General features: G+C 45.6%; 3 protein-coding genes across 3 annotated transcripts; all 3 read right to left on the reverse strand.

Moving 5' to 3' along the window:
• Positions 1-12841: 12841 nt before the first annotated feature.
• Positions 12842-40262, reverse strand: LOC146173246 (venom metalloproteinase BumaMPs1-like). The gene is made up of 13 exons (XM_084583597.1): positions 40122-40262; positions 32874-33046; positions 31890-31982; positions 31603-31741; positions 29297-29448; positions 27698-27769; positions 27493-27620; positions 27374-27426; positions 25905-26013; positions 24976-25143; positions 24192-24330; positions 16727-16876; positions 12842-13095 (listed from the first exon to the last, which is right to left on the reverse strand). Exons 1-13 carry the CDS (start codon positions 40165-40167, stop codon positions 12862-12864), a joined length of 1656 nt encoding a protein of 551 aa, XP_084439723.1. The 5' UTR covers positions 40168-40262; the 3' UTR covers positions 12842-12861.
• An 8560-nt stretch (positions 40263-48822) lies between these two features.
• On the reverse strand, positions 48823-83234 carry LOC146173247 (venom metalloproteinase BumaMPs1-like). The gene is made up of 13 exons (XM_084584906.1): positions 83080-83234; positions 81446-81618; positions 81271-81363; positions 80927-81065; positions 80525-80676; positions 76301-76372; positions 76094-76221; positions 75950-76002; positions 69406-69514; positions 54994-55161; positions 53085-53223; positions 51877-52026; positions 48823-49102 (listed from the first exon to the last, which is right to left on the reverse strand). The coding sequence occupies exons 1-13, from the start codon at positions 83123-83125 to the stop codon at positions 48875-48877; spliced, it is 1650 nt and encodes a 549-aa protein (XP_084441032.1). The 5' UTR covers positions 83126-83234; the 3' UTR covers positions 48823-48874.
• A 6210-nt stretch (positions 83235-89444) lies between these two features.
• On the reverse strand, positions 89445-122208 carry LOC146173248 (venom metalloproteinase BumaMPs1-like). The gene is made up of 13 exons (XM_084584949.1): positions 122097-122208; positions 119707-119879; positions 117461-117553; positions 116882-117020; positions 116433-116590; positions 113945-114016; positions 113742-113869; positions 113603-113655; positions 112916-113024; positions 103576-103743; positions 99822-99960; positions 93288-93434; positions 89445-89712 (listed from the first exon to the last, which is right to left on the reverse strand). The coding sequence occupies exons 1-13, from the start codon at positions 122140-122142 to the stop codon at positions 89473-89475; spliced, it is 1665 nt and encodes a 554-aa protein (XP_084441075.1). The 5' UTR covers positions 122143-122208; the 3' UTR covers positions 89445-89472.
• Between the last annotated feature and the right edge of the window lie 16765 nt (positions 122209-138973).

The raw sequence follows: 138973 nt of genomic DNA on the forward strand, positions 1-138973 counted from the left end.
ATTTCGATGCAATAAAAGATGTTCTCTTACAACAATAACATTTCAGGTTTCTTTTTACTTCGTTTCCCTTTTCTGTGCCCTCAATTTGCCCTACTGAAGAACACTTGCGAGTATTCATAGGCAATTTTTTTTTGGTGTTTTATTGCATTGGATCAATTTTAAAGACTGAAAAAATAAGAAACAAAATGGGAGGAGACTTAAGCTCAGCCTTTAACGAATGACGTAACAGTGTTAGCAGACCCTAGTCTACGACTTCCCTTGCTGGCTTTCGGTCGTATACGCGCACCTGCTATTCGTAGCATAATCACTAATTCCTTTATATGTGCTTCTACTACCTCGGATATATTCCTCACATATAGCATTTACTTTGGAAGAAAAGAAGAGGGATTGAAGAAATAAAACAATCTGACTCACCAAGGAGCAGTTCTCATGTTAGATATAATGATAGGGAGGAGGAGGGAAGGCAGGGATGTTAACCAGAAAGGCCTCCGGTTGGCTACTCTACACTGGGCAAAAGAGATAAGGGAACTAAAGAGGGGAAGGGAAAGGGGACGTGAAGTTCTCATGTTGGGGATTGGGAACGACAATCCATTACAAGATATCATTATGCAGGCAATGGTGAGATTTTCCCTTTCATTCTGTATCTGTAATGTAGCCACAATTTCCGTACTGTTCTGCTGCTTAAAGCTGCGCAGAGATGTGGTTTTAAAGGCAGAGGTGCATGGAAGTGTTCTGAAGGTAGGGCAGCGGGTTCAATGCTCGGCCAAATGGTCCCGTAGTACCTGTGGCTCATTTGCTGTGCGGTGCTTTCATATTCTATCAGTGTGCCATCTACCCGGCTGTCCGATGTAGATTTTCCCAACGCAACGCGGTATTTAAAGCACAGCACCCATTATGCAGCAGGAGAAGCAGGTTTTATTTTTTTTCTTTGTGCAAGCGTTGATCCCATGTTTTGTCTCGTTGACTTGGAGCCATGCCGCGCCAACCTTCCATAGGCGGCGAACACGGCCGGATGAAGTGCTTTCCTGAAACCTTCTTGAGGGGGTCAGAGGGACGGAGACCTATCGATATAGGGAACGGTAAAGAACTTGCTATCTGCCGTTGGTACCGCCCATGGCGTCTCCTCTTTCTTCACCACACGCAAAATAGTTTTAATACAACCGCCGCCAGAAGAAGTTTTATTCAAGTAGTTGGCAGTGTCAAGGCGTGCTCGACGTGTTCTGGATCAGCTCGAAAAATCACCGTCTCACCAATGGGCTGGTATCATATCAAACTACACTCATGAAATGTTACAACAGGGCGGTAAAAGAGCAGATAAGGTTATTTTTAATACTCGCTAACCAACGTAAACAGGACAAACCTGAGTGCCATCACTCGGCGTCGAAACTTATTTTCCCACCCAGAAACGAAGTTTGTCGAAAAAACTGCTCCGACACAGCCACATGCAGTTTACTATTTTGCAAAGTGCAAAGTGCCAACAAAAGGGAACAAAAATGTCATTTTAGAATTGTTTTGTTAAACGTTTTGTGGCGTCATATTCAGTTGCCTGTTATCTGACGACGCGCGATGTTTCCAGATATATTGCCACTTTTCCAGCATTTTTTTTTTGCGTTCATCGCGAAGGAACCATTGATATCAATTTTGATTATTATATTTATTATATTAAAGTAATTAAAATAGGGTTAAACGAGCAGCTTGTCAATGTTACCTGGGCGAACGGAGCCTTGTCAAGCTTTTACTGCATAGTTGTTTCTTCCTGTCCTCGTTTCCCACTTTGTATGCCTTTTGATGAAAATAAAATATGTTGATTGATTGTTTGATTGACTGAGATGACTAGTGCTGCAGCTTTAGAAAACTGCTTGAAAGCAGAGTCTCATCTACCTAACGTGTAACGTAACAAGAAGGAATATTGCAGGTATGAAGTGAGGGGGATTTTCTCTGCTGTCAAAAAATTTCCGAGCTTTTGATGGTTCGTGAAAAAAAAAGGAAAGACAGCAGCCTTTTCAGAACAAGAATATTGTTCTATTTATGAATTGAGCCACAAGTTTTACTCCGCTTCTAGTTTAACATACACGTGCATTCGTATATTGGACCGATGAAAAAAATCATCAGTAATATATCAAAGGCGAACGCCCGTAGGTTACCAATGCGCACCAAGACCGGTGACTGATTCGCCGATTACTCAAAGACGGGTGCTAACCATTGTTTAATGCTACTGCAATACAAATTCGTTTGGAATTATAGGCTTTTAATGTCCGTAAGTAATTTGACAAATGGCTTACCACAGAATTTGTTTTACACCAGAACTACGAAATCAGAAAGAACTGAAGAGTTCCCTTTAATGCACGGTCTTAGGGTACACTTTGTTCTAGGCATCAGTATCAATGTGCACCCTCTGTTGCCACGGTGGCTTAGGAGTACGCTGATGTAGTTGTCGCCGACTGTCGCAATGTGTATTGCTGGTGACCTTCCTAAAGTTTTTGTGAACTCTGCCGAGGGCTTGACGTATACTACACTGTGAAAACCTTTTTTGATTCCATTTATTTTTTATAGTCTGACGCTACTTTTATTTTCCCGGCTGTACCATCTAGACCGCTAGTTTTCTTTTTCATTATTATGAACACCCGTGACCTGTCATTTATTGTCTCTTCCCCGTGTGGACCCGGGCCGAGTTGCCTTTTGATCCAGATATTTTGTTTTATTTTATATTGATTACGGCGCGATTGATACGTGTATCACGCGCTCCATTTTAAATATTGAGTTTCTTCTGCCTTGCTCTTTGGTTTCTAGGTCAGAGGCGGAGGCCATTGACACGTATGAACCTGATACCATGCAGATAAGTAAACCAAGTTTGGTTTGGTTTTGGGGTTTTTTAACGTGCAAAAAGCGACTCAGGCTATGAGAAAAAGCGTAGTGGAGGGCTGCGGAAATTTCGACCACCTGGGAGTTTTTAACGTGCACTGACATCGCACAGCACACGGGCTCCTAGCTTTTCGCCTCCATCGAAAAGCGGCCGCCGAAGCCTGCATTCGATCCCGCATCCTTGGGCGCAGTAGTTGAGGAGGAGGAAGATGAGGAGGAAAGGCAGGGAGGTTAACCGGTAAAGGAACCGGTTTGCTACCCTGCACTGGGGGAGAGGGGTAGGTGGGTATAAAAGTTATGGGTGAGAGAGGGATGGGTGATGACAGTACAGTTACATCACAGACATGTCACATCACATCACGTCACAGTCATATCACGTAACATAAAAACTCATAGCCTTTCGATCAGTCCTGTGCTTTTCATAAAGCGGAGCAGTGCCTGGGAGGCCTTCACCGCAGACGATCGCCGTGGCCAGGGACCTAGGATCTTAATTTAAGTTAGTGGGCGTCCATCTAGACTCTCCAGTGCCCTGCATAGGTACTGTCTTTCCTCGCTGTATATGGGGCACTCACAGAGAATGTGGCCTATAGTCTCGTCGCACCCGCAGTTTGTACATGCAGGGCTATTTGGCATACCTATCACAAAAGAATGAGAGTTTGTAAATGCTACACTAACCCGCAGTAGTCGAGCACCGCACCATACGATGGGTGTAAATCAAATTTGAGGCACACGCCTTTTAATATGTTTACGTCTCCCTGGTTATTTTGTTTTTCATTTTGAGCAATATTCATGCGTTCGGGCAGTTATCAGAGCTTCGGTGAATTAATTTGTACTTTCGGAGGTATAGTAGAGCTCACAGCGTAGCGATGCACTGTCGAAGCTCAGTGAATGCGTAGTCAGCGTCGTGATTCAGTGCTCGCGCGTTTCGCATACGCCACTCTGCATCACGATAGGAAACTTGAAAATGATGCGCGAATGCGACGTTACGCAGTGGAAGCGAGCGCAAGCAGGCGACAAAAGTGCAGAAAAAACGTGCTGAACGACCGTGACCTAATTAAAGTTTCAGCAACTGTCGGCCTATCTTGGAAAACAAAAGGCCCATAACACGTAATAACATTGATATACATTTTTCTCGGACATAATAAAGAGCACGACTTATGTACGTTGACATCTCATTAGTATTTTTCTCCTTTTGAGTAGCCCTCTGGCTTATGAAACGTAATAAATGTTTCCAAATATATCATGCTTCTTTTGCCTTATTCAGATAGGTTGGCAAAGTTATTTCTGCTTATTATAAGTTTTGTCCACGCTACAAGTTTGCGGTTGCGGTATATATAATTGGGGAGCGACAAGACTTTTTTCCTTATTTGAAGAAAGGAAACACACGTGCCATTTTCCACACGCGAGGAAAGGCAAAATTTTTCTAACATTTAGTAAATATAGTGGTGAACACCGGTACAAAAATGCTTTTATTATGGCGGCTGGAATGGCGTCAGGTCCAGGAGACGAAGATAGTCTCAGCCGCTTGAGGCTCACGGTTACCAACTTCTCGTCAGACAGAACGGAATTAGGTGGTGCACCAGATTGGAGGCATAAGGAATCGCAATGTGGAGATTTATGCACGGAGGAAGTATGTTGGGCAAAGCTACCGGCAACATCCCCAATTTCTGACCCCTGAGATAGATAGATGGATTTATTGAAAGGAAAAGGCAGAGAGGTTGGCCCGAATAATTCAAATCTGGCCTGCTACTTTGCACTGGGGAAGGGGAAGGAGAGAAGAAAGAAGGTCATGATGGGTGACGATGTGGGAGAAGGCATATGAAATATATATACAGACACAGCAGCTTGCTTTACAAACTTGAATCAAGTCCGCTGGCGCTCGAATAACGGCAAAGAGCGCGCACTGCCTGGACGCCCTTCCCCTTGTCCTGCCAAGCGCCCAGCAGCAGTTCCTCCGACAGAGGCCTCTTGTCTAAACGCTTCAAGGAAGCAGCTAGCACATTTCTTTCGTTCGCATACTCTGGGCACACCAATAATACATGGTCCACAGTCAACAGAGTCAACTAAGTTGATACGCGAATCCAATTTATTGAAACGCTTGCAAACGTATTGCCAGAATTCACTAGTAGGATTCGAGGCACCCCTCTCTAAAGACTCAATATGAGTCGTGATCCCGCTTCTATAAGCGTTTGCAAAGAGTACGCAAGCGGCTATACTCATCTGGCCAATTGTCAAACCCAGGGCGTTTCGCTTTATGGTGGGCCCGTTCCTTAAGATTTAACGCCGTTATTAGTTCCCCGGAAAACCAGAAAGGAAACTTGCTACGAGTAGGAATATACAGAAGTATGTACTGACGCATACTATTAAGATATATTTCAGTGAAGAGTGACTTGTTCGTCGGCATCATCATTGTCGTTAAAATGGAGCCAGTCGATAGAAAAGAAGAAATTGAAGAGACCGACACGGTCGCCACGTGCGTACACGAAACGTGCCGAATTCTTCGCCCGATCTGAATAGTAGAAGATGAGGTAGAGACAGAAGTAGTAACTAGAGGTGGAGGGCGAAGTTTGCCACAGCGTGTCAGTGGTAGTCGGAGCTCGAGACTCGAACACTTTCAAAACTCGGTTGACGAATATCAAGAATATTACCGCAGCAGTTTTCAATGAAATTGTGCTGCTGATAACGATAATAATAATAATAATAATAATAATAATAATAATAATAATAATAATAATAATAATAATAATAATAATAATAATAATAATAATAATAATAATAATAATAATAATAATAATAATAATAATAATAATAATAATAATAATCAATCAATCAATCAATCTTTATTTAATGTGCGCAGGAACAACCATGTGGTCTTTGTGCTGCAGCACAAATAAAAAAAAGAAACAAAAATGAAAAAGCACAAACATGTTTACACACACAGAGAGAACACAAAAAAAAAAATAAATAAATAATACATGAAATGAAACTGAGACGAAAAGTATCACGGAAAGTAAGCAAACAATGAGTAGCATCACTTATATACACAGTGAGAGAATTTTTTAGCACACCAGGAAATAAAGAAAAAAAAAAGAACGGTAGATAGAAGAGAGAAAAAAACAACAACAAATAACTGACATTGATTATAGTAGTATAGAAATATACATAAAATAAACAACCCTTCCAGGCGCAACAAGTGCATGGTACTTAGAACACAGGCTAGAAATACAGAATAATACAATAAAGAAGTAAAATTAAACAAGGGACAGTAAGATTCGAATATAAAGTTTAAAGTTGAAATACAAGTAAGAAACGGATAAAAAGTAGTTCATGATACAGACAGCATTGAACAGGAGAAAAAGCAAAAAGTGAAGTAAATACAATTTAAGGCTAGAAAGTGGGAGTTATATGTGATAAAGTACTATTTAGAATACAACGCTACGAACATCCAATGTAAATGAACAGAGCGAGTTTTGGAAGATGTCAAGGTGAGGACAATAATAATGATAATAATAATAATAATAATAATAATAATAATAATAATAATAATAATAATAATAATAATAATAATAATAATAATAATAATAATAATAATAATAATAATAATAATAATAATAATAATAATAATAATAATAATAATAATAATAGCTTTCATTTGTGTTCCGTACAATTCAAGAGACTTGAGGCCGTCAAGAAAAGCTATCATAAAAAGACAGCTTGACAAGCCACCGGCCCCCATAGAGTGAACAGCGGAACAACGTAATAAAGACTCAGCCCCTTTGCCAATTTGTGATCCTATGACTTCTTTCATTGCCCTATATGTATTCTACTTCGGGGGACAGAAAAAAAAAATTGCAAGTAGACGGTATTTCACGCCCGTTTCACGACCGAGTTCGGACTAGTTAGATGGAAAGAAAATGGCGTGAACGAAAACGGCAAAGTCGCCATTGTCTTCCCATTTCCGAATTTCCAATCCTGAACTTATACTCTTGTGCAAATGTGCATTGTATCCAAATGACAGCGCAGCCACGCTGTCAACCCTCCTAAATATGATTTTGTGTCAAACATAATCCCAGGCAGCACATGCCGCGTGAGTGACAGACAATCAGATTTAAGGTAAGGTCAGTTCCTGGATGAGAAACCATCTACTGCAAGTGCGCCGGATCACTGGGACGGCGTGACGTCAGCCGACTAGATTTAACATTCCGAGCACGTGAACGGATTTCTGAGAATATCCGGGTTTGTATGGTTAGTCAGCCGAGAGCCTCATGTTAAAAGAATGCACGCCATAGATGAACTTTCATTATCGCATGTCACTTTGGAAGACAAGAGGAGGGTTTAGCCAGGCCGGATGGTTTGCGTTAGACAGAATGACGAACAGCGTTGCCAGGCACATCGTGCGGTAGAAAAGACAGCGCATTGTGTGTCTTCTCTCTCGCCCCGTCTGTCGGCGCTGTTTCGCTGTTACGTCTAATGCTTGGAATACTCAGGCAAGAATCTATTTCCGACAACTTGAACCAGTATCTGCTTTGGAATGTGTAACAAATTTCAGGAGGCATCCACGTTGAGCTTATCTCTATCTGAACATTAAGGAGCTTATATGAAATAGTTTTAAATGTACTACTGCAGATCCTAAAGGAGTGGAATCGGTTAATAAATAGGGTAGTGCATTCTTGCTTAAATCATATTGCTGTCAGAGCTCCCAACGGTTCGTTTAGGTCATGAGCCATCTTACACAGGTATGCTGACCACTACTTTGTAGCACGCCGTCATGTATTACCAGATGCGTCTTAAAAGCAATCTCGACATTCTTGTCGTTTCCTTTGAACGAGAATGCTTAACTAATGAAGGTTTATCGGGCAAAAGCGTATGGAAGATTCTGTATGAAACTGACACCCCATCGTCTCACCCGCCGTACCCCGCAGGGTGCCGTTCTTTCATCCAACCTTTTTAATATGGTCATAGCTCCTCCCATGGTTCAGTTGTCGTCTCTACCCGATCTTCACCACTTTTTTTACGCCTACATCACACGGTGGTGCTCGCGTGGCTCTCCTGGCCGTGTTCAGGACACCAGTAAGCCGAGACTGGATATAATCCCTCTCTTTTATTCACAACGCAAGCTTTCTCCCGAACCTGGGAAGTGAGAACGCCTGCTTATAACCCACTCCGCCTATTGAAGAGCTCACAGCTCACTTATATCCCTTACTTTGTGCGGCTCCCCGATCCCCAATGTTTCTCGATCACTGCTAGTGTCGACTCTCTATAGAACGCCATGCGCGCAGGAAGGCTGTCAGCCAGGATTGCATGACTATACTGGAAAGATGATTCGTAAGGTCTGTTTAATAGCAATAGACATACACTGCAACCCTTTAATGAAATAAGCTTCACCTTTTGGCTGTCATGGCATTTGCTGCAATATGACAAGCCACCTGATACAAACCTTGGTCGCAATGAAAGGAATCTGCGGGACAGTCAGGGTCGTCGCGAGTGGGATGGATTATATGTGTTGAAGCAGAACTTCACTGCGCTTCTGCAAGAGCAGAGAGTGGCAGATAATCAGTAAATGTTGGGCGAACTGTCACGTGATTCTGTGGGCAGCCCAGTCGGTCAGCCACCAGCGTTGGCCGAGCTCGCGAATGAGATGGAACGCCGGTCTTCTGACTGTATAGCTTCCCACATTCTTATTTTCGATGTAAAGGCCCGAGCCTGAACCTGCGCATGAATGAGAGGCGGACATTTAAGAAAGGAACTGATTGCGAAAAACAAGGAAACAAACCACACTTAGAGAAAGTTCTGTTCATTGATAGAACAGAGTTTTTCAGAGTTCATTGATAGAAAGAGTTTTTTGACGATGTAAATGTGAGAAGTGATTTATCACATTAATATCTTAATAAATTTGAAAGCGCTCGGAGGAACAAGGAATAGAGAAATGGACGGGAAAAACGCATTAAGCGTTGGCGCATTCTTTTCGTGATGCTCATTAAAAAGGTTAGTCTGTTAAAGATTGCAATAGGAACACAACATGCTTAGTGCCATGCAGTTAATCGAATGAAATGCTTTATTACTGGCTACAAAGACACCTACCTCAGCCGCTCTACGGTTTTCATTAATAACATCCTATGATTCTGTATTTGTCAAAAATCAGTGAAATCAGTTAGGTGGGGTCGACCCCCTTCCCCCGTTTCCATGCCTTTGTCAAATGCCTTGCTTGTAGTGACTTTTGGCAGAATAGATGGTGATAGCTGGATGGATGGATAGACTTTATTATAGGCAGTGATATACATATTTTTCGTAGCCTGCGGGTGGTCAGGTGGCCTGGAGTTCTTCGATCCTAACTGCTTCGATGGCTAGTTTCATGGAACTGCACAAACTCTTTGCTACTGGCTTTTGCTGGACTTTCAGTCAGGGCACCGTTTATGAGCTCGTCATCATAGTTTGCTTCGTCGTGTTGCGCGAGTTTATTGGTCGGGCACCATTCTTCGTAAATCTATGGAATTTGTTTTGCTTTACGCCCCGAGTACAATACCTTTATATATTTCCCGGGCTAATTTGCTTAACGTGATGGAAATTCTTTTCCTGGCTGGTTTTGGCCGGTTTAAGTTGGAGATCGTACATAAGCTGTGATTGTCAAATCAGCAATACGCTGGGCATCTTTCTCACATGGTGTCTCGAGCTGATGAAATAAAAGGTGTTCTAGCAGCTGAACAGCGTGGGTTTGTTGTAGGGATGATAATTAAGGCTCGTTGGATGGTAATGGCCCATTGTTTATTTGATATGATTTGATGTGTAAGGTTTAACGTCTGAAAGCGACTCAGGCTGTGAGAGAGTCATAGGAGAGGACTCCGGAAATTTCGACCTTCTGGGATTCTTTAACGTTGACTGACATCGTACAGCACCCGGACGCCATTCCGTTCCGCCTTCATTGAAACGCACCCGCCGGCGCCGGGAGCCGTCGGCTGCACCATTGCACCCTCGCGTCGGGGCAATGGGCCATTATCGTCCGCGTCCAAGTATCTACTCTTTTACATTACGAGTGTTTTGGTAGCGTGACTATGCCCTTTCATTACATGGACTCCGGATCTTTTTTTACCAAAGCTTATCTCATTTAATCAGAAACTGAGCAGAAAGGGCTAGTACTAACCGCGTACTTGATGTGATCAGCCAGATTTCTAGAACCTCGTTTGACTGAAAAATGCCGTTATTATGCCCTTCCAAGAAAGGCAGTCTATTTATCCCTTTATTCAGCTTGCAAGCAGGAAAATTAAGAACATAGCACCCCAGGATATCGTGAGTTATAGCTGCTTTCCCCCAGAGTATTACGGTTTGGTGGCGGTAATGGACTTGGTAGCAGGAGCGAGTTTTGAGGGATCGTTTCTCATAATAACAGACGCCGCTTTTTCCACCCTTTCAGTATAAGGTCTGACATCAATGTCAGAAATATATTAAATACTTTGCAACACTCTCACTATAATTTTAAGAAGCAGATCGTTTCCAGGCAATGCCAGGTATGCCTTTGCTTGATGGCTTCAAGGCAAAATATTGAAACAGGGTGGTGAGGAATACTTTATTTCCGCCTTCAAACTTTTGACGACACAGTATTAATGCCTCTCGTCAGCGGCTTCCTTTGCGAATCCTCGTTTGCATACATTTACTTTCTGTTGCTTATGGTAGCTTATGAGTGTATTCTAGTTAGTGTCTGTATGGTAACGGACGTTACGTTGTTAGTAATCAAGCAAATCGCGAAGTGCTTTTACGCTAAACGATTATCTGTGACGGGACTCGTAGTAACAGTCGGAGGTACTCATGAGCGAGTTGCAAGTGCATTTATTTGAACACAGCATCCGCAAGAGAAGCCTTTAATGCTGTCGTTGCGTCACTGCCATAAAGACAGTGCTTATAAGTAACCCAGCAATTTTTCTTTGCTTCTGACTTCAAACTGTTGTTAAAATAAACTTAAAGGCAGCACTTTTTTAGTGTTCTATAGCCGGCGCAGTAGCTTTCTTTGCTATGAACAGTCTGGATCCTTTGTCACAAGAATATGTGACTTCTGGTTGACTTCTGCCCTACTTACTCTCGCAGCGTTGCCATGATGCCAAAGAAAGTTCTTGCTCCGGAAATCCACAGAAAATCTTCAAGATGGAGTTGACTGTCAGGGAAGTGGTGCATCTTTTCTTTGTAGTCAATTAACAGCACTCTAACCAAATTGATATGTTAATGATAATTCTATTGTATAAAAAGGTCTAGACGAAATCCTTGCTCTAATTAAGCACATGTAATGTGGATTCATGGGATAAATGGGAGGTCATAATGTGTTGCTTAAGAGTACACACCTCTGTGAAAGCTGGATAGCATTACGGTACCATGCCTCGCGCTTCTAAGTGAATTCGCTTGCCGAAGACACTGTAAGTGAAAAATGTGTGAGTGGTATATCGCAGGATAATCTAAACCGGAGACCTGAACTAAGCGCAGCCCTTGTTTTGACCGAGATTTGACATCGATGGTATTGAATGAGCACTAAAGAGGTGTACCTCATTGATGCGTTTGTGGCCGTGAAAATGACTAAACTGACGTTAGTGTGCAACACGGAGATCGTCCCGGTGATTCTACAGGAATATAGCTGTGTTGCAGTGAATTGTAGTAGTTGAGCAGCCTTTGAACGATACCATAGAGTATGTGCACGCATGCAGTCACTTTGCGCTGCAAGCTCTCTTCTGATGCGGTACATTTTATAGTACTGTTCAGCGTTTTCTAGTGAGCTTTATTCTCCAAGAGATGATAAATTTTATTCGAGGGGACAGACTGTGCCGGAGTTCTTAGTTGTATCATGACTCTATAGGTATACCCTCTGCCGTCTCGTTCTGAACAGCACACGGTATACAGTCGCGATGACCTACCCTTTAGTTACGGTGGATGGGAGGGGGGGGGGGGGGGGATGAAAGTAGTTATAATTGGCAATGGGTCAAAATTATGCGACTAAATGTGAAGTGGGCGCCATAGTGGCAACAATGGCTGTACAAATGTAATGGCAGTGGTGAAGAAGCGTGCGAGGAAGCCTGCCTGCAACTGCATGCTGTGAATATCTTGTTGTCACATGCACACACAAAAAGAGGGTGGTGAGGCTGTTTTTATTGAAAGGCAGTTTGAATACAGATACACGACTTATTACACGTTTTGTCTCATTACGAAGAATGGCTAAATAAAGTGACGTTTGCTTTCACCAAAATAAGCAAGTTAAAAGATTACATAAGTTGGAAACAGTGTGTTTGCTGTCAGGCTGCGATGCGCAGTTTCAGATTGCCCTTCCGCACGTTGGCTAGTGCGCAGCCACAAGCGCCCAGGCTCCCAAGAGTCAGGGCCGAGAAAGAGAGAGAGAGATCAATTGGGGGGGGGGGGGGGGGGGAGACAATCAATGAAATGCATGCAACTATACTCGTGAGTATTATCGTCGTACTGCATTCTATATGACAACGCTATCATTGATGTAAAGAAATTCGAGACAGAGCTAGCCTTGTAGCCAGAGAAATGGTCACTGAGATATACATTGTATTTAATTGTTGCTTGGTTGGGGAAGGCGAGAACTCTGCAGCAGCTATTTGGCTGGATTGACATAGACCATTTGGGATCGACAGACGTCGAGCGCTCTAGACGAACATAATTTAACACACACAGCCATCTGCTACGACAGTCTGCCGTCCCAGCTCTGAACAATGACTGCCGTTATAAGCACGGCCATACCGAGATGAAAAGCAAGCCTCTCGACACGAGTCGAATACAGGAGCGGTTACGCTGGGGCACCACAGATTTTCTCGGATGGGTTTTACTCCCGGCTCAGGTCCTATATGTGCGGCCACATTTATGTTATCCATCTAAACTGTGCTGCAACAGCGAAAAACAAGGAGAGGGAATTCAAGATAACACCTTTCGTCCATCAATCCACATTACTAAAAAAATTGTCAGCCAAGAAGACAGCAGGGCGTAACAAACGTATCAATTTTAAGTTATTTATTTTCCCTTAGGATTATAACGAATCACTTTTGGCCTTGGCGGGTACGTTGTTGTTGTTCTGTACCTGGTGTTCGCTGTCGTGGAGCTACAGTCGCAAAGACATTGATCGGTAGTCCCAGCCGCAGATGTCACTTCTGGCGTTGGGCTCTCAGTATCAGGCGTCGAGAGGTCAGACTCTGGCGCTTCTGTTAGAACTTTTTGCTTGAGAATGCACTCACCACGAACACATACCTGCGAGAACAAAAAAAAAAAAAAATCGCGTTTTGAGTTCCTGTAAAATATTCGTAATTTGACGAACTTCTCAATATAGGGGAGAAAACCTGGGCCAGGGGGCGCTGCGCCGCTCTGTGCGTCAGCGCCCTCCATGGAGACCCCGTCAAAATCTACGCGCAGCCCGGCCGCGTCGTCTGCTAGCCGCCGCATAGAAAAGCATGTTGTCGTCTGCTCCGCGCTGCTTTCTAGCACGTGTTTGCGCGCGCGTGCTCGGTTGTTTCTCTCCTCCTCCGACCGCATTGTGGCCACCGTCGTGCTCTAACAATGAGGGGGGAAGAAGAAAGAAAAGAGCTAGAATGAAAAAAATGACGGCGCACTTTTTTCGCGAAGCTTGTGTGGAAACGGTAACGGAATGGTTGTGGGCCTTTCTTTCTTTGTTTGTTTTTTTTGGGGGGGGGGGATATCTCGTACCGTTCGTGTGTCGTACTTCTCTAACTGGCGGTGCCGAAGTAGCCATCGTGGAACCGAGTCGGCCTCAAGAAACAGATATTCGTCATTAATGCGATCACTTTACGTCAATCATCCTATCCTCATACGCGATCCTTCTTCGGGAACTCAAAACTGCGCGTTCGCTATAGGAGATAACTGAACTAGGAATTGCGCAGCGTAACAGTGGAATTAAGAAGACAAAGGTTTCCGTGGATAGATGTCCCCGTCTGCATGGAAAGTCGTCAGACATTTCCTCGCTGTTCGTCTCGTGGAGAGGAAACTGCCGCAAAAATGGCATGCCTCGGCTTCTGGGGAATGACCCAAGTCGTTAGGAACCCCTCATCGTTAAAGGTAGATAGGTCATTGATTTCGAATGGCAGCGCCGCAGCAGCGAACTTCCCCTGGCCGGTGTCGGCAGGAACCAAAGGGTAAGGCGGCATGCTTTGTGCCTTTGTAGGGAACGCATCCTAAACGCGCCGAAAACAGGCCCCACGGCGCCGGCAGCACTGCCTAAAACATTTGTCCCCAAAGAGCTGAATAGGCCCCTTTCAAGAGACCAGTCACAAATGGAAAGGAAGGAGCACTCGTCGCTGTGTACCAGCCTATCGGTTATTCTCAACCAGAAGGCTGGACCCTTCATTCTGTGCACATGGATAGAGGCATCAAGAGGTGCCGCCTCAAGTCCTTCAAGATACCTGTCGTTTGCCTCCCGCCTTCAAGTAGCGAATTCGTGTTCATTTTTTTTTCTTTATGTCTGAGCCTGCCAACAACAAGCGCTCTTTGAAAACAGTGTCCGGCGATCAATTAATCATAATTTCTTGCTTTCGAAAGCACCGATAAAAAACATGCCTCCAGCCAGCCACTATGTCAGCCGGGGCACAGAAAAAAGCAAAATTAAGAAATCCCACTGGCAAAGAGCGCCGGCTTTGCGCGCGGAGATGCGCCACCAACCTCCCTCGTCATCACTCTCCTTCTCCCGCTCCGCGTGCACGCGCGGCTGAACGTAGCACGCGCTCCCGAGCGAGCAGGCTGCGCAGACTCCGCAGACAGCCGCGCGCAGCGCGGGCGCGAATGCGCGTAGGTTTTGTAGTTCCTCTCCGCTCCGCTGGAAACCGAGCGCTGGCGTCGCGGAGCAAACTCCAGCTTTGGTTCCCTATGGATGTCAACTGCATCACTTTAAATGTAAATTGTTTTTTGCGTGAGCTGCGTTTTTCTTGTCTCATATTTGACATTTTTCTCACAATGTCATATGCTGTACTTGTTTTTTTCCCTCTTGTAGTAGTTTTTCTATTTTTTATGAATTACCTGTGCCCCTCCCCCCACCCAATTACATAATACCTTTAGCAGGGCATTTAGGGATATTTTGTATAAATAAATAAATAAATAAATAAATAAATAAATAAATAAATAAATAAATAAATAAATAAATAAATAAATAAATAAATAAATAAATAGTCGCCTCTAAATTTAAGGCATTTACAGAAAGTGGTACAGAATTAATCTTCAACAAGTGCAGCACCTGTCCTGTTTTTGCACACGCCCCTTTCGTGTTGTTTTTTTTGTACTCTAGAGCTTCTTCGCTAGGAATCAGCTATAGGCGAAGCGAAATTTATTCATGCTTGAATTAGGTCTCAGTTTTGGCAGTTGCATCATTTACGACTTTCTTGCAAGAATTCTCATGTTTAATAAACTTGCACTTAACCACTAATTTATTACTTAATATAAACCATTGGCGCTTAATATAAAAAATGTAAAACAATAAAATTTTCAAAACATCATCTCACACACTGCTGTCGTGGACAACAAATTCGCTTCGTGGAGTTCCTCAAAGCATACCACGTTTTCTAGTGTGATTTAAAATGTCGTTTTGTTGTCAAACTTATGTGAATGAAGAATTAAATTAGAAAAACGCCTGAACTTTACTTTTACAAGCATAAGGGAACTCTCTTACGTGATAGCAGCATCGCTATTGCTGCCATTGCTTGTATTACGTTGCCCGAAAAGGCGTCGTGCCTTTGGCTTTAAACATTCTCGAGTAATGAGTGGCAAGTGAAGTGGGGAATACTGAAGATTTTGGCTCGCATAAAGTAAATCATGCGATAGAATTATATCACAAAAGACAAGTCTTGATGTGGATAAAGAGTTCGGCGGATTTCGTTTTCACGTGTGAGAGTCGCAGTATCTGATCGTTAAAAATCCTCACGTGGTCGAAATTATCCTGAGTCCTTTAGTGCGACGTACCTCATAGACAGAATTGTTTCAAAATGTTAAATCCCATTAGCAAACCCAAACCCTATGCCGGGCCCTTCGCGAAGCAGAGCTTGCATCCTTAATGCAGCTCACCATAAGGAGAACTCACCTGAATGCAATTCAGGTAAAATGAAGGGGAGTAAGAATTTGTTTTGTGACTGTGTCGTGGGCAACTTCGACTGAGCCTTAAGTGTTCACCCGTTTACGTGACCCATCGCTGAAAGTCTCTGTCTTTTGTCAACTTTGCTGCGAAACACGGAGTTGTCCGTTGTTTCGCCCATGGAAAATGAAACATACCTATGAATGAAATGGGCCACGTAGGGAAGCGGTGGGCTGTTTTATTACGACTACCTTCTTAGTCCACAAATTCTTACTCCCCTTCATCTTACCTGAATTACATTCAGGTGAGTTCTCCTTGAGGTGAGCTGCATTGAGGATGCAAGCTCTGCTTAGCGAAGGGCCTGGTCATAGGGTTTGGGTTTGCTAATGGGATTTAACATTTTGAAACAACTCACTCTATGAAGTACGCCGCACTAGACGACTCGGGATAATTTCGACCACGTGAGGATTTTTAACGAGCACAGACATCGCACAGCTACTGCACAGGCGCCTTGCGTTTCGTATCCATCGAAACGCTGTCGCCATGGCCGGGCTTGAACCATGTTCCCCTAGCTCAGTTATTCAGTTCCTAACCACTGAGTCATCGCGTCGAGGCGGATCGAACATACATGCGCTGTAATGCCTAGATGCATGAACAAAAGAAAGTTCCTATCGCGTCGTATCCCTAACAACGGAAGATGTATTAGTGATAGTTGTGTGGCAGTCGATGGAAGTCTGCTGCTTATAAAATTACATTTTTTTTTGCGCAAGAAGTCTACGCTCTTCTTCTTAAGGCCCACATTTGACTTACCATGTTTTGTCCACAAGACATGTAATCCAGTGCATTTTTATCAACGTAGAAAATTGATTTGTAGTTTTGGCAGTAGCCGTTACTGTAGCACTGCTGGCGAGGTTTTGTATATTGGCACCGTATCTTGCATTCCTTCATTTTAGGCGAGTTCTGAGGGGAGAAAACAAACAAATAAAACAGCGCAAAGGATATTTGTGCTACAATATAGATTACAAGCAGCATGAGCCAAGCATAGTGAGAAAATAATTCTTTAGGTATGCAATGAAAGATTCGCGCAATTGATAAGAAGCGATATTACATAAATTGAAAAACGCACAGGCGATCATATGAGCCTTTCGTGTGGCGCATATCTGCGCTAGATGTGTTGGTAGTTCATCTCGTTTCTGCAATGACTGCCTTCCAGTTGCGCCTTTGAATTGTGTTTTGCCGTAGTCTTCGGGTAATTGACTGCTTATGGTGGGTGCTCATGGGTGTATGGCATGGTGTATGGTGGAGATGCTCCTGGAGAGGCACCTTTCGGGCCCGACCAGGCTCCGATCTACTTTTGGTCCGTTAGAGGCGGAACCCTATACTGATAACTAGGATCATGCCATACTTTTAACACGGTAAAAGGAAAGCCATTAATAAATGCATAATTACCTAGTTCTTCTAGATGTAACTAAGGCATGGCACATTGGGGTCACGAAGTGGCAAGGCCTTTACATCCCAATAAGCAGGAGAAGCGCAGTATTTACATGTCCTCTCGGATTTCCAAAAGACATGAGGCAGAAGGCGGTACCATGAATTTCGTACTCCCTCATTTCCTTCTGTACATTACTCTTCATATATACGAATTATAACTTTGTATTGGTTCTCGCTGAGCCGGTATTCTGTAGGGTACATTTCGTTCGAGCAGGACTATTGACAAACTCCCACATACTTTACATGCCGCACTGTGTACGCCCTAGGGCCTGAATTACCCAATGAGCGCACGAATGACCAGAAAGATTTACAATGGAGGCCAAATGAATGGGATGATATAGCAAGCACTTCTCGATGCCTGAGGCTGTCGTTGCTCAGAACTTCAGCAAACCTCGGAGCCAGCACAAGCGCGCGTGGATTGGGGTGAGATCGACAACAATAGAAGAGCTCGAAGACACCGAGTTTTGCAGGCGCCGTGCACATGCGTTGTTTATTATTAATAAAGTCTTCACGGTTGCCACAGTTGTTGCCATTATTCTGCACGTAAAGAATGGCGAAAAACTGCAGGCATGTTTAATTGACTCAGCCACTTACTTCGCCTTGGATCGCTGTAGCTATGCGTGCACAAATATTTTAACACTTAAGCTCCTTTTTCAAGTCGCTGCTATAGCGTTAATGGCTCTCTTTCAGAGATGACAATAATTGCGGTAATGTAATGCAATTACTGTAATTTAATTACTTTTCAGGTAATTTGGAATATAATGAAGTGCTTTTTTTTCTCCAGTAGTAATTAAGTAACGTAATGAATAATTGAAGGCAATATATTTGCAGCAAAGGTGCTTAATTCCTTTCTCAATAACTTTTGCTGAAATGCGCCTTTCTTATAAGAAAAAAGTAGCTTTGCTCGGTATAGGATGCTTCGAAAGCAGTATGGTGTGCGGCAAAAGCCTGGTCCAGCATAAAGGATTGGGAAGAAGGGTTAAAATTGCATATAACTATGCGTCTGAGAGCTCCCGAAGTTAGAGACTTACTGCGGGCATCTGGTGGGTAGGCAAAAGTGTACGACCACTTCGAAAGCAGCAAGATGTAGGCGTGATTTCGAAAACCTGCCTCATATAGACGCTCCGCCTTCATTTCGTCGGGCAGACGCAGCTTTATGCAGCAAGGCGTTCGGTTTGCCGCTCGTTTGTGTCTTGAACGCTATGAAAGTGACGTCTGTTCAACGAAATTTCTGTTTTCGTTTTTGTTACCGTTGTCTTATTTTTATAATGGCCTCTAATGTCTTATCTTTCTAAGGAGAGAATGACTTAGCAGGATTTATTGGCGGGAAGAGAAAATAATGTGTGAAAGGTTGCGCTCTCTTCTTGTCTGTGTATTTACGTTTTATATGTATGGAAGCGAAAAAATTAAATTGAGACCAGTTGCATTACTCATAGGATGTATGTATGTATGTATGTATGTATATATGAATGTATGTATGTATGTATGTTTGGTTTGGTTTTGGGGTTTAACGTCCCAAAGCTACTCAGGCTATGAGAGACGCCGTAGTGGAGGACTCCGGAAATTTCCACCACCTGGGGTTCTTTAACGTGCGCTGACATCGTACAGCACACGGGTGCCTAGCTTTTCGCCTCCATCGAAAAGCGGCCACCGAGGCCGGGATTCGATCCCGCATCCTTGAGCACAGAAGTCGAGCGCCCTAACCACTGCGCCACCCCGGCGGGGTATATGTATGTATGTATGCATGCATGCATGCATGCATGCATGTATGTATGTATGTATGTATGTATGTATGTATGTATGTATGTATGTATGTATGTATGTATGTATGTATGTATGTATGTATGTATGTATGTATGTATGTATGTATGTATGTATGTATGTATGTATGTATGTATGTATGTATGTATGTATGCATGCATGCATGCATGCATGCATGCATGTATGTATGTATGTATGTATGTATGTATGTATGTATGTATGTATGTATGTATGTATGTATGTATGTATGTATGTATGTATGTATGTATGTATGCATGCATGCATGCATGCATGCATGCATGTATGTATGTATGTATGTATGTATGCATGCATGCATGCATGCATGCATGCATGCATGCATGTATGTATGTATGTATGTATGCATGCATGCATGCATGTATGTATGTATGTATGTATGTATGTATGTATGTATGTATGTATGTATGTATGTATGCATGCATGCATGCATGCATGCATGCATGCATGTATGTATGTATGTATGTATGTATGTATGTATGTATGTATGTATGTATGTATGTATGTATGTATGTATGCATGCATGCATGCATGCATGTATGTATGTATGTATGTATGTATGTATGTATGTATGTATGTATGTATGTATGTATGTATGTATGCATGCATGCATGCATGCATGCATGTATGTATGTATGTATGTATTGCCATTTAGTTTTGGTAGAAATGACTGGTAATGTATAGTAATCACTTTTGGGGTATATTTAGAATAAAATTAGTGCTGTATACTTTTATTACTTTTAAAAAGTAATTTGACCATGTACGTTCCCATTGGCTGCATGCCCTTGAGAATTCTCTTTCGTGTGCATGTCATTCCTATTCGTTCAAGCACTAGTAATTTAATTTACGCGTCTATTATCCACACATATACATTATTGCATACGCTGGTAAGCTATCATGAATATTATATGAAACACCCCCCGACAGAGATATAAGGCCCAACATTAACCAAAATGCGTCGTAGAGTGCTTGATTACTGTACGCGTTGGGGATGCTTTTATACTTTTTCCTGTGTCTTTCTGCTTTTACGTTCCGTTATTCGTTGTGACATTGCTGGGCTGCCACCATCGATGAACTCACTACACCGAGACAATGGTGCGTTCTGTGAGACGACGAAGACATATTTTTGCAGGCATCCTGGCGCTATTTCACGCTTATGAAGACCGTTGGGTTTCTTATACGAGGCCTGTTTTCGCTCTCTTTCTCACGCACGTACGCATACAGGTTTGTTTATAAGGTCAAAAATTTTCAGAAAGGCACCGACTTTACATCAATTTTAGCTATGGGGCCATATTGGGTGCTACGGTAGACACCAGGTAAGAGACAAGAAGGCTTCAATTAATTCGCCAATTAACTAAATAAGTTAACACTTTTAAAGTTTGATTTTGATGGGTATGTTTTATTTGCAGGATTGTCGCTCGTCCCCCGAACAGTATAGCTGGGAATAAAGATTTTCTAAATATAAATTGTAGCGGGCGTTACAAGGACCATGAGTGTTATCCTGATAGATGGTCTCACTCTGTAACTTAGCGTAAGTAGCGCGTTCGGCGTAGTTCACTCGGCCAGTGCTCGCTTTGAGGCTAGACTGAAAGCGCATGACTGCGCCGCATTGGGTACCGACGCAGCGGTTATCAGCGAGGCCGCGGTAGAAACAAAATTAGAGAGATTTAGCATACCGTGATCCGCGATCCGCCACCGCGACCCTCTACCGCTCGTGGGCGGGGCGCACAAGCTGATTGGTTCCGATGCAGCAGGTCAATGTGCCGACATCAAGTATGTGGCGCCATCTATCGGCATCAAAGTGATCTGGACATGCGCAATGGAACGCGCGGTGGCGGATCACAGTAGCGGATCGCGGATCACGGTGTGCTAAATCTCTCTATTAGAGAGATTTAGCATACCGTGATCCGCGATCCGCCACCGCGACCCTCTACCGCTCGTGGGCGGGGCGCACAAGCTGATTGGTTCCGATGCAGCAGGTAAATGTGCCGACATCAAGTATGTGGCGCCATCTATCGGCATCAAAGTGATCTGGGCATGCGCAATGGAACGCGCGGTGGCGGATCACAGTAGCGGATCGCGGATCACGGTGTGCTAAATCTCTCTATTGACAGCGAAATGCCGTGCGCCCGCCTGGCTCCCAGTTGATGCCAGCAGTGTGACGAAATCGCTGGGTGGAACGGTCTACGTCACAGGTGCTGTATTACTGTGTGAAGCTGTTATGGTGATCAAATATCAGGGTGACATTTGTGGGCCTCGTAGAACGCGCTACAAATTTTATTAAGAAAATTTGCTTTCGCTTCTGAACTAAAAGGAGGACGGGTTCCAGTTCTGCAAATACAATGAAACTTAGAAACTTACGATGCAACAATGAAATACAATGGAACTTAGAAAGTTGTTGAACGTGTTCAGTTAATTACCAAACTAAAATGAAGACTTCTGCTTCGTACCTGGAATCCGATGTAGTCCCCATTATAGCCTTATGGTTAAAATTATTCTGAGGTTAGTACATTCTTATTAAATTTTGCACGTTCTAAGCAAGAAACACCCGGCATAGCCTAAAATACAATGCGGGGTTGTAATGGGGGAATAAATACGTTCTCCCCGCTTAGTCGCGGCTGACAGTCCATGCCGCTGACCCCACCCCGTGATCTCGAGCGCTACCGAGCGCACTGCGGCCACGGCGGGCCGTGGTCTTGGGAACAAAGGAACAACACGTGCTGACAACACCAACATTTATGAGCAAAGTGGAGTTCTGGGCTAGTTGGTAAGACATGATTACTGGGAGGCTTAACTCGGAACAGACGAGGACAAGAGAGGCACACAGTACGAGAGCTAACTTGCAGCTTAAATCGAAAGGGGATAATGTACAAACTCGAGGAAAAAAGCAACAAAGGGATGATAACATTGATTTTGTTGCTGACTCGGTTCTAGGGCGGTTTTTCGCCGTTACCAGTTCCATGAATTTTTGAGGTACCACAAAATACCTCGCTTCAGGTTTTAGATCTAACACTGTTTTAACACGACAAGCCACATTTGTTGGGCCTATATGCCACGCACAAAGACCCCTCTACCATATCATTCATCACATTCTAAGTTCGGTTTGGTTGGTTTGTGGGGTTTAACGTCCCAAAGCGACTCAGGCTATTAGAGACGCCGTAGTGGAGGACTCCGGAAATTTCGACCACCTGGGGTTCTTTAACGTGCACTGAAATCGCACAGCACACGGGCACCTTGCTTTTCGCCTCCATCGAAAAGCGGCCGCCGAGGCCGGGATTCGATCCCGCGTCCTTGGGCACAGTAGTCGAGTGCCGTAACCACTGCACCACCCCGGCGGAGCCTAAGTTTGTTAAATGTGGTATTGTATCATTGTCTTTTAAATCCGCGCTATCTAAGTCGTGTGTTCACCAAGTGGAACCAAGTTTCGCACTTCAGGCCGAACGCCTCAAGGATGCTGGTTATCCTGTTTCTCTGCTGACGACAGGTGCGGAAAGCTTACTTAAGCCGCTACGGAAGCATCAGAAGAGCGAACATGTACTCAGCACTGCCACTGATATTAGACAGAACAAGAAATACGTGGTGGTGCCTTACGTTCACCGCGTAACGCACAATTTAAAGAGAATAGCGGGAAAGTTTGATGTAGGCGTTGTTTTCACGGCACCTCGAAAACTGTCTAGTCTGAGCTCTGACGAACCAAAGCTACAAGAAACAGGCATGTAGTGTGAAGCATGTAACTAAGTTCATTGTCTGTAAAGTAGGTGATGTGTATGAAGTCCCTCTCAGCTGTGGCCGTGCCTATATAGGCCAGACTGGCCGATGTCTTAATGAGCGCTTAAGGGAACATGCGTTTAAATCGTCCCAATCTAACAACCTGCCTAGACATTGTTTAAGCTACAAATGCCATCCACGTTTCGGGCAACCAATGTTCTTGGTCGGTCTAAGGTTCAATTAGCAAGACAACTTCTTGAGGCGTCATTTATCCATAGATTAGGAACCGATAAGTGCGTAAGTGAAACGTCGGTTGTTTTGTTGAAAAAGGAAGCTTCGTTTTTAAATGCTGTGTAAGTTCCTTTGTATGCTTCCGGTATTTTTGTTATTTTTCAAATTTTTCTGTTTTATCTGCCTTTGGGTGGCCCTAGTTTATCTTGGTTCAGTCTGGATTATTTTTCCTGTCATGCAAATTCAGCGCTTTATAGAGCTTGCACACGTATTTTTTCCTTGAGTTCGTACATTATCCACTTCCAATTTCAGTTGTAAGTTAGCGCTCGTCCTGTGTGTCTCTCAATTGTCCTCGTATGTTCCGCGCTCAGCCTCCCAGTAATTATAAACAGGCATTTATTGCTGCAGTAACAACAATACCAGCTATTAATAAACACGCTAATGAATCTATGTAGTCCCCAGCAGGGTTACGGGCGAAAGTCCGCCCACGCCAAGTCAGGGGATATCCCCGAATCCGGACAAGACGACCATGCTGGAAAACTTCCCGCAAGGCCTCGCGTTGCCGGCAGCAACGGAGCCCGTCTGGATCTGTCCGCACGCGACCTCTCTCCGATGCCGAAAAAGGCACTTCCCCCCGCGTACTCAGTGAGCCTTCGACGGCGCTAGTGCTGGCGCAAAGCTGGCGCCTATCAACGCTGGCGCCATCTCATGATAGTAACTACCATGGGGGAAAGCCAACATTAAAAGGGACGATGGGAAATCGTTCCCCACAACACATTCATCCATTGTAGATCGCCTTTGTTCGTACACAGTTAACTATAAAGGAAATACTCTGGTTTTTGTTTAGTTGTTTCTGTGATTAGCTCGGTATGTGAATGAGCTGTTGCTTGTCTGTATTTCACTTTCATCGGCATCTTTTTCATCGCGACCGATGGCTGAAAACCAGTACTGTGTAAAGAAGCCGCACTCAGCCATTGAGTTACCGCACTGATGATTCATTCCTAGTGTGAATTCTTTCAGAGATTTAAAAAAGAAAAGTGTGACTAACCATGTCTGCCGTCACGTTCTTTTCGTTCGGAAAGACGGTTTTTTGGCAGTAATCGTTAGCCTTGACCACCATGCCGGCATATTGGCCTTTGTAGCTGTAGCCCGTCTTTTTCACAGTCCAGCAGCTCAATCCTGCCATCCTGTAACATGTTATAAAGGTCAACTCAAATGCCTGCTGTGAAGTTCTTTTAGAGAACTACTGAATGATTCCGAAATTCACTCTATGGGTTTTACTTCTATGAGCAGCAATACAGTGCAAAATTGGAAGGTGAAAAATTACGGTGATGCCGAAGCCTCGCCTTAAGGGTACACGCAATGCGCCTTTATTGTCTCCTTCTCATCCACGAGTACGTTTAACATAATTGTTTAAGGGTTTGTAAGAAACGAAAGGCGCAGTATCTGTCACACTTTCTGCGTGGACACCTGTACCGCGCTGTAAGGGAAGGGAGGAAGATGGACGTGAGAGCAGAAAGAGAGATAGAGATGCCGTTGTGGAAAGCTTTGGCATTTCTTCCTTTTTTTCTTTCTTTCTCGGGATCAGCCCGATAGGCTGGCTCGTGCTCTATGATACTTTACCGTAACCTTGCGTCACTATAAGCCGTCATCTGTGGTTGCGACAGCACACATTAACGGCATAGACTAATCCTTTCTCTAACACAGGCGCTTTTACGATTTTCCTTAATTAAAATGTGGTTGCTGTTTGCCATAGTTTGAGAACAAGTGAGTCTTAAGTTTGATAGAGATGACTATTGAGGCAGTTTGAGAATAAGTAATAGTACACTTACACCACTACGTTTCGGATTTGAGCAAGACTGCAGTTGGAAAAGCGATGGTGTTTAGTTCCGCCGTCGACGTAGCTCATCATGAAACCTTCAATCCACTTGCAGCTCAGTGATCCCGGGTCGTTCTTGATCCACGGCTTCGGAGGGCTTTGGTCGTGAGAGGCGCCGAGTCTTAAAAAAGACGAATGGTTCATTAGTTCCTTGTAGCCACAGACCGGTTAAAAAGACTGGCAAAAATAATTAGAAAGTAAATAAGGGTTGTTGTCTGCATTTCACAAGAGTAGTTCGGATGTTATAAGCAGTGTTCTGATTTTTAATAGTTATAGCAACGTGCGTGTTTCGAGTGAACACGTTTGAAATTAATTGTAATGTGGACTGTCTTTAAGTTATGTATTCACCATTTTACTAGAGTTCTTTACGCGCATACAGCATAAGTAGTCATTTCCTGTCATAAACAACGTCGGAAACAATGGATAACCAGAATAAGAAAAATTTTTCAGTTGATTGCCTCAAACACAAAGTTGTCTGATAGCCCCACGAATGCCGAAATTCTTTTTTGTAGTTGCTATTCTACTGTGCGATGCATTTATGGCTTGACGCTGATTGTCTGGATTTTGCAAATAATTTAAACATTGTGTAGTCGTGCGCAAAAGGGGTTAAACCAGGAGACCCGCTACAATAACAAATTTTCTGTACAAAAACCGCGCCTAACGGAAGTGGTTGGGGAAGCATATCGCTCATATCTTGAAAAAAAAAAAAAATCATTGTACGTCAGAAAATGCGGGCATGTAGTCCTGTAAAATCCCGTGGTAGCTCCACTTGTCATCATGAGTGTATGCATTAGCAAGAGAGGCAGAAATTCGCGCTTTTTCTAGGAGATGTAGTCGACAAGAACGGTGCGAAGGATTACTGAGAAATGAAGCAAGTCTTACACATGGCCGGCCTCATGCGCCAGCGTGTGCATTCCACTGTACATTCCAGCAGCGTCTTGGCCAAGAGCAACAAAGTGGGTGGTACAAACGGTACCCACGAAGCCGATGCCTGCGTGAGACAGGTATATAGCGTTGACTTCTTCTATAAAAAAACTTCTGCAAATTACCGCATTCTCTCGGAAATTTGGCAAAGAACAGCGGTTGCCAGATGCACTGGCCGGATTGGCATAGCGGTAATTTCCAGCCTCCATACTTAGGAACACTATGAGAGGACATCACGTGTTAGATTCACTCCTAACGATCATAATACATTTTCGGACCTCTCAAAGTTCTGCAGTCATGCGTACAAGCCCTAAGACCTTACGACTTTGGACGTGTCTTCTAACGCTAGGCTGCTTCTTGGTGCTAAGAGCGAGATATGACCACTTTTAACGCTGTCAGTCTTTTAGGACGAAATAAATTCTTTTCTCTCCGTACTTCACGCACAATACAAGTATTAAGGCGGAAACTTTTATTGTCTCACGAGTGGCTTCACCAGAGTGTGTGGATCGTGCCTGTCGCCAAAGGGTGTCGGCAAACTGTGTCTGCGTGAACTGACACTTGAAAAGAAGAAAACATTAAGAACAATAAGAAGAAAAACTGCCACAACTGGGGTTTGAACTCGCGCCAGAAGGAAAAAGTCGGCGTGCACCATGCTAGCACCATGCGTTCACCAGGCTTGCAGCATGTTACCTTTCTCATAAAGTAACATTTTTACTAGTCTTAGAAGACAACGCGCATAATGATAATAAAAAACAATGAGAAGGGTTCAACGCTGCTGAATCGAGTGTGGAGCGAAAGGATTAGCTGCGGTGACCGAGCGTTCTTCTTCTTCTCCTTCGTCTTTTCCTTCTTCTTCCTCTTCTTCTTCGTTCTCCACGAAGCCACAGTGCCACGGTACCACGGTAACACGGTGGCAAGGTACCACGGTGCCACGCCGACGGCTTGAAAACCTAGCACAGTGTAGCTTTCGCTACAAAAAGCTTCCAGGTGACAGAGATGCTACTTCTGCTTCCCAAGACACTTCTAGTGCACAAATTCTGCCCTTCTTCAGAACAGTTCTCTTATGGGGCTTTGCATGCGGCTGGATGATAGATATGGATGACCATCTCTTTCCGTGATAGCGTTCTTCTGGAGGCCAGAACATAAATGATACCTCCGTGTACACGTTTCACTGCACAGCTTTTCTCGGCGTTCTGCATCTCAGCAGTTGACATTTTGTTCCTATAAAGTCAATATAGAAATGTAAGCTAATTAGCCTTTATTGCTTATTCAATTCTGGAAAACGAATACTGCAGACTGGACTATACGACTCTCATTTTACTTTTGTTTACATTTACTTGAAACGCCTGGTATTCATTTTCATCATGTTTATGCCGTTCATGATGTCTGCTGTAATGAACTTTTGTATGGTTGCTTTGGGAACTTACCGAGTGTGTTTGTATTCTTTGTCTTGTTAGGGCCTTCTGAGTAGACTTCACCCCTGAAGCGAATAAAAAGCATGATCAGCAACGTCGAGTAGAAAAGCAAAATAGAATAATGGACGTACCCAGTCATCAAGTACACAATATCGGGTTCGCCATATTCATGCTTTTTACCATTGGCATATATCTGAAACGCATCCAGAGTAGTCGAACTTTCCAAGTAATGGTCGCGATCTGTTTTATACGAACTATGCTGGAAGAAAAAAAAAGACGAACTTTCTGAGGCTGTTCTGTTTATTTGCCATCAATATAGACAAGAGAATTGATTACCTCATCTTTCTCGACTCCTACTAACGAGAACTTTACCCTGGGAGCGCTGGTTTCTGTATATCTCAAGTTCACCTGCGAAATTAAAGTGAGACATATTTAGCACCAATGCCGTGACTTTATCTTTAGCAATAACGTAGGACAAAATTATGTAAGTTTATTTCCGAATTTTTCCCAATTTCAAGAGGTGTTTTTGGCACAATCAGCAGGCCGATATGTTAAGGAGCTTACTTGGATTCAAGACGTGCAAAGCCGCCGATGGTCGACTAATTTTCCATGATCACGTGATATCCTTTGATCAGCATTTTGCTGAGGCACTTCGGTGCGTTCCCTTTCTGTATAAGAGATGACATCTGACCCCAACATTTCACTTTTTGCCATTAAATAACAGTACTAGGCAAGTATCGAATAGGCTTCAATATTCAGGGCCGCTCTCTCGTCACAGAAACTCGTAGCATAGGAAAGTCGGCTGCTGATCAGACGCTAGATCGGTGCAGTCAAGGTTCATCTACATCAGCAAGATTTATATTAGGGTGGAAGTATAGGTTAAGCGTTTAATAGAAAAGCGTGGCGTCAGTACACATGTACAGAACGCTGAAAGGGTGAAGGGTGGGGCTATGGAAGTGGTTAGCGTCTCCCTACGCGGTAAACCGGGCTCGCGCTTCATGTTCATGAAGCTGCTTCTCTCATTTGTTGCCACTGGCCCGTTTGCTCGTTTCATGAGAGCATGTATATTCCTTAGTGCTCGGGCACACAGTAGCTGAGTGCACACAACAGCTGAGTGCACACAACAGCTGAGGGCACACAACAGCTGAGTTGAGTGCTCGGGCACACAATAGCTTTTTGATGAACAACCAGCACACAACCTCTACCTTTTTCGACAAAACATTATCTGGAATAAGGTAGAAGTTGTGTGGTGGTTGTTTATCAAAAAAGCTGCTGTGTGCCTGCGATCTGGCACAAAAGGCGTGCTTGAAATTGAGCAGAGGTAGATTTAAGTGTGCATGAGGGCGTTACCAAGGAAGCAGACCGATGTGATATGAGGAGGAGACCAATCGCATGCGTCTAAGATACAAAGCAGTGGGAGGTACTTGAGCGGAGCTTCAGCCTTGCCGTTCAAGCAGCAGTAGTAATAAGGTATATTCGACGCACAATTCACGTCATTTTTGCGGACTTTGGACAGCACGAGCCCAGCTCACATTTCTTTACACAACCTGGCTATAAAACAATGTCAGTTTTGGAGAAGCCAGGAGTTTTTACCAGCGTTTGAAACAATAAACACGAAAAATCTAATAGGAGCTGTTAAGAACTCTTCCATAAGCCGCACAATATTCATCACTTCTTTAGGGTAATTGATATGGGCGGCTTCAGCTGCACCTAACTGTTATTTTTGGCCGTCACCTACTATGCATGGTTTCTACATAACTGCATGTATGTCTTCTTTTCTATTATATTAAACTGATTTTGTTTTCGTTTCTTGCCAACGCAAAGAGTAAATGGGCCTGCTCATTTCGCCTTGGAAGGCAGGGCTTAATGCTGTTTAGGGCACTCTGATCAAGGGTGCCTTAAAGAAAACCCTCATAAGTCTGCAAAAGTACTCACGGAGTTCACAATTATGCAGAGGTATAGTATCAATTGGGACGTTTTTGCGAAGTGTTTGTGATGCCAGCGATCAGTGACAATAAACAGCTCTACTGTCACTTCTTCGGGGACGTTTGCAGTACCACCACTTCTTTCTTTTATGCTCCAAGCATCTGCAACAAAATGTTGAAAAAGACAGAATAATCATATTGAAATCAGGCTCCTTGTCTTACTCAATTCTTTTCTTCTGCACCACTTCGTGGTGCCCGTTGATTCGGTAAGCGACATACAGTGCACACGAAGAACGACGAACTTGCAGTAACAAGACGAAACTTAACTTTTTATAACAAAAGCATGAAGTACAAAAATGTTTTTTACAAACGACAGAGGCAACCACACTTTACAAAAGAGACTGACTCACTCTACACACTGCTCTGCGAGCAGGCGCGTTAACAGAAACATGAGTTCTCCTTTCACGACTTCGGATAAGTCGGGGCCTGCTTGCTACCGCATCCGTAGCTTTTAGCACCTCGGGCGCATGTGTGTGAGCTGCCCCAAAATTCATTTTGAGAATTAAGTCTCCACAAATAAATCGTGGAGCAGGAGACATTGTTACGACGTTTTCTAGCCTCAAAGAATCGAATAGCTTGCCTGGCTCAAGATAAATTCCAATGAGAGTGCAGTCTTGTCTGACAATTACCGTTACACCTAAGGTACACATATTTGTTGTCGCTGTGAGGCAGGACATAAATCAAGGAAGTCGGACCCCCATATCCCTGCAAAAGCCTATATGAGCACTGTCTTGATGTTTTCTGGTTGTGAATGTTGAAAATGGTATCCGTGCAGTCTAAAAGTTTCCGTGACGCATGATTTAGGGACTGTCTTGATATTTTCTGGTTGTTGTGAATGATGAAAATGGTATCCGTGCAGTCTAAAAGTTTCCGTGACGCATGATTTAGGGACTGTCTTGATGTTTTCTGGTTGTTGTGAATGATGAAAATGGTATCCGTGCAGTCTAAAAGTTTCCGTGACGCATGATTTAGGGACTGTCTTGATATTTTCTGGTTGTTGTGAATGATGAAAATGGTATCCGTGCAGTCTAAAAGTTTCCGTGACGCATGATTTAGGGACTGTCTTGATGTTTTCTGGTTGTTGTGAATGTTGAAAATGGTATCCGTGCAGTGTAAAAGTTTCCGTGACGCATGATTTAGGGATGACTATGAAAAGGAAGTGTCGCGTTCGCACCAGTTCCCTGAAATCAGTTTCGAGCGCAAAGCAAGAGAATTCTAGTGCAAAATGGTGCATGTACGATAGATGTTGATGATCATCTGTGGCGAAACTGTCTCAGTCGAAGCCATGGTTACCGATGTGTGATATTACATCCCTGTGAAGCGTAGGAAGCCTATACCAACACCTCGATTGCAGGGAGAGCTTCAGCTTCTGGGAGACTTTGTGAAGAAGGGTTGGCGCGGACAATAGCGTCGATGGCTGCAAAAAGCATCGGAATCAGTAGGCATGTGATGTCTTGTTCCGTAACTACGCTTTGGTGTCTTTCACTGATCGCCTTTTCACATTGCTGTGGACAATAGCGTCGATGGCTGCAAAAAGCATCGGAATCAGTAGGCATGTGATGTCTTGTTCCGTAACTGCGCTTTGGTGTCTTTCACTGATCGCCTTGTCACATTGCTGTGTCTTAGGCTGATAACAAAAGGTGGGTGTTTGTCGCGTCTTCTCAGATGCCACCACTTTTCCTATGTTACTTTTTAGTTGCAGCCGCGTACGTATTGCCAGTTGTTTGACCACTTTGCGTTGCCCGGTTTGGGGAAAGATCTTAGGTATTCGGGAAGACTGCGTCGGGGTTAGGTTGTGGGTCATGATGCTTGGGTGGTTTGCCTATTACTTGCTCCATCATGCGTGCAAGAGTAGCAGCTTTCTTTTTAAGACACCCTTCGTATGAAGCAGGGTTTGGTCCATCGCAATTTGCGCCATTGGATTTGCGTGTTCCAAAAACTTTGCCGGTAGCTTGCAAAAAGTTGGCCATTAGCAACGAAGTTCCATCGGGAGTTCTCGCTCGTAATTAGGGAAATCAAGTTTGTCATTCTGAGCTGGCCGTATCCTTTCAAGAAACATAATAACTTAACTATAATTCCGTCGGCTTCAGATAGACAGCCCTGCTTTTGCATACGCATTACCTCTAAGGACTGTACAGGAGCAATATTTGCTCGCCGTGAAGGTTTCGGGTATTTCAGCGTTGTGCAGCAATCAAAAACTTCCCGCCGAGTGCTTGTAACCAACACAAGACAAGGAGCTTTCGCTCATTACATTACCTAAGCCACGGGGTTCCATCTCAATGTCATGCATTTCCTTCTTCTCAATTTCGTGTATCATGTGTGGAACGAGGCCATCCTCGGATCGCTCCATCTCGGGCATTGGCTGAATCCTATGGTAAGGTCCCACGATGCCTTCCTGTATAAGAGGCAATGAATATTTGACGACACCGAAGCAATTCATTATGTTGAAATGTTTCTCTTATCGTTTACACACTTGCCACAAAAAGGCATCGAATGCAGACATTCGTAGTTTCGAGCTGAAGAACAAGGAATTCGGCACTCACTACTTCAACGCCGGTGTCTTTTTGCATGAGATGTACACTTGCGAATTGCTTTTCGTCTTCATGGAGGTGGCGGTCGAGTTCCTCTCCTTTGAACTGCGGAACGAGGTTTACTTTGTAGTTACGACAAAATCAGGAAAATAATAACTTATCGAGGTTATCGGCTTACTGCAGGTGAGCTGATAACTCGAAAATATGATTTTTGAAAACTAAAGCAGGTAGACGTAAGCTTGACCTAAACAGTGAATTTTTGAACCAGGCGATCAGAACAAGCATATTTTAACCTCTTTCGGGTTTGAAGAAGTGACTTTGGCACAATGTAAGAGCTTGCATAAACCTTGTATAGGCGCACCTAACTGACATTTCAGCGCTGGGCGAAACATAAAGCATCTCTATCACTGCGGCCTAAATATGGCAAACTTTCAAAGGCACTTTTTCTTCAGTCTTCATGGAGGGTGCCATCGCATTGGGAAATATACGATCTCTAGAAAACGTGAGCTGTTGAGAACTCTCGTTTACTATGTCGACACATCAACTTTTGGTCTGTCAGTTTTTTGAAAGCGGGAGGAAGAAAAATTGGCGTAGCCACAGTTGCTTTTCATAAAATTTGTTTTTTTTTTATATTACCAGCTAACGCGTGCAAAACGTTGACAAAGAAACTTCAAAATTTGTAAGTTGGTCTACGATCACGAGCTACAGAACATTCATTACAGTCTAAACTATTTACGACTTTTTAGTGCTGCACAATGGGAACTCATTGGAATAAATGAAGAATATAGATGGTTATGTTTGGCTGCCGTCATTTTCTGCTTGAATTTCATTTCTATGCTGTTTTAACACTTTTCTCATAATAAATGAGGCACAATAGTTAAATATTTGGTAACATGCGAAAATGTGCAGGCACTTTGAACCCCTTTGGATTAATTTCCTCGAAATCGATGTTTGAACGTGCGCGTAACGTGCTTCAGAAGATAAAACAGTACTCACGAAGTGCATCACTTGCCGCCCATCCTCCTGTTCAAGGACACGGAACTCACTCGCAGCTACCGACGCTTTCCTCAGATTGAGCGTCAGGTCATCGTGCAGGTGCAATACCAAGCGGCCATCTGGTGAACGCTCTTCGAGGAGACGGGGGTAAACCAGTCGAGGTTGCTGTATCCCTGTAGAAAGAAAGGAAGAAAGAAAGAAAGAAAGAAAGAAAGAAAGAAAGAAAGAAAGAAAGAAAGAAAGAAAGAAAGTAAGTAAGAAAAAGAAAGAAGGAAAGAAAGAAAGAAAGAAAGAAAGAAAGAAAGAAAGAAAGAAAGAAAGAAAGAAAGATAGAAAGAGGGCGGGGGGTAGACATCAGTTGAAGCTGGTTTCTGCGCTGCACTTAGCACCCTACACCACCCTAAACGAGTCATTGATGTGGCATATGTGTACATTAGACATGTAGGCAGAATTTTTTGTTTTTTCTGCAAAGTCGTTTTTGCAAGCTAGTTTCATATGTCACGGAGGGATGGGTGCTCTGCGTCGGATGTTTACAAAGAGGTTGGGAGGGTAGAAGCGAAAAGAGGACGTTGCCCACTGTTGGCTACGCGTCCTTGGCGTACGCACATAATATATAAATATATATGCCGGTATGCCGAGACCGCCGCTTTACCCGCCGCTACTGCCCGTGAAGTTGCCCTGTTCTTACTCCATCATTTTGTTCTTCGCCACGGCGCACCGCGAGAGCTGCTAAGTGACCGAGGACGCGTCTTCCTATCCAACGTCGTTGAAGCTCTACTGGCCGAATGTCGCATCATACATCGGACCACAACGGCCTACCACCCTCAAACTAACGGGCTGACTGAGCGCTTCAATCGTACTTTCGGAAATATGCTGACGATGTACGTTGCCGCCGATCAGACTAACTGGGACGCTGTTCTTCCTTTCGTGACGTACGCATACAATACCGCCACGCAGTCAACCACTGGATTTAGCCCTTTCTTCCTGCTTTATGGGCGTGAGGTGTCGTCCACGATGGACACTATTTTACCATATCGTCCTGACTCCTCAGAGTGTACTCTCCTTTCAGACGTTGCCAAACATGCGGAGGAATGTCGCCAGTTGGCCCGGTGTTTTACATCGGAATCTCAAGGCCGCCAAAAGCATCACCACGACAAAGATGAGACGCCACACGTTTTTCCTGCAGGATCCCTTGTTTGGCTTTGGGTTCCCGGCACCCCACCGGGACTGTCATCAAAATTTCGAACCGAGTATCACGGCCCCTACCGCATTATCCGTCAAACCTCCCCTGTGAATTACATCGTGGAGCCACTCACTACCTTTTCGGACATGCGTCATCGCGGCCGCGAAACTGTGCACGTGAGCCGCCTCAAAACGTACTACGATCCGCTCCTTTTACCCTCACCATAGGTCGCCAGGATGGCTCCTCCTCGCCCCGGGGGAAATTGTAGTGAACTACACGAGGATATACGAAGACAAGGATGAAGTAGGCGAGAATACCACGAAGACGAGGATAAGGACGACAAAGTGCCGCTGCGCTGCTCGAGCTCGCTTGTGGAAGGCCTAGACTGGCTGTGCTCTTGTGTGGTTCGCCTTGCAACTTCGAGAGGGCTATTATCCCTGTTAAAACACAGTAAAAAACCCCTTTCAATATATATATATTGAAAGGGGTTTTTTACTGTGTTTTAACAGGGATAATAGCCCTCTCGAAGTTGCAAGGCGAACCACACAAGAACACAGCCAGTCTAGGTCTTCACAAGCGAGCTCGAGCAGCACAGCGGCACTTCGTCGTCCTTATCCTCGTCTTCGTGGTATTCTCTCGCCTACTTCATCCTATATATATATATATATATATATATATATATATATATATATGTATAGACGTGGGAAAACATATACTGCTGGTACTAAGTAAATAAGAAGACCCACGCTGATAGAAGCACAGGACAGGAGTGCCACGTGACGCAACGAGACGACACGAAGCACGTAAGGAATAGTTGGTCAGTCGGCACTTTGTTAAAGTTGCACCAACACCATATCTAACCACAATACTTGCTGCGGACGAGATGATGCATCCTTCGACTATAATGTATATAAAGACTGCCTGCAAGAATGCAGCGAGCAATGGTAGAAGCCCCTCATCTGCGTACTTGCCCTTAGCGCGATAACGTGAGGATGACTGTTTGAGCAGCAGGTCCGATTTTTTTTTTTGCTATTATCTCAAACCCATGACTTGACTTTGTTGCAAGTCACGAATCATGAACGTGCCTATCCCCGAAGCTACAAAATACAGCATATGCATGAAATCGAGGAACCTTGAGGAGTCTTTTATCCACTCATTTAAGATTTGAGCACTGTAGCTACAAATGCAGGCGAGGTATCATGGGTCGTCCAGTTTAACCAAATTCTTTCCTTCGGAGATACTGCTATGCACTGCGCTGTATCAGCGCGCAGGTGCATCGATGCCGCTAACATGTAAGTGCAGCGAACCAAATGTATAAGTACGGGCTGTACTGATCTTGCTTCTCTTGCCGAGAGGTAATTTTTGCTACCAGGTTTCACGCGGTCTATGTTTGATCGAGAAAAAAAAAATGGCGGATGATTTAACGTTGTAGGCCCGAATGCGAATTAGGTGCGCTCGCAGCTCGGGTTTCTTGTTTCTTCCTTCATAAAATTGTTTATTGCCTCAAGGCATAAATGGAGTGAAGAAAAAAAAAAGCGGGTTTTTAAATAAATGAGGAAACGTTAGCCGGTCGAATGAAGTCGAGGAACGAGCGATGATAAGGCCCTTGCGTCCAGGCAGTATACGAGGATGGGTTGTTTGGCGGGAAACCCGCTGCATCCAGATTCCGAATTTTTGTTGGCTTTAGTGCCGGGTAAAACCACAAGTGGAGATATATATATCTGCCTCAGTGTTTTGAGAGTAGCAGGCAGGACACCCTGGACAGGGATATAAGTGCCAGAATTGAGGCCATGCTTTGAAGCGTAAGCTTTTTTGCGCGGGTAAGACCGCGGGGGAGGGTTACCGCACACGGAGAGAATGGAGCGCCAGTGCGGCGCCGGAGATGTCAATTTCTTGATAAAAGGAGGGCAGCATTATCCATTGTAAGGAAATTAATGACATGAGGACCTGAAGAGAGTAGGGTCTCGAGGCTGGTTACTGAATTTGCAGAGCTTTCGGTTCGAGGTCTGGTTTTCAAGGTGAAGAAACCTCCAGGCAAAGGTCGGCGAACATGGTTCGATGGTTGGCTAAGTAGTAGGGTTTTATGAAATTTGGGGGCGGCTACTTAACGCACCTTAAGAGGGCAATTCTGTATCGGTGTGTTCCCGATCAGTTGCTCACGGAAGGAAGCTGAAGAAGACGACAACATTCAATGCACAGAACACACGTTCTCACGCTCACTAATTGTTGAGCAGTTTTAAAGTCATTTGAAACTTTACAAAAAAAATTTTGAGTCGTTTCCTGCGATTTTCTTTATTCAGTGTACTTAGAAAGAAGTCAGTTTTATCTGGGTTCATGGTCATGCATGTGTTCATTCAAACGAGGCAGCTGATTTATTTGCGAGGTCGGCACTTAATGAGTCTGTACTATATCCCGTTTCTAATTTCAGACTACTGGCGATTTCCAGATTACAACGGTTACAGCACATCATAGCCAGTCTACACAATCCCTTACTGAATAACACGTATTATCGGCACTTGTCATATAATTGGAATGTATTTTCATGCAAAGACCGGCCAGTGGGAGTTATCGATGACGCTGTTACGGTTCAGGATTCCCAGCTTGAATTTATATCTGTGCAGATGTGGGTGGACACGTCAAACATACGAGCATAATTTGGGGGAGTGGAATTCATAGGACATTTTCTCCTCTCCTGATGGCGGCTCACACTTCAGAGAAGAATGTACCTGCATGCCCGCCTCTCGTGTTTAGGGCTCCCCTTGTCAGTAGCAGTTTTACTACGGTTTGGCTAGAGTGCCAAGTGATTTACTTTGGCAGCGATTTGGGCAGTTATCCATGACTACATTTATCCATGACTACGACTACTGATCAACTAGCTCAAATTTCTACATTACAGCAACTGGTAGTTTTACCTGTTAACGTTTTTTTCGAAATTTTTTTCAGATTTTTTTTTCTGTTCAAAATTTTGTTTGTTAGTATACTCTAAATATTGCATCTATAGTTGCATCGTTTCACTTCTTGACGTTCCCGCTTGCGTCAATCTTTTTCCCATAATCGCCTGTGGAAAACATTGTGGGTACGTGGCGCATTTCAAGAGGTTAAAAACAGCGACAACGCACCACATAGAGCGACACACAGGCACTTAAACACCCGGGATGTTCGGCTGCGGTATTGTACAGTGGCCTAATGCAGTGGCCAGCGAAGCTGACCTTTCCATGCCGCTCCCGGTTTGAAACCTACTTACGGCTAGCAAGTTTGCATTGGTTCCCCCAATAGGGTGTAAGGTCCGAGAGTAACTCAGGTGATGAGGACGGCTTTCTGTGTAATTCATTTTTCTTTTGTTTGTGTGTGCATTCAGAGACAATTTTTGATTGACTATTGATTTTTATCGTGTTCTATATTGCTCATTTTTTCGTTTTGTATTTTCCACTCCTGTTACAGCCCCTTATGGTGGCTGACAGTATTAATAAATGAAATGGAGGGCCCAAAGAATTTCGACCATAGGTTCCTTTGCATTGCACTGACATCGCGCAGTTCACGTGCGCCTTGCTTTTCGCTTCCATTGAAATTCGGTGGCCATGGCCGGGATTGAGACATCGTTCTTATGTTCAGCAGTGGAGCGTCGTAAGCACAGAGCCGCCGCGGTTGATCACAACCTTAAGTTGTTTTCGTTTATTCGAGTTTAACCTAAACTACTGCCTGCCAATATCCATTTGCAAGGGGATAAGGACCAGAGAAATATAAACGAAATGGTCGAATCCAGGCTCCAACGTCTTACCAACTACCACCTGTTGGCTACTACCATCAATGACCGGGCAGACAACGTCGGAATTGGTGAATGTGATACCTAGTGTGAGCATACTAAAACTTCGGAACACTAAGCTCCGGCTAAAGCTTACAAGAAGGCAGCGTTATTGGCTCCCCATCAGCGCCTTCTCTTCACAGACTGTTAGTGTTCTTTCTGCCTCTATCCACTTGACTACATTACTAAACTCCAATTAAATCAACACACGTCACTCCCCTCCCGACTCGTACCTCAACCAACTCAACGTGCCTACGTGTCCTGCAGTCGCTAATCTGTCTGGCAGGTTATGTACCACTGTTGGTTAGAACCCTACTAAAACAGAAAATTTTCTTTACGCAAAATGAAATATCTTATAATGTTCCGTCTTTCGAAACGTGCGACGACTGTTATTTAACATTACGGATCGCCTCTTCAGTTATTTCCGTACAATCACGCGTGACTTCGCGCGCTTGATGTGCATTTTCCAACACGCCATTGCCAGGACGACGCTGTGTTTAGCGCTGAAAAAATGTTTGACTTTGTTATGATAAAAATGCTGCGATCATAGCTTCATTTTTCTTTGAATGATAAATGTATTGGGATAGCCATAGTGAAGGCCGACTGTTCCAAGCACATGGAATATATGTGCATTCGTGCTTCTCTCGTGATTCCTTTCGCGCATCACAGTTGTCCGTCCTTGACGCAAATCGTATAACATTAGTTCGGAAGCGTGATAGCCTTACAAGCTCCGTTTGCAGAAAGTCCGCTGTCAGCGCTGTTGTCTTCGGTGCTTGGAGCGAAAAATTATAAGCGTGCTTCCGGCAGCTAGTATACGCCACACCGGACATGGCTGATCACTGATTGGCCGGTGTATGTATGGCGTCACGAAACCAGACAAACCGCCCGATGAGGCGGATTCCTCTCCAAGGACTTTCTTTTGCCTCGTAAGGGTGTCTTCCATGTAGTAAGGGAGCACCCAAGTACCATTCAGGGGGCTTCGACTCCACTATTTGTTTCAATGGCAATAAAATGTGTTTACCCCCACCACCTTGTCTTTGAGATGGGAATTGTACGTGAGCGTCGATACTCAAGGGGAGCCCTGTCGCGCGATACACCTAAAGTCGGAGCTTAAGTGTCTTTCGAATTTCTTTTGTATTCTGACCTATGCGTTTACAAAGTACACCGACGAACGCGAATAACGAGTAACAAAGCTTTGCGAATGTTTTGAATAGGGAGAGGTGAAGTGGGAGAACCCGCCTTCGCAAACATACTCTGTGAGTGTCAAAAGTACTTGTGATGTATTATTACTGGTAACAAAATTTTCAGCCGGCTTCATGAGTCCTTATCTGTAATACATTTCATTTCATACGGTAAGTGTAGCTAACTTATGTGGTCAGTTGAGCGGATGTAGCAAGAGATGAAGACTTAGTTCGATTTATGGAGTTCAATGTCCCAAAGCGACTCAGGCTATGAGAGACGCCGCAGTGGAGGGCTCAGGAAATTTCGACCACCTGAGGTTCTGAACTGACATCAGACAGCACACGCCAAGACAAGGCTTGTTGACGAAATGTTAGCTGTTTCTCAGCGATTTGTTTCCGCACGAGTTCAAGTTTGCACTTCAAGGAACGAGTGAGGCAGTTTTGAACTATCTTTTGTGGCTACCTTTGAAAGAGAGTGACGTTTCACAGGCCGCCTGCGGTCGCTCTGTTTGCTGAGCATAGAACATAGTTATATTGTCTGCTCTCGGTTACTCTAATTCACTGTGCTTATGGGAGCAAGACAAGTTAGAAAAGAACATTACGCATTGTGAATGGTGGATAACGCGGATACAACACAGCGGTTTCAAAATCCCACCATGGGGGCCGATGAGGTGAAGCTGAAGTGGTCGGGGTCCCCCCAAATACATGTCCCTTATCTCGGCAAATATCACACCAAAACCACTGCACACATGCTTTTATTTGCGCACTTGCTTTTGCGGCCTCCATGGCATCAAACATTACCAAATTACTGCGGGAATTATTAATTACTAGTACCACCAGAACTTCCTATAGCCGTGAGAATTAGTCGGTGAGGGCAGACGATGCATGTCATAGATCAGGTTATACAGCGTCTCCTAGAAAAATCAATATCAACGTATACGCGCAATATCTCGCCCCACTTCCTAGTTATCTATACATTCAAAATGAAAATAATCTCGCTGAGGTATGCAGCGCTCGCGACTGGTGGCTATTGTTGGTAACGCCCAGACAACTTGGGCATGTCAAGAAGTTTCAATACCTACCTTTAGCTGTGACAAGGAACACTACGACAACCATGAGCCGAATCATCGTGGACAGGACCTACGGAATCGCATTGGCGAATACTGCTTTTAAAACCTGTATCATGCTAGAGAAATACCTATAGCCGCCGACCGGTGGTATTTGGACACCGAAGGAACTTTTTTTGTATCTATTGCTGCCATATAAGGTTAAAAGACAGATCAGGAAGCTTTTCTAATTTCTGAAATGACGTCTTTACTAGTAGTTCTATATTTCTGACCTTCATCACAGTCGCTCGGTTGACGGATGCAACTCTGCTTCAGCGGCCTACTTCTTTAAAGTCAGAATATTCATTTCGTCACAAACTGCTTCGTTCAGCTTTTTGACCTTTGATAACGCGATGTCGACAGAATAGGCTACAATTCCATTTCAAGTGGAGTCGGTATTTGTTGATCTTGCTTTAATGTCATCTGCTGCAATAGCTATCTCTCGCTTTCATGTACGCGATTATAGTTACTTGAATTGTACACTACCCGTTTCGGTACTATTTCGGTGTCTTGTGCCATCAAATTCAGTTACCTGTAATCTGATGACACATTATGATTGTAGAAATATTTCGACTATTTCCACTATCTTTTTTCGCCTTCATTTCAGAGAAGCCTTGCTTAATATGCATAAAATAACAAAAATGGGGATACCTGAACACTTTGTCAATCTTGTCTGGGCAACCGGTGCGTTGTCAAGCTGCTGCTGCTGCTGCTGGTGCTGGCCTTTCCTTTTGTTCTATTTTTTCGCTCTTTGCATGTGGTTTAAATGCATTAACATACGTTGATTGATTGAAATGGATAGTCGCACAGCGTTAGAAAACGGATGGTAAGTGAAGTCACATCTAGCTAAAGCGTCAAATCACAAGGACGAATACCGCAGGTATGAAGTGAAGGGGATTTCCTCTGCTATCAGCAAATTCCCAGCTTGCGATTGTTCGTGAAAAAAGTACTGCAGCCTTTGAGAACAACAATGTTGTTTCATTCATGGACTGCGTTGCTAAGTTAACACCACTTTTAATTTAACATGCCTGTGCATTTAGATATTTCACCAGTGTAAATGTTCATCAGTAAGACTAAACGCGAACACATGAAGGTTATCAATGCGCACCAGGGAGGGCGACTCACTAGCCGATCACTCAAAGTGTGCCCGGTGCTGACCGTTGGTCGATGGGATCGCAGTGCAAGTACATTTGAAATTAGGCTTGTAATGTCTGTAAGTCGTTTTACACATCCCTTATCACATAGTTCGTTCGAAGTTGTCGGTTCAGAAAGAACTGAAAATCCCCTTTCTTGCACGGCCCTAGGGTAGACTTTGTCCTATAGCCCCAGTATCAATGTATGGACCCTCCGTTGCCAGCGGCTTTGGAGAGCGCTGGTGCAGCCGCCGTCGACTGGCTCAGAGAGTATTGGCGGAGATTTTCCAAAGTATTATCTGAACTCTGTTAGGTCTAGACGTGTACTTTGAGGTGGAAACGTTTTTAAACCCATTATGCTTTTTCATCGTTTGACACTGCTTTTATTCGCCCGGCAGTGCCTCCACGACTGCTGGCTTCTTTCTTTTTTGATTACTATAAGCCTCCGCGACCGGTTATTTATTGTATTTTCACCGTATGAAGTCGGGTTCTGTATCCTTTTGATCCAGCTATTTTTTTTACGTATTTTGCATTGGTCGCTGTGCTATTGATACGCATATCACGCGCGATTCATTTTTTTTTTGAGCTCCTTTATAATATTTAGTTTGTTCTGCCTTGCCCTTTGCTTCTAGTGCAGGGGCTATCTGTCATGCATAAGTCTGACTGCTTGCAAAGAGGTAAAAAATTAAGTGGGACGCACACGCCTTTTAACCCTCTTGAGGCTCCGTGACTGCTGCTTTTATCTCTTTTCAGCAAGATTTGTGTATTTAGGCAATTATCAGAGATTCAGTGGATTAATTTCTACTCTCAAAGAAATGATAAAGTATATAGAGCAGCCATGCACAGCCGAACCTCAGTGGATGTGTAGTACACGTCGTCGTGCAGTGTTCGTGCGTTCGGCAGGTGACACTCTCCACCGTGAGAGGAAATTTGAACATGATTCACCAGTTAGACGTTACGCAAGGGGCAGAGAGCAAGCACAAACCGTCTACACGAGTGCTAAAATGGCGTGCTGAACTGCCACCACCTCGCTCAATTTCAGGAACTGTCGGCCTATTTTGTAAAATCACAGCCGCTCTTCGGAGGCACACGCAACAAGTAAAAGCACTGATACCGCTCTTTCTCAGGAATTAAAAAGAGCACGACTTACACGGTGACATCTAAGTAGTATTTACCCCTTTTGGCTTTCCCACTGGCGTCCGAAACACAATAAATTTTTTGAAATATGTTATACTTCTTCTGCCATTTTCTCATTTGTCAAATAGTTTTGCAACGTTATTTCTGCTTATTATAAGTTTTGTATGAAGTTACAAGTCGACAACGCTATTTTTGTCTTCTTAGTTTCTTGTCAGCCAGCTGTACGGCCAAACTCCTGTGGCAGTGAGAATGCATCTTACTGCTCTTTTATAGCCCATTGTTTGCGTACAAGTGGTTAAGAGTAGTATGCTTTATTTACAATTTTGGGAACAACATATAATTTTCAAATTACAAACTGCTGAGGCGCTTGCTGTCTCTCACTCTCTCTCTCTCTCTCTATATATATATATATATATATATACAGCGGTGGCCTTGTGGTAGAGCATCCGCCTCGCATTCGGGAGGTACCGGGTTCGATCCCTGGTGCCGCCGGTTACCCACCGGTTTTTCCGATATATATATATATATATATATATATATATATATATATATATATATATATATATATATATATATATATATATATATCGTACATATCGGACAATAAGTCCATTATGTGACCCTTTTTCCAAGCATTTCACCCCAGAAGAGCCGAGCACCAGGCCGGAGGAAAGCCTGTACCCATAGAAAAACCGGTGGGTAACCGGCGGCACCAGGGATCGAACCCGGTACCTCCCGAATGCGAGGCGGATGCTCTACCACAAGGCCACCGCTGTATATATATACATATACATACATATATATATATATATATATATATATATATATATATATATATATATATATATATATATATATATATATAGAGAGAGAGAGAGAGAGAGAGAGAGAGAGAGAGAGAGAGAGAGAGTGAGAGACAGCAAGCGCCTCAGCAGTTTGTATATGTTGTTCCCAAAATTGTAAATAAAGCATACTACTCCTAACCACTTGTACGCAAACAATGGGCTATAAAAGAGCAGTAAGATGCATTCTCACTGCCACAGGAGTTTGGCCGTACATATATATATATATATGCTTGCGAAAAAGACGTTCTTGGTTACAGAGAAAATAAATAGCGGAGATGATTAACACTTCATTTATTCTTCGTCGACGTTTCGACCGGGTTCCAGTCTTTCTCAAGGCTCGAGAAAGAGAAAGGCCGGACCGGAAAGACCTCCCTATTCCCCAATCCGATTTCAGAGCTTAGACTCTTGGGCAACTGTGCATTGTATTCAGACGACGACGTGGCTATGCTCTCAGCCCTCCTAAATATGATTTTTGTATGAAACACATTCACAGGCAGCACGCGTCGCGTGAGCGACAGGCAATCAGATTGAAAGTAAGCTTATTTTCTAGATTACAAAACTTCTATCCCACGTCTGCCGGTCTCTTGGAACTGCTTGACGTCAGCCGACTGGGCTTTGCATCCTCAGCACGTGAAATGATTTATAACATTTGGTTTCGTACAGTTAGTCAGTGAGTCTCATGTTAAAAAAAATGCATGCCATGAATCAACTTTTGTCATTGTCTGTCACGCTTGAGAGCGAGAAGAGGGCTGAGTCGAGCTGGTTAGTTATTCTTGGACGGTATTAGTAAACCGCGATGACAAGCGGGATGGTAGAGAAGACAGCGCATTGTCCTATCTCCCGTCTCGTTTGTCAGTTCTGTTTCGTCGGAGTATCCAACTGTTGAAAGACTCAGGCAAGCATCTATTTTGAAGCAAGGCATCAGAACGTGTGCCGAATCCCCGAAGTCATCCACGTTTACTTCAACCTTCCTGGACATGAGGAGCTTGTATTGTGAAATGATTCTGAACTTGGTGCCTTAGCTTTGTGTAGACTTATCTTGTTTCTCGTGCAGTTCATGAAATCCAGGAATGAGTGAAGGAAGTATTGAGTGATGACGTATGTGTAGCAGATAGCGTTCGCATTCTTTACGATGCTGTAAATATTAACACTTTAGCTTGCATTCTACCGCATCAGGAGATGCTTAATAGCAGGAAAGGATCAAGTGCGCGCAGCGTTAAATCACGCTAAGCGAGTCCAGTACTAACGTCACTCTGAACTAACCATTGTCGAAGTCAGCACACGACTCCTTCAGTGCATTTATGCATGGCTTTGTGTTGACAGGTGTTTGTTACGGTTACAAGGACCGCCAGTGTGTTTTAATACAAAAATCCTATTTATTAAAGGAAAGGTACCCTAAGATGATGATAAGTCGGAGGGGGCGACGCCATAAGAGCAGTATATACGCTAGCTAGTCGTTAGCTTAGGAATTCATAGATATGCTGCGGCTTGTGAGTTCGTGAAAAAATGCCTTAAAACTCACAGCAGCGGTACTAAATCCCACCCGTATGGTACTAAACATTTATGCGGCGTAAATTATTCACTCTGTTTGGTTTGAACTAAACAGTTCAAGCTCTAAACGTAGGTAGGAGACGGTCCCCGTCTTTTTTAATGTATTCGAAATGAGTAGAAACCCTCAGTGGTCATGAGATGCCCAAATGGTGTCTCTATTCTGTTGATAGACTACTTTCTAGTATATTCACAAAGATATGCAGGAAAAAAGAGGGGATAGCTATGAAAAGAAAAGCCACTGATAGAAGAAAAATCAAGGAGAATTTTGTTTGCTGTTGATCAATTTAAAATAATGACGCAGTTGGGGCTAATAATCATAAAGTAGGAGAAAAAAACAACCAAATGCCTCGACATCTGAAATCACGACATCTGAATTTCGGAGGCCATAGAACGAAAACGTCGGAAGTCACGTGTCCAGAACCCGACCGGCGCCAAGTGGGTGTTTTTTTTCTTCTATTTCAAATCCATTACCTCCTTGAGTACTTCAATATTTCCGATTATTCAACATAAAAAAGTCCTGCACGCTTTCATTGGAGAGAGTGGCTCTTGGCTCCTTTTGTATGTTCATTGTTAGTGTCAAAATTCAGTCGTTTACATGGATATTGGAACGAGGTGCTCAATAACACACACACACACACACACACACACACACACACACACACACACACACACACACACACACACACACACACACACACACACACACACACACACACACACACACACACACACACACACACACACACACACACACACACACACACACACACACACACACACACACACACACACACACACACACACACACACACACACACACACACACACACACACACACACACACACACACACACACACACACACACACACACACACACACACACACACACACACACACACACACACACACACACACACACACACACACACACACACACACACACACACACACACACACACACACACACACACACACACACACACACACACACACACACACACACACACACACACACACACACACACACACACACACACACACACACACACACACACACACACACACACACACACACACACACACACACACACACACACACACACACACACACACACACACACACACACACACACACACACACACACACACACACACACACACACACACACACACACACACACACACACACACACACACACACACACACACACACACACACACACACACACACACACACACACACACACACACACACACACACACACACACACACACACACACACACTTAATCAATTCACCCTGTCATTAAGTCCTCCTGCATCGGCTTGCAAACGTGGTACATTTTGGTGGATGTAGGGACGATATTTTGGTACTGGTTCTGAGGATTTGACGCCTAGTTGCACCTTGGTCGCCGGGTGAGGGCCCGAATCCTGTGGCCCTGCTCTATCTCTGCCTGAGTTGATAAACAAAGCTATGGTGGCGGTGGTCCATCCTCCTATTTTGGCATGTCTTTACTATGTTCACCACCGCAGGCGTCGACCATAACCGCACAATTTCAGATACAGTAAGTGATTATCTGTTCCTATCTTAAGCGATTTCGCATTTTTCTAGCGTTGAAGTCATTCGGAATACTTATGCTAGATTCTCGGGCTCAGTGGCAGTACACTGTTGCCCCCGAACTACTGAACTGGTTGTGCTATTATAATGCTGATAGTCTGGGCGATAAGGAAAACATCGACAGACAGTGAGATGTACTGAGAAGGAGGCTGTTGGTCCTGTTTTTGGAGAGGAGTCTCCTAAGGTGGAGTAGAATTGTAATAAGAAAGTAGCATCCCCCCAAGAGCTGCCATACTACTACAAAGGAAAGCTATGCAGTTTTTTTCAGAAACCTCATAGTTACAGAAAAATTCGTCCAGGTCCGAGTTTTGAGCATGGAACCACCGCCTGTCCGGGCCAGTCGCTATACCCGTTGAGCTAACTAGGACGGCTAGCAGATTAGGTGGTGGGACAGGTGCGGACTGATCAATAAATATTACAAAGTGGGAACGGTGTAGGCCAAGTGTTTTTGGGGAATCCCCACCTCTGATCCACCTTGCTTGTTTCCAAGCAATGTGGAGCAGAGGTGTGCCAACCTTATGGTAGGCGTTGGTCACAACATACCTTACGCCGACCCCGACGTTTTCTCTCAATGGGGCTTCTAATCATAACGCCTTCAAAGCTCTGTTTCCGCAGATGTATGCGCAGCGGAATGCGTGGGCATCACACATAAAACGAGTATGAGAAATATAGGCTTATTTTGGATGACAGCATGCTGAGGACATAATGGTGTACACACTATGGCGGAAAATATCAATGGAAAAAAGAAACAAAGTGAAATAAAAATTTCGTCTAATTGAAAGTTCTTTCGAGCTGATGGACTAAAAGAGGTCAACACGGTACTTTGCTCCACCGGTGCTCTACCACGAGCCGCGATGGTTTTGGTGGTCCGCAACGCGAGGGTTAATTAAAGGGGAAAGTTTTCGGAAAGTTCAAGAAGCGAGTAGTCAGAGGTAAATTCTGGGTATTATCAAAGATCTCATAAGACACTACCGTATCACTGAATAAAACCCGCTGTTTCAAACGCATAATACTGGTACAGTTGCGCAGTAGATAAAAGCGCACCTAAACTTGTTTAAACCTTTAAAGAAGCCGTCTAGTTAAAGCACACGCCCATGGAGAAACGTGACACTCAAGTATGTGCCATCATTTATTTGTTGCATTTGCGGTGCATGCTGAATGCAAAGTCAAACAAGTATGACAACTCGTTGCTTATGACCTGGTTTCGTACATATAACAGAGTAGTATTTACAGCAGCCTACACTATTTACAGTAGACTGACGTCGTCTTGAAGGTAATTGTTCTGCAGAGAAGATACCAAGACGAAAGAAAATGGGACAAGAAGGTCCGGGGCGTCAATCTCGATCTTTAAGAGAATTATTACCCTGTGCTCGTGTTGTGTGCGTCCGCCTGTCACATCATTCGTTAGGATGGCAGTAGAGATAGTTGACAAACTAACCACCAAGCTGTGGCGACGATAGTAACGTAGTTATTAACGCGATCGCATTAGGGGTCAACTTACTACAAAAAAACCGGCATTGGTATTGTCGTCGTTCATGTCCACTTTTACCGGACATCTTTTAATTGCAGGGCAACTGCGGCATATTGCAAGGCACAGTTATGCACACGTTATTGGAAGTCGTCTAAGCCATGCGATGCGTGGCGAAAATTTTTTAACGTTTTTGTGGTGCACGCACCGTATAATCAAATATACCATAAAGAACCAATGGCCTGCGTTGTTTAAAATAATTTTTAGGCCACTGGGGAATATTGTAGGGTATTTTTGTGAACATATTTATAGACACAGTCTAAGGTGTTACAAAATTTCGTGGGTGAAAATACGCTGACAAAAAGTAATAAGGCAGCCATAGAAAACTAGTAGCCGTTTTTGAAAATAGCTAATAAACGGCAAGCTTGCCGAGGGAGCATATTCGGATGTTTTGATTGCTATGGAGCAGTTATATAATATGGGAAACAAATCACGTGCAAAAACTCTTTCCTTAGATGTCTTAAAATCTGCATATGGTTGTCGGCGTCTTTGGTGTTGTTAGCGAAAGGTCATTACCATGCTTATGGCAGGTGGCCTGTGACATGAATAAGCAGGAATTGGTGGGTGAGTTGTGTTACGTCACGAGGCCACGTGACATGGAGCTGTTAGCAAGGGTTGGCGGGAGCTGGGAATCGAACCCAGAACACTTGGCTCCCAAGTCATACACGCGGCCACGCGTGGCTCAGTGAAAGCCCTGCTTTATTCACGTCGGGTTGCAATTCACCTAATATGATAGGTTACGGCTGTATGCTATTGAGTACGTATTAGGTAACAGAGGCAGAAATTGATGAATTATTGAATAAACGATCTGCAAAGTGCATGCCCGAGAGCGAGGATTCGCAAGGGGACCCTCCGAAGGACGCCATCAACACAGCCGCATAATATTTTTGAAGGCCCAGTTAAGTGTCGCCAAAATTTTATTTGACATGCTTCCGATTATAATTCCTTCTGGGAGGCCTCGGCCCATACAGAGTACTCGTAGCCCCAGTAGTAGTCGTTGAGCTACAGTCGCAGCGACATTCATCCGTACTGGCAGCTGATGGCGTCGTTGGTTCTGATTGCGTGCTCTCAGCTTGTTGGGTTTGAGGCTCGGGCGCTTCCGTCGCTACGTCTTGCTTTCGTGTACACACGCCTCGAATACAAATCTGGAATGATTAAAATGGGACGGCCTTTAGTGGGACATTGTTAAGGGCCCTGTTTGGCACAAAATCCGGCGTCCGCATTGTGAGCGAAACTTGCCAACATGCCTCTTGCAGGTGGTAGGTGACATGGTTATGAACTGATTGGTCATGGGGTTCTGTGATGTCACGACACCATAGATAACACTAATTGTAACCTCGGACAACTTCAGTGTGATTTGGGGGCGAGATGGCAATCTAACTTGGGAAGCTTTGATCTCAAGTTACACCTAGGCCACGCAGGCGCGTTCATGATGCTTTGTTAAAGTCGGGCTTTATGTCTATGTTGGATGGTCATTTCCAAAATCGTGTAGCGTGTTGCTGTGCTCTATTGAGTTTGTACGCGATAACAGACGATCCTAAGAGATCAGTGATTAGGCGAATAGTAAAATGCATGTATGTGAACAAAGATTCACTAGGGGAGCTACAGATAGGACAGCAGTTAACGCTTTGGCGTCATACTCTAGAAGCCGCAGCTGTGTCCTCATTTTAGTGTACGCTAGCATTAAAGCCCACATTAACCGGTTTCGCCAATATCTGTTTCTCTTCGCGAAGCCGTGAAGTCGTTGGTATGAGCTCCCAACTTGGGTAGCACTTTTGAGACCATGTTGAGAGGTTTTGAGATCGGGTTGGGAGTCCAAGCTACCGTGACTCTTGGATCGGGAGTCAGAGTTGCTATAGGTCTTTCAGGCGCGTTCGTAATGGCTTTGTTAAAGCGGGGCATTGCATCTATGCCGGGTTGTATTTCGCTCCAAGTGGTGGATTACAGCTATATCTGATGAGTGTGGGCTGCCCGGAACCATAAGCGAAGTGAAAACCGAGGTTTTAGGGAGACTAATTTGCACGCAGACTAACTACGCTAAATCGCCGTTATTCTTTTTCTCAAGCCGATAGTTGAAGATATTTACAGCACCGTATCAAGCGCGAACTTTATTTTTAGTAAACCTAACTTTTCATCGTTCTCGCTTTCTGAAGAAGTCAATAATTTAAGGTACTTCGAAAATGTATAACCGAAGTATAGGGAATTGATTCAAATATACACTTCTGCAGAATTCATAGTCTACGTGCAGAAGATTCAACCTCCGAAAACACTACACTTAATTTGTTCTTTTTCTGTTTCTCTAAATGCAGCGAAACAAAAAGCATTGTACAGTACGCATCTGGTGGCTGTGACCACGAAATAGAGGGCTCGCTCCATAGCTGGTAATGGCGAAATCCATGTCATTTGTAACAGCCTAAAGAAAGCATGCCCTTTCGCTATGCATGTCGCAGATAATAAATGTACATGAATGCTTGTACAGTTCGTTGTAGGACAATGAAACTAGAAGGCAACAATACTTTGATCGGGATTGGCAGATTTGGAACTATGTGCACTTTTAACACGCCCGGATCGAATGGAGTCGAATAACTTCGAATGAACTGCAGCTTCGAGTTAGGCGAGCCTTAACTGATGAGAATGAATGATACAGCAATTTTTCCGCCGTAACCACTGTTTCTGCGTGGCATGACGCTAGTTACGTTGCTATGCCACTACCTCCTTTACATATTGTGCCAAAATGAGTCGCGTAGAATAGACATGCTAAACGTCATTTCTTTGGCGAAACAAATCAATGCTTCAATATTAAAATTAACAAAAGAAGCTGTTAATACAACCCGTTATTGGTTTTAGGCCCATATGTGACCTTGTGTGTTTTTACATGGTACCGTTTATTTGAAGACTAGGCTGTGGATAACATTCTTTTGACATCGAACCATGCATTTGCTTTATATTTCACAATTCAGATACACAATCTTTAATTACCATGTAAGCGCAATATTGGGTGCTTCATGATTCTTTTTACCTCTTCTTTTGGTGACCCTTTCATCTCTTCCTTAGTCCCTTCCTTCACTCTACTGTCCCTCCCCCCCTCCCCCCCCCCTCCCCTCACCACTCTCCGTTCCTTTTGCTTACGACGTATAACATTTAGGCAAATGTGGACCCTCCCCGGCTTCGGTAAAAGGTTCGAGCCTGGAACTACACAAAATGACGTAAGTATTTCCATTATTGTTATGGGCGGATGTACGCGTCGGCATCCGTGGATCTCGCACATGATCAGGGCATATCACTGTCTCTGCGAGCGCCGCATAAGACACTTCTAGATTTACAGCTATTCAATTCATATTGCTTGCCTAAGTAGTTGCTTCCAGCACCAAAAACTTAGGCAAGAAGCAAGCATATCGAAGTCAGTGAGAGCAGCCTTGACAGAAGGTAGTTAATGGCTCCTTTAGAAGAGCCGTAAGGTTTGCAATATGTTGTCATTTACGGCTTTCGAAATTGCTTTGTTGGTTTTCTATTCTCACCGCGCTTCTTTAAGCCTGCTTTCTTAAGTTAACGGAAACATTATGCAGAAAATTCGGTGTCGGCTTCGTTGGCGAAAAATCATGGTCAAAGCGCTGGGCGGTAGTAGTTGGCAGCTGACATGGCCGAGCACTGATTTTCCGATGGTTTCTGCGACTTGACGAGACCACATGATATGTGAAAGTTGAGAGGAGCTGCATATTCGGGTTGCTCATTTTTGAGATGGAAAGGTGGAATAATAATAAACCTGCCAATAATTTTTCGTAGCCGAGGCCAGCATGCTACACCTGTAGACCACACAAGAACGCTCACACGATTTTCTAAAACTGGGCTTTGTATCTGGGGTGGTAGCTTAGGGTACTCAAAAAGAAGAACTTAAGTGTCCCTCGTAATTTTCACTTACTTCGTTAAATCCACAAGGCATGTAATCCAGTGCCGGTGCAAGAACGTAGTAAATCGAGAAGTATTGTTGACAATAACCGTTATTAAAGCACTGTAAACGAGGTACACGGTATTGGCATTTCAACTTGCATTGCTTAACTGAAGGTGACATCTGAAAGGAGCAAAAAAAGGTTTTTAGGATTTGTATAAACTGCAGACACCAACAGGCGGGTATTAAAATTTGGGGGTGGGCAGTGGAGGCTTGAAGTATCGGATTCAGGAAAACGATAACCGTACGCCTAATTAAAAACAAATGCGACGTTACAATTGCAAAGAAAGCACAATATAACATAGAAGGCAAAATATGTAAAAAAAAAAGAACACAAACAAACAGTGTTGAAAATACGAGCCAAACATTTGTATAAAAATGAAACGGGTTTCGGAAAGCGGAGGGTTGTCGTTGCTCACAAACAAAGAGGTTATAACCTAAATGCGAACGGAATTTGTCATTTGCAAGTTCCTAAAAGCGGAAAATAAGCCGGGCAGTTCTGTATAAGTAATTCTGGGGGAAATAGCGAAGTCCGCAAATTGTACAGTATCACATGGTAGTGACAATGCTGAGGGCACAAAATAACAGACCGTCGTGGTAGCACTGAAATCAACTCTTTATTGGTCTTACTTGCGCCCGCAAAAACCTAAGAAAAGCAGCGGCCGCGGTATCAGCAAATGCGCTCGCTGAACTACGAATACCCAGGCGTTCGGCAAAGAAACATCTAGGTAAACAGGCCGATTTGGACGAGAGCAACCTGAAGGAATGCGGAAGTCGTCAGGCTAGGCTGGAATTGTTTGATGTGCATCCCGGCGCACCTTGCGCGACAAAGAAATGAAAAGTTAAAAAAGTTTCAGCCAAACTGAGCGTGAACAAACAAAGATTATAAGATCGTTTCACGCGCTACAGCAGCTTACACTTCGGGTCTGAAGAGCACGAAAAGATGTTTGAAATGTAACATAGGCCACAATTATTGTGGATTAATGTCGGCAAACACATATTGTGCGATGATTTTTAAAGTGTGCACGCACCAATACCCCGGGCTTCGTTCCTGTCAGATTTCCAGTAACTCCAAAAGATCACGGCATCCTAACAGAACACCAGAGGCAACCAGTTGCCGAAATAAGAAGTGCATCTGCGCAGCTTGGAGAATAATAAAGAAGGTTTAAAAAAGCACCCACCAAGTCTGCGGTGACGTTCTGTCTTTTCGGAAAGACTGCTTTTTGGCAGTATTCATTGGCCTTGACCTCCATACCGGCGTACCTGCCACTGTGGCTGCGGCCCTGGTTAGTGACTGCCCAGCACCTTACTCCGACCATTCTGTAAGATGTATTACATGTTCACGTCAAGAATGTTCGCTACACGAACTGTTTTCGACGCGAACGTTATATAGGTTTGCTCCTTACCTGCAAGAGGGGACCTTGGATATACTACATTAGTTAACGCATAGCCTCTTTTAAGAAGGTCATGAGTATGACTTTCCAGGTCAGGATAAATAATTGCTTGGAGGCAACCAAGACCGTCGGCTGTATTTACTGCAATGTTTTCAACTATGTCCCTTCTTGTATGTCCGAAATGGAAGCTGCTGGTTTTGTGACCTCTCAGAGGTAAAAAGAAGAGGCCTATTATTTTCGAATTTTTCTGGATAATCTTGAGCAGGAGAGAGTGTCTTTCCAAAAGCTGTCCAGTCGCTTGTTGAATAACACTCATGTGGCAATGTGCCACGAAATCTAATACGACAGTCCTGATGAGATATTTTAATTGGGGCGAGAGTTTGATAATAAGTTTAAAGAGAATTTCTGTATCTTTAAAAAAATACATAACACTCCGGTATTCACGACCTGAACAATGCTTTCTGGATCATTTTTCAAGCTCACGTTGGAGTTTTTGATCTTTTTATTCACACTCGACGGACTTTTGTAAACTAAAAAAAAAAATAATTTTTGATAGGGCAGCTTTCTGATTCGGAATTTCTTTACGTTTAAGATAATATATCCCAGTTTGGGAACCTCAAAAATATCTTTTTTTGGTTCCTTTTAGTGATGAGCGGCAATGGGGGAGTTTTTTCTCGACATTTTTTCAAAAGAGCATTATATAGAAGTTTATATACGTGGTTCCAATGAACTATCATGTCTAAAAAATCAACTTTTTTTCTGAGAAAATAATGTTTCACAGATCTCAACCGTCGCGTTTTACATAATTGGAAATAGTACCCGCAATTTAAGCCCCTTCATAATTTTATGACTAGAAATATTCATAGTCACCAATGTTCCAGCACCAAGAGAAAAAGCGCGATAAATCTAGTTTTTCGAGCAACAGTTCTGATCCTCCAGGTACAAACCAGTTAATGTCTGGTAGTGAGCCTAAGTGCCCTCGAATTTTTTTTGCCATCGCCTGCACAAACTTTCGCAGGTCAATACTTTTCATAAATCCAAATTTGTTGATTATATATGGAAGTAACGGGTTTCATTTCATAAAACAGACGACCCTAGAGTTTACTGAAGGGGTCTGCGGGCTGTATTTTCTAACCATACCGGTACTTTTGCTTTAGTTCTGATGTCCTTTGTTACTGATAGTTCTTCCCGGTAACGCAGGAAGCAACAAAATTAGGAAATATAGCCTGAGGGACTCTACTGGGAATTTAAGCCTTTCCCTTGCCCGGCGTATTTTGTCGTAGCAGAGATCGAGTTCAAATAGCTGTATCGGTATCCTGGCGTCTAGAAGTCGAAATCCCGGGTTCGCAGGCGCATGATTACCTAGATAACGTGGCTACTGATGGTCTGCTCTGATTGGCTTATAGGTGAATAGCAATTTGCATTTTAATAGGTCAGAATTATAGCTTGTAATAATACATGTATTGCGGGTTTACTACTGCAATGGGATTTACTACTGCAACAGGCATTACTATTGCAGCGCATTGCTAGCAGTTCTACCACCTCCACCTTTACTACTACACAGGATTTACAATTTGTCTCTGGAAAGTGCCCGAGGTGATCGAATGTTTTAAGTCACAAGCACGAAATTCGCCTGAATGCAAAAAAAGGGGGGAGGGGAACTAGAAAGGTTTATAAGAAAACAAAATTGTCTCACATTAATACATTCTGAATCTGCCGGAGGCTGCACTTGGAAAAGCGATGGTGTAGGGGTCCACCATCTACGTAGCTCATGAGATGACCGGTTTTCCACGGGCAGGCTCTTGATCCGGGGTCGCCAGGAATCCATGGCTTTGGATCGCTTTCATCGTGGGAAGCGCCGAGCCTTAAAGGAGAAGTAGAATCATAAATGTTTACTCATGTGCAAGCAGGCCAATAGAAAACAGTCAATCCAGTAGCTGCGCGCGAGAAAAACGCGTGACCTGGGGTTGTATCGTGGAATTCTGAGGATTGCTCGTCAATATGCAGGCTCACCTTATAGGCTCAGTGGTATTAGAATGCTGACCTCGGTCACCGGTTTGATCCCAGATAACACGAATAGATGGGTTGCGCAAAACTCAAAAGAACAGAAATATTCTAAATAGAAAGAAGTGCGTATTTATTACATAACATCAGAGCCGTGTTCGTTACAGAGAGGGTAGGCGTCAATATCGTAACAGAGGAAACAACAGAATGTGAAAGGAAATAAAAGAAAATTAACTGACAAAAGAAAGCAATAAAAAACGATACAGAGCACAATTATAAAATTGCTAAAAGGTTACGATGAATGGTTACCAAAGAACTGATATTGATAACAATGTTTCCTTGATGGATGTAATAAACAGAACAAAGATAGCTTCTCGAAGAATATATAAGCTTTTGTGGGAGGTCCTCTAGAAAAATGTTGAGTTTGGTTGGTTTGTGGGTTTTAACGTCCCAAAGAGACTAAGGCTAAGCGAGACACCGTAGTGGAGAGCTCCAGGCACGTAAGATTCTCCTTAAAGGTATAACCGGACAACGTTAGTGGATTGCCTGTGCAGTCTCCATTGCGGACTCTCTTTCTCGGACGTGCATTTTTGTGTTAGTTATCACTAATCTCTCTATATTTGTCTTTACTCTTTCATAAGTGCTTTTTAGCGTACACTCGCTAGCTACCGGATCAAGTTAAACCCCACAAACCAAACCAAACCATTTAAACAGCCATCCGACATGTACACTTCCTTGCAACAGGGTGGAAGCTAGGAGCCCTGTTCAGCCAATCACGAGAGAACGTGAAGCGTGCTCTTCCACGAAGCTCCATCTGAAAATCATGTGTTCGCGACAAAAGCAGATGTGGTTGTAAAAGAGTATAAATACATCTTGTCTACGCACCAAGATTTTTAGTTTTAGAGTAGCGTTTTGAATAATGTTGCACTTTTTGTCACATCCGCGCGTTTAGTTCATCATAAGCAACCGATGTCGCGGTGCCAACTTTACCCTACTGGTGCCGTCTGGGTTTCGAAACTGAAGCCATTTTTGTAAAGAACTGACTTCATTCTTTAGGCCTGGGAGAGACAAAATCAACACCAGAATAAAAAAAAAATGAAGGTAATTTAACGCTCATAGATGTTGCTATATAGTGAGGTGAGACTAAATGAATGTCCGACGCGCCATTTATGACCGACGAACAAACCAAAAACCCCAGCAACAACCCTCCAAGTTGACTGCGAAGCGAGGCGACCTGCTTCGACGCGCGTATCCATGTTGAAAACGTGGTTTTAGCTATTGCCTCCACTATAAAATGCCTGTTGCGTCGTTCACGTTTCCATTGAAGCTGAGCAGCCGCCAATAGCAACGATTCGCCGTTAGATGGCACGCGCTACCATCCCCGTTCCCAATGTCGTCCGCATTCCGCATTTCGTGGCGGTGGCGGTGGGATCACGGCAGTATCCTATACGCGCAGGTATTACATTGCCATTTAGATCGTGTTGAAGACTAACCTCTGCTTCTCGGAAATATATTAAGTACATTCAGTAGTAACCTACTTCCGAGTTTTGTGTTATTAGCCGATTTGTTTGATTTTCCGGTTAAATCGATGAAAGTACGCGCCATTAGTTGTCCAGGGGCCGTATTACGGACCGCTCTATAATTGAGAGCGCTCTAAAACGCCCGCTCCCATTGGTCGCCTTCGCCATCTTGAAAAGTTGCGTCACGGGATGCTGCGATTGCGTCGCGGAGGCGAAAAAACAGATGACGTCGCGCACCTAATTATGCCCGTAGTTTTAGACTATTTTTGTAGAGCGCGATGAGACGGTCTAAAACGTTTTAGAGCGAGTTATAGAGCGAAAATGGCGGCGGCGTCCGCGGTGGAGTGGTGTGAGTGGTGGCTCCGGCGCTGAAGCGGCAACGCCGGCGCGAGCAACTACGAAGGGCGGTGTGTGAGAATGCGTTCTACTTGTTCGGCGAGTTGTTCCGACGCCTATTTCGACTTGAAAATGCGAAAGCGGAATGGTGGTGCGATGAATGCGCCGATGAACTGTGATGAAGCTCGCAGTCGACCGCTCTTGACGGTGCGGCTGTCATGCGTGCCTCGATCTTTTTTTTTTTTTTTTTTTTTTGCCTCCGGAGGATTTCGTCTCCACAGGTAGTCGGCCTCTCATAACTGATGGTGAGCAAGTGCGTGCGTCAAATGGCTGAACTCAACTACTGCAAAGTTGGCGCTGAAGGGTGGTTGGGCTCCGCAGTGCGCCCAAAGCAAAAGGCGGAGGCGACGGCGACATACAGTGCAAAACGAATGAAAACGAGCGAGGTTGGTAGTGTACGCTCAACCGCGTTGCTTTTCCCCGTGCTCGTTCTAACTGAAGCATTTGTGTGTGAGACGTTCGTGTGGACATAAAAGTTTATTTTGCCTGTGCTCCGCGATCGATCTTTCTTTTGTTTGCTTCCTAAAGAAAAATAAACAAAGCCCCGATTACACTGCTTTCGATATGATTTCTCCGCGCATTTAGGACCATCACACAGTACCTTGACATCAGACGATGCGCAAAAGCCGGCACTATAGCCGTGGAATCAGCTGTTTTACTGAAAATCGCCATTTTTACGGTTTGTTTACCCCTGCCAGCGCGCCCTCGCGGCAAAAGAAGCTACCCACAAGAGCGTTTAATTGCAAAACTGTAGCTGATTCTTGATTTTTTTTATGACATTGAACTTTAAATGTGGCTTCTTGAAAATATAAAACTTTAGTTAATTTATTCACACGCTGTATCTATAAAAAAGTTAGCAAACGGCTCCTTGACGTGCGAATAAACCTGTTGCCGTGAAAATAAGCGGCCCGGGGCGGCACCCTGGCGATCATTGGTTGATTCCGATTTTCGTCACGCGTTGACGTCTCGCCGAGACGTCACGGCGTCGTCATTTTGACGTCACGCTCTATAACTTTAGAGCGAGAAGCGTAATTCGGCCCCAAGTCGCACTTTGTTGATTTCGTGCTGTTGTTCTGAAGCTGAGAGTTTTTAGTCCGTTTTACCTACCACGTCTCGCGTAGGTACGTTGGCGTAATAATAATAATAATAATAATAATAATAATAATAATAATAATAATAATAATAATAATAATAATAATAATAATAATAATAATAATAATAATAATAATAATAATAAAGCCCAAGCAGGCTTCCGCCCTAACCTCGAAACTCATGACTGTCTGCGGCTTTTGCCAAGAGTCCTGAATAGAGCTCATAAAGCTCTGCCTGGCGCCTGGCTATCTGCTGGCTGTCGTTATGCGCAAGGCGTTTGACAATGTTCGCCATGAGGTTATCCTGGAGAAACTCACCAAACACTTCCCTAATACTCGTCCTCAAATCTGGATCCGCAATTTTTTTGACATCTAGACCCATTCAGCTACATGGCAAAACTGCTACATGGCAAAACTGCCGAAAACCTATTACTTGGATAGGGGTGTACCCCAGGGCTCCATTCTGGGACCCACATTGTTCAAATTGGCCATGACACGCGCCGGTGAGAATCTGAAACTAGGCACAAGCGCAAGATTCACTACATATGCCGATGATATTACTTTCCGGACTGAGGCAGCGGATTACGTAGACAAATATTTTATGCAGAATGAACTTCAGGCGGTCCTTCTTAGTCATGAAGATACACTAACCGAAGTTGGCCTCGAACTCGCTCCTCATAAAACAGACCTGATTAGTATAGATGGAAACCAAAACCAACCCCACTATGCAAACCCATTTTCACATCGGAGGCAACACCATCACCTTCTGAAATTGGCAAATCCGTACTCTTGTCCTGCCCATCGCAAGCTGCAATAGTCTCCAAAAATGGCGTGGTGCAGTGGTAAGCCGCCCGACTACTGTGCCGGAGTTCCCGGGATCGAATCCCGGACTCGGCGGCTGCGTTTCGATGGAGGCGAAACGAAGTGGCGTCCGTGTGCTGTGCGATGTCAGCGCACGTTAAAGATCCCCAGGTGGCCGAAATTACTCCGTAGCCCTCCACTACGGCCCCCCTTTCTCTCTATCCACTTTCACTCCCACCTTCATCCCTTCCCTTACGGCGCGGTTCAGGTGTCCACAGAGCAAGTGTGACAGATACGGCGCCTTTCCCTTCCTATGAACCAGCCAACCAACCAACCAGCTACAGCGCCTTTGGCCAGCTCTACTCCACGCTATTCATCGCCTATCCAACTGGCGCTGCGGTGCGCGGCAACATGCCTGCCGTGCGCTGAACCGAGCAGCGGTGGTGGGGAAAATACTCTATGGAACACCCGCCCCCTAACTGTCGAAGACTGACTTCGCTAAGGTCGAATGCTTTCATCGCGCTACACTATGCACTATTACCGGTGTACCTAAGCATACTCCTATAGCTGAACTTTGTTTGGCCGCTCTTCCACCATTCGCTACCATCGATTCCGGGTCACAGACGCGTCAGAGAATACATCTAGAAAACACTGCCCAAGGGCGTCGGCTGCTGGCCTGGGATGAACAGCACAACGACAAAACACCAGCCCTATATGCATCTCTTACCCCATTTGGAGATGCCAGTGGTAACACGCCTCCATCGTCGACCTATACACCACGATTTTGTAATTCCCCGGGAGCTCCTCGGTGCCCAGCAGCGACAACAGTGAATCCCTGATACAAATGACATATACACTGACGCTTCAATTACTAGCGAATTTTATCCATGGGCTGGGTATGCGATGACAACCCTTCCGTCTCAGGCGCTTATGCCTCTCAACGTACCCCTCTTCATTTCGGACTCCTCGCGATTTGGCGAGCCCTGTCAGCAGTGCCTTGCACTGGAACTGATTCAATACGTATTCTTACTAATTCATATGAAGCCTACAGGAAATCGCTACTCTAGGTTCGCAAGATGCAACTGCTACGGCCATACAGCGCCTCCTTAAACGCCACCAACTCGCGACCAGAACGGTTGTCATTCAGTGGACCCCAGGTCACACGGACGAATCACGGCGCAATACGGCGGCACACATCGCGGCTGCCATCACTGGTGGGATGTCCCCATTTACTTCCCCACCCCCTTTCTTCATCCTTACTCGACCTTGGGCGGGAAACACACCCCTTCTCTTGCCCTTATACACTAACCACGGACCAGTCATCGTAGCCTCAGTCATCATTGCATGCATGCGGCTACACCAGACCCACCTTTCACGCGTAAAACCCATCTCACCCAAAGTCAAGAAGTCTTCTTGAATAAGTTCATCGCCCATGCCGCTTACACGCCACATATAATGGCCCATGGGTTTCAGTATACAGAGGAAGTGATTACGTGCCTCCTACTCTACCACTCTAACACGCTGCGGCGTACCTCATCTACTCTGGTGGTGGTGGTACAAACTTTATTCATTGAAGGCCAAAAAATTAAAAAAAGTAAAATTATGTTGCCGCCGTTCCGTGGGTGGCCTTCCGGCTGCTGGTCGTGGCCTCCAGGTCACGCCTGGCGGCGACTTCCGCTGCCCAGGTCGTAAGCCGCTGTTGAATATGCGGCTCCGAGCTGGCCAAAGCAGCCTCCCACAGCTGCGGGCTGTTTATTTGCCAGGAGACGGGGGGAAAGTGCGCCGGACAAGAGTAAAGAATGTGAGCATAGTCTGCTCGGGGAGAGCTGCAAAGCGTGCATTGGGGCGAGAAGGCACCAGGGTGAATAAGGGCAAGGCGTGCAGGGGAGAGGAAAGTGTGGGCCTGTAAATGGCGCCACGTATTCTGTTCGATTTTAGATAGGGACTTGTGAGGGGGAGGGAGGGATAATCGGGAGTTGCGGTAGTGGAGGGTGATGTCATGGAAGGTGAGGAGGGAGTCACGCGTGTCCATCCCGGGGTGGAGGGGGCCAGCTCGGTCGGTCATTTCGCGAGCGATAGAATTTGCCGCCTCATTTCCAGGGTGCCCCGCGTGAGCCGGAACCCAAAATAGTTGGATAGATCGGGAAGGGGGGGAGGAGTGCTTAAGGATATTGAGCGCAGAGGAAGAGATTCTACCCTTTGCAAAGTTGCGGACTGCGGTCTTAGAGTCGCTAAATATGAAAAGGGCTGGTGTGCTGGCAATGGCGAGGGCGATGGCTGCTTCCTCTGCGGCAGTGGAAGTGAGAGCATGGATAGTGGCGACGGAGAGGGGGGCTCGTGTATTAGAGACAGTGGCCAGGGCATAGGCGGGATGCGAGAGGTAGGGTGCCGCATCAACATACACGGCGTCAGACCGTGTACCGTACTGGCACCAGAGGGTGGAGGCGCGGGCAGATCGGCGAGCGGCATGATGCTCAGGGTGCATGTTCTTGGGAAGGGGCTTGACAGTGAGCATGGAGAAGAGGGAGCTGGGCAAGGGATGGGTGACAGAGATAGGGGAGACAGGGGTCAAGCGAAGGGAAGTAAGAAGGGCTCTACCAGGGGTGGTGCGAGATAAACGATCGAGTTGTGCCACGCGATGGGCATCCACAAGTTCTGAAAGAGTATTGTGGACGCCCATCGCCAGTAGACGAGAAGTGGGGGTGGAAGTGGGAAGCCCGAGAGCCGACTTATAAGTTTGGCGGATGAGACAGTTGACCTTGTCTTCCTCGGTACGAGACAGAAAGAGGTAGGGGAGGGAGTAGACAAGGCGGCTTAGCACAAAGGCCTGAACAAGACGACGGAGGTCGTGCTCGCGCATGCCGTAGTGTCGGTTAGCGACCCGTCGGATCAGCCGTACCGTCTGCTGGACGGTGGTAGTAAGGCGGGAAAGGACAGTAGTGTGTTTACCATTGGATTGCAGAAAGAGACCGAGAATACGGATGCAAGAGACAGAAGGGATGGGATGTCCGTCGATAGTGACGTTAAGGTTAGGAGATGAGGTTGGAGCTATGCCTCGAGCCAGGAGGAGCAGGAGCTCCGACTTGGTCGGGGAACAAGCTAGCCCGACCGTGCGAGCATAATCGGCGACCGTTTTAGCGCCTGCCTGGAGAGCGGCTTCCATCTCACCAAGATTGCCGGTAGTCACCCAGAGGGTGATATCATCAGCGTAGAAAGCATGGGAGAGGTTAGGAATGCTAGCTAGAGCACGTGCCATCGGAAAAAGGGTGATGTTGAAGAGAAGGGGAGAGAGAACAGAACCCTGGGGGGTACCTCGATTTCCAAGAGGGAAAGTAGGAGAGGAGAGGGTGCCGAATGAGATCTCAGCCGTGCGATGGGCAAGAAAAGCCTTGATGTAACTATGGATTCGGGAGCCCACGTTAAGGGTAGAAAGGGCGTCTAGGATGGCGGTATGGAAGACATTATCAAATGCTTTTGTCAAGTCCAGTGCCATGATCGCGCGAGTGCGCTTGGCGTGAAGAGGGTGAAGGACCTCTTCGGAGAGCTGGAGCATGACATCCTGTGTAGAGAGGGATGGGCGAAAGCCGAACATCGAATCGGGGAAGAGATGGTTGTCCTCGAGGGAGCTCTGTAAGCGGTCTAGAACGACGTGCTCAAAGAGCTTACCGAGACAAGAGGTGAGGGAAATAGGACGGAGATTTTGAATGTCTATGGGTTTGCCGGGCTTGGGGATGAAGGTCACCTTAGCGTGGGTCCACTCAGAAGGCAGGGTGCCTTCGTGCCAATGTTTGTTAAAGAGGTCCGTAATGGCCTCTAGGGATGATGTGTCCAGGTTACGGAGGGCCTTATTAGAAATTTGGTCTGCTCCTGGTGCGGAAGTGGTGCGGAGCTTATGTAGCGCCGCACAAACCTCCCCCAAAGTGATATCTGCGTCAAGCGCAGAATTAATGGTGCCGAAGTAAGAAGGGAGGGGGGACGGAGGGGAAGTGCAAAGATAGCGATCTCGGAGTGCAAGAAGGAAATCGGAATCGGATAGCGGTGAGGATTGCAGGAGGCGCGTCACATCCCTGCGTTGCGTGGCCTTGACATGCGACGGGTCAAGGAGGGCACGTAGGAGCGCCCACGTATCCCTCAGCCCGAGATTACCGGCCATGCGGTCGCATGTCTGGCCCCACTGCTGCCTGGTGAGGTATGAGCAGTGCTCCTCAATTTCCATACCCAGGCGGGCAAGGCGGAGGCGTAGTGAGCGATTGTGTTTTTGTGAAAGCCAGCGGCGGTGCAGGGAATGATGCGCCTCCCATAGGTGCAGGAGGCGGCTGTCAGCCGTGGAGGAGTGAGGAGGGGTAGGGACGGTAGAGGTGGCGGATGAAACATCTTTGAGCAAGGTGGCAGTCCATTGAGAAAGGTCTGAGATGGAGGTGGGGGCATGTTGCCGTGAGTGGCGGAACCGATCCCAATCGACTACCTGGCTCAGACGCTGGCGGGAGGATAGGCTAGGAAGAGAGAAAGAGATGGACAGGATATAGTGGTCGCTGCCGAGAAAGACCCAGGTGTTCGTCCACGCTGCATCCACGACGTTTTTGCAGATGGAAAGGTCCGGATTAGTGTTGCGTTGGACGCTGGAGCCGATGCGGGTTGGGTCAGAAAAATCATTAAGGACGGATAACTGTTCGTTCTGGATGAATGTCCACAGCGCGAGACCTTTCCTACTGTTCCCGGGATAACCCCAGCTGACGTGATGTGCATTGAAATCCCCAAGAATGAGGAGCGCGTTGCGATGTGCGCGAGAAAGGGCTTTGCGTAGAAGGAGGAGGAGAGGAGCTGAAGGTGTGCGAGGAGGGCTGTAGACATTAAGAACAAAGAGACTGGCATCCTGTCGCCGCCGGGGGAGGAGTTCTAGGAAAAGGTGCGTGCACTCTGGAACGTCGAGAGGATGCTCTATCGCCGTGTAGTTGCGGTGAACCAGAGTGGCAATGTTCGGGGGGGATGAGGAAGAAGGATGGAAAGCAGTGAAGTCGCGCAGCTTAACTGGGGAGAAAGTTTCTTGGAGAGCGATTAAAGCGGGGAGCTCGGAGGGAGGGATGTTCTGGAGGTGGAGCTGCAGCGCGTTCCGCTTTCCGCGGAAACCACGGCAGTTCCACTGCCAGAAATTAAGGCGTGAGGGGTGTCTGGCCATCACGAGGCCTGGGTGCCCCTGCTGGTGCAGGGGGATTGGGAGATGAGGAGGAGGGGAGGAGGGATGACACCATTAGGGTCGTCTGGGCAAGTTCGGCTTCGTGGGCACTCTGGCGGGCCTCAATTCTGGCTACGCGTTCGTTAATTTGTTCCATCCATTTCTGCGTGTCGGTACGCAGCGTAGAAATTGCGGCCATGAGGCGTTGCTCATGGGCTTCAAGAAACGAGGCTGTGTGGTGGATGACGGCCTCCACCTCCGGGATGGATGTGGGCTGGTTGGTGGATCGCCTCTTTTGTGGAGGGGTGCGGGAAGGGGAGGTGGCGCGGGAGGAAGCATTGGAGGAGATGGACATGGGGGCGGGTAGGGGCGGCTGGGGCTTTTGAGTGACAGGTGGTGGGGGGCATTGTGAAGAAGGGCTGGGGAGTTGGGGGTGCCCCAACAACGCCTGCAGCTGTTGTTTTAGCAGGGTAATCTCCCTGTTTTGGGCAGCGACTTGAGCTTTGAGCTCTTCTTTTTCGGGGTCGGGGGTGGGAGGCTGCAAAGGCCGGCTCACCTGGGAAGAAGTCGATGAGGTGTCTTGACTCGGCAGTGGCGGAAAAGAGACGGAGCGGCGGCGGGGGCTGCGTCCTTGGCGGGTCCCGGAGTTGGACCGCTGGCTGGGTCTAGATGGGCGGGAGTCTTCGGTAGACGGTTTTGATTGCGGTGGGGTGGATGACGTTGACTTAAGGCTGGAGTTGGTTGGAGAGGGACCGGTCCGCGCGTAGCGAAGTCCACACGGGCGGGATCCCGTGACATGTGTGCCTTGGCACAAGATGCATTTAGGTGTGCAGTCGGGGGGCTCCCGAATCTCGTGTACGGCTCCGCAGCGAGTGCAGCGTCCGGATCTGGGCTGGGTGCATACGTCGGAGCGATGGCCGTAGCTCCAACAATTGGTGCAGGCTTCGGCCTTGCGGCGGAAAGGGTGGCAGATAAAAAGGCCGCAGTTGAATATCACGGTGCGGGGTAGTTCTTTTGTACCGACGAAGGTGATCAGGATGGACCGCGTACGCCCCATCTGTCTTGCATCGGCAATGGCGTAGGTATTGCTGGGGTTCATAGCTTGAAGGTCTGCTATGATCTCCTCTTGGCTCTGTTGGTCCACGGCGTTGTAGATTACACCGCGGAGAGCGTTGTCAGGAGCGGCAACGTAAGCGCGCAGGGGGTACGAATTGGTTCCGAGACGCAGCTCAGAGGTTTGGACATATAACCGGGTGCGTTGGTCTGAGGGTGAACTAACAGTGAATGAGTTGTTGTATGGGTTGATACGTACGCGATCCTTGGCACGGGCGGTGGCATAGTCAACTTTGGCGATGGCACAAAGTAAGGTCAGGAGGGCCCCATTGGTAGTGGTGCGGAGGTCGAGGCCACCGCCGGGGCGGAACACGATCTTGTAGTCTTCTTGTGGAAGTCGAGGTAGAGGGACATGGTGACGTAATCTGGGAGTCTTCAGTGATGGCGGGGACGCTATTCCGGACTTGAGGGGGTCGCTTTGAGGAGTAGCGTCTCCTCTAGGGTAGGCCGAACGCTGGGCCTTAACAATTCGGGTCCAGCGGGGGTCGTCGTCAAATTCTTCTGGAGTGATGGGCGTACCGTCGACTTGGTTCTCCATGTCGACGTCTTTGAGGCTACAGCAGCTGCGGCGATGGCTCAGCGGCCGCAGGGATGGCGTGAGACGCAGCTCTGCGCTGCGGACAAAGCGGTGCCACGCCGAGCGTTAGGCTTAGCTCGGCTGCTTCGTGGCGGGTCAAAGATGAGGTCCTAGTCAACCGGCGGTCGGTCGGATGAGGGCAAATAAGGTGTCAGGTGAATCCTTACACCTTCACGGGCTCGCTCACAAAAATGGGTGAGTATCCGAGGCGAAATATGAAATCCACGCACTGAAGAATACGGATCCCATGCAACGAGTGCCGGGTGCCGCGGCTGCGCAAGAGAAAAAACCATCTACTCTGGGGTTGTCTTGCTTTTTCTACTGGACGCTCCGAGATCGAACCCTACCGCCTTAACTACCGTTCCTTTCTAGGAACTGACGCTAACACACAAATATTTGCCTAGTATGGCTCCCATAGTGGTCCGGTCAGAGCAATGCGATTTGAGTGACGACCTGTGCAAAGACGATTCTGCCTACTCCCCGTTACACCCATCCATGGTCATGAGCCTTCCTATTCAATAAAGGGCGTTCAAATCAAATCAATCAATAATTGGTTCACAGGAAGAGAAAGGCGCAGTATCTATCAAACTTGTTTCTGTGGACATCTGAACCTCACTGTAATGAAATAGAAGAAGGTGGGAGTGAAAGTGGAAATAAAGAGTAGCCGTCGTAGAGATCTTCCGAGTAATTTTTTTAATTGGTTCACAGGAAAGGAAAGGAAAAGTACCACCTGAGTTTCTATATGTATACATTGTACAGCACACGGATGCATCTTCGTTTCGCCTCCATCGAAACGCAGCCGCCGGCGGTCGGAATCGGACCCGGGAACTCCATCCAGCACAGTAGTCGGGCATCTTAACCACTGCACCGCCGCGGCGGGCATATATTTTTTTATGTTAGGTTTTGGGGAAAGGGAGGTGCAGTATACTTTTGGGTGGACACCACGGAGTCATAGACGCTCGATGTTAATTAGGTCTAGGTCCCACTTGAAGGTCATATGATGATCAATCTCCCGGTCAGTGAATGACCTGGCTTTACCAGCGAGCAGATCTCTCTCTTCAAATGATACTCAATTGGCCAAAATTAATTTGAAGTCTTTCACTAGGACACCACTTTCTCAGCCCGCTTTCACTTCCGCTTTCTTCCCTTTCCTTGGGGCGTGGGTCAGGTGTTCATTGAAAAAGCGTCCCTGCTTTCTTGCGAAGCAATTGAAAATTGGAAAGAATCGCGGATGAAAAGGCGGCGTTACTTACCATTAGGTGTCGCGTCAACAGAAAAATATGCGACAGATACTACGCATCCTTGCATCTGAGAAAGCTCAGAATAAAAAAACCATTACTTGAAGATGTTAAATAAAAATTTGATGTGCAATTGTTGAATTCATTGACAAGAATAGTTGAAGAGGAGGGAAAAATTGAAAAAAAAATAAGAGGCTTAAAGGGCCACTGTCCAGGGCAGGCCCTTTAGGGCAAAGGAGCCCAGTGTTTCCATCAGGTACCGGAGATAGTCTGTGCAAAATGCTACAGTGACACGCGCGCCGCAAAGTATCGAAAATACAATTCAAGCCCCGCCGGGGTGGTGCAGTGGTAAGACGCCCGACTACTGTGCCGGAGTTCCCGGGTTCGAACCCGACCACGGCGGCTGCGTTTCGATGGAGGCGAAACGAAGAGGCGTCGTGTGCTGTGCGATGTCAGCGCACGTTAAAGATCCCCAGGTGGTCGAAATTACTCCGTAGCCCTCCACTACGGCTCCTCTTTCTCTCTTTCCACTTTCATTCCCACCTTCCTCCCTTCCCTTACGGCGCGGTTCGGGTGTCCACAGAGCAAGTGTGACAGTTACTGCGCCTTTCCCTTCCTGTGAACCAATTTAACTTAAGCTCTCTCATGCTCTCCTCCGGGAAGTCAGCTTCTCCGTTTCCTGCGCTGGCCCGACGGGCCACAGCAATAGAGAGATTTAGCTTACCTTGATCCGCAATCCGCCACCGTGGCTCTCTACCGCGCGTGGGCGGGGCGGTCAAGCTGATTGGTCCCGACGCGGTAGGTCTTTGTGCCGACATCCAGTATGTGGCGCCATCTGTCGGCGGCAAGGGGGGTCGGGCATGCGCAGTGAAACGCGCGGTGGCGGATCCCAGTAGCGGATCGCGGATCACGGTAAGCTAAAACTCTCTAATGACGTACGTACCGCGAACGATGTCCATTGGTCCGTCTCGCTGACTGACGGGAGAAGGATGGGTGTCTACCGCTCGCAGCGCGCTTTTCCCTCGCCACGGCCAGACTGAATCCAGCGGCGCGCGCTCCCTCGACCGTTTTTTTTTTTTCGCGCTCGCGGAGAGCCACGCCCCACCTCCCGCCAAACGCGGAGGAGGAAGGGGAATTTGTATTGCGGAGGCTAGACGACCTCGGGCAGGAGAGTGAAAAACCTTTGCGAGGGAACGGAAGGAGAGAGGCATGACAGAATCGGGTGATTGCGGTGGCTGTAACTGCGTTATTAGTTACTCTTTTCAAAAACATGTTGCGGCCTTGAGTTCTAGGGGCGAAGTCTCACAGTCACCGGGAAGAAAATATTTTCGACCGGAGGGTGGACAGTGGGCCTTTAAAGGACAGTAAAGCTCAGAATCAAAAGCAATTGCTTGATGATAATAATTAAACATGCATTGTGTAAATCATCAATTAATTCAAGTAGTTGAAAAAATAAAGAAATGGCAAAATGAAATTCGGAGGTGTCAAAGTGCTTATAATAAGAAGTCAATGCTTGATGTTGCAAACTAAGAAAATTTAGTGTGCTATTGGTCAACTAGTTATTTGAACTGATCGAAAAAACTAATTTTGAAAAAAGGTCGTCATAAAATGTCAAACTTCTCACGATGAAAAGCCAATGATTGATGATGCTAATTAAAACAATATAGTATAATTGCTCAAATAACGAATTGATATATATTTAAAAAAAAGTAAACATGCGTTAAAAGATATAACTGCTCAGGATGGAAAGCAACTGTTTCCTGACGCTGAGTATCGGCGTTAAATAGTATAAAAAGATGAAAATTATAAAAATTAAAAACGTGATAACATCTTCATGGCGTGTGAAACGCTATCTCATCACATTATCAATGGCACAGCTTAAGTGTCGCTCTAATTTTTAAAATTATGAATTGGTTTACGAAGGCTGTGCGCATTATTTGTCACACTTGTAGTTGGTTACCTGAACCGCGTCCTGAAGGGAGGATGAAATGTGGAAGTGAAAGAAGAGAGAACCATGTACTCTAATAGAGGGCTGGGTATAATTTCCACTTGGGGATCTGTAACATTCGCTGATGTCGCACAGCACGTAGATATCCTTGCGTTTCGTGTGCGATGTCAATGCACGTTAAAGATGGTCAAGCGGGCAGCATTTCATGTCTAAAACGAAGAATTTAAATTGCAAAATTTCGTCTTACACGTGGCCTGACTCGTGGGTGAGTGTGTGCGTCCCGCTGTAGGTCCCAGCTACGTCTTCGCCAAGTGCAACAAAGCTGATGCTGCATATGCCACCGACGTAGCCAATGCCTGCGAACAATGGACAGTGAGGTATAAAATAACAGCATTTCGACTGCTGTCACTAGGCTGCAAATAGCACCGTGATCCAGAATAGATGAACCACAAATCAACCTTTTTAATGCGAGAGCAATTCCTGAAACATGAGTTATGTGTACAGGGCCTTTCATCAGAAGCTGTGGACAGAGCCTATCGCCACAGCTTGTCTTCATGAGCTGCCAGTCACCACTAAGAGGTGATTAGCAGCTTATTGAATTGAACGTAAAGGTAAATAAATTAACTGTTTAGTTAATTGAGCTAAATAAATACACGAACTGAACCTAAGTAAACAAAATTATTTTATGTATTTGAATAATTACAAAAGAAAATCAGTAATAATAAATTATTTTATGCAAAGTTTAGTAAATCATTCTAACTAAATTATTGCAATTACAGAAATCAGTTTCTGATCGGGTCACAAAACCACGTGACCTAGCGCAGCGGTATGGTGTCGGCGCCGTCAGGTGGCGAGTGGACAGTGTTAGGTTTGGGTGTCGCGAGTGCCGGGGTAGCGTACCGCTGCGGCACGCGGCCTCTCGGTAGCGTTGGCCTGGCGGCTCCGTGGACGGCGGACGGCATCAAAGGTGCCAGCAAAGACGAGGCTTTTAACGAAACAACCTTTACTGTAACATCAGGAAGAAACGGGCAGTGAAGCTGACCCGGAGAGATTACAGACACTCTCACACAGCTGGTGTCTAGCGTCGTGCCAACGGCGCGTCAAAGTAGTCTCTAAGCGGAGTTGGCCGCTGCTTTTTATAGTTTTTCCAGTTCACGGGGAAAGGGTAAACCCTCACAGGAAAGGGAGAGCCAAACATGTTGGTTCACGACGAATGACTCAGTCGCAGGTGTTCCGACCTCATCTCCTCCACCTCCTGCAGACAGGAGAGGGCGACGCACTTTCCCTCGATCTCCAGGCTTGGCCAGCTTGTGCACACACACGCACGCACACACATTTGGCGCGTGGCAGGAACACGCTGAGACTTGTCGGCGGGAGTAAGCGTTGCGCGGCCGATGAACGGCGCCGAAATGGCCGATCCGCTCGCGGTCCTGCCTGTTGCTATGCGGTGGCCGCGTCAGCTGTCCCACTTCTCGGGGGAGAAACGTAACAGACTGCCCCGCCGGGGAAGGGAGATCCCGAAGGGCAGGGGACTGCATCCGCTGTCCGGAGGGATCGGGATGTTGCTGCTAACCAGGGTCGTCCGACTCTGTTTCTCTTGAGCCAGTCAGCCTGAAGAAGTCCTTGGCAAGTCCGGGTTTCCAAGGCACTCTGCAACTTGTCTTCAGGAGAGATTTCTGACAACCTACAGCATCACAACCACGCTAAAAACTCAACCGGTCAGCCAGCAAGCACGGCACAAACTTCACTAAGTTTTGCCAGACTATTTCCCTCTTATGCCCCCATCTACATTAAAGGGCAGCTTAGCAGCACTTGGAACGCGTCCACAAATTTGAAAATCGCATTTTCAAAACAGCATTTCAAACAAAGATAATACAATACAAATTTTCAAAATCCTATGTCAGGAAGAAAAACACCAACAAGTGAATACAGGCTTCTTCTCACGTTATGGGCTCCGACTTAAGCCATCGGCGTTACCATTGAGATCACCCTTTTCACTAAAGCTTCGGCTGTCCGTTTCTCGGAACAACCGTACCTTCCTGTTTCTGTGCAAAGAAACGCATGAGCATAAGTCACTAGCTTTGCTAAACAACCTATCCCTCTCCTTACGCTTGGCGCACCAGTCACGCATTTTCTGGGCCCAGGCGCATTTCTGCCTTTGGGATAGTCGCTTTCTTTTGAGCGATAGCTTCCACTTGCTCCATTCTTTCTCGCGCCTGCCTTTCCGTTTTTTTCTACGGCAGCACTGAAACACATGCTTTGCGCTTTCTTTTCGCAATCTTTGGAGTTTGCTCTCCTTACGATGGCAGCATTCTTTCTCGCGCCTGCCCTTTCGCGTTTTTCGTCGGCAGCGCTGGAATACTAGCCTTCTGCTTTCTTTTTGCAACCGTTTGAGTTTGTTCTTCTTACGATGGCAGCATTTTTTCTCGCGCCTGCCTTTCCGCGTTTTTCGGTGGCAGCACTTGAATACTCTAGTACTACTTTCTTCCAGCGCGAGCTCTGGCAAGCTAGCGGTTACCGGAGCTAGTAGGGCACCGGGATCGTCAAAGTGGTCAAAGTGCGGCGCCGCGTCTGCATCGCGGCCAGCAGCGCATGACTCACTTTCCGTCAAGTCCGAACGACAACTGCTCACGCCAGCCCTCAAGCTAGGCATTTCCTCTGGCGGCGCCGCGGCTGCATCGCATGACTCACTTTCAGTCAAATCCGAACAACCGCTTATGCCAGCCCTCAAGCTAGGCATTTCCTCTGACTCGCCACTCACGTTACACGGGTCCTCCGATGAGCCGCATTGCTCAGCGCTAACCGGCGCACGATCAAGATCATTCGACAGCTGGGGCGCTTCGGATAGCGTGAGGGTCATGTGTGCTACGTCCGCGTTCGCACTGGGGTTGCTTTCGCGAATACAACCTAGCGTGGTATCAGGGCACGAACGATTCTGACTCTGCTCTGGTCGCTCGCTGTCGCCTTCGCAAGTCTCGCTCTGTACAGCGGACGCGCACTCCTCGTCGGTCTGCCCTGGCTGATCACAACTCGCGGGCTGCGCAGTTTCCCTGATCGGCACTTCGTTTTTCTGCGTGCCCTGCTCTACGACACAGCTGATTTCGGAAACCGCAATTTTCTCACTTCCAAGCTGGCTTCCTTCTCCGCCACGCTCTACACAAGCTTCTGCATTGAGAGGCGGTTCAGTTATTAACAGTTCCCCACTCTCGTGTGATGGAACTGTATCTCCTACAGCTACTTGGGTCGGCATGCAGTTCACCTCGCTTAACGGCGTCACTTCGGACTTCTCGCCGATTAAGCATGTGCTAACCGTCTCAGCTAGTGGCTCGACCAAGGTAACAGGATACTCTTCTGTTCGAGAATCGGTCGGCTCACTACTGCGGTCACGTTGCTCGGCCGCTTCCCCAAGCTGTGTCTCACACTCCGGTGCAAGTTCGATTTGCTTCGGAATTTCCGCACTGTCTAGCCAATCGCTTACAGCGTCTTTCAACTGATACGCCAAATCAAAGTACGACTTGTAACACTTTTTCTCGCTCTCATATCTTTTCCGAAGATCATGAGGCGTTATCTGATATCGTATCAGCAATGACTCTTTTAGTTCATCATAATTTTTCAAGCGGTCGCCAACCAATCGCTTGATTTCTTCCGACGCTTCAGCGGAGAGAAGAGCTACCAACATCTGCGCCCAACTATCTCGCTCGAAACGTTTACTTCTACAGACATTCTCGAAGTCTGCCAAATAATTTGCCATATCCTCGGCGATGAGGAACGGTGGCGGACCGTCTCGCGGTATTGAACTGTTACAATGAATGGCATTAAAAGCTTTAATCTTTTCCACGCTCATTCCATGTGCTGAAATCTCCAGCTGTATCAGTTTGCTTACGCGGGCGTCCTCTTTCTCGTAACGTTCCCTACGTTCACGATCCTCTTTCTCGCGACGTTCACGTTCCTCTTTCTCATGACGTTCACGTTCCTCTTTCTCATGACGTTCGTCAATGATCTCAAGGCATTCCAAAAGCTCGTCATCTTCAGCTTCCAACGCAAGAACAGCCTTTAACACTTCTGGTTTTTTGAGTTTGTCTGACAAATTCAGACCCAACTCCTCCGCAAGCTCCAGCAATTTCGGTTTGCGCAACGACTTCAAATCCAAACCCATGGCTGTTCCGAGTGCTGCCTTCTCTACTGCCCACTATTGCCTTGCTGCAATTAACCCAGCAACAACGACAACACAATTACCAGCTCTGTTCTCTACTTAACAAAAGCCCGGCAAAACTCAGTAGAAGAAAGTCCCGCACTCACCAAACCTCGCAGCCAAGAATCCAACGCAGTCGTTCCGCTGCAGGCAACCAGTCATCACACAGGGCTCGTTGCACTGCTCCCGCCTTTCCGCTGAGCTGCTTTGATTCACGGGTCACGCCTGTGACATCTCCGCTCTTCCCACCAGATGTTGCACCTGGGTCAGGCCTGGCTCGTTTCACCGACCACGGTCACTGCTTGGTCGTCCTCGTCTCTCCGCTGTTCACCAGTTGTTGGACGACGGTATCGCCTGGCTCGTCCCTCCAACCACGGTTACGGCTTGGTCGTCGTCATCGTCCCACCGCTGTTCACCAATTGTTACATTTGGGTGTCGCGAGCGCCGGGGTAGCGTACCGCTGCCAGCTATTACGTGCGGCGCGCGGCCCCTCGGTAGCGTTGGCCTTGCGGCTCCGTGGACGGCGGACGGCATCAAAGGTGCCAGCAAAGACGAGGCTTTTAACGAAACAACCTTTACTGTAACATCAGGAAGAAACGGGCAGTGAAGCTGACCCGGAGAGATTACAGACACTCTCACACAGCTGGTGTCTAGCGTCGTGCCAACGGCGCGTCAAAGTAGTCTCTAAGCGGAGTTGGCCGCTGCTTTTTATAGTTTTTCCAGTTCACGGGGAAAGGGTAAACCCTCACAGGAAAGGGAGAGCCAAACATGTTGGTTCACGACGAATGACTCAGTCGCAGGTGTTCCGACCTCATCTCCTCCACCTCCTGCAGACAGGAGAGGGCGACGCACTTTCCCTCGATCTCCAGGCTTGGCCAGCTTGTGCACACACACGCACGCACACACATTTGGCGCGTGGCAGGAACACGCTGAGACTTGTCGGCGGGAGTAAGCGTTGCGCGGCCGATGAACGGCGCCGAAATGGCCGATCCGCTCGCGGTCCTGCCTGTTGCTATGCGGTGGCCGCGTCAGCTGTCCCACTTCTCGGGGGAGAAACGTAACAACAGGTAGCTGTCAGAGAAGCAGGAAGGGTACAACTATGTATCACGCTATTGGTCACATGGGCGCGCGCCTAGGTGGAAGCCTGGGAATCGGGCGTCGCCTCGGGAGCGAGCGTTCGCCTTCATATATGTAGGTGGTTCTAAGCGCGAAATTTGGTTTTGCCTTATGAAGGGCGGAATCATCTCGTGCACCTATAGCTAGAATTTGCCTTCAGCCGGCTGCGATATAATGTCACCGTTGTCGTTTTTTTTATATTTTTTTGTTTACAAGTCGCAAGATAACACTTGCACATTCTTTTTTATTTCCTCCATGCTTTTATTTATTCATTAGTGAAGCGCTGAACTGCGTAGTTTGCGAAGCGCGGTCACAAGCGACGGGTTGGGTGTTAGTATCGTTCCCTCTGCAGCGGTTGCGAAGTGTGAGACATGCATTTTTTACTCGGTGTAAGTCATATAGGCATGCAAAGGAGGTGGTGGTGGTGTAAACATTTATTATATTACAGAGAGGTATTTACTTTAGGTGGGATACTTAGACAGGCACTCCATTGGCGTTTGCCGCAGCCCGGGCGCGCTGCGTTAAGACCTTTTGGGCCTCTAGGTTGCAGCAGCCGGACAGGGTCGCCTCCCAGTTCTCTCAGGTGGGGTTGGGGATAGGATGGGTTTTTCTGGCAGGCGCACAAAAGTGTCAGTGTCAGACACCTCCTCACAGTGCGATCACAGCCAACACCACCTAGACTGGCACAGCCCGTCAAATTGTGGATTAATAATATTTCAGAGTAGCCGGGCACAACATTGTATTGGTGAGCAGGTGCAGGAGCACCAGCTCGTTAGCTTTCTCCAGCCCTTTGCACAGGGTGAGAAGAGGTTGGTGCGTGGATCTGTAATATCCACATATTTCTTTAAATTTGAGGAGGAGGAGGATAAACTTCTATATGCCGAGAAAGAAGTGATGCAGGGGATTCCGCTCCAGGTGACCTGGAGTCCTTGGGCACTGGCGGCCTGGGTTTCACGCTCGATGGACCGGAGCTGGATTCGCGGGTCCGAGCTGATGCTGTGTCGGTGCAGTGAGAGCGCATTAGTGTGTTACGAGGAATAGCTAGCGGCAGTGCACCCTTTTGCAAAAGAGACTTAGGAAAACAGAGACGGGTAATTGTCCATACGCGGCTTTTTGAAGCGAATGTAACTTCTTAGTCGCGGCACTGGGAACTGTTCGCGTGGCTTTACAGTTAGATTTGGCATATTCTTTGGAGCCGCTGACTTCTATGGGAAGCAGTCATAATAAAAGTCCTCATGTACAGACTGCATCTAGATCTCTGCAAAGTACGTATCACTGCTAAGAATCGAAACACTGAATTGTATGGGGACAGTGAATACCTTCATGCTCCTAGTAATCTTCTATTTGTTTACAAGACACAAATCAGATGACAGAATCAAACGTCAGCTAACCGCAGCACCATAAGCTATTCGAATGGCACTGGTTCTAGACTGTGGAAATACACAGTAAAATGTATTTTTACATTTTTTACATGGAAACTTACCTAATGTATTTGTATCCTTCGTCTTATTAGGGCCAGGACTATAGGCTGTATACCTGCACCATTTGATCAGTGTACTTCGTAGCGGCTATACGCACTGAGGAGTATAGATAACTGGAGCGATGAGAAATGAGCTGGAAAACTTACCCAGTCATTAAGTATACCATGTCTGGATGGCCAAATTCACTTCTTTTTTTATTGGCGTAGTCTTTAAAATTTTCGAGAGTAGGCGACGCCTCCAGGTATACCCCGTCACCTACTTTGTATGTACTAAACTGAAAAAGAAATGAAATAAGTTAATTGTGATTAGATGAGTTATAAAAAACTGATTATATGATAAAGAATAGAGATTACCTCATCCCTCTCGACTCCAACGAGCATGAATTTTACCTTGGGGTTTCTAGCATCCGCATATCTCAGGTTAACCTGAAAAACGATGGTCACATCTTACTCAAAACGAATATAGTAACTGCACAACCTAAACGCAAAATTAAAATAGAGCTACGACATACAACACTTTCTATCACCAAAACGGTAGTCCTTTTGAAGCTAAAGCTCTACATAGTGACCAAAACTGGAAAAACTAGAGCCCGGTTTGAGTTAAGGCCTTATCTTGAATTGAACTTGTGAGTCTAGCACAGAAACGGCGTGCCTCAGAGATAAACCAATCGCGCATTATGACGCACCATGTCCCCCAATGAGGCAACGTGGTGATCACTGTTCACAGTACTATACATGACCCTTGACCATCGGCCCAGGCCAGTGCCAAAATATCGCCCGGGCAGTCAAAAATTGACCAAAACGGATGCTCCAGGTGTGCTGGACTTTCGCACGAGTTATCGGTGTAACCATGTTATCCGTCGGATGCTTGGTTTTTCTTAGAAACACCGGCCCAATTTACTGCTTTCTATGCGGTCGATGAACCCATTCGATTTAAAGTAAACACCGCACCTGTTCAAACATGTTGTGTAATGTGCGCACACTCAACGCTATTAAATATACACCGGTCGTTTGTGAAACCGAATGTTGAGGCACATAGACGTTTTATGAAAAACATAATTAAGATGACACCATCTAATTTATTTATTTGTCCACTTAGAGTGCCTACAGAGCCCTGTAATGGGCTTTATTGCATGGAGGAGAGATACATATAGCTATGCTAATTATCAATAATGTTTCCTTAAAACAGCGCTAGAACACTCACATATACAAAGAGACAAATTCGCATTGCGCTGAACTATAATGGATAATATTGCATGGGGGAGAGATACACATAGCTATGAGAACTAGGAAGATTTTTATTTTAAAACATTTTTTTTATTTATTTTTATTTATTTATAAATTTTTTGTTCATGAAGCATTTCGTTTTATACACAGCGGCTGATAAGAAGTCTACAACCAGTTTTATCTCGTACGTTAGAACATCACCCTCTTCCTTCCAAAAAAGCCCTTTCCTTCACTTGAAGTATTAGGGAAGCGCTGCTTAGGCATGCTTCTTTACCATCTGCTGTGCTTACTGCCTCAATAATTTATCTTCCTATTTTGTCTCGGTTTCGGCCTATTACTTCCGTCCTTTTGCAAGCATGGTTCACACTTGCAGTCCTGACAAAGGTCGACAAGATTTCCGTCCCTTTTCGACCATTGTGAGGACTGCCTGACAAAAATTGAAGATCTAGTCTGTTTATCTAAAAGTATGCCTTTGTATAACACCATTATTAGCTGCGGACATCATTGCGTTGTAGAGAGGAAATTCGAGGATTGGTCACTCTGGACGAAATAATATGTCAGAGCGAAAGCAAGGAAAGAGTATTCAACAGTGCGTGTCAGAGTCAGTATTCGCGACCATTTCTTTAGTACCTACGAGTAGGAATGAAAAACTCCCAGGAAGACGAAATCTACCTGTTTGGTATCTTGAGTAGGGTTACGGTTGAGGAACCCTAACCCTACTTAAGCGGCCTAAGGTTAGTGGACCTGTCTCAAAGGTCGCAAACCCGGCCAACGTCTTGCGGGGGTTGGAATACGCTGGGAAGCCGAGGACGGCTAAGGCGAGCGCTCACCCTCTAAGGAGGCCCGAAAAAAAAAAAAAAAAAACTCGACTGAATTGGAACGATCATTTATCAATTTTCCTCGCTATCCCCATTCATTTCCAATTCCCGTTACCCCCTCCATCAACCCATTTCTTTTTTATTAGTCCCATTCCATTCTGCTTCTTCCCAGAAGTTGTTAGGGAGGTCTCCCCGCGCCTGTTTTCCCTACTGTGGATCTCTGTAACAGCAAACCGCCTTGTTGTTCCCCATTCATTGTACCGGCTCACCCACTGGTAATGTGTGAGCCAGTCATCAATATCCTCGTCAGATTTCCTAGTGAAGGTCCGGGGCTAGCGATGATGTTGCCATGTTGCCAGTTGCTCACCGTTAGTGGCGCTCGCTGGGCGTTGCCTTCTTGAACCATATTCAAGGGCAGCGGATGTAAGCCAGCGAGTCGGCGGCTGCGTCTAAGGTCAGAGGAATCCGCCTTGGGCTAGCCCACTCCTCCACGAAACTGTTACGTACTTAGTGCGTAACCAGGCTTGTATTCACAGCTGGGGAAACTTCTTCTTCTCCCTCGTTATAATGGCACATACCCATAGTGGGGGATATGCCAGAATTCATTGTTGGTGACATAATTGATAATGTTGATTTGACTGTATGATAGATAACCTAATAATTAGGAGTTAGTGTTGCTGAAATAATTTTAAATTTTGGGGCGATAGTAATAGAAAACATAGAAAAAAAAAGGATTAAAATTGTAAAGTAATAAAAATAGTAATAAAAAGAAAAAGAGTACAATTCGAGTGTCCAAGGATCACCACCTTCCACTTCTTCCTCTTTTTCATTCACCTTTTTCTTCTCCTCTTCGCTTCTGAGCCCTAGCACATACACTGTATTTAACCACCGGGTGCGAAATTCACCAGTTGTGCTTCAGGACCAATTGATTTATACTTAATTGGTTTAAACCTGTTGTGTCGCTAGAGGGTGCGGGCAAGTCATTGTTATTCTTAATTCTTTAAGGCATACGCTAACATCTGACTTTGTGCCGCTCTACGTACTGTTAGCCTGAGGCTTGTTTTTCGTACAATCTTATCCGCCATGTACCTGCAGTTGAGCGCTTGGGTTCGCAAATTATCCCGCTACAATGACTAAGTAGAACCTTCTACTGGATTTTGTTGTCCCGGAATAAACCGCTGTTCAGTCCCCAATTATTGCTGCGTTTTAGTCTTTGGAGGACACCGTGGCTCACGAATCCAAGGCGTGGCCTTCAGTCTTTAACACTGCCTTTTCGTTGCTCAAAAATTTTTTTTCGTTTGATGAGCTCGTCAAAAGCTATTTACTAAAACTAGAAAACAAACACAAACAAAAGGAATACCACATCCTTCCCGCAAAGCAAAACGTTTTAAGTTACTCTCAATAACACCGAAAATATTGGTGATGGAAACTAAGCTCCTCGTCTCCTCCCTAAACTAAATGCACGCCGGTGCATAAGAAAAAATAAAATAAAACCAAGCCACGACTACGTCACGTTCCGTTCCGCCCGCGTAAGTTGGGGGCGTCCATTGAGTGGGCGCACTCAGCAAACAAGCCCTGATGATGTAACTTGGGAGGAATGCGTCATAAGGGAGGTTTTCGAGGAGAACGTGTGGCCCTAATCGGTTGCTAGCGGTCGCTAGGAGCATCTTTTAAATGTTATTTGCAAATTATTGGCAGCACGCAAAGCTTATTAGTTTGCCTCGAATACTCACAAATATCATGTGTATGCATTTTTGTTTTGGCCACAGAATATTAGAGAAAAAACCGTTTTAGGGTCCCTTTAAGTCGTTTTCGGAGAAATGAAGGCGTGGTATCTGTCCCATTTCTACGTGGACACTAGAATCCCTATACAAAACTAGCCTCCTTATTGACTAGATGGACGATGAATGGGAAGCGAAATGGTAGGACGCCACCTTGAACGCTGATTAAAGTACAGTTATATCAAACTTTTGATATGTAATGAGGCACATGTAACCTCATTCGATCCAATTATCTGCAAGATTTTGTTATTTGGGTTTCGCGGTCACCTTAAGCCATAACGTAAAAAGAAAGACAGGGGCGCGTGGAGCGAGTACCGTCGTCTGTTACACTGCTGTCACTGCTGTCACCGCTTATACTTGGCGTTGCTTAGCCGAGCAATGAACGTACTTCAAGGCTTTTTCTGCCACTGAACTCTTCGCGAGGCATTCATTTGCACTCACAGGTAGGTCCTCGTAAGCTCACGCGAAGACGTTGCTGCGGCGACTCCATTTTAGCCGCTTTACGTCCATACGAACTGATCTATACAGCGTAACAACGCTGTGCAGGTTAGTTCTATTGTGCGCCGCTAGGGTTTTACGCATGCGCACATGATTCGCGCTAAAGACTGCCCGCAACGAAACAAGCATTATTTACGTTTCCGTGAATTTGTAAAGAATAGAAAAAGGTGAATGAGGAATGTTGCAGGTGTGTTCCCATCTGTGGAAGTGGAACTCGAACAAATTTCGAAATGGAAAGCACCGAAAATACTCACAGAGTTCACGTGTACGCAGAGGTACTTTATTAAGTGGGCAATTAAACGGAAGAGCTTAAAATGTAGACGATCAGTGACTATGAACAGCTCTATCTGCACAACGTCGGGAACATTCCTAGTGTCATAACTCCTTTCGTTTACCCACTGGGCATCTGTAAAGCATGAATATAGAGGCTAAGTACACCAGTTATCTTAACGTTAAACTCGATGTAATTTGCTCAATCATTGAACAGTTGTTAAAAATGGTTAATAGTATTCAGACGAACAAAGAAATTCCGGAAGCGTAGTAAAAATGAAAGTAAGAAAGCGAAAGTGTCACCAACTGCCTTTTACGAAGCTTTTGGCTATGTTGCTATTTCAAACATTTACAAAAATCAAAACCGACCACAATGATTTCATTACCTGCCAAAGTCGGTTTCACCTCGATGTCAAATAATTCTTTCTTTTCAATCTCGTATATCATGTGAGGAATAAGGCCTTCATCAGATCTCTCCATTTCTGTCATCGGCTGGATTCTTTGGTGAGGTCCCACCACGCCTTCCTATGCAATACAAGGTTGATTTTAGGACACTACATTTGAGAACGTTATAGCTAGGAAGCGCGTTAGAACGCATGGTGTAAATATTTTTTTTTCACTTTATTTAAGCTAGGTATTATCGTTATCGCACACAAGGTGTGCCGTGAATGTATTTCTTTTTTTTTTTTTCGTTATCTTGTGTGCGGAAAATAAGGGCTGCGACACTCACGACTTCGACTCCACCTTCTTTTTGGACAACATGCACAGACGCCAGTTGGTTTTCATCTTCGTGGAGATGACGCTCGAAGTCCTCTCCGTTAAACTAGGACAAAAATAATAAATTATTTTTAAGCTACTGGTCGTCCTTAAAAAACGCCTTATATTTCTGCCCTGGGGACACTTACAAAATGGGTCACTTGGCGGCCGTCTTCGTGCTCAAGGACACGAAACTCGCGTGCTGCCACAGAGGCTTTCCTGAGGTTTAGCGTTAGACCATCGTGTAAATGCATTACCATTCTCCCATCTGGTGAGCGTTCTTCAAGAACACGGGGGTAAACGAGCCTTCTCTGCTCTAATCCTGCAAAATGCACGCCGAAAATTTGTGTTTTACAGTTTTGAAGTGAAGTTTTTCTTTTTCTCTCTCTCTCATTAGTATGATATTACAAGAAAAAAAGACAGTCTACTGCGCAGACCCCAGCGACACGGCGAGCTATCAGCGCTAGCTTATTCGCTAAATATTTAACAAAATGGTGGCACATTTCATAACAAAATTTCTTTGTAATCTGTGACGACGACCGCGTAATCATGGCTGACCATAAATTGACTAGAATGCGTTATATTGGGCCTGGAAACTGTGTTCATTAACTCAGATGGGCCGCTTCTGTTCATTGCAGGACGACAGGAGAAGCTCAGTGGAAACCACAGAGAAGGAGGGGTTCGTCGAATTCCAGTATGAGTCCCCTTAGGCGCGTTTAAAAGCGCTTAGTGGCATTTGGCCGCGATCACACGCCACTCAGGGGCGAAGAAGACAGCACGAGGCGTAAGGCATGGGCGGCCTGCCATTTTTTTTTTTAATGCCTGCTTAGGTATGAGAACAGAACGCAGGAGTTTTTCTTTCACACTAACAAACGTCAACATATGACAGAAATTGAGCTTTGTATATGGTTCAGTGCCGCCGTGATCTCACCCATCACTCAAGGTTGGAGGCCTTGCCCTGCTTTGGTACTCAGATTCGAAAGGTCGAGTTGAAGAAACATATTAGCAAATGCACTCAATCATAGGGCTGCCCATTCCGACGGTAAAGCATACTCATAACCTCTTTCAGCATCATGATAGCGTCTGGATATGAATTTTTCGCAAAGGCAGCTACATAATAGGCAGTGACGTTAACGACTTATGCAGATGTAAGTATGCATAATATTGTCTTTAGATTTTATAGAAAGACTTTCAGATTTAAATATAGTTGCTGAAACTCTTATAGTTTTAGCAGGGTGCGAGGAAGATAAGAGATGTTGGTGCTTTAATAGGCATTTGATTCCTTCTGTGATGCTGCTCATGATATTTAAATATAGCTCAAGAAGGGCCAATAATACACCAGAAAAATAAAACAGTTAATTAAGGTCGCGCAAACACGACATAGGTAGACTTTTGAACCATGGGTTGAACCGAAATATGTATGATTTCAAAACGTGAGAAGGCATTTCAAACATAGGAAGTTCGTCACGATCGCTAACAGATGCGATATTATGTGAAAGCCAATTCGAAGTCTTTTAGTTAAAGGTGATAAGGTAGTATTTCTGAAAACAGCGGCTAGTTTGAATGCAGTGGCTACTAATGCAAAATATTTCTTTTCGCTGCCCTCGGCTGTTCTAATTCAGCATAGGTTTAGAGATCTGATAAGTTGATAAGGCAAATTTGTGGATCGCGTTTATGAGGGAGGAGAGGAAGGGGGCAGCTGCCTCCCGCAGAGGAAGTGGTCAACACCAAGGTGGGACGTGCTGTGGGAAAATAGCGTTTGACTTGAAGTAACAGTTCTTACCTTCAGCAGCGACAAGGAATACTGCGACTACGATATGTGGAATCATTGTCAAGGAAAATCTCAAGGGAGCCTTGGCGAACGGCGATGTTTATATGTCGCACATAAGGGGAACTTAGTGACCGACCAGTGACATTAGGCCCGCCGTATAATTATATGTTAAGTCTTTCTAGGCTTACAGTAAGTAGGAACTATGCAACACTAGCGGACAGCCTTTAAAGTATACCGGTATACTAATGCAATGAATTTATTCCTCGATCTACTGCCGACATTTTAAACATCGCTTAGTAGACATATATGTGCACATGCACTGAGGGATCCATGTTTCAGTCACCTTTTTTGTTTGCACACTTAAAGTTCCTTAGTCTGTTCTCTTTGCCCTTTCATGCATCGTAGCGCGATCATGAAGAAAAGTCTCCATGCAGCGCAATGGACAGGCTTCATGATGACGTCATCGATGGCGTCGCGTTATAATATCAGCGCTTTTTGAAATTCAGTGTATTTGAATTCTGGAGTGCGAACATAATTAATCGTATTACGTTTTATTTGGCAGATTTTGTTTCAGTCAGACGTATTTCTTTAGAGCACTCAGAGATAGAAACACTGCACTAGTTCTCCTGGTCTCATATGCTATTATATTTATTATTTTAAAGTCTGTACTGCATGACAGAGCATGGAACGACGCATGTCATCTTTTGTTCCTTCATTTCACAAATTTCGCAAGGTAACAAGTGTGGTTTGACTAAATGGACAAATATATTCGGACAAATGGTACTCTCTGCAATCAGCTTTTGACCTATCACGGTTAGTTAGCAGCAAAGTGACAAACAGATAACTGCTCACGCGCAAATACGTCACGCAAACGGAGTTCGCGTGACCTTCTCAGTTCCCAAATCCATCCAGATTCTGCGACCCGCCTTTCCACCCCAATCTCGTCATCAAAAAGCTCCTGAAACTGAATAATGCTTCCCTCCTTTTAAAAGAAAAGAGCACCTCCGCCGCCGCGCATGTGCTCTTCTATCTCGGGTTACGGCAAGCCTCCCGCATGGTCTAACCCGAAGAGAGGAAGTTGCGCTTCGGAGTATTCAAGTTGGGGTTGCTCTAATACTTGCAGTGACTTGAAAGTGAACTCAGTGTCGAGATTTCTATCCCCATTCGGGGTGTCCCATATGCAAGTTTCGAGTGATGAAGCCGATATCCAACAACGGCTGTGCGAATGTCCAGCGCTGAAGCCTAAAGCCCCTCAATAAACTAAAAGTAGCGCCAACATGTGAAGTTTGCCGCCCGCCTCCTCTCCTGCGCTCTCCTTCGTCGTTCGACCCTCTCATTGGCCGAGCGCCGTCACGTGCGCGGGCGCGCTTTTTTTTTGCTGAGCGTGCAGCTTCCTCCTTTCCAGCGGGGTGGGCGGCGCGCGCGCGGCACATATCGCCGTGTGTTTTGCTGCCACGCGGACTGCTACTAAATCGTTCCCGCTGGCTATTTAATTTTTTTTTTTCAAGCATGTTGCGCTCTTTGGCCGGCGGCTGATAGAAGCACGGTGGTGCAGGCGAGTTCAACCAACGCAGACATCGCGTACAAATGGTGTCACGCACTGACAGTTGAAAACGGAACCGTTTCAGCGCAAAATATAAAAAAAACTGCTACTACGCTTCTCAAGTTTCACGGTAGCTTACAATTCAGTCCAACCTGCAAAGAAACCACACAGACTGCAGCTTCCGCAGCCTAATTTTTTTTTTCAAGCATGTTGCGCACTTTTGTCAACGGCTGACGGACTCAAGGAGGTGAAGGCGAGTTAAATCGACGCCAAAATCGTGTACGTATGGTGACACACCATGGCAGCTGAACACGGCACCGTCTCAACGCCAAATATAAAAAAAAATAACTGCTACCTCCCTCCCCAAGTTTACCGGTAGCTCACAAGTCAATCAAAGCTGCAAAGACTCCACACACACTGCAGCTTCCGCCGCCTATAGTTAATTTGATCTGCAGCTGAAGTTGAATATACATGGAAGACAGCTGCTGCCACACTTCTCAAGTTTACCGGCAGCTCGCAATGCAGTCAACGCTGCAAAGAAACCATACATAGACTGTTCCAAAATTGTTCCTGTCCGCCGCCTAGTTACAAATTTTATAAAGCATGCCGCTGAGTGGCCAAATGTGACGAACTACGGACACACGGAGATGACGGCGAGTTGAACCAACGCCGAAATCGCGTATATGTGGTGTGAGACACTCACAGCTGAAACTATTCTGGCGGGAAATCCCTGTCAACATTCGGTAATTATGTTTCAGCAGCGAGTAATATTTTAACCTGAACACATTGCGACAAAATGCAAGGCTCTGGTGAGACCCGGCGCACGGCTGCCTCGATCGGCGCGCGCGCGGCGCTGATCGAGACGGCTGTGAAGGGCGCCTGCTCCGGAGAGCGCGCGCTAGTCGCGCACCCCGTAGGTGGAGCCACGGTCGAAATGCGAGAGGAGGAGCGGCGCCGCCGGAGGAGGAGAGAGGAGATGGCGCTACTTTTAGTTTATTGAGGGGTTTTACTGAAGCCGACGCGGATCCGGCACCTGGTGGCAGCATGGTCTCTCCCCGCACAATTCGTTGTCATATGCCTCTTAGAGGCAGGGACCTCATCATCGTTCACTCTTGGGCTTAACTACATCAGCTAACCTTTTTTCAATTATTTGACTATACCCTAACTTCAACGGGATATATAATTTTATGCCTACAGATAAAAAGACCTCGCAAAAAATGTCAAGAAAACATGAAGAAACCTCAGTGAACAAGCTAAAATTGTGGGTATGAGGGATATCAACGAAAATAACAACCCTAAAGGCGGGGGTGCGACGCAGATAAAGCAAAGCCTAAACTTACGAACAATCATAGATCTAATTCGACAGGTCACATTTTTTTTGCAGTGCTTGCAATGCATTCCCAAATTTCGCCCTGATTTGTTGTACACAGCTCATTAGCATTCATATTCTCTGACACTTGAACTGAATCATCGACCAGTCTCGCTAAATTAGCGTTGAACCCACTTGCAAGTAGAACTCTTGTTCGAGATAGTGGTACATTTCGATCCAAAATAATACGGTGCGACGGACGAGGACAAAGTAGGCACAAAAATTACAGCGTCGGTGTTTTCGTCCTCTTCCGTCGCTCCGTATTATTTTTAAACCCACTTCAACGCGCTTGATGTTTGCGGTGAATGTATTTATTGTATCGGATGCTGATAGGGTAAGCGGACTGCATTCATCTCAGTAAAGTAAGAATGCAAAATCCAGCAATGGCGTTGCTTATTTCTTTAAAAGGTGTCTTACGCAAGTCTGCTTCTTGATCAGCGGACTCACGCCGATATCATTTCTGTCAAAGACCTTCCTTAGAGACGGGATATCACTCATTACGAAATGAGCATGCACAGCAACTGGCATTTGGTCGGCCTAAGTTTCACCAACATTTCAACAGTAATGATACAGTGGCAGACAAGGAACGCTAGGTAACTGGCGGGGCCAATAAGGCATCCACGACATATGACCAGTATTGAAAGTGGTAAGATGGCTGCGAGCGCTTGATCACTGATGTTGTTATAATGTTTTGTAGTAGTTTCAAATCTGCCCGGTCTCACGTTTTATTTCATGTTATTTTGTTTCCTTAAAATTTCCAAGGAGAGGTGTTACATAAGGGTCTGGAAGCAATATAAGAGCACAGTTAGAGAGACATGTTTACACTTTCAATGAGCTTAGAGGAGCGGGTGATACAGCGATGTCACTTGCAAGGCCGTTCCAGTGGGCAGCTGCGCGTGGGAAAAACGAATACGAGATGACAGTGAAGAGGTCACGCTTCCGCTTAACTCAAGTCACACGTGTACATTCATTATTATCATCATCATAATCATCATCATCATCATCATCATAATTTATTAACCCTTAAGAGCATCAGATGGGGACGGTATTACATGGGGTGGGGGAGACAAACAGTATTCACAAGTCAGAAAAAGTAATGGAGCGAGCATGAATTGCAAGCACAGAGACAGCCTATGATACTACAGCCCACATAATCATAATCCCGGCCTCGGCGGCCGCTTTTCGATGGAGGTGAAAGGCAAGGCGCCTGTGCGCTGTGCGATGTCAGTGCACGTTAAAGAACCCCAGGTGGTCGAAATTTGCGGGGTCCTCCACTACGGCGTCTCTCATGGCCTGCGTCGCTTTAGGACGTTAAACCCCACAAACTAAACCAAACCATATTTGGGTTCGCCACGTAGTATTAGCTCGGGATGTCGCAGAAGCTCAGTGGTGCTTCACCGTCATCACACAAGTTGAAACCGCGTTTTTCGATTGAGAAACCGAATTTGTGGCGCTACTTCTTTGCTGTAACGCAGTTGTGTGGTCACGGCCGTTCGCTGTGTCCGAGACGCAATGCCTATTCCCCAATGCACATTTTGTTGATTGCATCGCCTTCTTTAGTAGTCAGCAACATTCAGTATCACTGGGGCCGTTATGTGGGTTTGACGACATATGCTGTTCCAAACCGCCACGGTTGATTAATTTTTATCGCACTCTGACGCTCACCCCGCGAGCATGCATGTTTCATCCCGGTGGCAGTGGCCGCATTGCAATGAAGGCGAAATGCGAGGTGCTTGTTTACTGGTTAGATGTCAGTACTGATTGAAAGAATCCAAGGGGTCGAAATTATAGGAGCTCTACTGTGGCGCCACTCATGTCACTTCTTATGTCCCTTTATCTCCTATGTCATTTTAGGACGTTCAACACCATGTATCATACCATACCATACCATACCATACCATACCATACCATACCATACCATACCATACCATACCATACCATACAATACCATACCCTACCCTACCCTACCCTACCCTACCATACCATACCATACCATACCATACCATACCATACCATACCATACCGTACCGTACCGTACCGTACCGTACCGTACCGTACCGTACCGTACCGTACCATACCATACCATACCATACCCAACCCTATCCTACCATACCATACCATACCATACCATACCATACCATACCATACCATACCATACCATACCATACCATACCGTACCATACCATACCATACCATACCCTACCCTACCCTACCATACCATACCATACCATACCATACCATACCATACCATACCATACCATACCATACCATACCATACCATACCATACCGTGCCGTACCGTACCGGGCCATACAATACCAAATAACGTGCTTTTCACGGACGCAGTTGTCCTGCATTACTTTTGACTTATGTTCGCGTATTCATTGTAATATTTTCCGGACGTTAGCCCACGACGCATTTACGCACACGAGCTGGCATTTGGACTTTTGGGCCGAATGCTTCGTGCGTCTTTGGTGGCCACTAACATCGTCACATGAGGCCCATTTATTTCCATATGATATTATATGCCTCAGAATCTCACCGAAATGTTCCCACATTCACTCAGAATCTAATATTGCCATTGAACTCCTGATAACGACAGATATATAGCGGCGATTGCTCATTTTAAAAGAAAAAGAAAAACATGTAATCCAGCCTCTACTCCTATCTTTGTGCATCATAAATCGTTCTGACCGGAACACGCGTAGCAGTAGCATATCGTCAGTAATAATAAATTTCATGCAACATATCATTCTCGAGGCCAATTTTGTGCGAATCCGTGCGATGGCATCCAATTTTTTAAGCAGCATCTCTTTTCTGTACTTCATCTTTACACATGCGTCCTGAAGACGCGCCCCGCCACTTCGTTTGACGCTGGACATAAATGACAGGGCAGTGTACGCAATTTAAATGGGAAGTTCCGTCACTATACTATCAGGCAAGATTGCAACTCAGCAAATGTCAGATAACCACGCAACAGACTATTAGGCTTTTTTCAGCGGTCTATCTGCACCTGCATTGTAATTATTACCACACGAAAAGCCCTCAACACCCGAAAGCGGCTTTCCGTTGGCCTCGCATCGTGCGCCCGGCCGAAAAAAAATGGCACAGAAAGCTGGCACCCTGACTTTGTTTCTCTGGTTATTTTTAACCGCTTTTTATGTACACTAATGTACAGAGCAGCATTTGGACATCTTATACGACGATAAATGCCAACTTGCGCATTGCTAATCCAGTACTACTAATGCTGCATTTCCCGGGATCCCCAACACAGCAGAAACGCATGCAGTCAAAGCGATGGGTGCCACTTTCTGTATAAGGCCTGTAGTGAGGGTCTCGGTTCATAATTGAGGAACGCGTATCTCAAGAGCTTACTTCATTTATTATGGCAGACTCGTACGATTTTTTGTAAGGCACCGGGTGAACCAGAGACGTGCGTAGAACTGCACGTGAAATCACCAAAGGGTGGTAAAAAATATGAACATTTATTGTCGTTATCCTCGAAAAATCCGCCACCAGTTTTGAGACTGAGTCGTTGAGGTGGTAGCGGCCGTAGAGGCGCTGCAGTCACACTTGCATTCGTCACCATCGGTAAGAGTAGAATTGGGTTTGGTTTGTGGGGTCTTGGCTTCAGGTGCTTGCGTTGTGCCCTCAGTCGTGGGTATTTCCTGAGGCTTCTTAGGCTGTTTTGTTGCTATATCTTTCATGGGCGTGCACACGCCCTGGATGCAAACCTGAAAGAGTAAAACTACTTTACTCGGCCGCATCACAACGCTGAGTTTTCAAGGGAAAATAAGTGGCGGAGCGCATTTCTTTCTGCCCACTTTGTCAGCTTCAGTGGTTGGCGTCATAGTCACGGATGGCACCTGTCATGGCAGGTGGCATATTTCAGTAAGCGTGGCCGCAAGTTTGCATCAACCATTATCGATAAGCTTCGATACTGCGAGTGGCCTTACCGACACTGGCACCATATTACTCTAAAACGAAAGGTTTGATGGAGCTCATGGATCGGACATCTAGGAACATGTTCTTCATGTCGAGCGCATCCATCAATAAGAATCGGACACCGCGCTACCATTCATCAAATTTATTTTAAACCTCGCGCAATGCACGAGAAGCGTGACTATAGCAAATTCCTTCATACGCACTCAGCCCTCGATACACTCCTGATACCATCTTCCCGTTTTTCGTAGATGATCTGTGCCTAGCTTAAACCCTTCTCCTAGCCGATGATGCTCTTCGGCGCCCTAGTTTGAAAACTCTCGTTTTGCAAGAGTGCTTCAAAGCTCCTTGCGACTGTTAGCATCGCGCTACGGACGCAACTGGCCCCTGACGATATAGTTTGAATTTGGCAGCGTTTGCAACAGCGTGGCTTAACATAGAAAGTGTTGATCCTTTGCCGTCGACCACGTCAGAGACCTGATTTACACGATCGCACACCTCAGCGCCCTAAGTCGTCTTTCACCCGAGGCTGACATCATCCATGTTACCTTTATAGGTTTCTTCGTACTACGAGGCTCCTGGAGAGGGGATGGGGAGGGATAGGTGACAACCCTAATACGAAGTGCACCCCTGGTGACCTGGTTTTTCAGTTTGAACAGCAGCGGCAAGCTGAACTCTGCCCAACTTTGTATGATCTAGTTTGATCCCCAGCCTTAAATATTTCGTGCATTTGGCTACGGCAGGAAGAACATAATAATGCACAGAATGGGAAGAAGCGCTTTATAAATTGCTACAGTCGCGACTAGACGCCCTGCAAGGAAAATGCATTGTTCTGCTAGCGCTTCTCAAGTCGGAATTCGAAGCACAGGTCTACAAACTGACGTGCCATCACCCTAAAAAAGAGTCGTCCAAACACTCGAACATGATATATGCTTTAAAATGAAGCGCGTATGCCAAGTTCCACCGTAGAAAGAAGTCTCTCAAGTACTGGTGCTGTTCCTTGAGGCCGCCCCGCGTGTAGAAAACTAACTAAATGCATCACGTAGCGATTTCGCACCTCCTCTTCCAGCATGTGTCAGGCAGCCCGAGTGGGTGGGTGAGAGTTGCAAGCGCCCCATCGCGTCAAGCGACAAAACTAGGTGCTCGCCGCTATGAATGCGTGAATTAGGCGATTCTCCGCAATGAAGTGCGCGCATTGCAAGAAAAAAAACAAAACAAAAAACAAACAAACCGCGAACGCAGATAATCGCGTAAGTACAAGCGCAGCACATGAAACCGGAGTCTTGCGATGCGAGCGCCTGATTGCGGGAAATTGGTTCACCACAACAAACGGTGCACAGAACTTACTTCATTATAACAGTAGTCCAGGGTGTGCAGCCTAGGCAAAACTACAATCAAAAAGCACTTCTCAAACATCTTGACAAGGGAGCTAAAGAAAACCTCCCATTGTACAGACGGCACCACATACGACGCTGTATTTGAGAGCGGACGATGCCGGCGTCCGCTACTTGTGGGAGCGGATGCGGAAGTTTGGTTGCCTGCTGCTGCTTTCCGTTCATTTATCGTGCTGTGTGAGGACTGCCTTCAGCTTGAAATTTTGTGTCATTTCAACGGCAGTATTTAAGAGGGAACGTAGTCTGCGCGGTAGCATGTCGGCCAAAACGAGAAACTGTCGCGATTGCGAGAAGCACCCAATGATTTACTATTTTTTCAGGAGTATGTCGGTCTTTGCAATGCATCTTTATCGAGGCGTTTTAATAATTGATTGGCTTCAGAATGATGTAGCATACCTTGTCACAATTTTTCCTAAAGCGATTCGCTAACATTGAAAATCTGCCACTTTTATTGGCGCTTTCCGAAGCCAGTAAATTATTTTGGTAAGGTTTCCTTATTTCATGCGTTTCTGCGAGCCGTGCGCCCGACTTGTATCTCCATAGGTTTTGCGCTGTTTTAAATAAACTCCGCCTCTGTATTGATGTTTCATAGTTTCGCAATGTGTTCTACAATGTTCATGGTGCCGCAAACGATTCAAATCTTTATTTGTTGTTTTCCGAAAGCCGCTGGCGTGCGATCTTGCCACTGTGATTCTATAGCTCGGAACGATTCTGTATTCTTTGTTCATCCTCGTCGTCGCCAGATGCGGCTTTATTTTCTTTGTCGCGCAAGATGCGCCGAGATGTATCTCGAATACTCTAGCCACTCGCGTGGGTTTCTAGAATGTTCCATGTAATGCTAGTCACCGTTTGCGACTTTATCTAGATGTTTCCTCGCCGCCTATAAATTGAGCATTTGCCGGTGTGACGGAGTTAGTAATTCGACGACTAGCGATCGCGTTTGGTACTATCGCCGCCGCCGCGTTGTTCAGCTATTTTGAGGGGGCGAGTCAGTCGAGGTGTCGCCTCCCCGTGACAATAGTTACTCTGCACCGAACAGCGACATCATAGGCGCACTTTGAAACCAGAAGAATCAGCGCTCGTGTCTCCCATATGTCTTAATTTTGTCCTTGTCTTTCTTTGCGCTGTACATTTCCATCAGAAAACTGTTTTGAAAGATTTTGGTTGCATGTGTTCCCGTGGGCGCTAAGCCTTATTTTCACTCCCAGTCAGCTCAGCCTGGCGGCAGCAGCGCTCCCGCATCTCGTTTACGTCGCTGGTCGGTGTTGGTCTATACAAGGGGCGCGCGATGTACTGTATGTGCAGCAGCAGCGCTCAGGGTTTCGTATTTCTCCACTGCAGATTCAGCAATGCTCTCGCAACTTTTTGCTCCTCTTCTCTCGTTATCTTAGTTTGATTTCGTTTTATAACAAGTATACCGTGCACAAGGATTGTGGTTTCTACTGGTGACAGCCCACAAACTCGCTTGCGACTTTGGTAGGGCCTTACCGATGTGTAGATGTTGCATGAACAATGCTGATTATTACATTATTATTAATATTATTATTATATTAAAAAGAGCGAAGCGCTTTAGCACACGTGATGCCAGTGTAGTAGACATACGTAATGATTTGCACCATAGTACGCAATTCATGCGTGCGCATTGGAGGGTTATCCACACGCAAGATGCCAGCATATACTGTTCTAAAAAGGTAGTATTTGATCAGAAGATTTAGTGTAGCTACAATGAAGCGTTGCTTTTTTTTTCAATTCGCATTGCGCGAACTGATACGACTTTTACCTAGGTTGGTGTATGAACGTGGTAAGAAATGGGTTGAACTGCTGCATCCAATTTGTTTAGTTTCAGAGAACTTGATAAATTTCTTCAGCGATCCACATTAAGCCTCCCCCCCCCTCCCCTCCCCTCCCCTCTGGGCTCACATGTTGTGAAGTTGAACACTTTTTTTATTTTTAGTACAGACTTTTCTGCTTACCCGCTCATCCCCACAGAGCATGAAATCCAGCGACGCTAGAAGTCTGTAGTGCGTCGTAACGTATCTGTAGCAGCCGGTCTCGTCGCACTCGTCATGATACTCTGGATATTGACACTTTAGCTTGCATTTTGCCGCATGAGTAGATTTCTATCAGGAGAAAAGAAGAAAGTGCGTTTAGGATTTATTCACGCTTTATCACTCCGAATTAACTAAACTACCAGGAATGCTCTCCGCCTGCTGCCGGAAATTTGGTGTTAGACGCTGCGTCATGAAACGCGCTAAGTTAGGCTCAGAGGGCTCGCGAGGATGCCCGCGAGCAAGCTCACTGGCCAGGACCTAGGGTCTGCGTGTTTAACCCTGGATTCAAGAGTCCTGGAAGGCGGCGTTCTGATCTCCACTCTCCTTCCAAAAAGACGATATATGTGCTGGCAGCGCCTGCTGACACAACTACGTCATATCTTCCCGTGAAGTCACACAAAGGGACGACGAGTCGGCTGCCGGCTATGTCCCTAGCGAACTACCAGCAGACAGAGCCTGGTCCCTGATTTTTCACTTAGAACAACGATAACACCAACACCGGATTTTCTAGAAAGCCGGGTCTTTAACGCCATGAGTTCAAAAAAAAAAAAGGGGCTAAGCCTTGAAACGGTCTTGTCAAATACTCATCGCGAGCTGTCGGATAGCTGATAGAGGCTGCTTCGCTATCGCGCTTTCTATACGCCCTAGTTCCTGCGTGGCCAGCACGAACTTTACCCGATATGACGGTTCCGAAAGTTGAGGGTGTGCCCATTGTGCGCTGCTAGGCAGCTGTCACCATCAGCGCCTCGGCCTTTCCACTCTAGTTTCCTGCTTCTTAATGGTTATGTCTTCTATAATGCTGCGTTAATCGCTTCACACTCAGCGACGAAACCGCTCCGTCTATTTTACGCTGACGTCGCGTCTACTGAACGCGTCAAGCGTCCTCTGCATCACCCACGCCACTGCGGGAAATCAGCTGCGGCGCCATTAGTGATTATTGGTTTAAGGCATGAAGTGCTTCAGCCCCCGTTGTCGGCGACCTTAAGGTGATGTCGAGTGAAATCGAGAGCCAACGTCCAGACACCAATATGCTGTCATCCGGGTTCTACTTTTCTTTCATTCGGGAGCCGAAACGGGAACATACGGGCATCGAACAAGATTTAACTTTACCAGTTCTCCGCTCTCTAAGGCTTCCACGCCCTATTCAAGAGTGGTGCCACATGCACGTAAAACACCCCACAATGCCGGTGAACGAGACAGTAGCAGTTCGAAGCGCGTTCTGGAATTTGGAGTCGAGTCTCTCATTCTGCTATGGCTTCAGCTCATGGCGTTTGCTCCTTTGGCGGGCGTATGTACACACGTTCAGGGAGCGCTCGAAGGCGCAGGTTCTCCTATATTGTTGCCAGGCATGCGTCGCGTAGTGGCCGCGTACGCTTCAGCATAGTTCGTCATTTCAATACTGTCACCGTCACAGCTGTTTAAGGCTAGGAATAAAGCCTGATAATAGAGAGGAAGGGTCTTGCGGAAAGCAATCGTTATGCAAGTTCTCCCTTTTTCAAGAGTTGGCAGCGCTTTCTAATTTTGTGATAGGAAGCGTTCTCGTTACGTCACAAAACCCATTGAAGAACCAGTTCTTGGTGATGACACTTATCAGCTACAATCTGTCAGAGGCGTGCCCGTGACTGTTCACCCACAGCGACGACAACGCTAGATTTTGTGCGGAAGGGGGCGTCTAATGTTGTCACGTACAAAAGAGCAAACTTTTCTGAGCATTGTTGAACAAATATCTGTCACTTCTTAAGGAAATAAAAATTCTTGGGAGTAGCAAGAGTGCTGTTGTACGCAAAATCTTTAATGCGTTATTTTAAAGAAAAAAAAAGCGCAAACAGCTTAGGTTATCATATAGCAGTGGGCGTGCCCTGTAACGAAACAGCCTTTTTTTAAATCTTTGTTTCAGGACGGGATATCGACGCGCGTGTTCTCACCTGCGGTGAGTGTACATCAAGCACATGCGATGATGATGCTATATTTTCAGGGGAGAGTCAATTAGGAGATCACATTAGAGATGTATACGGGCTCGGGCGGTTTTGAAGCCCTGCGCTTCGTGTTCGGGCCGGCCCGCTCGGGTATATTTTTCTTGGGTGAGCTGGGTGAATCGGACACATCGATCCCGAGCGAACGTAACTCTTTCTATAGCGCGATTATGGTCCTATTGCACTACAGGCGCCCCGAATGCGTAAACGTAAGTGTTTTGCTGCGTCCTTCCACCGGCGAAAGCGTCCGAGTTCTCACCCTCGGACGCCGATCCGCCTGCCGATCACTTGCCACCGCCGTTACCAGAAACGTTTTATTATCATTGTCAATATTCGCACCATGCTATCGCCTCTTGCGTGCCTACTGTGACTTGATGCTGGTATAGGCGTAGCCTGGTGAAAACGGGCCATAACACGAAAGCATCCGCGGTGAAAACGTTGCCTCGTGATTGCTCAGCCCAGACAATGCATGTTGCGGTGCGCCTTGCCGGCACCGCGAAAGGCACATGGTGCAAGAGGAACCTGCCGAGTACACGGCCGCCGAAATAACCATTCGCTGCGCATTTTAGAAAAGCAGGGAATCTGTGTATATGAAGTTTGCTCTTTCTGCAAAAAGGTATTAGTCATTCCAGCCCAAAGTTAGAGCAGGGCAAGAAACTTCAGCACTGCCCAATTCACGATCGAGACTCAGATCGTGCCGGGCTCGAGGCTGCAGCGTAGGGCCAGGATCGGGCTCAGAATTTCGACCCGTGCACTCCTCTCATTTCGATTTTAATTTGCGCTCCTCTTGTATTTGCCTGCTGTTGTTTCGTTGCTCTCAGCGCAATATCTCATGGCTTAGAGAAAACTCTTCTCGCCGACAGTCGATTCCAAGCTGCGGTCACATGTATAGGGAGGATAGGATGCAAAGATAGGACGGCATAGTGAGGCCCGAGAACAAAAAATTTTGGGAAGAGAATTCTTAGGGATAACCTCCCTTGCGAGCTTGACTCACCGCCGATGACGAGGGGCAAAAGTGATCGGGGAAAAAGTCTCTGCGGCCGTTTTAGAGCGCGGGTCGCCTGTTCCTGGTATGGGCGGCGCCACCCTTGTCACTATCGCAACAACTAGGCAGCTGTAGGGTGGTCTGGGCGCCATCTTATCTGGCTTTTCTCTAGCCAAACTGTAGCTTAGGACTCTGCTGGTCCTCCGACAACCTGCCATAAACATCCGCAACACAGACGTCTGGGGCAGTGCAGCGAATGGTTGCGTTAGGGTCCTGAGGGAGCACTTACATTGACACGTTCTAAACTAACGATGGGCGTTGTGAGTGAAAAATTACGAGCATACCTCTGGCTTGTGGGAGTTTGCAGATATTATGGAGGCATGCAGGTAATATAGGCATGCAGGTGGTACAGATGGAAAACCGAGTGCCCGGCTGCTAAATTGGCAACTGTCAGATAGGATGGTTACATGTGAATCGACGTCTCAAACCTTTTAATCCCGATTCAGACATGGAACCCCGAGGACACGCCAGGACATTTGGACGGCTTAGTTATAGCTGGGCTTTATGTCTATGTCACCTGGGTTTTCACTAAATGCGGCTTTACAACTGCAATGTAAGTATATGTTTAGAGGGACGTGCGACATATTAGTCGCAGCAATTAAGGAAGAAGTCGGTTAGCAAATACCAAATAACGAACAAGAACATAAATCTGTATGGGGAGCAGCAGACAATTAACATTAGCAGAGCCGAATTATCCCTTTAAATTTAAGCTTGGTGTTGTGGGGCCCCGCAGCTGCTTTTAGCGTTTCAAAAAGCGCGCGCTTTTTCCTATTTGTATTGGTGCTTGCCCGGGCACCGCGAGTGCGCACAAGCGAGCTGGGAATCGTGGGGGCGGTATGTTATCGGAGTCGAAACGAGGGTACATAAGCGCGTCGGAAGTAAGGCTTGATGCTTGTGGCCGCAGGGAGGTAAGCGAGGGGAGTGGCGAGCGAGCGTCATGGGCCAGCAGGATGTGGACGGATGACGGAACGAAGACCTGTCTGGACGAAGACGGAAGCGGCGCCCGCAGGAATGGCTTAGGCGTATTAGTGTGAGTTGCTGCTACGCGAGCAGCAATGTTTCTTGAATCGCTGTTGGCGCTTTGATCCGATCGCTCGCCCTATTCGCGCCGCAATGCGTTTTGTCTTGCAGCGGTACAGCCCTGGCCCTCATTAGAGAGTTTTAGCTTACCGTGATCCGCGATCCGCTACTGGGATCCGTAACCACGCGTTCCACTGCGCATGCCCAGATCCCACTTGACGCCGACAGATGGCGCCACATACTGGATGTATTTAGATGTCGGCACAGAGACCTGCCGCGTCGGGACCAATCAGCTTGACCGCCCCGCCCACGCGCGGTAGAGAGCCACGGTGGCGGATCGCGGATCACGGTAAGCTAAATCTCTCTATTACAGAGATTTAGCTTACCGTGATCCGCGATCCGCCACCGTGGCTCTCTACCGCGCGTGGGCAGGGCGGTCAAGCTGATTGGTCCCGACGCGGCAGGTCTGTGTGCCGACATCCAGTATGTGGCGCCATCTGTCGGCGTCAAGGGGGGTCTGGGCATGCGCAGTGAAACGCGCGGGGGCGGATCACGGTAGCGGATCGCGGATGACGGTAAGCTAAAACTCTCTATTGTTTTTTTTTCTAGGTGGTCCACTGTCGCACGTCTCAACAGCATGTTTCCAGCGCAGTGGCGTCCTGCGTTGCTTAACTTTTGTAGAATGTTTTCCCTTTATCCGGAATAAACCGGTGTTTTTAAAAAAGACTGGATTTGTCACTCGTCGGGCAAGAAGTCTTGCCCGACGGCTCTCTAGAAAGGGGTTCCAGAAGACTGAGTTCTCAGCGCTTAAGCGCAACTGAAGACAAGATATTCGAAACTTAACGGAGCCGGCAAGAATACTGAAAGCGCCTCCTTTTGTAACAATAAAAAACAGAGAAAGGATTGAGTGCCGGCTAATGAATTTTTATGGGAGGCAATAAAGCTCAGGCTCAAACTGCATCTATATTAAAGCATGCCTATCAAACTATTTACTTCATCAAAATGCAAACCCGAGTTACCTGGCGAGCTGAACTAAAATTTCGTATTATCGAGTGTCGTAATCAGTAGCTATTTTTTTTAAACACGACAGCATAACCAGCCCCGTTCTGGAGGAAATTCAGCGTCTGTATTGGTGCCGCCGTTGGTGTTGGCGTTGGGAGCAAAAATCATGCATGTGGGTCTCGAAATCATATGCTACACACTCATTCGTAGATGGGCTATGTACGTAGCGAGATCATGTGTGGGACAGTTTGTAGGAGTGGCCAACTCGGCTCCATTATTCGCATTGAGAACTTGAAATAAGAATCAATCTTCCAGTTCCCTTGCGTCCGGACTCAGGCCCGTTACTATATAAACCACGCAGGCACGTTCTTACGGCTTGGTTTAAGCGAGGCTTTATATCTATGTCACTTTCTAATACTGTCACTGTTTACAACTCTATCCTAATGAGTACACGCGAGATAATGAAATATGGGATAATATAGTTAAGTGAGTAACAAGGTTGTAGCAAGCTAACAGGTCAAGTGAGTAACCACTAACAAGGTGAGTAACAAGTGAGTACCTAACCAGGGATCCTAAAGGCAATCCGGTTTTTTTACTCTGAGTTGTACAGTTTGCTCAGCTGAAAAGCCATCACCGCTGCCGTAACCCAAATGTAGAAAATCGGTGCCGGAGAAAATGCGTGACGCAAGCATACATTGTGCAGCGTTGAGGATGACGCTCCCCTTTCAGATGCATCCATCTTCTGGTCCCTTGGAGGCTGGTTTGCATTAGGTGTTCTAACTGACGACGTTTGCACTTCCAGCTGTATGGCATTCATTGTAAGTGTAGGTATCCGAAGAGGAGTGAGACAGTTACTACGTCCCCCTTTCCCGAAAAGTTAAACCAAATAAAGACGTTTAACATTTTGCCAAACTCTGCGCCAGTCTCTCAATGACGAAAATGTGCTGAATGAAAAGGCGTTCTTAAGGCACTATCGCGTCTGCTTTGAGAGAAAACTTAAGCGTCCTCCTTACCTTTCTGCCTCATTTTATTACGCGAAAGTTGCTCAAAATATTTTCACTTTATTTTGGCTGGGTTTTTCATGCTTTATATTTGCTGCGTTTACAATTATTAGTTTCACTTTGGTTGGCATTATGGCTCCGTAATTATTTTGCGTTTACCTTTGTATATTTATACAAATTTTCCCTTTCTTTCTGAGCCTCTCTGAAAGCTCAGGAGCAAGTGTTGGAGTATGTCCTCTGTATTCATAAGCGCTGGATTTTATACGATGTATCGTTACCAACTCGCCCAATCCTCAGTTCCCCTCCGTTCTCCGGAGGTGACGCTGAGACACACGCTCTCATTTTCGTCTATGACAATCATATTGCATCGCCTAAAAACAGAAGTAGTACATGTGGAACCGGGATGGTGACTCACCATGTCGGCTGTCACGTTCTTCTTATCTGGATATACGAGTGTCTTGCAGAAGTCATTGGGATTCACAAACATGCCAGCATATTTGCCCTCGTTTTTGTGTCCTTTGTTGTTTACCTTCCAGCAAACCGATCCTCGCAATCTGCAACGCAATATCGAAGGAACCTCTAATTGACTTCGGTTTGAAGCAAAGTAAAAGATTCCGTGGCAGGTAGGCATTAGTATTGAAATGCCTCCTTTAAACCATTTTTTATGATGTATCTGGTGGATGTCAGCTTTTTACATCTATCTCTCTTTATTACAAGAACGCGAACGGAAACGAACTAAAGGCGCGCAATGATTGAGTGAACCTCTAAAACAATTAGGATATATCGCAATTTGTCATTACACAGCAGAATCTATTGGTGTTTTTTCCGTGTACTATGAAGCTATTTTATAGATATATCTGCATATGTCTCACTGGGCAATGTGTTGCGACCGCGCACGCTGCATCTCTGCCATTACAACATTATGACGCATGCAAGCTTTATAGCCGCACCACCTGGGTCGCGACGGTCACGTTAGCACTATGAGCCTCTTCCAATAGCTGATGACATCGACGGTCACGTGAGCGAAGGCGGAGCCGGGAAACGGTAGCCATTACCGATGTCACGTCATATCCTTGAAGGCGACGCTTAAGGGTCCCTCACTTGTTTTATACTAACATAAATTGACTTTGTGTTCATTTTTCTTTTAACACAAAGACAGCAAATATTAGCAGCAAATATTAGGAATAACTTTCCATCACATTGTCAGTAGTGTTCCTACGTTATTGAAACATTTGGTAACGGTTAAATGTATTGATTTTCAAGGTAGGCTTGAAAATGAATATGCGGAAGACTAAGATAATGTTCAACAGCCTCGGGAAGGAACAGCAATTTACATTAGGTAGCGAAGTACTGGAAGTAGTAGGCGAATATGTGTACTTAGGACAGGTAGCAACCGCAGATCCGGACCATGAAAAGGAAATAACAAGAAGAATAAGATTGGGATAGAGCGCATTTGGCAAGCACTCGCAGATTATAACTAGCAGCTTACCTGTATCGCTCAAGAGGAAAGTATACAACAGTTGCATCTTACCTGTACTCACCTATAGGGCTGAAACGTGGAGGCTAACCAAGAGGGTTCTACTTAAGTTGAGGACAGCCCAGAGGGCTATGGAACGAAAAATGTTAGGGGTAACATTAAGAGATAGGAAGCGTGCAGAGTGAGTCAGAGAAATAACTCAAGTTACTGACATTTTAGTGGAAATTAAGAAGAAGAAATGGACATGGGCAGGACATGTAGTGCGAAGAGAGGATAACCGATGGTCGCTTAGGGTAACAAACTGGATTCCAAGGGAAGGAAAGCATATCAGGGGGCGGCAGAAAGTTAGGTGGGCGGATGAGGTTAAGAAGTTCGCAGGGGTCAAGTGGAAAAATATGGGAGAGGCCTTCGCCCTGCAGTGGGTATAGTCAGGCTGATGATGATGATGATGATGATGAAATGTATTGCGAGAATTAAAGATGAGCATCACTACCTTCAACAACAATTAACATCGTCATGACTCAATCGACGGCATTTGTAGGTGTAACCTTACAGCCTAATTAATTAGCCGTAAAACTCAAATTATGTCATCCATGAAGGCAACCGCATACGCATATTTATGCGCACTCAGCAGATGGAGCACCTAATTTTCCTTTTTTTCCCTGCAAGTGTTGCAGTACACGCTTTGAAACAGCAGGCTGTTTTAGTCGGGATTAAGCAAGAAGATACGAAATTTTTTTAAATGTATGGCGTAGAAATTGTGATGCATAGAAACAGAGGCAGGAGAATATCAGGATAACAAAACAGCTCGTGTTGAGACTAAGTGGACAGCTAGCCGGTTTCCGACAGTCGTCCTCCGGCCAATAAAACCTCGCTCGTAACATCTTGGCGGAGGTGCAGGGTAGGCATTCACAAGAAACCTCGAAGAAAGATCCCCAGCTTGAACCGCGCTTAAGTTGCGTCTTGCTGGCCTACCGCCACCTGTGCCTACGATGCCTCTTGACGGCGACGCTCTGAGGATCGTGGTTAGCAGCTCATGGCAGCAGCAACGGGAGCCGTGTTCGTTCATGGGCTCATCCAGCGAAGACGTAGAAAAGTGGCTCACTCATTACCAGCGGGTAAGCCATTACAATAAGTGGGACTCTTCCACCCTGCCAGCCAACGTGGTCTTTGCGTTTGATGACACGGCCTAACGTGGTACCACAACCACGAGGACACTTTCGTCGCCTGGGACTGCTTTTCAGAAAAGATGAAAAAATGCTTCGGAGACTCTCATGCGAGGCAAAAGCGAGCAGAATAAGCGCTCTCTCAAATAGTTCAATTTCCTGGGGAAACATGCACGAAGTATATCGAAGTCTTGAAGCCGTGGAAGATTGTCTCTCCTCCCATTACTTAGGGTAAAGAATTGGATTGCAAGGAAGGAAAGTGTAGCAGGGGCGGTAGAAAGTTAGATAAGCGTGTTAGGTAAAGAACTTTGCAGGCATCAAATACACGCATCTAGCAGAGGACCGGGTTAATTGGGGGAATATGGGAGATTCGTTTGCTCATGATGATGATGATGATGTTTAACCTCTGCCTTGGAATGCGTCACAAAACCCAGCAAAACGTATTGCGCGGCTCCTGATTGATCGTATGCAATTATGCTAGAATTTATATAGACATCAAAGCTGTCAGTCCTGTAAAAAAAAAAAAAAATATGATGAGGTTTCAGACAAGGTCCTTATAATCAAAGATACGGTTCTCTCCGTTACTATTCACACATTCTTTCAAACATATGCAGAGATATGAAGTAAGATGAGCTGTGTGTGTAAGCTAACGGAATATACTGTCTCCGATTACCAAATACATTTCTTTCATAAGTATCTCAGGGATGAGCTGCACAGCACGATCGAAGATCTAGAAAGCAAAACAGAACGGCACGTCTACAATTATAAACCAAACGAAGCGTTGTTCTTCAAGAAAGTTTAAAATAGGCATCTGGACGCTGAAAATGGTTAGAGGGTATACAGCTACCCCGATGAAACTGTGACAGCAAATCTTAACCACGAGACTGTAATATCTTGAAAAATAACAATGAAGAGCAATACCTTAGACTAGAATTCTGAGATTATGAATAAAGGTTCACCAGTATCCTTGAAATGTAAACTATTTAACACCTTTATTTTACCGACGCTCACCTAAGTAGCATAACTAGGAGGCTAACCTGTGATTTGACTTGAAATGCGTTAAACGTAGCAAGCTGCTTGAAATAAGATGTGTTAAGTGCATTTAATAAATACGAAGAATGCAGAGTGGGACATGAAAGAGCTCTAGTTATTGATATTGTAGTCAAGATCAAGGAGAAATGAAGAACTGGGCATGGGCCTGACATGACGCGAAGGAAAGGTGATGGATGGCCTTTCAGGTTACCGGATCGGATTTCATGCTAAAGCAAGCGTAACAAAGGTTTGGCATAAATGTACGCGGGCGGGTGAGAGTGGGAAGTTTGCGGAGACATGGTTGCCTCAGCTGGCACCGGAGAGTGTTTGGAAGGCATTTGAGAGAAGCACTTGTCGAGAAGTGGACGTAGCTGGTGATGATGGTGACGAAAAAAGTTTTTTTTTTGTTCATACTTTAGGTTGAAAAAAAATAACTGCAACAAGACAGATGAATGACCAGTACATGTAAAAATTAGTAATAATATTTGTCTCACGTGACGACGTTGCGGATCTGAGCAAGACTGCATGCAGAAAATCGGTGGTGTCTGGGTCCACCGTCGACGTAGCTCATCAGGTGACCATCTTTCCACTTGCAATTTCTTGATCCCGGATCGTTTTGAATCCAAGGTTTTGGGTCGCTTTCATCGTGGGAAGCACCAAGCCTTGAAAAGAAAAACAATAGAACGCGCAGTAGATTAAGATGTCATGTCCACTGAGAAAGATATGTATGTTAAGAATAGAGAGCGGGCGCCGTCATGTGGTAGGGTTGAAACCTCATGACAGTGTGCACTTCTTTCCAAAGGTATGCCAGAGTTCGTGATGATGTGCGGCTATAAATATAAATCTGAGGATACCTAATTGACCATTGAAGGCTACAGTTTTGCTGCATACTGGCAAACTTCTAATGTCGTTATGTTGCTGCTGCAATTGAAGAAATGGCTGGTTCGATTTGCAATATACCAGATTTGTTTCCGGAACCCGTTTTGCAGCTCCTTTAGCACCATCTAGTTGTCTACCTATGCGTGTAGTCTGCCTTTTGTAAACTGCATCATCGTTGTGCATAATTGTTGTGTAGATCACTGAAGTCTCTTCTTTTTCAGCCTGACTTGCATTTTATTCAGCTCTAGTTCAAACAACGCCTTTTACTATGCGTACTCCACTTCGCTTTAGTATTCGCAAAAATTACTTTTAAAATTTGTTTTGTTACGATTTACAAATTTACAATTGCTGTTCTGAGTAAAAGATCAGATCTGGCTGGTCTTCATGCCTCGTTCCGGCATTATTAAATTGTCGAATGTGAAACTCAGCTTGATAAGCATGTAATCATCGCCTATACCTCTGGAGCTATATTCATCTCTCTCAAAGTTTTACACTGCTAAGCTTACATTTTCATGCCGCAAAAGCGTCCCGGCGTCCTGCATACCCTTATAAGGCACCGCAACTCTTATATATAACCTTATAAGGCTCCACCTGTCTGGCTGCCATCACTCGATGCTTGTGTGCGTCTGCCCGAATAGTGATGCGTCAGCGGAGTGACAGCAGGATGCTTGTGTGACTGTGCACGGAAGGTTGACGGGACGCGGCTCGCCTAAGTGAGGCATGCAAGAAGCCTATCAGTGTTCCAGTATATATCCACGCAGTGAAGAGCAAACGTTCTTCAGTGTTGTACAGGTAGTGCTCCAGGCTCACGACATATAGGACGGAGGTTCGATTCCCCCCTTGACAACCATTTCTTAAAGAAATATAACTCCTTCCCTTTCTTCAGAGGCACTATCACAGAAGAATTGCTTCACCAAGGGTACTACTTAGATGCGATGTAGACTAATGATGAATTATGTAGGGACGTCTTCACTAGTTTACTGTGTGGTGGTCGTCGAGAGTTTGAGCTGCCCGCTTGAGGTGGTTATAGTGTGATGTCACCCCGCTGTTGACCACCAGTCAAAAGATTCTTGATGCAGAACGCGATATTTCCCTTTGAAAGACTGATTTAAGGATTAAACTGGCATTTTAAAGAAAGTTTCATTCTTCCATTTGCTCCTTGGCTCGGTTACAATGTGGTAGTGCGGTCGAACGGTGGCGCTATTTGGACACGGTAAGGTTCCGCTAGAGCACTGAGGTGGTAACTGGCAGATTACTTGGCCGGGCACTGCTTTTTCTGCTGGTTGTGAGGCTTGACGAGACCACATGATACTACAACGTTGGGAGGAGCTGACAATTCGGGTGGGTCAGTTAAGGTGGAAAGGTGGAATGAGCATCAACAAGCTTCCAGTGCTCTCGGATGCCGATCAAGTCAGGTACGCCACTCATATGCAACACAGGCACGTTCAAGCGACAAGGTTAAAATGGGACTTGGTATCTACGTCATGTAGTCGTTTACGATCAGTCGCTGGTAGTAGATTCCGGCTTTACACTAATGAGAATGTGTGACATTAAAAGGACCAAATAAGGGACAGGTAATTAAGTGAGCAGATACTACAGCTACACGAAAGAGCAACTACAAGAGGAGCTGAAGAGGAGAGCAATAATGATATCGCGGCATGTGGCAAAACTCAGTTGTCCCACTGAACTTTTTTTCGAGGATTTTGAGTTCAGTGCGTTCATGACAGATGGAAGCACGCTTTAATAACACAAACGTAGGGATAGAGTTCGGCTGGCTTTGCGTCTAAGCAAGCTGAGAGCAAATGTTGGTATGACAGAAACTCTGGTACAACTAAGTAAACGCTGCTGTTTTGACCAGCGACAAGTGACTTCTATAAGGTGCAGGCATTCCTTTTCACTATGCTAAATAAGTGTTAAGAAATGATAAAAATGACGAGGATTCAACGCCTACTCAGCTAAACTAACGTGTGAGTCAATGAAAACACATTTGGGGAGGGTGTTAGAGTTCACTTCGAAAATAAATTTAAATTGATGGAATTTGTTTGATTACAGAGCGCACACACACACACACACACGCGCACACACACACACACACACACACACACACACACACACACACACACACACACACACACACACACACACACACACACACACACACACACACACACACACACACACACACACACACACACACACACACACACACACACACACACACACACACACACACACACACATATATATATATATATGTATATATATATATATATATATATATATATATATATATATATATATATATATATATATATATATATATATATAATGCAGCAATGTTATCGTACTGGCGCCGCCATGTGGCGAGCTCGGGAGACTGGCACGCGCTCGTCTGCTTCGCTCTCGGTGCTCGCCCGCCAGTCGGTTCCGTGCCTGATCTTGCCGGTGCTTTTACTTAGTCCTAGTAAACCTGCTGAACCAGTTTCACTGGCTTCTGTGACATTTTTGGTGGAGGTGCTGGGTAGATCCCATGTACGAAGAGCCTCTGGCTGCCCCCTACGCCCATCTACGCACCGTGGACACGACACCTGTGCACAAGGCGAGCCGTCGCTTGAGAGGCTTAGCACCCGAGTGGGGTCCTCTTGTTTCCCCACCGCGAACCACGATGACTACAGCTGCAATTCAGACCACTCAGCTTCCCGTGAGTGCCCAGCAGCTGATCTGCCATACTCCACGTATGCCCACGCCATTTCATGGCGACAAGTTCGAAGACGTTGATATAGTGTTCTAGAATTGGGAAGTGTGCCGTCTTCGGCGCGCGGCAATGGGAGCGACGTGGTCGCCGGAGCGATGAAAAGCGTAGGTGGCGCTGTCAGCCGTAGGAGCGCATCACAAGCGCGCGCGCCGCAGAGGAAACGCTTGGGGCGTCTGCTTCTGCGGCTCGTTTCCTGCGTGAATTTTTGTTGCATCGCGTTGCTTCTCTGGCTGTTGTACTATGGCGCGTTGTTGAGCGAAGAGCGATGATTGGTCAAGCAGGAAAATACATGTTTGCAGAGAGCACAGTCACAGTTCCGTCCGTCTCGTATGACTTTCGCCCCCCTCCCCCTCCCTTCTTTTACTGAATGCTCTTTTCCTTTCGTTCTTTCTTCTTGCACATTGCGCGCTCTTTCTGCTGCCTTCCCTATTCGAACCCTTCCCTTCTCGAAATACACTCAAAGCGTGGTTTCCTAAGCAACAGCACCACGGAAGGCCTTCGGGTAACGTCCACAGTCGACCTCGTCGACTACTTATCTGCAAAATGCGGTTTTACATACATTATCACATCGAGACTAAGCCAAGACAAGCTAGAAAACCTCTTCGGCATCGTGAGGCAATTTAATGGCTGCAACGATCATCCCACGCCGGCTCAATTTTTAGTGACAGTTATTAATGCCCTGGCATTTTACAACTTAGCGAAGCCCCCAAAGACAGGAAATTGTAATGCTGAAATTGTAAATGCCTTACTTGGAATTAGCCGTACAAGCGAGAAACCTACCCAGCTTCTTTCAAATCCTATTGATGAGCTTGACCGTTTGGTTGACGAGGGAAGGCTTGAAGACGTCGAAGCTACTTTGAATTCCCTTCCTTCCGACGACCACAGATACGTCACTAGGCACAGTTCTAGCCGTCTCATAGCTTATATTGCAGGATATGTCGCTAGAAAGTTCATGAAGAAGTTGCAAAATGCAGTACTTGCTCCGCTTATCTCATTTCAAGCAAATCGTGCGCGGCACAAAAAGAAGAAAATCAATTTATCTCAAACTTCGACCACGGAGGTCTTCTTTATCCGTCCTCGGAGCTTGCAAAGCTCGTGCACACGCTGGAAGAGTCTTTCAAGGTTTTTTTCTGGTTCAAGAAAGATTAACGCAAATAGCATGCGTGAATTTGCGTTGTTTTTGCAAAGCGCAGAGGTTTCCAAGCTTGGTTGCCCTACTCATGACAAAGAAATGACAATTAACATAGTGAGGTTCTACGTCCTCATGCTATTGCGTTTTTATGCCAAGTCGCTAAACCAAGAGCAGACCTCTAAAGCAGAGCAGGTAAAGCACCTAAAGCTGAGGAGATGCAAGTAATCGTGTTTGAGGACTTTATTTAATCATTCTGCCTTTCTCTTGTGTGTTTTCAAATTTAGCAGCTTAATTTATTCACGGCCTAGTACAGTTCATTAATATTCTCATATAGTTCTGTACAGTTTGTACCATATTCTTGCACTAAGTCGCGATTTTTTTTTTTTCACGTCGTCCATTGTGTGGTTTCGTTCATTGCTACGTGCTCTCATTCATTCATTTCGTTTTGAGTAGAACTGCCAGTTCATATGTATTCGCCCACATTTAAATAAAGTCATCAGTAAGCGCTGGCATAATTTATGTCTTCAAGCAATCTTCGCATACCTCTATTTACATGTGGCGCAAAAAGTACGCTAGCCTAGCCTAAAACCCCATTCACTGCGTTTTCAGTACGTGCGAGCGTCGATGGGAGACTTCAGTCTAGCCCGCATAAACCGGTGCATCCAATATTAAAAATTTACATGATCATAGAAATACGTTAGACATTCGTCATTGAACCTCCCGCTAGTGTTCGAGAAATTAAGTACCCAATACGTTCAGGAAATATATCTTACCGTTGCTTGTCAGTTCGTCGGCAATCTGTATATCTTACATTGCCTGTATGTGTATTGCCGTTCCCTGACGACGGCCGCTTATTTTATAGGGAACTAGTTGTTTTGTTCATGAACATAACCGTTTTAATACATTTAGATAAGCGTGTGGGAGCTAAAGCGACACAATTTATTGCTATGCGCCTTCGGAGTCCGATTGAACTAGCGGTGCCGAAGGCGGTCCACCCAGCTGTCTGCTCCGCGCTCACTGCGCTCCTCCTGCACACAGCGCCCTCTCTCCTGTCATCGCTGAAACGACCAGCTCGCCGGCGGCAGACGGCACACTTCTCAATTCTAGAACACTATAACGTTGAGGACTGGCTGACCAGCTACGACCGGGTCGCTGTGTTTAATGCGTGGGACGAGGAGCGAAAATTGCACAATGTTTATTTCGCACCAGAAGACGCCGCCAAGATGTGGTTCGAAAACCATGAGGCTACCATTTCCACCTGGCAGGATTTCCGGCGGCAGCTGCTCGCAACATTCGGCAACGATACAAGAAAAGAGATGGCCGAACTCGCTCTACAGCCCCGAGCACAGCGGCCTAATGAAAGCGTCGCCATGTTTGTGGAAGAAATGACTCGCCTTTTCAACCGGGCGGATCCGTCCATGTCGGAGGTAAAGCAGGTGCGCTACCTTATGCAAGGCGTCAAGGAGCAGCTGTTCGTTGGCCTTGTACGTGACCCTCCACGTACTGTTGCTGATTTTACGAAAGAAGCAACAAGCATTGAGCGTGCCTTGAATCAGCGATTTGTACATTTTGATCGCTCTGCGAACATCGCTGCCGTAGACTTCCGCTTGCCAATGGTCGGAAACGACAGGGAAGCGCTTCGCGAACTTATCCGAAGCATCGTGCGCGAAGAGCTGCAAAAGCTGCCCTCTCTCGAACAACATCCACGTGTTGGGGGCATCTCGGATATTGTGCGCGAAGAGCTCCGCCAAGCAGTACCATCAGTACCGTCGCCCCAGCCACCTGCGCCACAGATCATGACGTACAGCGACGTGTTGCGTAACCCTGCGCCTGAACCATTGGCACCCTGCAACCCTGCTCCTCCCGCTCGTCCTCTACCCCAATATCCAGTTTCGACTGGTGTGCCTGAAGCTCGACCACCCGTTCGCAGAGCACACGCGTGGCGCACGCCGAACAATCTGCCTTTGTGCTTTCACTGCGGCGAAGCCGGTCACGTTCTGCGCCACTGCCCGTACCGTCGGATGGGCTTGCGCGGATTTTCCCCGGATGCCCCTCGGCCGCGCTATGGCGAACGACCTCGGGACATCGACCAATACCTCAGCGACCACGTCCCACCTGCGTCCCTCCAGCGACGCCAGTCCAGGTCACCACCGCCGAGACAGTTTTCCACCAGCCGCCGTTCTTTCCTCAGGCAGTCCCCAAGTCCGCACCGGGAAAACTGAAGACGGCGACCCTCGGGGGTAGGGCCGCCGTCGATGGACACTACGACCAACATCCTCCGCTCACCGATTCGATCACACAGACCGACCTCCGACCCTTCGCTCCGACGAACAATCCGAACACTTTTCGACGATCGCCGAAGCTTTCCTCCGACGCCCCCAATCGACGCACCGCACCGCCAACAAGTCCGACGAACTCCCGACGATCACAGATGCTTACCTTCGACGCCGTAATTCGACGCAACGCACGACCCGTCAGCCCGACGATCCCTGACACGCCGCACTTTGTCGACGGTGAGCTGCATTCTGCGAGATACCAATCGTCGTTGATAACCACAACACGACTGCCCTTGTAGATACCGGCGCTGATTTTTGCGTTATGAGTCATGGCCTTGCTACCATTCTGCGAAAAGTCCTGACTCCTTGGCACGGAGCCCCGATAAGGACAGCCGGAGGGCATGTGGTAACGCCGCTCGGAGTGTGCACCGCTCGCGTCGAGATTCACCACGTAACTTTCTCGTGTTGCTTTGTTGTGCTAGCAGAGTGCTCTAAGGACCTGATTCTCGGCCTTGATTTTCTTAGAGAAAACGACGCAGTCATCGACCTCCGTGACTTCATGGTGACTTTCTCCACTCACCGCGCAATTTCCGACGAGTACAGACAGCACAGCGACGACTACACAGACAGGCCAATTTTCCGAGTGTGCGACGACCATGTCACTGTACCTCCACGCACCAGCTTGTTTGTTAGAGTGCAGTGCGACAACCCCCCCGCCTTGCAAGGCCTCGCGGAAACGAACGTGAATTTATTGTTGAGCCTACAAGTCTGCGTTGCTCGGGGGATCTTCGCCTTGAAAAGTAAACGAACTGAACTACTTTTAACGAACTTTAGTGCCGAATACCGCCATTTACCACAAGGTACAGCTATCGCTTATTTTGACGAAATCAGTGCGCCATCCGCCCATTGCGCCCTTTCGCTGGCCAACGAGAACCCTCCCGAGAGCACTGGACATACTGTTCAAACTGACGTGAACCCAGCTTTGTCTCTTACCCAGAAACGCCGCCTTCAAGCAATTCTGGACACTTACCGTGACTGCTTTGCTGTCACTTCCAAAGTGAAACAGACGTCAGTAACCAAACATCGAATTATAGTTGATCCCACCGAGCGCCCTATCCGCCAACACCCCTACCGGGTATCGCCGAAAGAACGAGAGGCTATTCGGGCGCAAGTTGATGAAATGCTCCGCGATGATGTGATCCAGCCGTCCACAAGCCCATGGGCCTCACCAGTTGTGCTGGTCGCTAAAAAGGACGGAGCACTCAGATTCTGCGTCGACTATAGGAGGCTTAACAAAATTACGAAAAAGGACGTCTATCCATTGCCTCGAATCGATGACTCGTTCGACCGACTTCGCCACGCCCGATACTTTTCATCGCTCGATCTACGCAGTGGGTACTGGCAGATCGAAGTCGATGAACGTGATCGAGAGAAAACCGCATTCATTACTCCTGACGGACTGTACGAATTTAAGGTGCTTCCCTTCGGTTTGTGTTCCGCTCCCGCAACCTTTCAAAGAATGATGGACACTGTCCTAGCCGGCCTGAAATGGCAGACGTGCCTCGTCTACCTGGACGACGTTGTCATTTTCTCTGCGACCTACGAAGAGCACCTCAAACGATTGACGGCCGTGCTAAATGCCATCCGCGGGGCCGGACTCTCACTAAAACCAGACAAATGCCACTTTGCATTCCAACAGCTCAAGTTCCTGGGTCACGTCGTGAGTGCTGAGGGAATTAGCCCTGATCCAGAGAAGACAGCTGCCGTAGCTGCTTTCCCGACCCCCACTGATAAGAGTTCCGTGCGTCGGTTTTTGGGCCTCTGTGCATATTACAGGAGATTTGTGCACGACTTCTCCCGAATAGAGGAACGATTGACTCGTCTAACAAAGGACGACCAGCCTTTCATCTTGGCCGACGAGCAGCAAAGGGCCTTCGAGGAGCTTCGCAAGCGCCTTCAAACAACGCCCGTACTTGGCCACTTCGACTTGTGACAATATATATATATATATATATATATATATATATATATATATATATATATATATATATATATATATATATATATATATATATATATATATATGGAGCGCTTTTTCCTTCTTACTTTAGCACATAATTATGTTAACTTTGTCTTCACCTTAACCATGAGCATGGGACGGCAGAAGTACAAACATTGGCAGTGCATAACGTCCCTTTGTGCTATATAATAACTTTATTTATCGATAATTGTTGTTCATATGTTGTGTGCGCAGTTTAACTATAAGGCCGTGAGGCTTCAATTAATTTGAATCACTCCTGTGCTTAACGTGCATTTACATCGTACAGCACAAAGGTTTATTTATCGAAGCGCAACCGCCGCGGAAGATTTTGAGCTCGTGTTATCCCACAGTCCACAGAGAGCGAATCGAACTTTAAGACAGTCGCGTCTGCTTAAAGAAAAAAAAAAGGAAGATACCTTTTTAACATAAAGCAGGAAACAAATCTCCGGTACAAAGCTGACACCTCCTAGAAGCCTGTTAGAAGAGATGATTGCACGCCTGTGAGTTTACGTTTTCGGAGTATGGAATATTGTCCGGATTCGAATGCACACCTTATCTGGGAATTCATCGACACTCTGTATCATGTACTTGTTACAGTTTGCTTTCAGGAGTGTCCACAGGTATTGTTAGGCATTGTTTCACAGTTTCGTTCTCCTAGTGGGCAGAGCATTTGTTGTCACTTGGTGCCACAATCGTGTCGCCGGACATGCCGCAAAACACAAAAAATCAAATAAGGAGCTGTTGTATTTACAGATGGCCTGCCTCGTGCGTCAGTGTATGCATTCCATTGTACATCCCAGCAGTGTCTTCGCCGAGGGCGACAAAGAACCTGGTGCACAAGCCGCCCACGAAGCCAAGGCCTGCGAAAACGTTTTTTGTATGTTAATGAGCATGCGTTCACGAAGTTGCTAAAAGAGTGTAATAACACCTATTATATAATGAAAACATTTTCTGCCAGACCGCTTTCTTTTGAGACACTATAGTGAGTTTGAAAATAATGGGGACGGACGAAACATTAGTGCGAGGTTTAATACAGCCACCTAACAAGAGAATATTTGAAGTGAACATAAACAGAGCTGTATCGGCGAGAGTGGCGTTTAACAACCATTAATATCACTAAACAAGCATCTATACGCCCGAACAAATGAGAGCATAATATAAACGGGTGGTCACTAAGCGGGAATTTAGCAAAGTACCCAGTTTGGATTATAAACGGATGGCAGTGTCGAAACCATCTAAAAATTGTTGACTCACATGTGTCGGTAATGATCGTTTGGCCGAGAAAAAGGTGGTGAGGTGCCTAGTGAGACTTTTTTTTCGGCGTCTAAAGCATTTTATATATATACTGCGATCAGCTTTTCAATTAGACCACAAACAATGGCGAAAATTTACTAATAATTCTTATATTATCATTTATGCTACTTTGAAAAGATCTTACCTAGTGCATTTGTGTCCTTTGTGTTGTTCGGGCCCGGGTTGTACGTATCAAACCTGCATAAAGAACACGTGTGATTTGAGGGTGTGACATGCACTGCATAACATGAAGTGAAACGGAACGCGAGAAAACACAAACGTACCCAGTCATCAAGTACACGACGTCAGGACCGCCAAAGTCATCTTTTCTCTCGTTTGCGTACGATCTGAACGCGTCTAGTGTAGGTTCACTGTCCGTGTAATTCCCTGAACCCCTCCTGTACGTGCCATGCTGAAAAAAAGAGCGCAAAGCTTTAGGGAGAACAAGATTATAAAAATGCTACAGCGGTGTAGGAAAACTGATTACCTGATCCTTCTCAACTCCCACCAGCAAGAACTGTACATTTGGGTTACTCGTGTCTGCATATCTTAAATTCATCTGCGAAGTGACAATGAGAGACGTTTATATGCAGCAGCATCCGTGTAAATTTCTTGATAGCATTATTTCCTTAATACAGCTCCAGGCTCACGAAGGACTACTTCAACAATTCTATACAGGTGCAGAAACTCTTTTCTCTTAACCGTATTGCGGCGAAGCTTTGTATCGTATATTTGCTCATGTTGGAGGCCATCGTTGCGCGGTTTTTTAACTCAGGGACTCGAGATGCCATCGGCTATGTCTCGAATGTTCTCAGCCACACACATTTGCTTCGACATTGCTTGAGATGGTTCTAGTTGCTTCAGGCACATTACATTGAATGTTTCTTGCCTGCTTTATATTGAGTGTGACCGGGATCGGCAAGACTCCTGTTCGGCAGGTGCCAAGCATTCTTACTGCTACCACCGCCTTCTGGTTGAGCTCTGAGAGGAAGAAAATTAGCGCCAATAAAAAGTGCCTTTCGCAATCCATTTGGCTCTTTCATGACTGCCGCCAGCGTAACGTAGCGATATTAATAAGCTGTATTACTTCTAGGGACACCAAAGGTAGATAATGACAGTGTAATCACCGGGCCAATGTTTCTGAGGTATGCTTCCTTCATTCGCTCTCCCTCCTGAAGATGACCTTTATGACATAAAGTAACCGCGGGGACGAATAGCAGTTGGCGTGCATCAGTCAATCGATCAACCAATAAATGAATCAATAAATCAGTGTTTTATCGATAAAACGCGGGTTCTGATTCCAAAGGAAGCACTCTAACCAAGAACGGAGTTTCTTGGTTATACCGTGGAAGAATGTACGCCATGTTTCACAAAAACATCACGCAGAATGGATGTCATGCAGGTGAGCTGAACTACAACGGTAGCAGGTTGTCATGTGCTGCCTCAACCACATGAGGTCTATTGGCCGCGAGATCGACCTAGAAGTGGCCCTAACGTTGCTCCAATAGTGTGGATCAGCAGCCGGCGTCACTCGCAGAAATGCATGCGGCGTTGGTTTGCGCCTAAGTTTACGGGGGGTTTGCTAGCGACAGAAACGTGCCCTCTGCAAATTATGACTGTTTTAGAGTATTCAAAATTTTGAGAAAAAAACATACATTGCCGAATGCTGCTGAAAAGAACAGCGGATTGTGGAAAACAAGGCAAGCAAGCACCCGTTTGTAAGTTTTCTGGCGTCGTTTTGCACGCATTTTTCCCTCTTACGCGCTCTCGGGCCTGATGTTTTCGTTGCGTTAAACTTGTTCCTAGAAGGAATGAAGTTTTATTTTTCTGTTCGTTTTTCGCAGTGTGCTCATGTCTGATAGATATACCGGTGTAAGATCGGCAAATTTAGTGTCAACTACCACGAGCGGATTTCGCCTCGTGAATTGTCACAACAGTGACGCTACGCTGTGAAGAAAATTGCCATTCGAAAAGTACTTTCTGTGGGCAATATACGTACTACTCGTGTGCGTTTCCTCGTCTGCGTCTGTTTTACTAAGACAAAGCCGCGTCGCAAGCTGTCTTCATGGCCGGTGTACGGACACGGCTAAATACTGGACGATAGTTGACGTTCTAGCATCTTTCAAGCCCACATAGATGCAAGGTTCTTGGTGTGACGTGCCTTAAAAATGTAGACACAGCTTGGTTCCCTACTTGGTCCTTGATTGGAAGATTAAGCTGATTAAATATAGCACAACCAGCATATTCATTGTAAATATAAACAGCGCGCACAAGAAGACAAAGGACAAGATAAAAGGAAGACACAGTTCTTTGTCTTCTTGTTCGCGCTATTTAAATTAATATTGAATATGTACCAACTAGCCCCAAAAAGTATCTTGGTAAACACACAGCATATACTGCATGGCGGGTTTTCCACTCACTATAGTTGTAGCTGCATATACTTTGGCTACTAAAAACGTGCGCTGCTGCGAGCTATTACCCAAAAATGCTGCCGATACAGTACAGGAACTCTAACCGCACAGGAGAGCTGAGTGGGCATGTGTAGCGCGCCGAGTGGAGAGAGTACGTTCGCTGAACTACGAGGCGAGTGTTTTTGCAGACAATGTCAGCGATTATGATATGTGACGAAGAGAGAATATGGTAAACGAAGAGAGCATATGATAAATTGTATTGAATAGGCGTTGAATAATGGTAAATTATTAGTGTAATGATTGATGAAAATCCAACTATATTTGGCCTTATGACAGGAAAATTACACACCCGCCAAAGTTTAGCCCTTTCAGCTAATAGTTGTTGTTGAAATGCAAGCCACAAATTTTAGTCTGTGCGAATATGTGTTTAAGCGTTGTAATGAGAAAAGATTACGTCCTGCAACAAATTATCATGCGTGCGTAAGATGCTGACGAAATGTTGCAACAATGGGTAAGTGTCGCCGGTCACATTGTCGGTAGAGAGATATTTCCGTAGTTACTTACAGAGTTCACCAGCACGCAGAGGTACTGTATTAAATCGATGGTTGCTTTGAAGAAACTGAAATGAAGGCTATCAGAAACAATAAACAGTTCTATTGTCACTTGAGGGGGAACGGAGGCACTATGGGCGTTGTAGCTTCTTTGTTCGATTTCCAGAGCATCTACAAAAAGAAAATAGGGCGAAAATGAGACGAATAGCTCAGGCTATACCAACGAATAAAATACCATGGCTATACCCCTAGCTACACCTTCTAGCCTTGTTTTTAAAAGGAACCTTTAAAACAATGAATGAAAAGCGAATAAAAAGAGAGCGAAAATACAGCACTATTTCGGTTTTTATCTGTGCTTCACGGGACGTAGTTTTTGCTTTCTAGTTTAAAATGTTTGAATATGAGGCAGCACTTTTGCTAGGAGCATACGAGTTAATAGTAAAAAAAAAAGCATTGAATTACCTATTCCCCTTGGTGCCACTTCAGTGTCTAGCATTTTCTTCTTCTCAATCTTGTATATCATGTGCGCAATGAGGCCTTCGTCGGATCTCTCCATCTCAAGCATTGGCTGAATTCTGTGTTCAGGCCCCACGACGCCTTCCTAAGACAAGAAGGAGATATTTTATGGCACTGTGTTATTCAACCTTACATAGTGAGTGAATCAGGTGAGATATTTTGGTGTGTTATGATAATGTACTATCATAAGTTTTTGTTTATTGTCTAGACATAGCCCCTGCTGTGATGCAATGGTTAGGGTGCTCGTCTTCTGTGCCCAAGGAGGTGGGATCGGATCCTCGTCGCGGCAGCTGCTTTTCGATACAGGCAAAAAGCTGGGCTCCCGTATACCCGGTGATATCAGAGCACGTTAGGTGGTAGAAATTTTCACAGTTCTCCACTACGGCGCCTCTCATATCCTGAGTCGCTTTCAGAAGTTAAACCCCAAAACAAAAATTACCGAGGCATGTTTTCTAAACAAAATTAACGAAAATGCATAAACGGTTAGCCGTTTATAGGCCCAAGGCGAAGAACAAAGGCACTCACGACTTCGACGCCGTTCTCCTTCTGCATCACGTATATGGTTGCGAACTGCCTTTCATCTTCATGCAGATTTCTGTCGATTTCTTCCCCTTTGAACTGCGAAAGAAGGTTTCGTTGTTTAAGCAAGATTTACAATGAACGATATGCTAATGTATTTCCCTTGCCTTGAGTGTTGACAGTAAAAAAGGTGAGCTGCTGTAAAAAAAAAAAAAAAGTTACGATAAGTGAAATTTTTGTGGCATACATGCGCGACTATTACCTTTATAATGGTATGCTACATCACTGTGTTCTCGCTTATGGAAAGAAATATATGCTGGCTTCGGCATAAATCATTATATTCTTAAACCGGTTAGTACCGGTTCTCGCCACCTGCCAAACTGCACCCGAAAGACGGAGGCTCTTATTTTCTCGGCGCCATGAGGCTTCCAACGAAGGGTGGTGAGTGGCCCAGTGTGTGCGATCGACATCTCGTTCTTCAACATGAAAGGAGCTGCCAGATTTGGCAGCTTATTCCCGCGCATCCGTGTCACGTGATCTATAACATCGCACAACCGGCCGCATTACCTGTAAACTACAATCTTCCAAATTCATGCTGGTGATTTTTCGAGGCTACAAGATTTCGAACTGTGTATTCAAGGACCCCGGTGTGTTCGATTCCTGCCTCACCCTTTCATATGAAAGCAGAGCCCCGAGCTGATAGCTAACTCATTCTAACTCTACCACATCACGTGATCTCATGACGTCTCATAACCGGTAGGCCAAACAGTGACTATCCATGTCCCCTGCCAAATACCACCTGCCGGAGGCATTCTCTTCATTTTTTCGAGGCCGCGAGGCTGCCACCACCGGATGTTTTTTTGTCACAGTGGAGTACTAATGTCCTCGCGATAATCGACTGTGATTTTTGTGATTTATAAGTGTGCGGCGCCGGACAGTTATTTTTTTTTTTCAGATGGCGTACTAACGCCCTCGTGGTCAGGTCAACATTCTTACCAACAGCGGATAGTAAAAGCATCACGTGAACTGTCAGAACTGTGAACTGCCGCTCTCCTACGTACAGATGCAAATAGAGTGAAATTTCATTGTAACTATGAAGGATGAACAGGCCGATTGGTGCCGCTTTGAGGCTTTTCTCCGAAATTTTCTGCACTAAGCGAAACCAGGTGGAATAAGCAAGAAATAGTTTACAATCGCAGCTTACATATTGCCTCCGCTCTGTGTGCGCGTCATCTTGTCTTTTCTCGTCCTATCTTATTCGCACTATTTGAAATTTGCTGACAGCCTCATGTTGCCTCGTTTTGACACAATAGCTGTTTACTTAGAGTGCCTAGCAAAAGCAGTGGAAACGTCCTAGTTGTGAGATATTGTACAGAAATAATTTGCCAAGCCAGCACATGCATTTTTTTTTGAGTAATTTGTTTCCTTGTAGCTCTGCTTTTTCTCATACCATACAGGAACACTGCATAAAGTGACCGGTTATTTTCGCATGCATAGCGGTCTACAGCATGGTCAAAAATGATTCAGAATGATCCTTGTTTCGTGGAGACCCCACAAGCCACATCTACACTAGTATTAACGTAAATATATCCGGCGTTGCATGACACAAATATGAAAGCAAACTATTGTGCGTGTGAAGACAAAACCAACTTGTGATAATTAATGATCATCACATATCTAGAGCAAACGTGTTGTTTATTTCATACCGGATAGCCAGGCGATCAGTTTAAGTTGCTGAAAAAGGCGCTCTAAATTGGCACGAAGTATCACTTTATTCTTAACGTTATTACTTTGCAGAACGCGCTTGTACCCGAAATAACGTCAGGAGTTCGGCCTTGTTAACGGCTAATAAGGGCTCATTTGAGCACTGAATTTTCTATTTGTGGTATACTCACGCAGGTACATGAGACTTTAAGACATTTGTGAAAACGCAGAAAAGAAAAAAATTGCAGTGAAGTCGTCACAAATGGTTTTTCTTCTATACCATGTGCTCTCTTCGTTACGTGTTTTCAGCATAACTGAAAACTTTCGCTGCACCTGTTGATACGATATCCATTGCGTTGAATAAGATGTAAGTGGAAATTGAATACGTCCTGTATGAAAATTTGGGAGCGTGGTAATTACCCTCCAGGGGTCAAAATCTACCGGGACTCATCGACTGCGATGTAGTACATACATCGATTTTTAGGTGCAGCTTTAGTACGCAAAATGTTGGATTAAATATATTCCTAGTGTTTGAATAAGACACTTACGAAGTGAGTCACGTCACGCCCATCCACGTTTTCTAGGACGCGAAACTCGCGCGCCGCCACGGATGTCTTCCTGAGGTTCAGCGTCAGGTCGTCGTGCAGGTGCAGCACCATTCGTCCATCGGGAGAGCGTTCCTGCAGGAGGCGGGGGTAAACCAGTCGGGACTGGGGTGCTCCTACGAAGGGAAGCGAGGTCAGCTGATTTATTTCCCGATTTCGTAAAAATGACGTGTAAATTTATCTTGGCGTCTTCTGTTTGTGTTAAAGCTCTAATGAGTGCACGTCGCAAAAAGGAAAAATCTTATGATATTAAGCATGAGATAACTTCCCATGCAAGTCGTGCTCAGGAGCTCTATTGCTGTAAAATATGAGATGCGAAATAATGAGAATATATTTTTGGTATTTGAAAGTGTTCACTGAAACAAATAAGGTAAGAGCCAGGACAAGAACTTTAACTGCAGTATGCATACATTTTCTTTTCTCGTTTGAATATCATGCCTCCAGTAGTGGAAGTTCATGTCGACACTTGTATAGCCTTAGATAGGAGCAAGCGTCTTGAAAGCGCTGGGCTCACTGAGACTTTGGCAATGTTGGAGCGTACGGCACGCACAAAAATCGCAGGCTCAAGAACTTTTCCATACAATGCGGTGGGCTGCCTTAGCCGTAGCTCTTGAACGATTTCCCTTAGATGGGTGTATGAACCAACCCATTAAATTAAGTCTGGCAAAGACACAGAAAGAAATGACTTCAGAATGATGTGTTATATTTGACCTCGCCCTTGCGTGCAACATGGCAAAGTTGTGAATAGATGCCATACACGCAGCCCACACACAAATATCTCATTCTGCGTATTTATGCAAAAACAAGAAGTTATGGATTGATAAAAATTTAGGTCATATGCTGAGTCGCTGCAATATCAATCTGGCTGCGCTGAAGTTCCTCTCGCTGCTCTAACTTGTAGCTGTAATGCTTAATACGTTCTTAACAGGAACAATGCGGCTCCTTTGCTTCTCCAAAACTGCGCTAGCCCAAACTCTGAGCAAGATGTTGATCTTGTGGTCAAATGCTAGAAGGGCTCGTATCGCTCAATGTGTGCCCCTCACTCATGATATGTGCCTTTTACGACGCAGACAAAGCGGTGCCGTTGCATTGTCTGGACGAAGAAGCAAGAGGCAACTCAAGCTACGCTGATGTTTTGACTATTATTTCCCGTTTCCACCGAGGCTACGTTAAGGTCAGGAGCATGCCACAACAGACACGCGTATGACAGTCGAGAGCCTGGCACGGATCTCAAAAAAGGTATCTGAACATCTACAGCTGTGTTGCCGAAGTGGGAGACGAGAAAGGTGAAGCTAATTGCGGAGAATCGGCCGTTCTTTCCGATCACTGAGGCCAGCGAAATTCAGTATACGGAGAAAACGCGTGGAGCTAACGGGGATCAACGTCGAGGAGAGAACGCTATATCTCTCGCGCTCGTAGGAAGCAGGAAAGCAAAATGTCGAGATTTGCATGCTATACGTCTAGCTACCACTGCAATATTCGCTTTTTCGCAAAAGTTGCGTTTGGTCAGGATTGGGGAGGTGTGCCCGGCCCACCTGAGACAATTTATCCTAGCCATAGCCCTGCCTGAAGCAGGAGGATTCCGTGCAGCCCTAGCCTTGCACAACGGCCGGGACGGCTATGGCTTTAAAATTTTTAGAGCTCTTAAATTTACACTGGCTGGTATTCAAGTTGAAAGTCGGTCAACCAGGCCATATCCTTTCCTTTACAATTCGGCCTCAATTATTTCACTTTTATTTGAGCTGCTCCACAGTTCTTATTAATGCAGCACTAGCTGTACTATAATTGGAGCGTAGGAACTGCAATTTTTTTTTTTTTTTCTGTGGGAAATAAGCACGCCATTCGCCATGATATCTCTTTCCTGCTCTTTTAGAAAACAAAACATTGTTCTATGAGAGTTGCATTTGTTCAGAACTTTTTGTACCGACATGTAACTTATTCGTGAGGCACCTTTCGCGCCTTGTTAAAGCGACAACCGTCCCCTCCCCCCCCCCTACTGAAAAACCAAAAGTTCTACGTGGCAGTAACCTCATAAAATCTCATCTAATCGCATAGACTCTCATACGGCTCACATAATTATCATAAAATTCGTACATAATTTGTGATAATGTACAAGAAGCTATGAGACCTTTTGCAATTATATGCGATTTGCATGTGATTTCTTATGTGAATTGAGTGAGATTGCGTGAGAAAATGTGAGGTTATTGCCTCATACAATTTTTTCAGTAGGCCACCCCAAGGTGATTGTGTTTGAGCGATGCAATAAAAAATAATAGTTGACATCCTCCAAAAAGATAAGAAGTCAGATTGAGAATCAAAGCGACGATTCTTACCTTCTACCGCAAGGAGGAGGACTGTGATAACCGTGAGTCCAATCATCTTCAGCGACCCTTTGAGCACAATAATGCCACAGGCCGCTTTTTCTTATATTGTTTCTGCGGCACGCCTGTAGACAAGTGAAAGACCTTTTGATCGAGCACTTTCTGCGCAATTTTTTTGCTGGAGCCAGCAGCCCGCAGACAACGGTGAGCATGAAACGCAGCCGCTAAGATTTTGTGATATGTTATCGCACTGACGGCTTACACCTTTTCTGACCTTTTTTTACTGTGGCGCTGTGGACGGGCACGCTTTCAACAAATGCTCTTGACAGTTTGTTTGCGTGAAGTTGATTTATTACTCATTGGAAGTTATCTTACACATGGTGCTTCACTGCTCCGTCACCAGGACGCCTGGTGACGGAGCAGTGAAGCACCATGTGTAAGATAAGATAACCAGGCGTCCTGGTTACGGAGGTTGTCGTTTGTGGTTTAGATTAACCGCTGGCGGTGAGGCTTATAAGGCGTAGCTTGGCGCGTCTTCATAGGCCCTGTCTAGAATTAAGTGAACAGCTAGATTAGTTTTCACGTTAAGTAACTTCAATATTTAGGCTGGTTCCACGGGACGTGAGGACGAGAGTACACCGCATTAGAATGACTATAATTAAACGGAGGACGAATTCGCTAGAATTCGCTTCTTGACTGGCTTGCAATAAAAGCTTATAATTACTCATTTGTGCGCTGCCTTCGTCCCTAAATGACCTCGAACTTGCAGGCGTAGCCAAATTAATACGGAGCACGTTTCTAAGCCTAAAATTTCTCACACATTTCATGCGAAGAAGTGAGCTACCAACAGTATGTTTTAATACACACACAGAATTCGTGAATCTCGCTGCGCACGGAGTCAATTGCGCAAATTGACCTAGTTTTGTTGCTGCCGGGACCGTAAATACATGATGTCGCCGTATTTAATATGTATCGCGGTAGTTTTTATAGAGTTGTAAACAGCATTTTGATTCCTTTTCCACGAATGAAAAAAAAGTTAAGCTAAAAACGATTTTGCACATTAAAACTAGACCTACATTAAGATATTTGATGCCTGTAGAGTTGCGAGACATTATACAGCCAGGATATAGTATCCAAGCTGCAATATGGCTAATTATGCTTTACCAAGGTTTGAAGAAACCCTCAGTTCGTCCCAACGACAATCAGGGGAATGCTGTTGGGATTATTAACAAGTGTTGCAACGCAAAATGCGAACCGTAAGATGCTTGTATTGGTTAAACCGCTCGCCTATCCGCGCTAAAATTTTGCACACAGATGGCGTACAACAGTCCAACGTTTTATTTAGCAGTTTTGAAAGATGCACTTGCTTGGTTCGATCATAATTCGAAATCCGCGTCTGCTGCATCACGAGTGACTCAGAAGGAGGCACCTTTTTTTCTGAATGGACAGAGATGAAAAATATTTTTAGTGACAACTTTCCTCTCGTGGTTCCTTGTATATGGAGGAGGTCAAAAACTGAACAGCATGCATTGATGCATGCTTTCCTGCAGTGGAACAATGTAAGCCTAGCGTGGCGGAGTTTTGGAAGAGATAACGCGCCATTGAACTGGTGCGTTTGTCACGTCAACATGACGCTCCGGAATCATGGAACGTTCTCTACTCAATGAAAAAGTCCAGCTTCCGCGGACTGCGTCCGCTTAACCTTCCTCTCAGCCTCAGAGTGGAAGCTACGACAAGTCACAACAAGACCAAAGTTATATCGTTGTATAGCTTGTGTGTGGTACAATGGCAATAGAAGTATTATATCGTTGGATAATGCTAAGTACGTCGCTGAAGCATTTGAACAGCAGACTTCTTTTCATTTTTTTTGTCGCTTAAGAACCGGTTTTTTGCGGTTCTTTCAGTGACACAGGAGGAGACTGACGTTTGTGAAACAAATTAGTGTGCTGTATATTTATATCACACCCCTTCTCATCACATGGTTACCCACCCACGACCCTCTTTCTTCTTTTTTCCTTATCTCGCGCAGAGTAGCAGGCCAGATGCTTTGCTTTCTGGCCAACCTGTTTTGTTTTTCGTTCAATAATCATATCCGATCGCGCTTATTTCGCATGCTAGCAAGGTGATGTTAAAAATCCTGCAAGGCAGGCTGCAGCAGTATGTGGATCGGGAGCTTCCGGACGTGCAAGCTGGGTTTCGCAAGGGCAGAGGAACTAGAGACCAAATTGCCAACCTTCGCTGGATCATGGAAAAAGCAAGAGAGTTCCAGAAACCCATTTACTTCTGCTTTATTGATTATGCAAAAGCGTTTGACTGCGTAGATCACAGCAGATTGTGGCAAGCTCTCCAAGAGATGGGAGTTCCAATTCACCTCATCTGTCTCCTCAGGAACCTTTATGAAGGGCAAGAGGCCACAGTCAGAACTGGGCATGGTCTTACTGATTGGTTTCCGATTGAGAAAGGGGTGAGGCAAGGCTGCATACTGTCGCCCTGCCTATTTAACCTATATGCAGAGTGCATCATGAGGAAGGCTGGTCTGGACGAGTCATCAGCTGGAGTGAAGATTGCTGGAAAACGTATCAACAACCTTAGATATGCGGATGATACCACTTTAATGGCAGAAAGTGAAGTGGAACTCAAGAGACTTCTGATGCGCGTACAAGAAGAGAGTGAGAAGTTTGGGCTTAAACTGAACATTAAAAAGACGAAGATCATGGCGTCTTGCCCTATCAAGTCCTGGAGCATCAATGGACAAGAAGTGGAAGCTGTGACAGATTTTCTGTTCTTGGGAGCCAAGATTACCTCGGAAGGAGACTGCAGCCATGAAATTAGGAGACGCCTGCTTCTGGGAAAGAGAGCAATGGTTAGCCTTGACCGCCTAGTAAAGAGCAGAGACATTAGTCTGCCAACCAAGATCCGTATAACCCGTGCTATGGTCTTTCCAGTTGTGATGTATGGATGCGAGAGTTGGACTGTGAAAAAGGCTGACCGCCGAAGAATTGACGCGTTTGAATTGTGGTGCTGGCGAAGACTCTTAAGAGTTCCTTGGACTGCCAGAAGATCAAATCAGTCGATATTGTCGACCATAAACCCTGACTGCTCATTGGAGGGCCAAATTCTAAAGTTAAAGCTCAGCTACTTTGGTCATCTGATGAGAAGAGAGGAGTCGCTGGAGAAAGATTTGATGTTGGGAAAGGTTGAGGGTCGCCGGAGAAGGGGTAGGCAGCGAACGCGATGGTTAGATGGCATTCTCGAGGCATTGCAGATGAAGCTATGTGATGTTAAGAAGATAGTGAGAGACCGGAAAGCGTGGCGTGACATGGTCCATAGGGTCACGAAGAGTCGGACACGACTGAACGCCTGAACTGAAACTGAATCATATCCGTCCGTCCGTCCTTCCGTCTGTCCTTTCGTCCGTCCTTTCGTCTGTCCTTTCGTCCGTCCGTCCGTCCGTCCGTCCGTCCGTCCGTCCGTCCGTCCGTCCGTCCGTCCGTCCGTCCGTCCGTCCGTCCGTCCGTTCGTCCGTCCGTCCGTCCGTCCGTTCGTTCGTTCGTTCGTTCGTTCGTTCGTTCGTTCGTTCGTTCGTTCGTTCGTTCGTTCGTTCATTCATTCATTCATTCATTCATTCATTCATTCATTCATTCATTCATTCATTCATTCATTCATTCATTCATTCATTCATTCATTCATTCATTCATGCGCCTCGTTAGATAGCTTATCGAGTGCAATAAAGATTTAATAATTACATATGCTAACCAAATACAGTTGACTGGTATATCTGAATCAAATTCAAATTTAAGCTGCGACATCAAATCCAATATCTTTCTTGTGTTCTGTATAACGGCACTGGGCTAATTTTTCGCCCAAATATTTGCATCTGCTTAGTTATTTGATCAAAGTTTAAACTTTAAGAAACAAAGTTAAGTCATATATTATTTAAAAGGTCTCGGCAAGTAGAATCCAGAAATAATCGTCAAATGACGCGAAACCGTGCAAAACCAATATATCGCTCATATAACATGCTAGAACCATGGTTAAACCGTTGCCATTTGTTTCATTGGTATGTTGAAAAATGAAAATGCTGCATTGCTATCGGTAAATCTCACGTTGCACTGAGATAACAGTCCTGTAAATTTGTATTGTTTTTTAACGCTCATATGTTTCCTCACTGACAATTGCTGTTAACGCGGAGGTGTGCTCATGCCTGGTGCAGTGCTCCCACTATATCCCGCGTCGCGCTTTTGAGGGTGGGATTGTTGGGCAGAAATGCGCGCAGCTTTCCAATTGCTTGCGGATGTGTCACTTGCCGGGCGAGATTTTGGCTCGCTGATCATGTACACCAGGAGTGGTATTCAAATGTACAGATGTGCTAGAGGGAGGTTAGTACAAAATATACAGAAGTCGATGACATCTATCTGCTCTTCTGAGTTATTTCTTTTGATGTTTATTGGTGTAGAGAACTGACTTACTCTTCTGGAAATAGATCCTAATTTTCGGGCTTTCGGAAAGTCAACCATCACCAAAATTTGCATTCGACTCGCCCGACTTTATGTTTCGCAAAGATGCACACTACGCATCACGTTCGGTAAATAAAGGAAGTGCAGATGTGCGGCCACTTCGAGAGAAAAGATTTTGGTTACGTATCCCCAACAAAGACCAGCACAGAAAGCGCGTTGCTTTATTTCGGTTACAAAAGGCATATGTTTTGTCACAAAAGGGCGATGCTAAATAAATCATTTTAAGACAGAGAAAGAGAAAGGTGTGGTTTGTGGGGTTTAACGTCCCAAAGCGACTCGCGCTATGAGAGACGCCGTGGTGGAGGACTCCGGTAATTTCGACCACCTGGGGTTCTTTAACGTGCACTGACATCGCACAGCACACGGGCGCTTTGCCTTTCGCCTCCATCGAAAAGCAGCATCCGAAGCCAGAATTTGGTGCCGCATCCTTGGAAAAGTAGTCGAGTGCCGTAACCACCGCGCCACCCCGGTGGGGTGAAAAAGAGAAAGGATCGTCGTCACCAGTTGTCATGGCCTCTTCTCGATGACCTGTGGTGATGTAACAAAGGCGGTTTGACGCAGGAACGCTAGTGAGAAAGTCTTCACAGTAACTTGATACAGGAGGGCTTCTCTGCAAATAGAAAAGGCTTTTTTTAACTTATTTAATGCCGAGAACAGCTTTCTTTTCAAGTAAGCAGATTTTGACAACACATTTTCATTTTGCCAGTCGTTTATGATCACTCACTATGCATATATCGCAACTGCAGCGAAATACATAATTTTTGGAAGAAAATTAGTCTTAGTCACGCATGCCCCTAACGGCGCATGATATCTACATTGTGGGTTATATAACCGAAGGTGTTAACTTTTTCACTCAGCTGTCTCTAGTGATATTTGATAAGTTTTTATACCTGACTGTTCGCGATTTTGTCGCCATGTCATCGAATATACATTGAGGTACATGTAATTGTTCAGTGCACATTTTGCCATTCCCTACCTTGTTCTTGTTTTTTGTGATTCTTTGGAGATGCGCGTCACCTGCTGTGTATCGCTTTGACATCCACATTTTTCCTATATGTGCCATTTATGGCCAACGTTTTCAATCAAGGAGATAGGTAACTGACACAGTTGCCGCAAATAAATCAAGCATTCATAACTAGAGCTCGTGGGCTTTTGAACATGGCGCTACTTCAGCGGTCAGTAAAAGAAATAAGAGCTTGGTACAGGGCCATTAACTATTAGCCGGAACATACGGTCAAGTGGTCGTATGTTAAAAAGCCCATTGTGGGAAATGGCGCTGTGCACTGAAGCGAAGTAACAGGACGTGCAAAGCAGCGCATCCAGGTCCGCTGTGCGTGATCCCCCTTCCATCGGTGAGCAGCTGCCACAGACATAGGCGCACTGCGAAGCGGGCGACCACATAATCACGTGTTCCCACTAAGGGTGGACACAGCTGTAAGCGTATTTCTTTTATGGTCAGGCACCTTGGCAGCCTTTGTTTCTTTGCCTTACCGCCATTGGGGACTGCTAGTTTCTGACGTATCTAGATATAAAAATTTTCAGCAATAAGCTACTGCACTCAGTAACGCTAAATTGGAGCGCAATAGTTGCATTATATGTGAATCATTGACGAATACTAGCGGAGCAATTAGTATTGAACTGCGGCGATGCTTGCCGGGGGCTACAAGCCGATCGGACGGCGCTTTTTGTAACAGCTGCCGTAGACAAACAGAATAAGTGCAACTCCTCTCTTGCTTACCCTTATTCCATCCCGCACCCTCATCTTCCGCTTTCCTCATTAGGCTTTCGTCTTGCCCTTCTCCTCCGCGTTTCTCCCCATGCAGGCACCATGTCTTCCATCCTCACTTTCTTTTTCGCGCTTTCTTCGCTTTTCTGTCCTACTCGCACTTTATTTTATTATGGCAGGTTTCGTCAAGGTCATCGGGTGGGACAATTTGACCTTGGTACGAAGAACTTTCAGTTCGTTTAAAAAAGGCTGCTTAACATTCGGTCGGGCAATTACCGAAAGACCATCACTCGGCATGGAGATTGACACAAAAGGCAACCACGTCAAGAAAGCCCTCGCTCTGCTTCTTGGTTTAAAAGGGTTAAATGTCCGAATTTCGAATTTTTCAACCTCCTCCCCATTCACTACACGCAAACTGATTGCTAGAATTCTCGCAATGCATAATGCTGATCGAAATCAGATCAAAAGGCTTTGAACAAATTACTTTTCCTGCATAGCGATGGCTCATTTCGAGCAGCTCATGCAGCTCAAGTTATGATGTTCAAACAGGTGGTCGTACGTATATACGATACCTCTGCTTTAGCCTTTAGTATTACATTGTCTTTGTCCGAACTGTTTCCCAGCTGTTATGTATGGCTACGGCGACATGTTACCCTTTACTAGTAAATATCATGAAAGAAAAGGCACCGGAAAATTAAAGGTTGGATTCGCGTTGCCTACGTTTTCTGCGTCAAAAATAACGTTGAAGAGGTCATATTCTTCACATATAACTCAGCTCTTGTGCACGTCTGCAGTGCAGTCAAGTAGATAGGCATGAAAGGATATATGAGCGGTGATTTCACGTGCATGTCTTGATGAATTTGAGAAATGCTTGATACAATGCATTGTGAGCGCGCTTAAGACATCATAGCCACCTTATTTTTGCTCGCGTGTTTTACTTCGTGTAGGTTAATGCAGCATCACTTCTAGAAAGCCGAGCGCCCTAGTTTCGCCCTTCTATGCATGAAGCCTCAGCCGAGCTCACTGATATGCTCTGCCATAGAAACAAACGTCTGGCATGACAAAAGAGTTATAGTATGCCTTGAGTTCCTTGCAATCACTTACCATGACTCATCATAACTACTGCGACAAAAATAATGTAACATGAAATGCCAGTCATCGCAGCATAATGGGTAACGTGCCCCTCTGATGATTTCAGGGGATATGATTCGAGTCCTGTCCCGTTCAATTTGAGTCCATTTCCTTTCCGGGTGAATTACTTTCGGTTACTGGAACCGTGTGTACCTGTGCGGACAAAAGCGAACGGTACACGCTATTTGCTACGAAAAAGTTTCACGCGTTTCATAATTTTAAAAGTTTCATAATTAAAGCTGGCAGCTGTGGTATATGGGAGCCGGCAGTAGACACCAGTGCGCTTTTACTATAGGACATAAGATTTCTTATCTCAAATACAGAAGGCGTGTTCGTAATTGAAACAGAGAAGCGTGCTTACTTATGTCCGCACCTGTACGTACCGGATTCTTAGTTCTTTCATCGTGGTGTGGACCGACCCACTGACTGACAGAGGAAGTTGAAAACATAACCGTTAAATTGATTTGTGCATTAAAACATGAATGTACTACCGATTGAAACCACCTCAGAGCTTTTAAGAGTCATGTGACCTAGTCTGCAATATTTTTCTCGTTCGCTAGAGGTAAATATTTAGTGTAACTTTATAATTACCGGCTTTAGAAACGACGCTATTCCCGCGGAGTTTTAAATCGCCTTTAGCAACGGCTAACTAAAACGTTTCCATCAAAGTATGATTCACGTAGCTTAAATGTCAAGTGGGCGTCTTTCTCTCCCTCTTCTTTTTTCTTCCCTATTTTCTCTTTTGTCCGCACGAGACAGCGGAGGTGTCTCAGCTACAGAGCCAGTAGCAGGCCCGTGCATTTTCCTTTCCTTCTTCCTACAGCCACAACAACAAATGACAAGTGACCAGCCCGATATTTCTATAGCCCAGTGCTCGCGCAAAGCTTCATCGGTGAGAGCTCTGAAGATAATAATATTAATTGGTTCACAGAAAAGGAAAGGCGCAGTATCGGTCACACTTGTTATGGGACACCTGAATCTCACCCCAAGGAATGGGAAAAAGTTGGTAGTGAAAGTGGAAAGAGAGAATGAGGTGCTGTAGTGGAAGGATAAGAGGTAATTTCGACCACCTGGGGATCTTAAACGGGCACTGACATCTCACAGCACACGGACGCCTCTCCGCTTCACCTCCATCGAAACACAGCTGCCAGTGGTCGAGATCGAAACCGGGTTCTTCGGCACAGTAGTCGGGCGTCTTACCACTGCAAAACTGCGACGGGGCAAGAGCGCTAAAGAGAAACCAGGCGAGTCTCAGAAAAGTAAATTTGAAGAGCGCTGAGAAAATTAAATTTTGTTTTCCGACACCAGCTGTCGCGAGTGCTTCAGTGAACTAGGCAATTTACGAGCGGGCCTCAAACATATCATACTGCTTTCCTGTAAAATAATGTGCATACCTTTTACTTTTACCTACCCTGCCCTTTCTTCCTGTCGCTAACCTATTTGATTTCCGCTTCCTTTCCTTCCTATTCCTCAACTTGCCCCGCCGGTGTGGTGCAGTGGTAAGACGCCCGACTACTGTGCCGGAGTACCAGTATTCGAACCCGACCTCGGTGGCTGCGTTTCGATGGAGGCGAAAAAAAGTTAAATTGGTTCACAGGAAGGGAAAGGCGCAGTAACTGTCGCACTTGCTCTGTGGACACCCGAACCGCGCCGTAAGGGAAGGGAGGAAGGTGGGAATGAAAGTGGAAAGAGAGAAAGGGGAGCCGTAGTGGAGGGCTACGGAGTAATTTCGACCACCTGGGGATCTTTAACGTGCGCTGACATCGCACAGCACACGACGCCTCTTCGTTTCGCCTCCATTGAAACGCAGCCGCCGCGGTCGGGTTCGAACCCGGGAACTTCGGCACAGTAGTCGGGCGTCTTACCACTGCACCACCCCGGCGGGGCATGGAGGCGAAACAAAGAGGCGTCCGTGTGCTGTGCGATGTCAGCGCACGTTAAAGATCCCCAGGTGGTCGAAATTACTCCGTAGCCCTCCACTACGGGTCCTCTTTCTCTCTTTCCACTTTCATCCCACCTTCCTCCCTTCCCTTACGGCGCGGTTGCGGCGTCCACAGAAAACAAGTGAGACAGTTACCGCGCCTTTCCCTTCCTATAAATCAATCAATATTCCTCAACTTCCGCCGCCACTGTTTAGGTGCTTGTGATGATTAGGTAGCAGAAACAGGGGCTGGAAAATATAATTTTACTTCCGTTGTTTTGGGTATTTCAATAAACCACTTTCGAGCAGAACTTTCCGAGACGCGACTGGACGCTCTGCCACTGCGCCCAAAGTTGCGGGATCGAATTTAGGCATATATGGCCGCTGTTCGATGGAGGCGAAAAGCAAGGTGTCCGTGTACTGTGCGACGTCAGTGCGCATTAAATAAATTTCCGGAGCCCTGCACTAGGGCGTCTATCATAGCCTGAGCCGCTCTGGGGCGTCATTAAACCCCATAAACTAAAACAAATAAAACCTTGTCCACACTAGTTAGGCTTCATTCGTATGCGAGGAAAAGAAAGGCCGAATTTCGTAACGTAGCTGCTTATGTAAAGGGCAGGACACAGGTCCAAAGGCGAGGTACTTGAGTCTATTCAGATGCCCGACAATTTATTGCGGTAGTTAGTGAAGGTGTGTTGTGAGGCATGCATAAAATTCAGTTGCGGAATATTCTAGTTGATGGGAATCTTACTGCCTTCATGATGCATACAAGTTGATTGCTATTTGGAATCAAAATAATTCCATCAAATACAATACGCTTTCATGTTTTCGGTTATATTGAGTTTTTTTGGCACATATGCAACCAAGGCAATCATGCACAAAGCACAAATACGCAAAAGTAATAGTACATTTGCGCAGAGTGCTGTCATTAATTGTTGTTGAGACTCCCGCACGTTCGTTTTCATGCATGCTCTCCTCCACTTTAGACCCTGAGATATGTAGTCTGTGGACACATAACTATGCACAATTTTCGTCATGGTTATCAAATATTAACACCCTTATAAATGGCTTTTATAAACCTTTATGTAACATTCTGCATATTGGCTGAGAGAGTGCAAGGCCATATTACTCGCAGCTGGATTCTAAGCCTCTGTGATGTAATATTGTAACTTTTCTTGTACTTAACTATACACATGCAAAAAAAAAGGAGCGTGTAACCCTACACGCTTCTTTATGTGCCCTTTTCGTCTTCAAGCTTGGCCGTACTGACGAGTGACAAGGAATGCCAAGCGTCGGAGACTGAGGAAGAGTGAGCCGTTCCTCGTAACACGCCGGCAGCGAGACCACAACGACGCGTGTATATATCCAAGCCTAATAACTGTCATTTCTAGCCACCGACTACGGCACAGCCGTCATACCTGAATTATAACGATGAGTGTATACTTAATTATAATATTTACAGCTAAATCAAAGGTTACCCATGTGAAACCAAGACTTAACCAGGCTGAACCAAACTTTCGCTTTGCATATCCAGTTGTAGCTGAGCGAAGCCCCAGCCAGTTTTTTCCATTGTGTACGCTTGAAATTTGTCAAAGGTTAGCGAGCTTTGCAAGTATATTTCATAGTACTTTTGTATGGGTTATTCTGGAGAAAATAAAAGAGATGGACGAGGTTTACTCTGTTGTTAGGGCACGTTAAAGCAATTTTGAACATGTAAGAAAGCTGAGCACCCATTCACGATGGACCAGCGACAACTTGACTATGGGAGTACTTGTCCGCTTATACCTCATGTTCTCGTGTCAAGTGAAAGCGAGAGAAATTTTGAACAAAAAATAGGAATGGAAGACCATTGTTGAATATGAGTTACATTTCCTTCCCCCGAAATGACAAGCTGTGGTAGCAGCACCTCTGAAGAAAAGAAACAGAGCGAAGCAGTGCAAAGTGAAATGCTCTTTTAGTTAGCTAGCTGTAACGAATGACTGTCTTCGCGAGGCCTTTTCAGCTGCGTGATGCTGCTTTTCTTATGTTGAATTTATAGCTTTGTACTGACATGCTGTCGACTTGTCTCTATAGGCTTTTGGCAGTGCTAAAGTGACGACATGAACTTATCATTCAAGCAAGTCTTGGTTTTTATCAACAACACATTTTTCATGTAGTACAAAAAGGTCAGAAATGTACAAAGAAGGGTTTGTCGATATGCTAAAACTACAATCACAATATAGTTTGTACAAAATATGCCTTGATGGTTAAACAGCTTGCATTTTGAACGCGAATTGATTATACAGTTTATTGTTTAGTGTGAGAAATAATTGCGCGATAATATTGAATCGCACTGCAAGATGGTGATTGCAGCAGTATTTCTGTGGTAAAATTTAGTATTTCAGCCCAGAGCTAGGGTGGACTACACCAGCTGATGTTCAGATGTGTTAGGGCAAATAATGAAGTCATTAGCCTGCCTTTAATGCGAATAATTTATCTTCACTGCCTTCGGTGGTTGAGTCGCGATTAACACCGCAGTTCGGCGGACGATTTATAGTTTTAATATCGTTGAAAAGGTACAGGATGCGACGGTGTTTTCTACGTGAAAAATTAAATTTAAACCTGTACTCATTGTATTAAGCGAAGCGTGCTCTTATCGCCGCTCTTAAAAGTAAATGCCGCACCTCGCTTTGAGAGGGCGCTTTCAAGGCAGGGGAAAACTGGACGTCCTGTCTGGCCTCTCAGAATAGTGAGGCATTATTCACCTCTTGTGTGAGTTTTCCCGGCACTGAAACCGACAAAAATTCGGCACTTGATAGCAGTGGGTGTTTCTTACGATGCGTACATGTTGAAATATGCTGGGTTTTTCACGCAAGGTAGGACTAATACGAATGAAAGAAACCGTATATAGTGGAAATCATTTTGCGGTTGTTTTAAAGAAATTCACCTGTCGCTTCTTCGGTGTTTATTTCAGAACAGAAATTCCGTTTTATTTCAGCTAATATTTTTTACGCGCGAAATTTCAATTCACAGATAACAATATGGTGTCCATGAACGGTAAAAAGGTAGCGTTTATGTCCCACCTGCCCCATTTTTTTAAGAACTTAGTGTAACACTAAATACCGCAATAATGGTCATCTTATGAGCTAACCGTAAAGGAAGAATTCATAATTATAACAAACTTTTGTGCTAAATTTTGCGGTGGTAAGAAAAAACGTGAGTGTGTTGTAAATATAAAATCATGGTTGCCATGTTCCTGCTGAAATCTGCGCAATATATGGTACCAGTGTATATGACAGCGCGGGAACTTCCACTTAACCACTGCGGAAGCTGGCAAAAGCTAATGACTATTGAGGGTTCTTTATGAATAGCTTCAAGTTGACGGTTACTTGTTCCGATTCCAAATATCAAAATATTGCCAATATTTTGGGATACAAAAACCTACTTAATTAAGGGATTGCCCTAAGATGATAATTCGGAACTGATGGCTTCATATGAGTCGCATATACGCTATAGAGCTGCTGCGGCTGGTGCTCCATATGAGTCGCATATATTCTAGCGTACAATATTTAGCTTAGGAGTATATAGAGCTGCTGCGTCTGGTGAGTTCGCAAACGAATGCAGTAAAACTCACCAGCACGGGATTAATTTCCACCGCCTGTTACTAAACATTAGTAAAGAGTGCACTTCATTTGTTTTTTGGTTTAAACTCAAAAGTCCCGACCCTAAACATAGGAAGGTACGGGCCCCGATTTGTTTCATGCGTTCGAAACCAGTTTGCCCTCTATGGTCAATACGCAATGGTTAATTTGATAATAAAGTTCTTGTTAGTGTATTGGCAAAGAAATGAAGAGAAAAGGACGGGCTGGTTATGAGAAAAATAGGAATTAAACTAACAGCCACTAGAAGCAATGAAATGATAAAATTTGTTTTTGCTGTTAAGGAAGAGGAGGAGGAAGATGAGGAGGAAATGCAGGGAGGTTAACCGGTAAAGGAACTGGTTTGCTATCCTGCACTGGGGGAGAGGGGTAGGTGGGTATAAAAGTTGTGGGTGAGAGAGGGATGGGTGATGACAGTACAGTCACATCACAGACATGTCACATCACATAACGTCACAGTCATGATCAATGTGAAGTAAAAATGTAATCATAAGCCGCCGATCGGATTCGAACTCATGACCTCTATACTTCGGTGATAATTGGTAGCGAAATTGGGTGTGGTCGGGGATCAAGACACCATTTGCGGTATGTGGTTTATTTTTTCCTTTGCTTTGTAATTGCTTGCTTCTGGATTACGTTATTATTTCTCTATGTCCAACACGAAAAACAAAAGGTCCTCGATGCGTTTCTTGGTTACAGTGGCTGTTGGTCCCGTTTTATGTTATTAGTGCAAACGTGCACATTGAGCACACGTGGATTGGGGAAGGAGGACCTCATTAACATATACATAATATTGTCGACTATTATGGACCCAAAGATGACGAAGCGGGCAGTTAAATCAATTCGCCCTGCCGCCATGTCGTCCTGAATGCTAGCGTGATATATTCTTGTGGAGGTGCGGCGGTATTGAGATTCCGGTCTTGAAGCATTGACACCGCCTGCCACCTTCGCTGCCTATCCAAGTCCCCTTCATACATCCGTACGGATCTGCCCCAGCCTAACCTGACCACCTGCGCCGTAGTGGCAACGCTCTAGATTCGTTCTTGGGCAGCGTCCTCGGCGGTTTTCACCATCGCCCGTCTCGGACATCCCAGCACGATTCGTGTAACTGCAGGTAAATTGAATGATGCTTAAACAATTTCGCAATTCTCTAACACTCATGTATGTGCTATCCTTGAGCTGTATCATGGTAGACCCTCAAGCTCAGCGGCGATATGATATTGTCTGAGAAATATCCTAGTGGTCGTAAAATCATAACAATTACAATCTAGCAATAAGAAATTAATTAATACCAACTAGGGCAAAATTAGGGTAACACGAAAACGGTCAGATGGTCAGGTGGGATGAACTGCGTAAGCAGGAGGTACATTTAGATGATGCTTTTCTATTCGATTCTCATCCATTTAATGATCTTCCTTTTCACCACACACCATTGTCCGTAAGTGAAACAAATAATTCTGCTTATAAAACTGAGAGTTGAGCTAGTTGGTGCATCATTTTTTAAAAACATACAGAGCAGCAAACGTAGGGCAAGCGAGTAGAAGTTTGTTGCGCTGTATGTTTTTTTCTTTTTTTTTTAAATTCTGCTTATCTCTGCTTGACCTTGATGGCTCGCTAATGATATATCTTTTTTGTGTTACTTTTGCGATATGAAGTTGCCAGAGAAGAAATATATGATAACAGAGATGAACAATGATAGAATAAAAAATGAAGATGTTGGGGTACTAAATGCTAAGGACGGTGCTAACGTCTGAAATATAGACAAAAGAGAAACAAAAACGAATCAAACACGCTAGCAGAATGGGTTCCTCTGTTATCTCTCTCGCCTATCACTTTCTGCGCTGCTCTCTTGTAAAGCTGTCGCCGACATGAGAGCCATGTCAAAAAGTTTATGCGCAACAGAGACGACACACATACAAGATAGGGCAGGACTTGCGCTACTTGCAACACTTTATTGGCGTGCAACACTTTATTTTTCTGTCCCGCATAAGAAGGCTTGTAAGGCGAGGCTTCAGGACACCAGAATAGTCTGTAAAAGTAATGAGACTATCGCTCGTGAACTGATAGTTAAGCCCACCATATAATTAAGAATGGGAGTGCATGTGTTAGCATCCCTTCGATCGTGATGTTCCAAAAAGAATGTAAGGTTTTAAATATGTTTTAGTTTCAACCGAATCACCTGTGTACCTCTTTATGCTTCTACCGATATCTCGCGCATGAGCAGTCACATATTGTTCATACCCTCTCTCCTCCCAGTGATATATATACTGCTGTTCGTCCACGCCAATAAAGTGTTGCAAGTAGCGCAAGCCCTGTCCTATCTTGTCTGTGTGTCGTCTCTGTTGCGCTCAAATTTTTCACAGCTATGCACCAACCTGCCCCGCTAAGTGTCTTTCTAAGGAGAGCCACGCCCCGTGTAGTGCCACCGGGCTTTGCTAACACGTTTCCTGCTTAGCGTCTTTTTTTCAACGCAAAGGTGAGCGGCAGCTACCCTGAAGCGAAAAAGCTTGGCGCAGCTGGAGGAACAAAATGAGCTTCCATGCTTATAGAGCTTTCGCCCGTGAGACTATAGTGTAAAGCCTTCCGATCTATTCATGTTTTTACCTACGTTGCAACATGCCCATTCCTCCCTGGCATGCCACGCTGGATGAGCTGACCCCATATGCTACCTGTCGTAAACCACCAACGCGCGCTCGCTTTAGGTGCCGCTTTCCCTACTTGTTCGCTACTCGCTTTAGGGCGTCGCTGCACCCGTTTCTCATTTATGCTGTGGGAGAATTTCTATTTCGTGGTAACTGGAAAGTTCATTTTCCCTGGAGTCTTTTCCTATGCATGTTGTTCCTATGTCGCCCTTTGATTGACGTTTTCCGGTTCATGAACCACCAAAAGTGCCTGTTCCAAATTTTCGACCGGTATAAGCTACCAGCAATTACTAAAATAAAGGTACCTTGTCGGTTAGGGGGATACGCAAATAGCGCGATGGAGGCCGCATGCACAGAATAAAAGTTGCATCCTTAGCCCTTTCAGGGAAGCATTCTGTGCATGTTTATACAATAGCTACATAAATCGTCAAACTAAGCGAGAACTTGCATATGGTCCCCTTCTCAAGCGCTAGCTCACTCTATTCGCGCTTGGGTGTCTTCGATGTGAGTGCATCAGCACCCTCCAGTGGTGACGCCGATCACTTGCGGTAGACGCAGTGCCTCGCATGTTCGCCCGAATCAAGTCTCGTCGGAGAACTTGCTGCGGCTCTGGAGCAAGGAGGGAAAATGACGGACCGTCATCCCCGTGAGGTAAATAGCGGCCTACATTCGTACAAGCTACGGCGCACCGCTACTCTAACTTTTCCTTTCCCTCCTCCCCCCTAATTACAAACAATGCACTTCTCATGGCACGGGGTCAAATTGCCATCTTCTTCCCTTCCCTGCATAGCCTTCGCTGCAAATGTGCATATATGTGTGACGCGGCTGCGCGCGGTATATTTCGCGGAGATCCTCCCGTAAAAAGCTCATCTGTAAAAATACCCACACCTGAGAAATCGCCTGCCAATATCACGGTTAACATATCGCTACTTTTTTTTTAATCAATATGCAGAAGACTAAGGTAATGAACAACAGCCTCGGGAAGGAACAGCAGCTTACATTAGGTAGCGAAATACTGGAAGTAGTAAGCGAATATATCTACTTAGGACAGGTAGTAACCGCAGATCCGGACCATGAAAAGGAAATAACAAGAAGAATACGATTGGGATGGAGCGCATTTGGCAAGCACTCGCAGATTATGACTAGCAGCTTACCGGTATCGCTCAAGAGGAAAGTATACAACAGTTGCATCTTACCTGTACTCACCTATGGCGCTGAAACGTGGAGGCTAACCAAGAGAGTTCTACTTAAGTTGAGGACAACCCAGAGGGCTATGGAACGAAAAATGATAGGGGTAACATTAAGAGATAGGAA

The sequence above is a fragment of the Amblyomma maculatum genome, chromosome 11 (assembly GCF_055883805.1).
Source record: "Amblyomma maculatum isolate TAMU_Amacu chromosome 11, ASM5588380v1, whole genome shotgun sequence".
Classification (NCBI taxonomy): domain Eukaryota; kingdom Metazoa; phylum Arthropoda; class Arachnida; order Ixodida; family Ixodidae; genus Amblyomma; species Amblyomma maculatum.

Bases quoted from the DNA above. Each gene is read 5' to 3' on its own strand.
- LOC146173246 (XM_084583597.1), bottom strand. From the start codon at position 40,167: ATGATTCGGCTCATGGTTGTCGTAGTGTTCCTTGTCACAGCTAAAG. The intron at 25,144-25,904 runs GTAAGACTTGCT...GTCTTTTTTAAG, and splicing joins GCGCATGAGGCCGGCCATGT to ACTCGGCGCCTCTCACGACC. The intron at 24,331-24,975 runs GTAAGTGTACTA...AACATGTTACAG, and splicing joins CAAATCCGAAACGTAGTGGT to GATGGCAGGATTGAGCTGCT.
- LOC146173247 (XM_084584906.1), bottom strand. From the start codon at position 83,125: ATGATTCCACATATCGTAGTCGCAGTATTCCTTGTCGCTGCTGAAG. The intron at 76,003-76,093 runs GTAAGTTTTCCA...CAAATGGTGCAG, and splicing joins ATGGTATACTTAATGACTGG to GTATACAGCCTATAGTCCTG. The intron at 52,027-53,084 runs GTGGGTGCTTTT...TGCTCCTTTCAG, and splicing joins AGAACGTCACCGCAGACTTG to ATGTCACCTTCAGTTAAGCA.
- LOC146173248 (XM_084584949.1), bottom strand. From the start codon at position 122,142: ATGATTGGACTCACGGTTATCACAGTCCTCCTCCTTGCGGTAGAAG. The intron at 117,021-117,460 runs GTGAGTGCCTTT...TTCTTGTCTTAG, and splicing joins AGGAGAACGGCGTCGAAGTC to GAAGGCGTCGTGGGGCCTGA. The intron at 103,744-112,915 runs GTAAATACAACA...TTTCTTTTCAAG, and splicing joins ACGCACGAGGCAGGCCATCT to GCTTGGTGCTTCCCACGATG.